At 37.5% G+C, this 144,179-nt stretch overlaps 2 protein-coding genes and 1 pseudogene across 4 annotated transcripts; 1 reads left to right on the top strand and 2 right to left on the bottom strand.

Moving 5' to 3' along the window:
- Positions 1 to 42,478: 42,478 nt before the first annotated feature.
- Positions 42,479 to 122,896, bottom strand: LIPI (lipase I). Its single transcript, XM_027548897.1, has 10 exons — positions 122,723 to 122,896; positions 100,203 to 100,588; positions 97,802 to 97,910; positions 88,826 to 88,927; positions 77,445 to 77,534; positions 76,090 to 76,257; positions 74,256 to 74,360; positions 66,759 to 66,870; positions 62,051 to 62,227; positions 42,479 to 42,692 (listed from the first exon to the last, which is right to left on the bottom strand). The coding sequence occupies exons 1-10, from the start codon at positions 122,751 to 122,753 to the stop codon at positions 42,605 to 42,607; spliced, it is 1,368 nt and encodes a 455-aa protein (XP_027404698.1). The 5' UTR covers positions 122,754 to 122,896; the 3' UTR covers positions 42,479 to 42,604.
- On the bottom strand, positions 45,421 to 46,135 carry LOC113896573 (annotated as a pseudogene). The gene has a single exon (XR_003512058.1). The product of XR_003512058.1 is annotated as a ferritin light chain pseudogene (transcript).
- RBM11 (RNA binding motif protein 11) lies at positions 122,846 to 141,714 on the top strand. Of its 2 annotated transcripts, none has more exons than XM_027548692.1 (5): positions 122,846 to 123,004; positions 127,547 to 127,709; positions 129,038 to 129,110; positions 137,162 to 137,258; positions 140,173 to 141,714. In XM_027548692.1, exons 1-5 carry the CDS (start codon positions 122,909 to 122,911, stop codon positions 140,482 to 140,484), a joined length of 741 nt encoding a protein of 246 aa, XP_027404493.1. In that variant the 5' UTR covers positions 122,846 to 122,908; the 3' UTR covers positions 140,485 to 141,714. The 2 variants fall into 2 exon arrangements, 1 of the variants encoding a protein (XP_027404493.1); XR_003512039.1 differs by having other exon boundaries at positions 122,858 to 123,004; positions 127,537 to 127,709.
- The last annotated feature ends 2,465 nt before the right edge of the window (positions 141,715 to 144,179 follow it).

Here is a 144,179-nt window from a genome sequence, read left to right as displayed (position 1 = left end):
TGTGTAATACTGAGGAGGACTTCAGCTATTAAAGTATCTATTAGTAGTCTTACTTTCTAAAAAGCCTCTAATTAATTATTGATATATATATTGCTGACAAGTTCACTCTCACAAGGTAGAGAAAGCGCTGAGGTTCTCTTGGCCTTCCTCTGCCTTCCACAGCCCTCTCCCCTGGTCCATAAAGGGACAGCTTTGTGGCTCTCAGCTCATTTCCACTCCTGCTAGACCCTCTTTAACATTCTCCAGTATAGCCAGCTTCACTTCTCCCCAACTCCCGGGGTGGGGTGAGGGGAAGCATGAAGAAATCCCACTCTAGATGACAAAGTTTCAGAAAATAAGCACTATTTGGGCCACCATACTGTCTCCTAAGCTTGACCAAGCATTTCAACACTGTTTTTCCATTGAGCCCACATCCCAAATTGGCCCCAAGTTGGACATAGGAATAAAGACTGGAAAATTCCTTACCCAAACTTCCTTTCCTGGTGGCTCAGATGGTCAGGAAATCTGCATGCAATGCAGGAGACCTGGGTTCAATTCATGGGTCAGGAAGATCCCCTGGAGAAGGAAATGGCAACTCACTCGAGTATTCTTTTCTGGAGAATCCCATGGACAGAGGAGCCTGGCAGGCTTCTGTCCATAGGATTATAGAGTCAGATATGACTGAGTGACAAATGCTTTCACTTTCTAGACAGAGGAATAAAGATTGGAAAACTCTTTACCCAAACGTCCCTAGCCTAACTACCAAGAGGAAAAAAGTAAAGTGCTCAACTCACCATCCTTTTTATTTGTCTCACGGTGGTGCCTCATGGTGCTGGAAGCTTGACTTATGACAACCCAGAGTTCAAAATCATTGCCATTTTACCAGGCCTTCTCCTCTTGTCCAGTTACACCTCCAGGCAACCTCCCAGCAGGTCAGTTTCAGGCCCATCTTACCCATCATGCATCCTGCCCGAACTCTCATCACTCAAATGTAATTAGGACCAATCAAGCCCAATCAGAAGGTGGAGTTCCTGACTCCCTGATTTTCTACCATCACAATGGCTAAAACTACAAATTTGGCATCTAGAGAAAGATATGTAGACAATGCCCAATAGAGATTTTTATGTTTCAGATGTATAATATCATCAGGTCTACATACCTGGGGTAAAACCAGTCTCACATTTAAAGAGGCTAAAAATTTTTGAAGACAATAATGGTAACTAATTTTACACAGAAACTTATTTTTTAACTCATTGATCTTCCTGTGATACTGTGAGTTAAATTCTTTTCACCTGCCTGGGCTCAGTGGGTTAAGAATCAGCCTGCAATGTAGGAGACCCAGAAGATGCAGGTTTGATCTCTGGGTCAGGAAGATCCCCTGGAGGAGGAAACGGCAATCCATTCCAGTATTATTGCCTGAAGAATCCCACGGATAGAGGAGCCTGGTGAGCTACAGTCCATGGGGTTACAAAGAATCAGACAGACACGAGTGAGCAACTGAGCACACATCATATGTACACACTAATAAAGGTCATTTTAAGACTTGGATGCCCTCTGAGCCTCACCTAGCTTAAACAATAAGATGTTTACCCAATAATTATTTTTCTGGAACTTGGAGCCAGCTGCATCTAGTTTGAGTGGAGCTGGTTAAAACCAAATATGACCCCCCAAACCTTCTACTGCGCATGCGTGAGTGTCCGTTCAGTGACCTCTTGACTTCAGAAGGCCTAGACCTCCACGCATAGGACCCTCTAGCCTAGAGGGCAATTACTGCACTTTTTTTCCAATTAGGCTTTAGCACTCCCCAAACCTCAAACAGCCCTGCTGCTTTTTCATTATCTCCTGAATACTCAGAATCCCTAGCCTTCAGGGAGGCAGTTTTGAGATTTCTTTTCCTCTCTTGGCTGCTTTGCAAATAAGCCCTATCTTTGCCATTTTGGCTTCCTGTGGGTTGGGCAAATGGAACCTGATTTGGTAACACTTGTGCCTTAAATTTTGTGAGTTGCTGATATGATGTTATCTTTTTTTAAATGAAATATCCTTTTTTAAATAAAAAGAGAATGGAGAATATACTATAGTGTTTATATCATCAAAGCTGTAGGAAGGCTATCTGTATGTTCATAAGGCTCCATCACACACCTGTTGGCCATTTACCCAAGGTAAAATTCAAATACCAAAAAAAAAGAAAAAAACCCAGTAAGCAAAATTTGTGTTGTCTTGACTTCACAAGCTTCCAAGCCCAAATCTATAAAATGAGAAACTTTCTAATTACTCACACTTGCTCTGTGAAATCAAAACAGATGGATTATAAAGATGATTCCATGATAAACAACTAAATGTGATCACTACCTTCTGTGCTTTCTTGGTTTATGTTTTTACTGTTTTTTCCCCCCTTTTAAGAAGATAATGCTTTTCTGTAGCCGTGTAAAATTTGCAGCTGCATTGGAAATGCCAGTATATTTTTTTCTTTACTGTAGGTGTCTTTTCAAAAGGTATAGAAGACAAATGGGAAAGTCTGGTGTTGGAAAGGATAAAGAAAAACAAAACTTGAAAAAAAGGAAAATTAGTCATTTGAAAACAAAAGTTCTTGAGATAGGGGAGCTAATTACTTAGATTAATGTTCTGTTCCTGTTTTCACTGCTTGCTCCTCTCAGGAGATTTTTCTCTTTTTAAACCTTTCTTTTTTGTCTGCTATCAATAATTGTCTCTTAGGAGAGACAAGGTTTAAAAAGAAAATACCAGGGTGTAATGAGATTGGTAATTTCATAAACATGTTGCAAAAGATGCACTTTTTCTAACAGTACTCAGTGTAATATTACATACATGTACAATGTAGAGAAGAGTTCACACACATTGTTGAATGGGTAATCAGAATCATAAGATTCCATAATCTTAATATCAAAAGCTGAAAATTCAGAAGAGGTTGAATATATTCATGCATATAATCTTTGTAAAATGAAAAATCAATAGCCAGATAAATGTGTTTTGTTTCACAATCGATACTTAAGAACATCATAGATTTAAACTATGTATAGCTAATATAATCCAATATTAGGTGTATAACGTGACATATAAAACGTTTTATAAACATGCAAAGTGATTGTTAAAGCTATTGTCATGGTAATTTTGCAGGTAAAAGGGAAGGTGTGGGAAGATAGGAGAAGATGCACCACAGTAGTATAACTCTGACTTTTACTCACAGCAGAGTATCCTGGGGAAGAAGCCACCTTGAGACAGAAAGGGAACAGGACCTTCATAGCAGACACAGATTGGCCAAGGAGACCTAGCAGGCAGAGAGCTTGTGGATAACCCCTGACCATTCTCTCTTCCTTCTCACTGATGTCTTGAACACATATAAAAGTCAAAGAGCAAGGGAGCTCACTGATATATTCAATACAGGTCATTCTACTTGGATGGAAATGGAGTAGAGTGTGAAGTACAACTCAGAATAAGGAGCACATAGAATATCTCACAGGTACCAGTCCAGATCAGTCATGTCAAAAATACAGATGGAAATTTCGGTTTTTGAGTTCTCCAGTGAAACTTAGATGCATCACTATATTGTATTGCATTCACAGGGATTCCAGATATGGGTATAGGCCGAAGACTGCCCATTGAAGCACATGGTGTCCAAATCTTATACAAAATAGGAATTCTATTAACCAGAGGAATAGAGAATGTCTCTTATGAAAGTAACAAGTATATCCTTAAAGGGCCTCCCCTTGGTGGCTCAGACTGTAAAGAATCTGCCTACAATGCAGGAGACCTGGGTTCAGTCCTGGGTCAGGAAGATCCCCTGAAGAAGGGAATGGCTACCCATTCCAGTATACTTGCCTGGAGAATCCTCAGGGACAGAGGAGCCTGGTGGGCTACAGTCCATGGGGTCACAAAGAGTCAGACATGACTGAGCAATTAAGCAAAGCACAGCCGGTATTCTTGGGCTTCCCTGGTAGCTCAGACGGTAATGAATCTGCCTGCACTATGGGAGATCCAGGTTCAATCCCTAGGTCAGGAAGATCCCCTGGAGAAGGGAATGACTATCCACATCAGTATTCTTATCTGGAGAATTCCATGGACAGTCCATGGGATCACAGAGTCAGAGAAGACTGACAGCTAATACTTTCACTTTCATCCTCTATGACTTATCACCTATGCATGTCTAATAACCAAATAATTAAAAGTTAGAGCCTCATAACATGAAAGACATTTAATAAGTACTTTGAAACAAAAAATATAGTCTGTGTTTTGAAGTAATTGGCAGTCTGATTGCTGAAGCAAAATAACAGATCTCTTGACAAACAGTAATCAGAAGAGAATGTAAGAAAATCTTCTCTGTTTGTCTGCCATCTGAACTTTTTTGCTTCCTGTTAAGGCACATTTATATGATCTATAACAGCATAGAACAGCTTCAAGTTTATTATTGTATTTATTTGCCTACCAACATAGATTTCTAGATCAAAAAAGTCAACTATTCTTTCCTCAGAAATCAGCTCTAGAGAAGCTATGGACAGGGGCAGAAGGCAATTGCAGCCTATCTAACTTAACTTTACTCTGAAAATATTCAGGCTGTCAATATCTAAAGTCTACCTTTTTCTATCAGTCAGGTAGTGATGAAAATGAGGTAAGCTTGGCGTGACTCACTCTTAGTGAATCTCTGCTGCTAGCTTTTTATCATAAGTGCTCGCAAAACACCTATTTAATGGACCTTCCTGAAATTGCACTCACAATCAATATGAAGTTTACTGATAGAGCATTTTTGGAATTCACCATTTGCTTCTTCATTAAACCTGGGATACTTAACATATCTTCAGGGTTCTAATAGCCTAAACCCTCTCCTTGAGTCTCTCAAAATCGCCAACACTTTTTCCAGTATGATTCTTAGAAGATGTCTTGATAATGTATTTATCTTCTATTTGAATTATTTTATAGCAAGGAAGATAGAACACTATCTTTCCCCAACCTAAATTCACAATTACACAGTTTGTATCATCATTGAGGACCTATCCTAAATACCAGAGATCTTGTCTTAGCTCAGCTAGTAAACAATCTGCTTGCAATGCCTGATACCCCCGTTCAATCACCTGGAGAAGGGACAGGCTACCCACTCCACTATTCACAGGCTTCCCTGGTGGCTCAGATTGTAAAAAATCTGCCTGCAGTATGGGAGACCTGGATTTGATTCCTGGGTGGGGAAGATCCCCTGGAAGAGGGCATGGCAACCCACTCCAGTATTCTTGCCTGGAGAATCCCCACGGATGGAGAAGCCAGGTGGGCTACAGTCCACGGGGTCGAAAAGAGTCAGACACAACTGAATGACTAAGTACAGAACTTCTTTTATAAAATTTAGTCTTGTAAATAATTTCTGGCTTCTCTATGAATTTAATCAAAATCCTTTACCTTTACTTGTATTCTGCTATTACGAGAATTATATATATATTATATGTCAAAGACTAAAACCTGCCAAATCTTCTGATTTGATTAATTTGAGAATAGAATTTTTTTTTTCTTTTCTCGTAACTAGCCGAAGATCCTGATTTTTCATGCAAAAATCCAGGCATACTCAATCATTCAAGATCCTAAGAAACTTGCTGCAACAAGTTGGCTTTGAGTAGTTCTAGTTTCTAAAGTATGTTGTTGTGGTTTAGTTGCTAAGTCATGTCCGGCTCTTGTGACCCCATGGACTGTAGCCCACCAGGCTCCTCTGTTGCATGAGATTCCCCAGGCAAGAATACTAGAATGGGTTGTCATTTCCTGCTCCAGGGGATAGTCCTGACCCAGGAATAGAATCTAGGTCTCCTGCATTGCTGGCAGATTCTTTACCAACTGAGCTATGAGGAAAGCTCATTTCTAAATTATAACATGGGCATATAAACATAAAGAGGAAAATCAACGGATTATTTCGTAAACTTCCTGATATCCAAGGGAAACTATGTGTCCATGTGCTTGGGCTCACAAAGCAAGAGATTTCTTTAGCTAGGATGTCACTAATGAAGTTTTTTTTTGTAACTATTCATAGGATTTGAATACATTTAAGTTATCTTAGGCTGCACCTGTGGCTCAAACCTTAAAGAATCTACCTACAATGTGGAAGACCTGGATTCAGTCCTTAGGTTGGAAGATCCCCTAGAGAAGAGAATGGCTACTCACTCAAGTATCCTTGCCTGGAGAATCCCATGGACAGAGGCTACAGTCCATGGGGTTTCAAAGAGTTGGACATGACTGAGCAAGAAACACAAGCCATCTTGAAAGTAGGACCCTGGGGAAAAGAACATATGGAAAGCTAATTGTTCTTTGATTTGGCATTCCTCTGGATTAATTTAGCACTTTCTTCTAAACTCTCTTCCTTTGCAGGTGATGTGTAATAAACTTTCTACCTGTACAAGCAGAGCTACTTCCATAGGAAGGAATGGAAAACCCAGTATCAAACAGGGATAATTTGCTTGATACAGCCAAGCTAGAGCAATCTCTAAAGATGTGTCCAAACAATGTTCTTTCAGATTCATTTATTCATCCAAGCACACCCTGAAAATCCTGTTTATAAAGCTAAACTAAGAGGTTACAAGTGTAACATTCACAGACTTCAGCATCTAACAAAAAATAATTCTACCCAGTTCAGATATTATTTTTTTCTTGTCTGTTTTATGCTTCTGCACACAGTCATAATGCTGTTTTGCTAACTGCCCTCTGGAAACAAATTCATACCAGCCACAAATAGAGACCCTAAAAGAGAGATGTTTATTACTCTGCTATGAATTCTATCTCCTATTATGCTTTAAGAATGCTACAAACTTGAGCCATTACGTTGTAGATGACATTTCTAGCAAGTCCCCAAATAATGTTTTATGAGATTTCAAATGTCATGATTATGAGACAGTAAAAGATTTAAGGAAATAAAGGAAAGCACAGTATATATATATACATATATATATAATTTATATATACATTTGCAGTTATAAAAACATATAATAAGTAGTAAGCTTTATTTTAAACACCAATTAAATCAGAACCACCCCACAGGTAATAAAAGTGAATATTAAACCACTGTGCCAACAGTAACAAAACTTTCTCCTACGTGATGGAATTTAGCATTTACTAAGGAAAGTCTAAAATTAGATTATCTAAGAATTCATCTATCAAACTTAAGAATTGCATAGCCTGGAAAATAAGTAAATAAAAAGAAATAGAAAATAAGTATTAGTCAACAACTAATTACATTTATTACCTTTATGTTAATAATATGTTAGCATTATTAAGCATTAACATTTCATTCTCTGAGCCAAAACATACGTAACACCAGCCATACACAACAGTAATATACTATTGAGAAAACAAAAGATTACCATCTTCCAGCTCCTTCTAAATCTTGTACATATTATTTCAGGCAATAAATTACAATAAAGCTATGAGGTATACACCAACTTTATACAGAGTACATTGTAATGACGTCCAGATAACCAGTGGCATAGTTGAGGCCTGAAGTCTTAGGAAAGAAATACAAATGATGGATAAAAGTGTGGGTTCTGGATTCAAATTCTAGACCATCTCCCTTAGTATCTGTGTGATTTGGGGGAAAGTTCCCTTACCTCTCTCTGTCTTAGCTTTACATACACATTGTTTGTGCCTCTCCTGTGAGCTGGTGGGTATTATACTAGCTGATGCTTACGGGACACTCAGAGCCGTGCCTGGCTCTCGATAAAGATTAACCACTTGTACCATTTTCTTTACCTTGAATAGTTTATGGCCTGATAGAAATCAATGTCAATATGGATAAATGCTTATAAAGGCAACAGGAGGAAATATAAAACCATATAAACAACTACATTTTACTGGAAAGGCTATTGAAAGCTTGTTAAATTGAGAAGGGGAAGGGAAAGCCTCTAAGGATGAGATCACAGTTGGGAATCAGTGACTGGAAACTGACCAGGCTTGTCTGGAATAATCTCTTAGAGACCCTGAGACTTAAAAGTTTTGACAGAGGAAAAAAGATGATTGAACAGTGTTGGGAAAGGACATTTCTGAAGTCAGCAGATATGACAGTTCAATAACAAGACAAATGCAGTAAAGGGAAACAAGTAATAACATACTTGAAGTGCTTTCTAAAGGGTAACGTGTGCAAAACCTGTTACATGTAAGTTATTATGATTACAGGATCATTTCCTGGCTGATACAGCTACAGCTATGTCACCTAGCCACGTGAGATCAACTGCCTATGCCTCAGAATACCAGTAACATCTAATCAGAGGTATCAGTAATATCTGTCCAGGGCTGAGGAGATCCTTACAGCTAAGGTGAAATCGTCTTTAAATGCCACTTTTAAGATTTAAAAATCTGTTGTCAGTGAGTAAAGTGGGGATTACCACCAACACCTTTACCTTAAGTGGGTTCTCAAGTCATGGGCATGCTAAGTTGCTTCAGTCGTGTCCAGCTCTTTGAGACCCTATGAAATGTAGCCTGCCAGGTTTCTTTGTCCATGGAATTCTCCAGGCAAGAATACTAGAGAGGGTTGCTCTGCCCTCCTCCAGGGGATCTTTCTGACGAGGGATGGAACCCACATCTCTTAAGTCTCCTGCATTGGCAGGGGGGTTCTTTACCACTAGCACCACCTGGAAAGAGCGCTCAGATCACATTACAGTGCATAACAGTGTAACTATTTATCTTCTGTCACGTTCCAGACATTCTTTTTCCTGTGCAAAACGTCTTCTGTGAAGATCATGGCATCTCTACACCTTTTAGGTCTGTCATCACAGACCATCAGCCTCTTGCTTGGTCTTCTGTTTAACCCTGAATTCTGTTTGTCCTGTGTCGGTCCTCTCCCCCAAAGCATGTTCTTGACTGTATTTCTCGTAGTGACTGCGGTTACTTGGTTCTGTTTCCCATTCCATTTCCTGAGCTATGTCTTTAAGTATTTCTCTCTGAACTTGACTTCTAAGCCCCTGGAATCAATTTCTTGCTTTCTGACTATCCTTCCTTCCCAGTGTTCCACATATCACCTATTATCTCTTTTACTCCTGCTTTTTACAAATGCAAAATTTATTGACCCTCTAACTTATCACATTTTTTTATTTACTCCAAGCCATGTGTCCCTACAATGTGTACATGTCCCCAGGAATTATGGCCCCACAATGTATTTATGACAATAGACCCTATATTAGGCATTATAAAGTAAGAATAAATCCTAGCCTCTGCCTATAAGCAGCTAGTTTCCAGTCTAAAATACTGACAAGAAATGAAAATGCAAAATGGTAAGTCTCCAGAAGCTGACGAGCATGTACCCAGTTGAGACTGAGAATATTAAGGAAAAATTCTCAAAAGTGATGATAATGCACTGTGACCAGAATAACAATAAAGACAGAAGTAAATGGAAATAGAGGATTATATGGACATGAGTGTAGGGAAAGGACATCCATGTAGGCCAAAGGATCTTGGAGATGAGACAGGTGTGAGAGCATATAGGAAAGTTCATTAGCATAATATGGCTGGAGAAAAGCTTGTGAAAGGAAAACCACGAGAGGAGGATATACAGATAATTAAATTTTATGACAACAGGGTTTACATAAAATACCAAGCTGTTTGGACTTCTTTATGGCTGTAAGAAGACCTAGAAGAACTTGATATACAAGAAAGCCAAGCTTAGACATGTGTCTTAGAGCACTCACACAGCAGTGTGGAAGATGCTGAGGAAGGAGGAAAAACTTCCAATGATTTGAGATTCTAAAATCAGGTACCCTCAGAGGAGATGGAAAAAATAGGTCATAGAAGCTAAAGAGTTGAAAGAGATGGGCTATGGAGAAAGTGCGTAGGAGAAGAGGAAAAAATGCTGAGTATGACCGATGGCTAGAAGTGGATAACCGAGTGTCTAGTAGTAACTTTCACAAAAGATAGAGAGGTAACAGCCAGAGAAGGAGAAAATTATTGGAGTGTTATATTTCCTTTTTAGTGGAAATCTAAGTAAAACTTTTATGTTTTAAAAAGGCCAAATACTTGATCTTTTAACTGATCTTTGCTTATATAGCTTCTGAATTAACATACATTTCAGTCTGAAAAACTTAACAATTTTGGCTAGCAAGTTTGCTATTATATCCACATATTTCTGCTAATACCAGCTGAAATGTAGGTTTGCCAAGGATGCCTAACTTGTTCTCTAATATATGCAGTATTTTCTCTTGTCATTGTATGTAGAGATGTATTTAAATATTATGAACAGCAATAACATGAGTATAAATTTAGTTGTAAATACTGTAAAGGTTAAATTGATATTTTTTAAATGGCTGTCACACCTTAGACACTGAGTTTTGAGTATGTGTTTCTAATAAATAGAATGATTACACAAACTATCTGATTTATGACTGTCTATAAGGGAGAGACTCTTGCCTGGAAAATCCAATGGACGGAGGAGCCTGATAGGCTGTAGTCCATGGGGTCGCTAGGAGTCAGACACGACTGAGTGACTTCACTCTCACTTTTCACTTTCATACATTGGAGAAGGAAATGGGAACCCACTCCAGTATTCTTGCCTGGAGAATCTCAGGGATGGGGGAGCCTGGTAGGCTGACATATATGGGGTCACACAGAGTCGGACACGGCTGAAGCGACTTAGCAGCAGCAGCAGCAGCAGCATAGGGGAGAGACTTAATATTGCTCTGAAACTTAGGAAACAAAGGACCAGAAAATGAGTAAATGGTGATTAAGAGCCTGTACAACCTTAGCATAAAACACGGTTCACCTAAGTCAGACATTATTGCCTTAGGGATTTACACTCTTTAGTCAGTTCCCAAAATTTACAGTTTCAAAAATTGGACATTGGTCTGGGAAAATTACCATTGTATATATGAAAAGGTGTAGAAATCTTCCTGAACATAGAAATTCTAATTATTTCCTTCATCAGTTGTTTCCAAATGTAAGCCCATGGAAAACATACATAAAGGTTATTTGGAAAGATGTAAAAGAAATACACATCCCCAGCTCCCCAACCCAGAAATCTAGGAGAAAGGCTAAAACCCTGCCCAATCATAGATAGAGATCTCTATGCTATAGTGTTGCTAGTAAAGGCCTCTAACCATGCCTCTTGGTTACACCAAATTTAACAACTGAAATGACTGAAAGACTCTCACAAATGGTACTTAACTATCCACATGATATATCAAAACAACATTCCTCAAATCAAGCATTGTCTTTCATGATAAATAGCCACAAAGTCATGACCCAAGCTTAGTCCATAATGACTGCCAAAACACTCAAGAGAGATCAATGCCTCCTCTGTTTAGAGATTAAAAAGAAAGTGCACACTCTTAAAATGCAAAATTTTATCTTATTTGACAACAGGTAACCATTAGGCAGCAATAGAGAATTCTAGAATGTGTGAGATTCCAGTTTCTCAGGAAGCTGACATTTCAAGAGGAAGCCATGAGGGAAGAAAGAAAGTCAACTCTCATTTCAGGTAATCAGAACTTAGCAAGCACCCTTCCTTTGTTGAATTTGCAATGGGCACTTCAGTGCTATCATTAATTATTTCATTATAAGATAATGTTATGGGAACTTTATGGGAAATGGTCACTAGAGGTCCATCACAAATAGAAACAAGGTCTTGTTTATGAGAAGAATCCCCATAAAAGCACAGTTGTAAGATCATATCTCCCAGATATTTCACTTATTACCTCTACTGATAATGAATTGTCTGATCAGCTTTCCTGTATGTTCACCTGTTCACATTTAATTCCATCATTCTGTGAGTTGTTATATAAGCTTCTTACATTAGTGTCCTAACTACTGATTCATGTAATGTCACCATGCCATCTTGAGCAACAAAAAATGGGTCTCACTCATTGATGCGATGCAGGTGCTGGCCAGTGAACTCTTGCTTATATATGACACCATATTCTACCAACGCCAAAGGCAGCCATACCTACAACCACCTAGAGAACACTGAAATGGGAGAGTCCATAGATAAAAACGCAATAATAAAGGGTTCAGTTCACTTCAGTTCAGTAGCTCATTCATGTCTGACTCCTTGCAACCCCATGAATCACAGCACGCCAGGCCTCCCTGTCCATCACCAACTCCCAGAGTTCACTCAAACTCATGTCCATCGAGTCAGTGATGGCATCCAGCCATCTCATTCTCTGCCATCCCCTTCTCCTCCTGCCCCCACTCCCTCCCAGCATCAGGGTCTTTTCCAATGAGTCAACTCTTCACATGAAGTGGCCAAAGTATTGGAGTTTCAGCTTTAGCATCAGTCCTTCCAATGAACACCTAGGACTGATCTCCTTTAGAATGGACTGGTTGGATCTCCTTGCAGTCCAAGGGACTCTCAAGAGTCTTCTCCAACACCACAGTTCAAAAGCATCAATTCTTCAGCACTCAGCTTTCTTCAGAGTCCAACTCTCACAGCCATACATGACCACTGGAAAAACCATAGCCTTGACTAGACGGACCTTTGTTGGCAAAGTAATGTCTCTGCTTTTGAATATGCTATCTAGGTTGGTCATAACTTTCCTTCCAAGGAGTAAGCGTCTTTTAATTTCATGGCTGCAATCACCATCTGCAGTGATTTTGTAGCCCAAAAAAACAAAGTCTGACACTGTTCAGTGCAGGATAAATAGGCTACCTGGCCTTCTGCTTAATCCAAAGCTAAATAGATGCAAAGTGCTATTGTTATTTATGCCTCGTCAACAGTTCCAGATATATCTGGGCTAAACTTTCCGCTGCTAAAGTTACTAAGTGTAGAGAAAATACTACTGAATTTTGATAACCTCATTCTGTACTTTTGACTGCCCTATCTATAGTTGTGTGTTCCAATTATCTAATTTAGGTTTAAACCCTTACTTTACTTGCCTTGATAAGGAACAGTTGTTAAGATTCTGCTTATTTATTGATTCTTGTTAGATCAATACTTGATTTACTGAATTCAATAGTGAGAATAGTACATTTCTTTTGTAACAAATAAATGCGTCTTGTAAGCTGGGCACATCTTAACCAGGCATATTCCTTGGTCTTGCTTTGTACAGAAGTGTGCAGAGATAGATAGCCTGCATTGTTGTATTTGTTGCCTATGAGATCGAAATGCTGGCTACAGAGGTTTGCTTATGCAAGGCACATTTCCCACCAGCAATTTGGAGAGGTTTTACCCACAGTGCATATATCTTTTGATATGTGAATTACTTCTAAGGAAGAAAAACTCTGAACACAAGATCAACTTTACATAGAGCTGGACCTGTCCCAAAGCTTTTGCATAAGTTTGCTTATTAAACAACTGTTGTACATGGGCACATTCACACCATCAGACTTCAAAACAAGAGACCAAAATGTATATTTTGTGTTTTATAAAATTTGGTAAAAATATTTTTAAGCTTTGTGGTTGTTGTTCAGTTGCTAAGTTGTGTCCACCTCTTGAGACCCCGTGGACTACAGCATGCCAGGCTTCCCTGTCCTTCACTGTCTCCTGTGGTTTGCTCAAATGCATTCATTTTTAAGTTTATACTCTTACAAATGCTGTTATTAGATTTTTATGGCATATTAGGATATGTCAATTGGGAGATTACTTTCAATTTAATTTAACCAGTCCCTGGAGGTGGGCTAGTTAGTATACATCACAGTTATATTGCTGGCCATGGGTCTCACAAAAAGGTCTCATAAATGTTGCTCCACCTACAAGACCATGAATGAATAGACTTAGGAAAATTAATAATTACAAAGGAAGAATTTTTGTAACCTAGCTTTTCACTTGTAAGATCCAATTAAATTTGCCCCTTAATATTTTATTCTGGTAGGCATTCCTCTTAAAAACCTGTAAGAATAGTAGAACTTGAAACTTGCTGAAAATCCAACTATAAGTGTGATATACACTTTGACAGAGGTAGCTGTTTCGAGTTGAGCTTTTGCAAATTAGATATCCCTCGAAAATCTGTTGGGGATATTTTCAGGAGGTCATCACACCACCTATAAATCAAGGTTACTGATTTTAACATAAATATAAATATAACCTAAATATATATTTAACATAAATATAAACATAACTTCATTCACTATCAACCACTTTGAAGAGTCCAATAAACAGTGCTTATTGCTTGTTGCACTGGCATGATCTACATGAAAAACGAGCCATCTTCTGTGGTATATTCAGAAAGCCCTACCTGGTAAAGTCATTTTGAAGTTACCTTTCCTCTGATAATTTTTTATAAGAACATATCCACTTGGAGGCCTATTTCTGTTTTTCCTCATTTTCACCTCCACCACATCTTTTGCCTCCTGCCTTTACCTCATAATCTGTGCCTTACAGCCTTAAATATTCTGCAAACCCTTCAACATAAACATATTAGATATAGGGAAAAAAGCACTTTATTAAACTCTGTTTTATTCATGGATGTCTGGACATGCTCACCTATAGATAACTATTTAGAGATTCCATATGCTATTTATATGCATTTTGAAAAAATTTCCTTTAACATCAAAAGTTTTACAAAATTTAAATTGCCTGCTGTTGTTACTATACAGTGCTTCCACTTGTATTTCAAAGTTTAGAAATTGAAGGAATCAATGTCCAGTTGCATAGGATTTATAATATAGGCACAAAGGTTGCTACAGAAAGCCATCTTCCATATACATGTGCCTAATGACTGTTTACATAATTTCATATATACCAGTAACTCTGGAAGCCTGGACTAGTCAATAATTATATTAAACAAAAGAAAGAAAGATTGCTCAAATTTCAACGACCAGCCAAACTGAAAAGCTTATCCCTTTGACTAAAAATGCTAGACAGCCTTTAAAATTAAATATTTTAACTATTTTAAGAAACTATATAACCATCAGAGGATGAGGGGAAAAAATGAAGTAATCTACTTTAACTTTTTAAATTTCATTAACCAGAGAGTGCTTATAACCTAACTACATTAGTGTCCTTTAGAGTTAAAAATAAAACTTGTTTTTGAAAATTCACACAAATAAATTAATGTTGGCATTCATTTGAGGACTGTTTAACCTCTCAGACATCATTTTGAGAACTCATTAGCCAAATACCACCATAATGCAAGCAAGTAATACATGGAAATAATGATTTCATTGTAAAGTTTAAATCAATGCTAGTATGATCAGGAAATTTCATTAACCCAGAATTCTTAATTAGCTCTAGAGGTGAAAAGAAAGATAAAAATCACTTCACATATTAGTAAAAAAACAAATTAGAATATAACTTTATAAACTACTGCTGTTCCTTTGCTATTAAGAATCAATGAAATCTATAATTAGGGACCATTATGAAAAGGTTAAAGATGAAAATACATGCAGTCTATCTACAGGAAATCTAAACTATTTAGGTTAATGAAATGTCTGTAAAAGTCATACTAATTAGCAAGTTCATGGGAACCTAACTTTAATTTTACAAATGCCATGATGGGAAGTATTATGGCTCCATGCACACCTGTGTCCCAACTAGATTACTGCACAGTGCTACCTCTTTCAAATTTCTCTTCATTTCCCCCTCAGTGATCTGGATGCTACTAAGTATAACACCACATTTCTGAAAATTCTCCATGATTTAATGATATAGATTTTAAGATGATGAGAAACAGAAACTTTCTATTTTTTAGATAAGAGGATTGTTGAATTTTCAATGTGGCACTAACATAATAAGATGACATATTTCCTTATTTTCTTTTATTATTTCTATGTCAACCAAAACCATTTTTTTCAAAAGTGAAAAGTTTGCCCATAAATATCTAGTGTAAACTGGGAAACAAAAAGCTAGAATCGAATCATATGTGAGGGATTGATTATATAATAAGTAGCAGGGATACAAAAAAGAAAAAAACAGAATGTTACCAAAATCAATCATTACCACAAAAACAATTTCAATTCTGTACCATGAAGTTAACCTCTTGTTCACAGTCACTGAAGACAGAATTCTTGGGTGAAAGTTGGTTATTGTTGTCATTCCAGGTATCAAGTAAAACATTGTCTATGAACAATATCTTTTATCACTTTTCTTACTTTCAAACGTATGGGCATATCTGATTAGCTGAGCCTAAGTTTCATGTGCACATCTGCCTCCAAGGGATGTTGGTAATTCAAACCTTGATTATATTTACAGAAGGATTGACAACTTGGAAACTTTTTTAAATTTTAGAAAAATTGTTCAAAATGTTCAAATGTTTAAATTAAAATGATGTGGTAGTAGCTCATATCTGACTAACTCAAATGCAGATAAAAAATGATAAACTCTGATCAAACCATTTAAAAAACACATTTGATGCAACAGAATGAAAAAGAAAATAGGTAGAGATCAGTTTAGTCAGTTCAGTTCAGTCACTCAGTCATGTCCAACTCTTTGCGACCCCATGGACTGCAGCATGACAAACCTCTCTGTTCATTACCAATTCCTGGAGTTCACTCAAACTCATGTCCATTGAGTCGGTGATGCCAACCAACCATCTCATCCTCATTGTCCCCTTCTCCTCTTGCCTTCAATCTTTCCCAGCATGAGTCTTTTCGAATGAGTCAGCTCATCATACCAGGTGGCCGAGTACTGAAGTTTCAGCTTCAACATCAGCCCTTCCAATGAATATTGAGTACTGATTTCCTTTAGGATGGACTAGTTGGCTCTCCTTGCATTCCAAGGGACTCTCAACAGTCTTCTCCAACACCACAGTTCAAAAGCATCAATTCTTCGGTGCTCAGCTTTCTTTATAGTCCAATTCTCACATCTATACATGACTACTGGAAAAACCATAACCCTGACTAGATGGACCTTTGCTGGCAAAGTAATGTCTCTGCTTTTTAATACGCTGTCTAGTTTGGTCATAGCTTTTCTTCCAAGGAGTAAGCGTCTTTTAATTTCATGGCTGCAGTCACCATCTACAGTGATTTTTTAGCTCAAAAAAATAAAGTCTGCCACTGTTTCCACTCTTTGCCCATTGATTTGCTATGAAGTGACGGGACCAGATGCCATGATCTTAGTTTTCTGAATGTTGAGTTTTAAGCCAACTTTTTCACTATCCTCTTTCACTTTCATCAAGAGGCTCGTTAGTTCTTTTTCACTTTCTGCCATAAGGGTGGTGTCATCTGCACATCTGAGGCTATTGATATTTCTCCCGGCAATCTTGATTTCAGCTTGTGCTTCATCCAGCCCAGCATTTGTCATGATGTACTCTGCATATAAGTTAAATAAACAGGGTGACAATATACAGCCTTGATGTACTCCTTTTCCTATTTGGAACCGGTCTGCTGTTCCATGTCCAGTTCTAACTGTTGCTTCCTTACCTGCATACAGATTTCTCAAGAGGCAGGTCAGGTGGTCTGGTATTCCACCTCTCTAAGAAATTTCACAGCTTTGGCATAGTCAATAAAGAGAAACATGTTTTTATGGAACTCTCTTGCTTTTTTGATGATCAAAGAGATGTTGGCAATTTGATCTCGGCTCCTCTGCCTTTTCTAAATCCAGCTTGAACATCTGGAAGTTCACGGTCCACGTATCATTGAAGCCTGGATTGGAGAATTTTGAGCATTATTTTACTAGCATGTAAGATGAGTGCAATTCTGCAGTAGTTAGGGAATTCTTTGTCATTGCCTTTCTTAGGGATTGGAATGAAAACTGACATATTTGAGTCCTGTGGCCACTGTTGAGTTTTCCAAATTTGCTGGCATATTGAGTGCAGCACTTTCACAGCATCATCTTTTAGGATTTGAAATAGCTCAAGTGGAATTCCATCACCTCCACTAGCTTTGTTTGTAGTGATGCTTCCTAAGGCCCACTTGACTTCACATTCCAGGATGTCTGGCTCTAGGTGACTGATCACACCATCGTGATTATCTTGATCATGAAGATCTTTTTTGTACAGTTCTTCTGTGTATTCTTGCCACCTCTTCTTAATATCTTCTGCTTCTGTTAGGTCCATACCATTTTTGTCATTTATTGTGCCCATCTTCACATGAAATGCTCCTTTGGTATCTCTAATTTTCTTGAAGAGATCTCTAGTCTTTCCCATTCTATTGTTTTCCTCTATTTCTTTGCATTGATCGCTGAGGAAGGCTTCTTATCTCTCCTTGCTATTCTTTGGAACTCCACATTCACTTCTCTTCTTTTCACAGCTATTTGTAAGGCCTCCTCAGGCAGCCATTTTGCTTTTTTGCATTTCTTTTTCTTAGGGGTGGTCTTTATCCCTGTCTCCTCTACAATGTCATGAACCTTAGTCCACAGTTCATCAGGCACTCTGTCTATCAGATCTAATCCCTTAAATCTATTTCTCACTTCCACTGTATAATCATAAGGGATTTGATTTAGGTCATACCTGAATGGTCTGATTTGACCATATTTTCTTCAATTTAAGTCTGAATTTGGCAATAAGGAGTTCATGATCTGAACCACAGTCAGCCTCCGGTCTTGTTTTTGCTGACTGCATAGAACTCCTCAGAGTACAAAGGGAGATAACCATGTTGGATAAGTTTGCATTAATTCAGTTTTATCATCTAATGATGCTCTGCAATCTGTGGAGAACTGAATGACTATATGAAGCAGCAATGTTTTTCCAGTTTGAGGAATAAGCACATAGTTCCAGATTAAAAAACAGAAGAGCTGGGAAATTGAATGGGGTGGGAGAGGATACCATGCAAATGAAAGTCACAAAGGAGAATGAATATTTGAACTATGTATCTAAGCACCATTCAAATTATGAGTAACTTATAAATTGCACACCCATAGAGGAAATGCCATTAGACCCCAGCAGAAACCAATAGCTCAGAAATTAGACCAGAGACTCCAATATTACCCACTACAGAGGAACGAAATCTGATGTTTGAGTACAGATAGATGGATAATACTAGAAAAGGATCACTCTTCAAGGAAAATAACAGAACCCAGAGTCTCTACAATATATAAGCCACAAAATCTAGTATATTACTTAAAATAACCAAATGTAAAAGAAATTGGAAAATATATTTTAACAAAAGCAGACAGTAGAAAGAGACATTGAGATGGTGTACATGTTGGAATTTGAACACAAGAACTTTAAATTAACTATTATAAGTATGTTCAAAATTAAAGGAATGTGTTGTCATACATATACATATATGGGGAATTTCAGGCAAGAAATAAAAACTGTGGAGAAATAAGGAAATATAAGTTCTAAAACTGAGGAATACAATATCTGATATGAAAATTTTACTTAATGGGCTTACCAGAGATATCAGAAGAAAATATCAGTAAACTTGAAGACAAGTCAAGAGCAATTTCCAATATGAAGAATACAGAGGAAAAAATACTAATTAAATTCTACACTTTCTAAGTACTGGAATGTAATTTCTTAAGTCGACTGGAATGTTCATTGTCATATCATTTGCAACTCTCTTCACTTAAAATCCAGTGCTTTTCAAACCACAGCAGATTTGCTTGAAAATTTTAATATATCTGTAAGAACTGAATTAGTCTCTTGGAGGGTAACACCCAGGCTTCTAAATTTTTGTTGTTGTCAGTTCCCCAGTGATTCTACTATGCCGTCTAGCTCTGCCTTATTCAAGCACATGCACCTTATTAATTTTTTCCAAATTCAATTTTCTTTTCTACGTGAAATTCTGTTTCGACCATAAACTTGACCATTTAGTTACTTTGCAACTACAGTACATCCATTTATTCAACCAATATGGACAACTGACTATATTTTCAGTTATATGCTAGACCCAGAAATGTAGTTGAAAATTATCTAAGTTATTTTGTCTTGGTTTAAAGAGACAAAGAGAAGTATACTCAATTATCAAAAAGAAATGTAAAATTCCAAGAATAGAACTACATTATTCCATGAAATTCCCAACTGCTTTTATAATATGGGCTGAAGTTCTGCTAATATACAAGATTATGACTACACCATGTCACATAGAAATGGTTTAACTTTTAGGTAAATAATCTTCAAGCTTTAAAAAATTTCTATCAATGCCTTTAAAAGATATTTTATTTATAGATGCTTTTTTTGGAGTTTGCTTGTCTAAAAATCCTTCAATCATAAGTTGATAAATGATTATCTAATTTCAAGTTGTGAAATGCTGCTTAAAGGGGCACAGGCTTGGATTATAAAATAGAGATTTTAAAAAATTAATCAAATTCATAACATACATGATATATACATATTTAAAATTATTATCATTAATAATTCTCTTCTGCTTTAGTCAAATTTGTTCTAGTTTGAGACCAAAGTTGACTGTAGTGATTAGATTAAATGCTTTACATATTTCACAGATATACTATCCAAGATCCCTCATAAATTATATTTTAACTTTCACTTTTACTTCTTCCAGAATTTAATGAGTTTTCCCCCTAATACAAAATAAGTTTAATGAAGCTCAAAATGCATTGAAATATTTATATTTTTGATTGAAAATTGATGAGTTACTATGATTTTTATCATCAGGAGATAAAATGTAGATTTTTAAATCTTACTCATTTAAATAAGTTCCGCTCTATCTCACATAAAGATTAGCTGTGTACATGGTGTCAATCTTTAGAAGTAAAAAACATCCTGTGCTCTATGCTTACATCTGCCTTGACGAGTATGTAAAGTTTCCCATCATTTTTAAATTTATAAAGGTGAGGGTCACATTATACTCAGAAAGTTATTTTCTCCTGGTGACAAGGCTGAGAATTGCTGTAAATTGCCACCAAATGGTGACAGTGGCTGATGCAAGTACAGTCACGTGCACATAGGAAAATTCATCAATTCGTGTTCTCCTTCACCCTCTCCACAGAATGGAACATAGATTCCAAGGACCGTGGAAGGTGTTTTCCATATTGTTGAGATTTTGCAGTGGGTGGGAAGTAGTACAAAGTGTTAACCTTTGTACTTATTAAGAGATAGACCTATTCTTACTGGGTTTTCAGTCATTAGTCCATGAAGATCACTGCTGTGTCCACTTTGTTCCAAATGCAACCATAAGACCTCTTCAGACCTGCCAGGTCAGTGGAACACGCATTTCTGAGATCAGGTCCACGGGCTCCTGATGAAGCCCCCTTGTCATTCCACCGACTGCAGCAAGTGCACCAATTTGACTGAGATGCCTCACTTTTTCTTGAGAGCCAGTGTCCAGAATAAGGGCACAAAGTGTCCTCAGGCCAATCTGATTCCACCACATGGCAGATATGTCTCCTGCTCATATAACAGCTGATACAGGGGAACTTCAGGAAGTTTCTGAATTCTCCAAGTCCGTTTCCAACAATCACTCCTGAATACCAGTTTCAATCTGAACTGAAGAGAGTTTCTCACCATCCATTTCTAAGCTATCTTAGAAACTGCTTTCTATGTGGTTTCTCTTCCATTTTTTCTCTTCCTTACCCACAACCTAACTCAGGGAATCAAGGGGAAGACATCTATCACACCAAAATACTTGAGTCCTGACCCAGGTTTTAAAACCCAACAGCCTGACAAAAACTTGACTATTGTATTTTTCCTTCTTTGTGCTCTATGCAGTGTCATCCATATTCAAATTATATAACATTTGCCTTCACAGTTATGCCACATCACCAAACAACTGGTGTTTGTAGTGTATTTCTGTCTCCTATTTTGGAAAAAGTCCATGCCTTGTATTAGTCGCTCAGTCCTATCTGACTCTGTGACTCCATGGGCTGTAACCTTCTAGGCTCCTCTGTCAATGGGATTCTCCAGGCAAGACTTTTGGAGTGGTTAGCCATTCCCTTCTCCAGGGGATCTTCCCAACCCAGGGGTCAAACCCTGGTCTTCTGCATTGCAGGCAGATTCTTTACTGCTGGAGTATAAGTGGTGATAATATTTAGTTTCCTCTCAAGGAATGGATATTTTTTCTGAAATCCTAGAGTAATACTCAAATTCTTTCAAACTGGCTTAGTTGGTATCAAGGTCATCTACAATTTCCACTTGCAATCCAAAAAAGGAACATTAAGAGGAAGAATAGTTCTTCACTAATTAAAGGAAAAAAGAAAAAAAGCTTTCAAAACTCACAAGCCAGTGAGTATAGTTGAACAATTAAAGATCTATCAGGAAAGAAAAAAATAATTCTTTCCCTCTCCTTTACACTACAATTCCATATATAAGGCAGGCTTATTTCAGTTTGTATTAACCCCAGGAACTATGCAGACTCATGAGCATTATTTTGGAATTTTGTAGGACAGATCTAGTTACTGGGAGACAAGCTAGATAAGGAGGGAAAGGCCTTGCTCTCACGTAAAGTCCACACAAGGAGTAGGTTACATGCTATTACATAGACACGTCCCCCCCCACCAATCCTCCCCACTTTCAGAGTTGGATTCCCAGGGGACACAGTGGTATAAAGAATCTGTTTGCCAATGCAGGAGATATAAGGGACTTGAGTTTGATCCCTGGGTCAGGAAGATCCCCCTAGAGGAGAAAATGACAACCTACTCCAGTATTCTTGCCTGCAGAATTCCATGAACAGAGGAACCTGGTGGGCTACAGTCCATAGGGTCGCAAAGAGTCGGACACAATTGAGTGACTCAGCATATACACTTTCAGGGTTTGGGAAAGAAGGTCCTCTCTACTGGAAAATGATACAGAGTAAACTAATGAATTACATCCAAGAAAAGTGGATTAGCAACAGTGTCTCAGATGAAAAAGTCTATCTCCCACAAAAGGACATTTAAAGTGACTAATACTTGAAATTCAGAAAGAGTTTAGACCTTTAGGTTGAGTGAAACATGCAGGAAAAAAGCAGAGATCCAGCTTTATAATAAAAGCTAATAAAATTTAAAAAATAAAATTAGACCCTACGAAGATGTATAATTCAAAAATTTAGAAGCAGCCAAGGCAGAAGGCTTTCTGTTGGGCTTCCAGGCAGTGAGAATGACTGGAATACCAAGCCAATTACCAAAACAGGAGTGCAGAAATATAGATTCTTTGGAGACAGAAACTTACTTGCCAAATTATTCAGATAATTATAATTATAAGGTATAAAGTGCTAGAGAGGAAGAGAAGAAGACTGGAAATAAATGGGGCAGCCTAAGAACATCACTGGAAAACTCCATAACTGTCAGAAGTGATGCAGAAATAAAATCCCTGGATTGGTCCTAGAGACAGGGAAAGAGAGAAAACCTATGGACAAGTGTGTATTAGCAGCAGAGACCAGGCTATGGATACATTCAGTTCAGCAGCTCAGTCGTGTCTGACTCTCTGTGACCCCATGAACTGCAGCACACCAGGCTTCCCTGTCCATCACCAACTCCTGGAGCTTGCTCAAACTCATGTCCATCAAGTCGGTGATGCCATCCAACCGTCTCATTCCCTGTTGTCCCCTTCTCCTCCTGCCTTCAATCTTTCCCAGCATCAGGGTCTTTTCCAATGAGTCAGTTCATTGCAACGGGTGGCCAAAGTACTGAACTTTCACTTCAGCATCAGTCCTTCCAAAGAATATTCAGGACTGATCTCCTTTAGGATTGATTGGTTTGATCTCCTTATAGTCCAAGAGACTCTCAAGAGTCTTCTCCAACACCACAATTCAGAAGATTCAGTCCTTCAGCAAAGAATTTGCCAAAGAATTGAGGCTAAGGATAGGAGAAAAGGATTAAGGCTAAAAACTCATGCAGTCTTTAAACCCCACGGGGCTATATGGTCTTTGTTGCTGTCTGCCAGCAGCTTCCAGTAGTTCTCAATCAGAGTTACCTCGAGGGCTTGTGAAACCACAGTTGGCTGGGAGAGTTTCCAGTTCTGTAAGAAGCCCAAATTGGAGCAAGTTGGGGCAAGATGGACATTTATAGCACTGTGGGCTGCTCTTGGAAAGAACACTGACTTTGAGAGAAGTAACTGGTCAGCCTCGGACAGGGTCAGACAGCCTGGGAGAGATGTGACACTGCTGATCTGAGGGTGCCCTCTCTGTGTCTCACAGACAAGACCAGCCATTACCAAGAAAATGTACTTGTTATCAATATGTCCAAATAGCCCTGTGTCTTTACGCAGTTTCTAAGTTAAAAATTAGAAACATACATCCACTGACATTCATTTGCTTGTGGGTAACATATCAGTCTGGATCCTTCCAGCTTGCCCTTTCTTGGTTAGAATTTTGGGTAGCTCAGAGGAGAATTTCACATTTGATCATATGAGATTTTGGTGCATTCAACCCAGCCACTGACCTTCAGTTGATATTTAAAAGATACAACCTATATAAACCCTTATTTCTACATGAAACCATTCAGTTCTTATTTTCCTTGTCGGTTTTAAATATTTTTATTAGTAATAATACAAAAAAAACATGCAGAATGCAAAATATCTGCTTGAATATTTTGTATTGTTTTATCATTATTTGGTTACGTGGATTAAAGTAACTGTCTTAAGTTACCAAGGAATGGCTTCAGGTTGAGGAACAATCCATGTTAAAAGGCTGCCCTCTTGTGACAATGTGTTTTATGTTTTATTGGTAAAACTGACCTTATACCCTTTAGAAATCAACTCATAATAGTATTAAAAAGAATGAGGTGGATGAAACTGGAGCCTATTATACAGAATGAAGTAAGCCAGAAAGAAAAACATCCAATACAGTATACTAACGCATATATATGGAATTTAGAAAGATGGTAACAATAACCCTGTGTACAAGACAGCAAAAGAGACACTGATGTATAGAACAGTCTTTTGGACTCTGTGGGAGAGGGAGAGGGTGGGATGATTTGGGAGAATGGCATTGAAATACGTATAATATCATATATGGAACGAGTCGCCAGTCCAGGTTCGATGCATGATACTGGATGATTGGGGCTGGTGCACTGGGACGACCCAGAGGGATGGTACGGGGAGGGAGGAGGGAGGAAGGTTCAGGATGGGTAGATTCATGTTGATATATGGCAAAACCAATACAATATTATAAAGTTTAAAAATAAAATAAAATTAAAAAAAATAATTAAACTTGATTGTATTTGGGGATATTTTAAAAATATTTGTTTATATGGAAATTTTGGATAATGGATAGTTCTGATTACATAGATATTCCAGGGAACTAAAGGTTTAAACTTCTCTCATTATTTAACTTAACTAATGGATATATGAAAGTGAAAGAGGAGAGTGAAAAAGTTGGCTTAAAGCTCAACATTCAGAAAACGAAGATCATGGCATCTGGTCCCATCACTTCATGGCAAATAGATGGGGAAACAGCAGAAGCAGTGTCAGACTTTATTTTTCTGGGCTCCAAAATCACTGAAGATGGTGACTGCAGCCATGAAATTAAAAAACGCTTACTCCTTTGAAGGAAAGTTATGACCAACCTAGAGAGCATATTCAAAAACAGAGACATTACTTTGCCAACAAAGGTCCATCTAGTCAAGGCTATAACTTTTCCAGTAGTCATGTATGGATGTGAGAGTTGGACTGTGAAGAAAGCTGAACACCAAAGAATTAACGCTTTTGAACTGTGGTGTTGGAGAAGACTCTTGAGAGTCCCTTGGACTGCAAGGAGATCCAACCAGTCCATTCTAAAGGAGATCAGCCCTGGGATTTCTTTGGAAGGAATGATGCTCAAGCTGAAACTCCAATACTTTGGCCACCTCATGCGAAGAGTTGACTCATTGGAAAAGACTCTGATGCTGGGAGGGATTGGGGGCAGGAGGAGAAGGGGACGACAGAGGATGAGATGGCTGGATGGCATCACCGACTCGATGGACGTGAGTTTGAGTGAACTCCGGGAGTTGGTGATGGACAGGGAGGCCTGGCGTGCTGCAATTCATGGGGTTGCAAAGAGTCGGACAGGACTGAGCAACTGAACTGACTGAATGGATATATTTCTAACATTGGTAAACCACTCTTCTATTTAAAAACAAATAAATAAATTTCATTCTAGATCATGTATCAGTGGCACACATCATATAATTTAATAACTTATCATCTATTTTACTGTAACTGTAAATATCACCTCCAGATTAAAAAATCAGTTAATCAGTAAACATCACTAATGGAATGGTGAATGGTACCTATCTCCTGGCATAGGTCTTCTTCCCCAGTTCTAGAAGCAAAACTATTTTGGGCTCACTGATTTAGACAAAAAGCAAAGAAGGAAGAATTTCATTGAAAGAAATAAAAGCCTGCAACTCTGTCTTTTGACATCTTGAAGCCTAAGCCTTAGGGAGAATGTAGAAGCATCAAGAAACTTGTGGAGATAAGTATTTTGCTGAGTGAGAAAGACTTGTATAAATGTGGAAGGAGAAAGACTGTCCCCAGATTAGGAAAAAAACTCAGTTTTCATATCTCTATATTTTCTCCCCATAGTTCAGATGAGGGAAAACAGAGGGGCCTCTTGATGGACCATAGAGATCTAAGAGTAGCTCTCTAGAAATATCCTAGGATATGTAAAGGTCCCAGGAAAAAAAAAAAAAAAGACAGCGATAAGGTTGAAGGGGTAGGTAGAAGAGGCCATGGGGTGACTCATGGAAGACTTTTGCACTCCAAGTATGATAAACTGAGCTGGTTGTCCTAAATGTCTTGTGCAGGAATGGACAAAGAAAGGCCATCAGACTGTGAGGACAGATGGCCAAGCACTAAATGCCTACCCACCACCCATCTGTTCCCCAAGGCTATGTATGCTCTGCCACCTCATGCCATCTTCAGGACTAGGGCACCATTATTCTGGCTCCTGGGAGTGTTGACACCTGACTCCTTGCAATAATACCCCCAGATAAATAAAATGATCTCATCTAAGTTCACAGCCCCTTTCCATGGACCGCCCATAGCCAAGGACTGGTCACGTGGGCCTAAAAGATGTGACTTCTTTACCCTGATTTAGAAGAAATTTTTGGCCCCCTCAGAGTCAAAAGAGGAGTAAATTAATTTTACCAAAGACTTGATAATTAATCCTAATAGTGTAAATCAAAATTGCAGTTTAACATGGCACTTCATGATTATTGAAATGATTAGCTTTAACTCCAGATACAAGATAGCTTGATATATAAGAAATTGGTAATAGTTTTGTCTCTGGAGCAAGGAATTGTAAATATATGTCCCTTCAGTGCACTTTTATTCTTCATCATATTGAGAGAGAAACCCTTAAATGAGCAATGCAAAATTCCCTATAACATTTCATATAGGTTCCCAAAGTTCTGCAGCTCAGATGACTTAGATAAGACAGAAAAACCATGGCCTAGAGAACCCTGTTAGGTAACGTTAAAGAGGGCCTAATTGATTTAAAAGATATATTTATCTAAAAAATGCATGTGAAGAGCTTGGGTAAATTGTTCATAAAATGTGAGAATTTTTAAATCAGCATGTCATTCTACATAATGTATATAATTCATAGATCTTAGATATTAAACTTTTCTGTACAGTGTAACTTCTATATTCAATTTACATATTCAATATTGTTCACATGAAAAACCAGATTTTCTCAGTGGGAAACTTTGGGAGATCTCTAATGCCTCTAATACCCTCCCTTTCCCCACACAGGGACATAAGTGTGTGTGTGTATGTGTGTGTGTGTGATTTTTTAATAGGAAGAAAGAGAAAATAAAAATAACACTTAAAAAACTAGTATAGCCACTATGGAGAACAGTGTGGAGATTTCTTAAAAAACTGGAAATAGAACTGCCTTATGACCCAGCAATCCCACTGCTGGGCATACACACTGAGGAAACCAGAATTGAAAGAGACACGTGTACCCCAATGTTCATCACAGCACTGTTTATAATAGCCAGGACATGGAAACAACCTAGATGTCCATCAGCAGATGAATGGATAATAAAGCTGTGGTACATATACACAATGGAGTATTACTCAGCCGTTAAAAAGAATACATTTGAATCGGTTCTATTTAGCTGGATGAAACTGGAGCCTATTTTAAAGAGTGAAGTAAGCCAGAAAGAAAAACACCAATGCAGTATACTAACACATATATATGGAATTTAGAAAGATGGTAATGACAACCCTGTATGCGAGACAGCAAAAGAGACACTGATGTCTTTTGGACTCTGTGGTGGTGGCAGGGGGTGATGATTTGGGAGAATGGCATTAAAACATGTATAATATCATATAAGAAATGAATTGCCAGTCCAGGTTCGATGCAGGCTACAGGAAGCTTGGGGCTGGTGCACTGGCATGACCCAGAGGGACGGTATGGGGGGGAGGTGGGAGGGGGGTTCAGGATGGGGAACACGTGTACACCTGTGGCAGATGCATGTTGATGTATGGCAAAACCAATACAATATTGTAAAGTAAAAAAAAATAATAATAATAATAATTTTTTAATTAAAAAAAAATTATCAGGATTTCTTTAAAAAACTGAGCAAACAAAAGTTACCCTGTTCTGGAGAAGGAATTGCAGAGATATGATGCAATTTTGACCTAGAGAGTATAGACCTAACTCCTTTGGGATCTCCATGTTGGGCATGTGCCGGGAGCCAGCACGGGAGTTCCCACCCATGACAAAGGTCATGTGGAGAGGACCTGACATGCAAAGGCAAATCAGGACTCAAGGGGCCCCCTGGATCTGCTTAAGCATCTACCCCAAAACCAGAATCTGTCTGTTTTACTATTTTAAGACTTTCACCAACTCCTCTGACATTAACAGAGGGATATCCCCGACCACCTTTCTCTGAAGGAAATCAACTTAGAGCTCTAGTTAATAAGCCTCCTGGGCATAATAGGAGTATTTCAATCCAAACCCCTCAGATGGCTCTCTAACTTGCCTGACAGGTTTATCTGGACTCCTACAGCTATGCATATGATTGTTTACAGCCTCCCAACCACGAGAGGCATGGGAAGCTTAAGATATTCAAATAGTATAGAGCTTCTCGGGGAGCTAGAAATTATTAGAATAGAACTAGTAGAAGATTTCATTGTTGAGCTAATGCTTGCTGCCAAGTTTCCATATCCCTTACCCACTGTGTCCTTGGGAGTATATTAATTAATATAGTTAGTGTGTAGAAAATTGAAGTAATGGCCTTGGTGTTAACAACTTTAGACCCTTGAGGTAGTAAATCCTTTCCTTGCTACAGCCCACTGCACCTTTGCCCTATAGGAATGCAACTTTATCTAGTGCTTTCAGAGAGTGGCACCAAACTTTAGAAAAATTACTTTTAGAGAAAATAAGTTTTCTGGTTAACTAACCTTTATCAGAACAAAGAGTCATAAAATGTTAATAGGCCTCCTGGCCAGAAGATGATGTAAATCACCTAAAGCATTTGTATACGTAAGTTTGCAGAAAAGAAAGCCTGGTCTCGATAAGGGTCAAGGACTGCTGACTTTGCATGACTCTGCATCCCCTATTATCCTCTATGTACAACTTAGGGTATAAAAACTCCTTTTGAAAATAAAGCTATGGGCCTTGCTCATCAGTCTTGGTCTCCCCATGTCATTCTTGTTTCCTTTTCTCTCCTTTTCTTCTCTGTTCTTCCTTCAGGAGGACTAATTTGGAGCGTGGGGGCCCTCTGAGACCACTTACCAGCCCAGGCTTCTAAGACCCACTCGAGAAGGTGCCTAAGGCAGGGCACCTTCAGCTATTCGAGAGGGCTCCTGTGGCCTCCGTGGTCAGAGCAAGTTTGGCGTCACGAATTTTATTGGCTTTCTGGGTAAACCAGTTAGATCAAGCCTCTGTTCTCTCCCCTTTTATCTATCCTCTTTTCATCAACGCTGTCCTCCTGAGGGAATCCCTGGATCCAACCAGGGCTGGACCCCGGTAGGCAGGCATGGATTTTCAAACCACTGCTATTAGTAGCCCTTCAAATAGTAGGTCCCATCCAGACTTTATTATGTAAGTCAACTCAATCTGCCATGTTCCTCAAGTCCCTGCTATTGTCAGGAAAAAAAAGAAAAAAGCCTATGTGCTCTTTCAGATTAAAACCCATACAATTTTCAAGTGGCTGGTATACAGCAATCCTTAATCGTTTCTTTTGTTTTTACTCATTACATTTGAGGACATTTAATAGAATTCCCTGGTGGCTCAGACGGTAAAGTGTCTGCCTACAATGCGGGAGACCCGGGTTCAATCCCTGGTTCAGGAAGATTCTCTGGAGAAGGAAATGGAAACCCACTCCAGTACTCTTGTCTGGAAAATCCCATGGACGGAGGAGCCTGGTAGGCTACAGTCCATGGGGTCGTAAAGAGTCGGACACAACTGAGTGACTTCACTATACACTATCACTGTAATAGAAACCTACTAGGTTTTCCCTTTGGAGCTCAAAATGGGGGTCTCAATATGTTTTAGAGAAGGGATGAATAAAATTATGTCACATTAAAGGGACGCATCTACAACATATGAACTTTTCCTTTGTTTTTGCCCGGCTGTTGTAGCAAAACTCAAGTGCATCTCTGTGCTGAGTCTCTCCATCTTATTTCACTTGTTTATCTAGTGTCTCCTTTTATTATCCTACCTTGGTATGCTCAGGACACCAGCAGAAGGGTTGGTAACATCCTCTCCAATTAGGCATTTGAGAGATATCTCTTTTTAAAAACACAAGTATGCTCATGCCCTGTTTTCACTTGGTAATCTTAAATAGCTCTTGACTAGAATAACTCCTTTCCACGACATACACAACTTCATATAATTTGACTTACATGTGTCACATCTGTTCTCCCTTCTTCCTCATACTCAACATCTATAAAAAGCTACATTCTCCTCTCTAGCTCCCTCTTTACATGAGCTAGTCCCTAAACATCCATCCAGAACCAATATCATCTTTATCCAGTCAAACTTCACACATCTCCACTGCAGCTGATACTCAGCCTCTGTTCCATACCAGCCCTCAGAATCATCATAATTTCTGCAATAATCATGAGGTATGACAATATGTGTTCAACCAGGTAGCTTTCCTAATAGAATATAACTTCGTTGAGTCTAAGAATTCAAATTATTCTCTTTTCTATGTTCCACATACCTGTCCTACTTGAGCAAGGCTCTTTGTCAAATACACATTAATCTCATTCCTTTTGGACAGGTACATGATGAACACATGAGTGTTTACAAATATTTTAAAGCTGCAAATATAAGTTTTAAGGGGTATACTCTCTCAAACCTGTTTCAAGGAATAGATAGCACAATACTGAAGGAAATGGACAGCATTGGAGAACTGACTGCTCTACTCTCAGACTTACTATCAAAGTGTGAAGTGAAATTCACTCAGTCGTGTCTGACTCTTTGCGGCCCATGGACTATATAGTCCATGGAATTCTCCAGGCCAGAATACTGGAGTGGGTAGCCTTTCCCTTTTCCAGGGGATCTTCCCAACCCCGGGATCGAACCCAGGTCTCCCACATTGCAGGTGGATTCTTTACCAGCTGAGCCACAAGGGAAGCAAAGACTTTTACTATAAATCGACAGTAATTAAGAGGGTGAAGTGAAAGGATGGACAACTAGATTGATGGAATAGGATAGACATCCCAGAAACAGACCCACTTAAATATAGTCTACAGATGTTTGTCAGAGGAGCAAAGGCAATACAATGAGCAAAGGTCAGTTTTTTCAACAACAGTGCTGGGACATTTGGACATCAACATACAAAAGAATTAATTTAGACAAAGACCTTACCCTTCACAAAAATTAACTCAAAATGGATCACAGACCTAGATGTAAAATTCAAAGCTATTAAACTCCTCCAAGATACATAGAAGAAAACCAAATGACCTTTTTCATGTCCATTACTCCAAAGGTATGATCCATGAAAGAAGTCATTGGTAAGCTGGACTTCGTTAAAATTAAAAACTCTGCTCATCAAAAGACAATGCCAAGAGAATTAGAAAATAAACCACAGACTGGGAGAAAATACTTACAAAAGACACATCTGATAAAAGACTTATCCAAAATATACAGAGAACTCTTAAAACTCAACAATAAGAAAATATGGGGAAAAGGACGTTGACACCTCACCAAAGAAGATACAAGGATGACAAATAAGGGTACTGAAAATGCTCAACATCATATGTCATCAGAAAAATTTAAATTGAAACCATGATGAGATTTTACTACACATCTACAAGAATGGCCCAAATCCAGAACACAGACAACACCAAATGCTGGTAAGATATCTAGCAACAGGAACTCTCATTCATCACTGGTAGCAGTGCAAACTGGGTACAGCCACGTCAGAAGGCAGTTTTATGGTTTTCTTACAAAACTAAACACATTCTTACCATATGATCCGGCAATTGTGCTCCTTGATATTTACTCCAAAGAACAGAAAACTTATGTCTGCACAAAAACCTACACGTGGATGTTTATAACAGTTTTATTCATAGTTGCCAAAACTTGGAAGCAACCAAGATGTCCCTCAGTAGGTGAATGGATAAATAAACTGTGATATATTCAGACAATATAATATATTTTTGGCACTAAAAGGAAATGAGCTACCAAGCTATGAAAACACGTAGAGGAAACATAAATGCATATAACTGAGGGGAAAAGCCAATCCGAAAAGGCTCCATACTGTGTGATTCCAACTGTATAGCATTCTGGAAAAAGTACAGCTATGGAATTTTCCCAAACATAGAATGTACAATGCTAAGATTGAACCACAATGCAAACTACAGGCTTTTGGTGTTTATGACGTGTCAATGTAGACTCATCAACTGTAGCAAATGTTCCACTCTGGTGGGGCGTGTTGATAATGCCGTTGGCTCTGTGAGTACATGAGCAGGGAGCATGTGGAAAATCTCCATACCTTCCTCTCAGTTTTACTGTGAAGCTTGAACTGCTTTTAAAATTTTAAGTCTTAATAAAATTTTCAGGTAATATTCAAATTGAGACCACCCCACTTATGACGAAGCCAAACGACCAGCTTTCAGTGATGTCTGAGCACAATCTCACCCTGACATATATTGACCACTACTCCATAGCTCCTGCAGTAGCTGATACCAATGACCAAAGTCCTGCTTCTGGTCTCTGCTGTGCATACAGGTAACAGTTGTAATAGTTACAATATTTATGTGAATTCTGTCACTCTGTTCTAGACGTTATACTTATTTAATCCTCACACCAACCCTGTGAAGAAAGTATAATTAATACCACCACTTCTCAGTTAAGGAAACTAAGACACAGGGGACTTAAGTAGTCAGGTGAAAAGCACCCAGATGGCAAATGGTAGATCCAAGATGTGAACTCAGGAAGACTATTGCCCAGGCTTGTATTTGAAACCACTCTTGAGCACCACATCCCTGTTGCAGGAACCATCTTCCAACAAAGTCAGATACTCTGGTTCTGCGAAATGCATTCAGAAGTGCTCAAGACATGAAGGTCCTGAAGGATGCCCAACATCTTTCTGTAGCTTATTTTGTAAGATGAGATTTCAGGGAAGAAAACAGTGACAATGAGAGAGGCACTGCATTGTTTTCTCCCATACATTTGTTCATCACAAGGTTTTATGGCTAAACACGTATTTGCAGGTTAATTCCATAGACATTTTCCTAATTAAACATCTCTCCTACCCAGTGTTAAAAATAAACATAACATTAAATATTAAAGAATTTTAAAAATGCTTTGAAAACTGATGACAAGTTCCATTGACAAAGTTTCAATGATTTCAGAATCTATGCCTGTGGTAGACTTTATTTTTTTAATCTTCAGATTGTTTATTTTCCCAGAGAATTATTAAGGAAAAGCCTGAAATTTATAATTCATCTGTGTTTAGAATGTTAACATTTTAATACTTTAACAATATATGTAAAAGAAGTTTCAAATTTTATTATAAATGCAAATTATTCTTCAGTACTATATCTGTCTTGACTAAAATCATCTAATATTAAAATCATATCTGGTTTTACTACATTCTTAGAAAATAATGTAAGACAAAGAAAATCTTAAATTTGCTGTACTGTGAGAGCTCTCTGATCTCAAACCAGAACCACCTGAAACATTTTGTTCTTCTAAATAGCCAGCAATCACTGGTATCTGCCCACTCTTCCCCAGCTAAGCCAAAAAAGAGGCTGCTTAATTTTTTAAAATTTGCATTTATCATTCAACAAATGTTTTTGGAGCCCCTGGAATAGTCCAGGCATTAGCTAGACCCTGAAAATACAAAAAAAAAAAATGTATATAATACAAAATTTCTTACTTTCAAGGAGATTATGTTTTAGTGGTGGATACAAACAAGTAAGCAAAGTGCCTTAACAGAGACATGAAATATTATCTTTAAGAAGCAGAGGAGGAGCAAAAGCAAAGTGAGGAATGAGTTTGGGAGAGATAAGTTAACAACAGAAAAGGCCAAGAAAGGGCCGCAGTGGGAAGGAAGTTGGGAGGGCAAACCTGAGTTAAGAACTGTAAGGCGCTGCCAGGGATCCATAGGAAATCTGGAAGAATATTCAATAGAGTCCTGGTGAATCTGGGTGAGTGATCTGTTGCTTTGAATCTTCAAACACTTCCTACAATGTTATGTTTCAGTGAAAGCACTTTAATCATGACTGCTAGTCTACATGCAAACACATTCATCCATGTCCCTGTGAGATACATAATCCTACCCCTAGCCAAGAGACCTACATTCCAGAAACTTAAGTCATGGTACAGAAATCCAAATTCAACTCATCAACACCATCTGCATAACCAGCTGTTCACCTCCCGTATTTCCTTCTTTTTTCATGTAACGCATGTTCATAGGGAAAAAAGAAATCATGAATGAAAATGTTATCTGTGCTTCGAAGTCCTACATTTCATAATGCCAACGTCATCCCCAAATGTTCTCTGACAATGTTGCTTATGCCACCTGAAGAGGCAGGGTATATTATCTTGGGGAAATTTTCAGGTATTTGGTAACTGTTAGCAGTGTCTTCATCCTCAGATCCTGCCAGCGCAGAACAGAAAACCAGCACATGTGTCTGAGGACTTGCCAGGATGTTTCCAGGTTACTGCTCCAAGGCTATTGGCAGGCACTCACTAACCACATTACGGTTTCTCAGGGCCAGGGTCTGCCTTTTGTCCTGTGCTTTTTATCCAGAGGAATTGATTTCCTGTTCACCCATCCATCCCTTGATTTATTCGCAAGCATTTGTAGAATGCCTAATATATATCCAATAGATAACTATCAAAACACAACAAACATATCTTTCAGGTATTGAAAGAAATAGTCTGACAGATTTTCTTCTCCACTTCTCCCCTCTGTCACAGAAGGTGGAAAAGCTACATACCTGATGAGGCATTTGTAAGGACTAAATGAAATTTGAAAGTATTGAAAGTCAAAGACTTAAAACACAGATTGGCACATCGTAATTACTCGTTATGTATTTGTTGTTACTGTTATCACTATTATATGAAAAAGCAGGATTAAGGCCATAGATGTTATGACCCACAACAACACTTACATGATTATAGCTGATTATAAGCATTACTACATAATTGTGCCTCTCTGCAGCTTTCTGTATCTGACCCAGAGTTTCTTCAAAGTAGCCTGGTGTAACCCATTTTGTGCGTAATGGCTATCTGTTCATTCTGTTGTCGTACATGATTGCTATAAAATATCTGTGCTTCATCAGTCCTCCAGAAACTGCAGTTTTCCCTCTCACTATTATTTTTGATCTATAATTTCTACAAATTTGGAAAAAATGTGATTAAAAACATTGTTTGAAAACTATGAACTTGTGAGTCAGAGGAGTTTACTTCCTCTCATCCTCAAGACAAGTTCCAAAGTCTTCCTTTCATTGTTCATCATGAAAAAAAAAAAAATTAGAGGGAATTAGGACACTGGAGAAGATATTGCAGTATTGTTGTCGTTGTTGAGTTGCTAAGCCGTGTCTGACTTTTTACGACTTCATGAATTGCAGCAGCACGCCAGGCTTCTCTGTCCTTCACTATCTCCTGTCGTTTGCTCAAACTTATATCCATTGAGTCAATGATGCCATCCAATCATCTCATCCTCTGCTGTCCCCCTTCTCCTCCTGCCCTCAATCTTTCCCAGCATCAGGGTCTTTTCCAATGAGTCAGCTCTTCCCATTAGGTGGCCAAAGTATTGGAGCCTCAGCTTCAGCATCAGTCCTTCTAATGAATATTCAGTATTGACTTCCTTTAGGATTGACTGGTTTGACCCTTGCAGTCCAAGGACTCTCAAGAGTCTTCTCAGTACCACAGTTCCAAAGCATCAATTCTTCAGTGCTCAGCCTTCTTTGTGGCCCAACCCTCACATCCGTAATGACTGCTAGAAAACCACAGCTTTAACTATATGGACCTTTGTTGGCAAAATGATGTCTCTGCTTTTTAAAACGCTGTTTAGGTTGGACATAGCTTTTCTTAAAAGCAGTGTATTTTAATTTCATGGCTGCAGTCACCATCCACGTTGATTTTGGAGCAAAAGAAAATGAAATCTGACACTGTTTCCACATTTTCCCCATCTGATTGCCCTGAAGTGATAGGACCAGATGCCTTTATCTTAGTTTTTTGAATGTTGAGTTTTAAGCCAGCTTTTTCACTCCCCTCTTTCATCTTCATCAAGAGGCTCATTAATTCCTCTTAACTTTCTGCCATTAAAGTGGTATCATCTGCATATCTGAGGCTGTTGATATTTCTCCCAGATATTGCAGTATGGAAACCTATAAACATTTCATAAGTTTATATCTCCAAGTTATCCTTGAAGGATCCCATCACCTACGACAAGGAAATTTTGTTATGAGAGTTATGGGGTCCTTTAATAAGCTATGAGATGGGTCGGGTACTGTTTCTCTGTTATCCAAAGTCCCTGCTGCTGCTACTGCTAAGTCACTTCAGTCGTCCGACTCTGTTCAACCCCATGGACTGCAGCCTACCAGGCTTCTCCGTCCATGGGATTCTCCAGGTAAGAACACTGGAGTGAGTTGCCATTTCCTTCTCCAATGCATGAAAGTGGAAAGTGAAAGTGAAGTTGCTCAGTTGTGTCTGACTCTTAGTGACCCCATGGACTGCAGCCTACCAGGCTCCTACATCCATGGGATTTTCCGGGCAACAGTACTGGAGTGGGGTGTCATTGCCTTCTCCCTCCAAAGTCCCTAAGCAGTCTCAAATACTGGAATAGGAATTCTCCCTCTAGGAAGATATCTCTAATGCACTTTATTTAATTTTAAATGTCATTAATATCACAAACTAAGATTCAGAGTTTCTGGAGCTATCTGGAAAACTAATTGAGGGGTGTTGGAAAAGTGAAATTACAAAAGGGTTTCTAGTTTTTTTTTACAATATGGGAAGTTTGTGAGCAAATGCCTAAGTGACAGAAAGGACAGCAAATGTGTTTCTACTGATTGGAGTCAGAGGCCTATGGACCAAACAGCTGAAGCAGACACTGAAGAAGGAATGTCCGACAGTAGAGATGCAGGGAGACTGCTAAAATCCCTAAGCAAAATGTGGAAAGCCTTCTACAAGTTTCTGCCTGGAACACATATCTAACATATCGAGTCTTCACTTATCAGTTTTTCAGGTAGGTATCAATAAGGGCCCCAGTTCACCTTCAAATGTCACATTAGGCAAAGACTATCATTCCAGTCTTTCATACAGTTCATGATGTTCTCACAGCAAGTATACTGGGGTGGTTTGCCATTTCCTTCTCCAGTGTATCATATTTTGTCAGAACTCTCTGCTATGACCCGTCCATCTTGGGTGGCCCTGCATGGCATGGCTCTTAGCTTCATTGAGTTATGCAAGCCCCTTCGCCATGACAATGCAGTGATCCATGAAGGGGATAAATGCTGAAGAGATCAAGAAGAGACAGAATACATGGAAGGTGAAGGTGAAGTCACTCAGTCGTGTCCAACTCTTTGTGACCCCATGGACTGTAGCCCACCAGGCTCCTCCATCCATGGAATTTTCCAGGCAAGAGTACTGGAGTTGGTTGCCATTTCCTTCTCCAAGAATACATGAAAGAACTGTATAAAAAGACCTTAATGAACCAGACTACTACGATGGTGTGGTTAGTCACCTGGAGCCAGACATTCTGGACTATGAAGTCAAGTGGGCCTTAAGAAGCACAGCAGTTCATAAAGCTAATGGATGTGAAGAAATTCCAGCAGAACTATTCAAATCCCTAAAGGAGGATGCCATCAAGATTTTGCATTCATTATGTCAACAAGTGTGGATGACCCAGCAGTGGCCACAGGACTGGAAAAGGCCAATCCTCATCCCAATTCCCAAGAAGGATAATACTAAAGAATACGCTAACCATCAGACAATTGCATTCATCTCCCAGGCTAGTAAGGTTATGCTTAAAATCTTGCAAGTTGGCTTCAGCATTATGCAAAACAAGAACTTCCAGATGTCCAAACTGGGTTTAGAAAAGGAAGAGGAACTAGAAATCAAATTGCCAACATTCACTGGATTATAGAGAAAGCAAGGGATGTCAGAAAAACATCTATCTCAGTTTCATTGACTATGCTAACACCTTTGTAGATCATGAAAAACTGTGGAAAACTTTTAGAGAGATGGGAGTACCAGACCATCTTACCTGTCTCCTGAGAAACCTGTATGCAGGTCAAGAAGCAACAGTTAGAACCCTGTATGGAACAACTGATTGGTTCAAAATTGAGAAAAAAGTACAACAAGGCTGTCTGCTGTCACTGTGTTTGTTTAACCTATACCCTGAGCACATCATGAGGAATGCCAGGCTGGATGAGTTACAAGCTGGAATCAAGATAGGTGGGAGAAACATCAACAACCTCAGATATGCAGATGATACCACTCTAATACCAGAAAGTGAAGAGGGACACAACATCTTCTTGATTATGGTGAAGGAGAATGAAAGAGCCAGTTTAAGACTAAATATTAAAAAACCTAAGATCATGGCATTCAGCCCCATTCAATTCAGTTCAGTTCAGTTGCTCAGTCATGTCCGACTCTTTGCAACCCCATGAATCGCAGCACGCTAGGCCTCCCTGTCCACCACCAACTCCCGGAATTCACTCAAACTCACATCCATCAAGTCAGTGATGCCATCTCATCCTCTGTGGTCCCCTTTTCTTCCTGACCCCAATCCCTTCCAGCATCAGAGTCTTTTCCAATGAGTCAACTCTTTGCATGAGGTGGCCAAAGTATTGGAGTTTCAGCTTTAGCATCATTCCTTCCAAAGAACACCCAGGGCTGATCTCCTTTAGAATGGACTGGTTGGATCTCCTTGCAGTCCAAGGGACTCTCAAGAATCTTCTCCAACACCACAGTTCAAAAGCATCAATTCTTCGGTGCTCAGCTTTCTTCACAGTCCAACTCTCACATCCATACATGACCACAGGAAAAACCATAGCCTTGACTAGATGAACCTTTGTTGGCAAAGTAATGTCTCTGCTTTTGAATATGCTCTCTAGGTTGGTCATAACTTTCCTTCCAAGGAGTAAGCATCTTTTAATTTCATGGCTGCAGTCACCATCTGCAGTGATTTTGGAGCCCCAAAAAATAAAGTCTGACACTGTTTCCACATCTATTTCTCATGAAGTGATGGGACCAGATGCCATGATCTTTGTTTTCTGAATGTTGAGCTTTAGGCCAACTTTTTCACTCTCCTCTTTCACTTTCATCAAGAGGCTTTTTAGTTCCTCTTCACTGTCTGCCATAAGGGTGTTGTCATATACATATCTGAGGTTATTGATATTTCTCCCAGCAATTTTGATTCCAGCTTGTGCTTCTTCCAGCCCAGCATTTCTCATTACTTCATGGCAAATAGAAGGGGAAAAGGTGGAAGTAGTGACATAGTTCTTTCTCTTGGACTCCAAAATCACTGCATATGGTGACTGCAGGCACGAAATCAGAAGATGATTGCTTCTTGGCAGGAAAGTGATGACAAACCTAGACAGTGTGTTGAAAAGCAGAGACGTTACTCTGCCAACAAAGGTCCATATAGTCAAGTCTTCCCAGTGGTCATGTACTGTTGTGGAGAGCTGGACCTTAAAGAGGGCAGAACACCAAAAAATTGATGCCTTTGAACTGTGGTGCTAGAGAAGACTCCTGAAGTCTCTTGGACAGCAAGGAGGTCAAACCAGTCAAACTTAAGGGACATCAACCTGAATATTCACTGGAAGGACTGATACTGAAGTCGAAGCTCCAGCATTTTGGTCATCTGTTGCTCACAGATGATTCATTGGAGAAGTCCCTGCTGCTGGAAAAGATCGAGGGCAGAAGGAGAAGAGGGCATCAGATGATGAGCTGGCTGGACGGCATCACTGATGCAATGAACATGAACTAGGGAAAACTCTTCCAGGAGATGGTGAGGGACAGGAAGGGCCAGCCATGCTGCAGTCTGTGGGGTCACAAAGAGTTGGACACAGCTGGGCAACTGAACAACAGCAACAATCATTGTGGTGCTAATGAGTTATGGACAGTATTATGAGATGAATTCCCAGTACCTCAGTATGTGACTTTATTTAGAGACAGGGTCTTTAAAGAAGTTATTAAATTAAAATGAGCTCATTAGAGTAGGCTGTAATCTCATAAGGACACCTGCTGCTGCTAAGTCACTTCAGTCTTGTCCGACTCTGTGCGACCCCATAGACAGCAGCCCACCAGGCTCCTCTGTCCCTGGGATTCTCCAGGCAAGAACACTGGAGTGGATTGCCATTTCCTTCTCCAATGCATGAAAGTGAAAAATGAAAGGGAAGTTGCTCAGTCACGTCCGACTCTTTGTGACCCCATGGACTGCAGCCTACCAGCCTCCTCCGTCCATGGGATTTTCCAGGCAAGAGTACTGGAGTGGGGTGCCATCGCCTTCTCCGCATAAGGACACCAGTCAATTCTAATTTTGTATGAAATCCTGGGTAAGTTAAGTCAGCATTTCTATGGCCTCCATTTCTGTATCAGTGGAGATGAAAAGGCTAATCTCATAGGATTTTTATAGGGGATTAAATGAATTGATATATGAGAATTGATATATGATAATTGATATATACATATATATACACACACATCAATAAATATATATGTATATATACATATAAAGTATTAAACTGTAGCAAGAATACAGTGTTATATGTAAGTGATATTATTAATCCTTAGAAGAAGAGGAAATCAAGACGCACAAAAGAGACACCAAGCACAGAGAAAAGACCATGTTAGGACACAGCAAGGAAGTGACCATCTGCAACTAAAGAGAGAAGTCTCAGAGAAACCATACCTGCCAACACCTTGACCTTGGGCTTCTAGCCTCCAGAACTGTAAGAAAATAAATTGTGTTGTTTAAGCCATCCTATCAGTGATTTGTTAATGAAAGTTCCAGCAAACTAATATAGCAGGAAATCAAAAGCATAGAGACTGTGACTGTAGTTGACAGATTAGTTTAGAAACACATAAAATAAATCTTGGAAGCTTTCAGACACAAGTGAGAGGGAGCTGAGGACCAGGAATTCCTGGACTGAATGGGTAAATGGGAGAATGCCAAGGACATTTAGATTATTACCATTGACTCTTGAGCAACATAGGTTTGAACTGCATGGGTTCCACTTACAAAGGGTTTTTTCTCCCAATATATACTATAGCACTATGTAATCTGTGCTTGGTTGAATCCATGCATGTGGAACCACAGAATGAGAACCAACTATGGGATGTGAGCATTGGTGGATTTTGGTGTTCGTGGTGGGTCCTGGAACCAATCCCCCAAGGATAACTAGGGATGACTGTATTTTGAAAGTGATCATTTATTAATATCACAATTAACATATATTGAACTTTGGAGAAACATGTGAAAGTCACTCAGTCATGTCTGACTCTTTGTGACCCCAAGGACTGTAGCCCACCAGGCTCTATCCATGGGAATTCTCCAGGCAATAATACTTGAGTAGCTTGCCATGCCCTCCTCCAGGGGATCTTCCCAACTCAGGGATCGAATCCAGGTCTCCCGAATTTCAGGCAGATTCTTTACCAACTGATCCACCAGGGAAGCCTGGAGAAACATGAATAGGGATTCAAAGCCACAGACTCAAGAGACTTAGGTTTCAATTTTGGTTTTGTACACAATCCTGGGTAAGTTAGTTAACATTTCTATGTCTCAGTTTATTCATCAGTAGAGACAACAAGGCCAGTCTCAGAAGGTTTCTGTAGGGATTAAATTTGCCCAGTATTAAACTGCACCAAGAATACAGTGATGCATGTGTTAGCTGTTATTATTTTTATTATCATTATGGGAAGACACTAGTTGAAGTGTAGAATCAATATTCACAGAAACTTTTAGGTGCCTGATATATGGTGAGGTAAAAGTTGTTATTCATGATCACACCATTAGTAAGTGAATAAGTGGTAGACCCTGGATCTGACATTAACGATTATGGGCCCATAGATTATTGTGCTCCATGAAACAAAGCCTTTATTTACAAAGCATTATAAAATGCCAAATGGATCACTAAACAGGTATGTTTGTTTGCGGGATTTACATGAATCCAAGGAACTTCTCAAAATTTACACAGCTTTAAAAAATTCATTTATTTCATTACTGCATTCTGAGTGCAGAATGATACTATTTGGACAGTGTGTTGAAGCAATAAGCTTCTTTTTTTCTAAAGACTTTTTTTGTTAATAATAAGTAAAAAAGGGAAACATTCAAAGAGAAACATTTGATCAAGGTAAACAGAAATAAACAGCTTTAAAATATATTCAGAATGCTTTACCATATGCATCTTAAAATATTCTATATTTTGATTCTTAAAAACTTATACAAGAAGAAGAAATATACAAATTTCAGATTGAACAATGCAGTCTAAATGAAATACTAATTGCATTGTTTCCATTTACAAGTTTTTCAATTCACAACAAGCTGTTACATTTGATGGATGAAGGCATTTTATATTTCACGTGGTTTGCATGTGCTTGGAGTGAGAAATAGTTCCTTGCTTTCTTTAAGTACAAAATTATAGATGCATAGTGGTGGTCTGTGAAGGAGAAAAAGAGAGAAAAAATAACTGTTAGTAAAACAGCAAAGTTTATTTTCTTCTCACAAATATTAGAATATCCTATGCCTATAACTGGCTCAGATGGTAAAGAATCTGCCTGCAATGCATTATTGATCCCTGTGTTCGATCCCTGGGTTGAGAAGATCCCCTGGAGGAGGGCAGGGAAAACCACTCCAGTATTCTTACCTAGAGAATCCCCATGGACAGAGGAGCCTGGCAGGCTACAGTCCATAGGATCACAAAGAGTAGGACATGGACTAAGCATAGCACATGCCTAAAACTAACGAGTTCTCTAAAAGCAGGGAGTTGAAAAAAACCTATAGGATCATTTCTGCTCCATCTCATTTGTCTATGTAAAGATGAATAGACATAGTATTTGTGAGAAAGAAAAAATTCTCTGTACTTCAACATCCTCTCTCCTTGCTGCTTCACTGGAATACTTACACTAAATGGGAAATATTTTGGGATACTGAAACAGCTAAAAACTGAACTCAACTCTTAGTGTCTAGGCCACTTCTATCATGATAGCCACCATGGAAGAGTTGGACTGAATTCACAGACAATTCTGCAAAAATGTTTAATCAATTCTCTGTCACCTGCTAAAATGGAAATAATAACATTTAAATCATTCTATGTCTTGGAGAAATTGTGTATTCAGTATTTCAAGATTTCTGAGAATTCAAGTCACAGTAGTGAATCATGTTCAGTATTTTATCTTCTTGTTAATCTCTTGAAACCCTCAAAAAAGTAATCAACTAAAATAAACAAAGATTGGTCGAAGTTGAGGAAAGGAGCTAAAGGAAAAAATGGTAGAAATAAATGGAAATTCCCAGTATCAGCCATACTAATTTAATCAAGGAAAAGGGGACAATTCAACTGCACAGGAGCTGGTCAGTCAGTCAGTTCAGTCGCTTAGTCATGTCCGACTCTTTGTGACCCCATGAACCGCAGCACGCCAGGCTTCCCTGTCCATCACCAACTCCCAGAGTTTACCCAAACTCATGTCCATTGAGTTGGTGATGCCATCTAACCATCTCATCCTCTGTCATCCCTTCTCCTCCTGCCTTCATCTTTCCCAACATCAGGGGATTTTCAAATGAGTCAGCTCTTCACATCAGGTGGCCAAAATATTGGAGTTTCAGCTTCAATTCAGTTCAGTCCTTCCAATGAACACCCAGGACTGATCTCCTTTAGGACAGACTCTTGGATCTCCTTGTAGTCCAAGGGACTCTCAAGAGTCTGCTCCAACACCACAGTTCAAAAGCATCAATTCTTCTGTGCTCAGCTTTCTTTATACTCCAACTCTCACATCCATACATAACTACTGGAAAAACCATAGCCTTGACTAGATGGACCTTTGTTGACAAAGTAATGTCTCTGCTGGTAGCTCACCCTTATTTGACATGTGCACTGCTCTAGATCAAGAGATACATTGCTCCCCATCTTCTTCTAACTTGAGACATGACTAAACACATTTTAAAATATTCAACAATATTGTTAGGTTAAATTCTTCCATTTTAAATCAACTTCCTACATCTGATAATATTTGAAAAGTAATAAAATATGGACACATTTATCTTTAACTATAAAAACTGATACAGAATATTATAATATTTTTCCACTTGAACTAATAAATGCATTTGAAAATTTAATAGTATAGAAGTGTGAAATATCAGTACTTCAATCTTAAAAGATTCTTAGATATTAGCAGAAGTAGCTTTATGGTAAATTGTCAGAGACCAGAATGTAACTGAAAAATCAGACATAATCCTTTCTCCATTATTAAGTGGAAGAATGACTTTAACACTTTCCCTAACAAATGCATATATTTTTATGTCAATTTTTAATTTAGCCTGCTAAATTAAAGACTTTCTTCACTTAGTGAGCCTTCAATGGTCTGGATGTCCCTAATTCACCTCAGTTTTAAGTTGTCAGAGTCAGAAAAGGGTGTCAGACTTATTATCAGGTGAAAATGTATTATTGGTTATAATTATAAATGTATTATTGGTGAAAATGTAACTGTGGATTCAGACTGTGAATTTTAAATCACTGTAACTAGGCTCAAACAAATCTTTACTAAACAAAATAGGAACTATTAAAATCAACACACTTTTGCCAATGAGAAATAAGTTTGTTTACTCCTGTAGCATAAAAACCCATGCTTCAGTATTCGATGAACTCTTGGAAAGCATTTCCTGTCTCCTGCTGGTGTGGAAGTATCTTTCCCGTAAAAAGTTATTGAGACACTTGAAGAAGTGGCAGTCGGTTGGCGAGAGGTCAGGTGCATATAGTGGGTGAGGCGAAACTTGTGTAACCCAGTTCCTTCAGCTTTTGAAGCATTTGTTGTGTGATGTGCGGTCAGGCATTGTCGTGGAGAAGAACTGGCCCTTCCAGTTGACCACTGCTGGCTGCAGGCACTGCCGTTGTCAGTGCTTCTCATCCACTGGCTGAGCAGACTTCTCACATGTAACGCTTTCACTGGGATTCAGAAACCTTTAGTGGGTCAGACAGGCAGCAGACCACCAAACAGACCATTTTTGGTGAAAATTTGGCTTTGGGAAGTGCTTTGGAGCTTCTTCTTGGTCTAAACACTGAGCTGATAGTCACTGGTTGTCATATAAAATCCACTTTTCATTGCATGTCAAAATCTGACTAAGAAATGGTTCATTATTGCATAGAATAAGAGAAGACAGCACTCAAAGGACGATTTTTTTTTTTTTTTTTTTTTATGCTGCAAAAAGCTTTATTGTTTCCATATGGTCCAAGGCTTGAGAGAGGGCTCCAGGGTGTTAAAAAAGCTGCCTAGTAGCTGCAGAGAGGGGCTTCAGGCAGCCCTGATGTTAGGTGGGTTCTTCAATGGCCACTGGTCTCCAGAAGCTCCTAGTCGTGCTTGAGGGTGAGCCTTTCGAAGAGATACTCGCCCAACCCAGCCTGGGGACCAGCCAGCCTGCGGAGGTTGGTCAGGTGGTCACCCATCTTCTTGATAAGTTTCACTTCCTCATCTAGGAAGTGGTTCTCCAGGAAGTCACAGATGTGGGGGTCTCCGCGGGCAGAAGCCAGGCCATGCAGATCCAACAGGGCTTGATTCAGGTTCTTCTCTACGAGAAGGGCGGCCTCCATAGCGTCCTGGGTTTTACCCCACTCATCTTGAGATGGCTTCTGCACGTCCAGGAAGAGGGCGCGGCCGCCACGCTGGTTTTGCAGTTTCAAGAGAGCTCCGCGCCCTCGCGCTTCTCCCTGGTCAATTCGCGAAAAAAGTGACCCACACCCTCCAGGGCCACATCGTCGCGGTCGAAATAGAAGCCCAGAGAGAGGTAGGTGTAGGAGGCCCGCAGTTGCATGTTAACCAGGCGGTTGACGGCGGCCTCCACCTCGGTAGAATAATTCTGACGAATTTGGGAGCTCATGATTGGTTGGTAATAATAAGGAGTTAAAAAATGGTGGCTGGTCCCGGTGTTCGCGGACAGCTGAGTGGCTGACTCCGAAGGTTGCGACTGGAAAAAAGGTTGGAGGGTGGTCGGAGGCTGGAGCAAGGGGCGTCCCTGGGTCTGTTCCGTCCAAGCACTGTTGAAGCAAGAGACAGATCCGCGGGGCCGCCGAGCGCACTTCCAAAGGACGATTTTTTTGATCTTCAGTCAGCTTGAGGCATCCACTTATTGAGCTTTTTCACCATTTCAATTTGCTTCAAAAGCCAAATGACCATAGAACAGTCAACGCTGAGTTCTTCAGCAACTTCTTGTGCCGTTGTAAGTAGATCAGCTTTGATGATGGCTCTCAATTGGTTGTTGTCAACTTCCTATGGTTGGCCACTATACTCCTCCTGTTCAAGGCTCTCATCTCCTTTGCAAAGCTTCTTGAACCACCACTGCACTGTTTGTTCCTTAGCAGTTCGTGGGCCAAACATGTTGTTGATGTTGCTGCTTTCTGACCCATTTTGAACTCAAATCACTCAAATTGCTTTCTAACATAATTTCCCTAGTCTAAAATAAATATAAAATAAACAGGAAGTATTAAGTAATTAGCAAAAATATAAATAAATAAGGTGAGAAATGTGCATTAAAATGATGTATAACATAATTACATTTATTTAAGAATGTATTCCAATATCAAATGGCAAAGTTCAACAATGCAAAACTGCAATTACTTTTGCACCAACCTAATAATAAATTGTATCTGTCATCAAGTAATTGTCCTACTAACATATTTTTAATACAACCTTAAAGCAAGTGTGTTTCATTTATTTCCTACAATAAAATGAAAGCTCACAATCCTATTATGACTGACATATTTTCAATATATTCAATACATATCTTTTATTAAATATTCCACATTTTACAAAGCTTCCACAAGCATTATGGTCAGGCTCATTACAGCTTCCAAAGTTAAATTTTACCAAAATATATTAGGAAAACTAATTTTCTTGTTTTTACATTGTGGAAGCCTATATAGTTCTATTGCCAGGAGACTCTAATATTGAGATCATTAATCCTATGTTATTAATAGCTCCTTATCCCCAGGATAAAAAAAAAAATTTAAACTGTATAATTAGAAAATATATGTGATATATGTTGAAATATTATAGGAATAAGAATATTTAGTGTTTTTTTAAATAAAAAAAGCATTGGATGTTGCATTTCTAAAGCTTTGTTTACCACAAATTAGCAGAAATGAGTACGGTACATTGATAAACTTTAGTAAAAATACAGAAGAAACCCAAGGATTAAAAAATATCTCTAAAATTCAAATATAATTAGTTTTTAATTTTAATCCATATATATTTCATGAAATACAAAAAATATACACATTCTTTATTTCTAAAATATCTCCCATAAGCTTTTGTACAACTTGTCACATTTACGCATCTAGTGTTCTTTTAAATAGTTACTTAGGATAAGGTTCCTAGCACTAACAAAGGTATCTGTTCCTACTTGTAGGTAACTGAGTAAAGAGAATAGAATGATCTTGCCTTTCGGTAGTGGGGATTATTACCCATAAAGTTAGCATGATTCCAGTCCTACCTAAAAAACTTTGAAAGCAGAACCTGAAAGAACCAATCTTCCTAAAAGTAACTAAACAGTATCTTAAGAATAAAAGAAGAATATTTATAAGAATACAAAACTATGGAGGACCTAACATGATAAAATACACAGTGTCTGGCATCTAATCAAGAATGACCAAGCATGCAAAAAAGCAGGAAAATTGACCCATATGAAGGCAACCAATTGAAATCAACCAAGAGCTAGCACAGATGTGAGAATCAGCAAAGACATTATTGTTGTTGATGTTGTTCAGTTGCTAAGTTGTGTCCGACTCTTGGCAACCCCATGGATTGCAGCACACCAGGCTTTCCTGGCTTTCATTATCTCCTGGAGCATGCTTAAACTCATGTCCATTGAAAAAGTGATGCCATCCAACCATCTCATCCTCTGTTGTCCCCTTCTCCTCCTGCCTTCAGTCTTTCCCAGATCAGGATCTTTTCCAGTGAGTCAGGTCTTCCCTTCAGGTGGCCAAAGTATTGGAGCTTCAGCTTCAGCCTCAGTCCTTCCAATGAATATTCAGAGTTGATTTCCTTTAGGATTCACTGGTTGAATCTCCTTGCAGTCCAAGGGACTCGAAAGAGTCTTCTCCAACACCACAGTTCAAAAGCATCAATTTGTCATTGCTCAGCTTTCTTTATGGTCCAACTCTCACATCCATACATGACTACTGCAAAAACCATAGCTTTGACTATATGAACCTTTGTCGATGAAGTAATCTCTCTGCTTTGTAATATGCTGTCTAGGTTTGTCATAGTTTTTCTTCCAAGATGCAAGCGTCTTTTAATTTCATGGCTGCAGTCAACATCTGCAGTGATTTTGGAGCCCAAGAAAATAAAGTCTGTCACTGTTTCTGTTGTTTCCCCTTCTATTTGCCATGAAGTGATAGGACCTGATGCCATGATCTCAAATTTTTGGATGCTGCCTTTTAAGGCAACTTTTTCACTCTCCTTTTTCACTTTCATCAAGAGGCTCTTTAATTCCTCTTTGCTTTCTGCCACAAGGGTGATATCATCTGCATACCTGAGGTTATTGATATTTCCCCCAGCAATCTTGATTCCAGGCGGTGCTACATCCAGCCTGGCATTTTGCATGATGTATTCTGCATATATGTTAAACAAGCAGAGTGACAATACAGCCTTGATATCAGTTCAGTTCAGTCACTCAGTCATGTCCAACTCTTTGTGACCCAATGGACTGCAGCACGCCAGATTTCCCTGTCCATCACCAACTCCCTGAGTTTACTCAACTCATGTCCATTGAGTCAGTGATGCCATCTAACCACCTCATCCTGTGTCATCCCCTTCTCTTCCTGCCTTAAATCTTTCCCAGCATCAGGTCTTTTCCAGTGATTGAGTTTTGCGCATCAGGTGGCCAAAGTATTGGAGTTTCAGCTTCAACATCAGTCCTTCCAATGAAACATTCAGGTCTGATCTCCTTTAGGATTGACTGGTTGGATCTCCTTGCAGTCCAAGGGACTCGAAAGAGTCTTCTCCAACACCACAGTTCAAAAGCATCAATTCTTTGGTGCTCAGCTTTCTTTATAGTCCAACTCTCACATCCATACATGACTACTGGAAAAACCATAGCCTTGACTAGATGGACCTTTGTTGGCAAAGTAATATTTCTGCTTTTTAATATGCTGTCTAGTTTGGTCATAACTTGTCTTCCAATGAGTAAGCGTTTTTTTATTTCATGGCTGCAGTCACCATCTGCAGTGATTTTAGAGCCCAAGAAAATAAAGTCTGCAACTGTTTCCACTGTTTCCCCATCTATTTGCCATGAAGTGATGGGACTGGATGCCATGATCTTAGTTTTCTGAATGTTGAGATTTAAGCCAACTTTTTTTTCACTTTCATCAAGAGGCTTTTTAGTTCCTCTTCACTTTCTGCCATAAGGGTGGTGTCATCTGCATATCTGAGGTTATTGATATTTCTTCCAGCAGTCTTGATTCCAGCTTGTGCTTCCTCCAGCCCAGCATTTCTCACGATCTACTCCGCATATAAGTTAAATAAGCAGGGTGACAATATACAGCCTTGATGTACTCCTTTCCCTATTTGGAACCAGTCTGTTGTTCCATGTCCAGTTCTAACTGTTGCTTCCTGACCTGCATACAGATTTCTCAATACGCAGATCAGTTGGTCTGGCATTCCCATCTCTTTCAGAATTTTCCACAGATTATTGTGATCCACACAAAGGCTTTGGCATAGTCAATAAAGCAGAAATAGATGTTTTTCTGGAACTCTCTTGCTTTTTCGATGATCCAGTGGATGTTGGCAATTTGATCTCTGGTTCCTCTGACTTTTCTAAAACCAGCTTGGACATCTGGAAGTTCACAGTTCATATACTGCTGAAGCCTGGCTTGGAGAATTTTGAGCATTACTTTGCTAGCATGTGAGATGAGTGCAGTAGTTTAAGCATTCTTTGGCATTGCCTTTCTTAGGGCTTGGGATGAAAACTGACCTTTTTGAGTCCTGTGGCCACTGTTGAGTATTCCAAATTTGCTGGCATATTGAGTGAAGCACTTTCACAGTATCATCTTTTAGGATTTGAAATAGCTCAACTGGAATTCCATCCCTTCCACTAGTTTGTTCGTAGTGATGCTTCCTAAGGCCCACTTGACTTCACATTCCAGGATGACTGGAGTCGGAAATGCAGTATTTGGATGCAATCTCAAAAATGACAGAATGATCTCTGTTCGTTTCTGTGGCAAACCATTCAGTACCATGGTAATCCAAGTCTATACCCCGATGAGTAATGCTGAAGGAGCTGAAGTTGAACAGTTCTATCAAGACCTACAAGATCTTCTAGAACTAACACCCAAAAAAGATGTCCTTTACATTACAGGCAACTGGAATGTAAAAGTAAGAAGTCAAGAAACACCTGGAGTAACAGGCAATTTTGGCCTTGGAGTACAGAATGAAGCAGGGCAAAGGCTAATAGAGTTCTGCCAAGAGAATGCACTGGTCATAGCAAACATTCTCTTCCAACAACACAAGACTCTACACATGGACATCACCAGATGGTCAACAGCAAAATCTGATTATATTCTTTTCATCCTTGACATACTCCTTTACCAATTTGGAAGCAGTCTGTTTTTCCAAATCCAGTTCAAACTCTTGCTTTTTGATTTGCATACAGGTTTCACAGAAGGGTAAGGTGGTCTGGTATTCCCATCTCTTTAAGAATTTTCCAGTTTGTTGTGATCTACACAGTCAAAGGCTTTAGCATAGTCAATGAAGCAGAAGTACATGTTTTTCTAGAATTCTCTTGCTTTTTCTATGATCCAACAGATGGCAATTCCCTGGTGGCTCTGATGGTAAAGGTATTGAAAGAGTTACTATAATTGTATTTCATGTGTTCAAATAGGTAAGTAGAGACATGAAACATACTCAAAGATTAAAACAAAACATCCATGGGTGAAAAGTACAATATCTGAGATGAAAAATGCCCTATAATGGTTAAATAGCAGCTTAGACATGGCAGAAGGAAAGAATAATGAACTTGAAGACAAAGCAAGAGAAACATTCAAAATGAAATGCAGGGAGAAAATTAAATTTAAAAATTCACAGAGCATCAGTTAATAGTGGGACACCTTCAAATAACCTAATAAATTCGAAATTAGAGTCCTCAAAGAGATACTAGAGAGTAGGGACACAGCAAGAGATATTTCAAAATAAGTGAAAAGGTTAGATAAAATCTGATGAAATCTACAAACCCATGGATCCAAAAAAAGTCAACAAACACTAATCACAAGAGGTATGTAAAAAATTTCAAAAAGTCACATAAAATTAAACTGTTTAAAATCTGTGATAAGGAGAAAATCTTAAAACCAGTCACAGAAAAGAGTTTTAGTTTGTTCATAGCAACAAAGGAAGGATAGTAATAAATTTCTCATTAAACTCAATGCATGGTTTAGGACAGCACAGTAACATCCCTAAAGTACTGAAAGTAAAAGAACAACTGTCAAACTAGAATTCTATACCCAGAGAAATTCTCTTTAAAAATAAAGACATCATAAAAATGAACAAAAGTTGAAAGCACTCACAACTGTCAGATCTTACAAAAAAATCTTAAAGGAGCTCCTTTTGTCTTAAGGTAAATTGTACCAAATGAAAATATGCATCTAATAAGGGTTAGAAGTACACCAGAAACGGTAAATGTATGGGGAAAATATGTAAGACTTTCTAATTATTCATGTATTTTAATAGAAATATCTCTTTAAAGAAAAGTGATGCACTTTATAGAGATTTTAGCACATGTATAATTAAAATACATGCCAAGAACAGCACAAGAGAGAAATGGAAGTATACTACTGTAAGGTCCTCATGTTATATGTGAAGTGGTAAAATTCACTTGAGGTAGACTGTGATTGCAGGCTTCTCTGGTGGCTCAGACGGTAAAGCATCTGCCTGCAATGAGGGAGACCCGGGTTCCATCACTGGGTCAGGAAGATCCCCTGGAGAAGGAAATGGCACCCCACTCCAGTACTCTTGCCTGGAAAATCCCATGGACAGAAGAGCCTGGTAGGTTACAGTCCATGGGGTCGCAAAGAGTTGGACATGACTGAGCGACTTCACTTTCACTTTAAGACTGTGATAAAATGAAGATTATAATATAACTCCATAGAAACAACTAATAATCAACTTCCGTTGATAAAGAAGCTTAAATGGAATCATAAGCAGGCATGCTAAGTTGCTTCTGTCATGTCTGACTCTGAGTAACCCTGTGGACTATAGTCTGCCAGGCTCCTCTGTCCTTGGGATTCTCCAGGCAAGAATATTATAGTGGGTTGCCATGTCCTCCTCTGGATGGAATCATAGATTCCTCAATTTATCCAAAAGGCAGACAATGAGAAAATGGGAACAAAGAAAAGATGGGACAAACAGAAAATAAAATAGCAAGATGGCAGATTTAAACCCAACTGGAGAAGGCAATGGCACCCCACTCCAGTACTCTTGCCTGGAAAATCCCATGGATGGAGGAGCCTGGTAGGCTGCACTCCATGGGGTGGCTAAGAGTCGGACACGACTGAGCAACTTGACTTTTACTTTTCATTTTCATGCACTGGAGAAGGAAATGGCAACCCACTCCAGTGTTCTTGCCTGGAGAATCCCAGAGACGGGGGAGCCTGGTGGGCTGCCATCTCTGGAGTCGCACAGAGTCGGACATGACTGAAGCGACTTAGCAGCAGCAGCAGCAATACCTACAATTACATTAAATTTAAAGATGCAGATACCCTCAATTAAATGGCAGAAGTCATCAATATCATTTGTCGTTTGAGAAATACAAGTTAAAAGCATAGTGAACAGAAGTGTTTTTGTTTTCTACACAAGTATTAGAATAGCAAAAACAACAACAAAAAACTGGTGAAGTTGCAGTTTTGGGTGTAAGAGAGCAATGGAACTCTGGTAAGTGCCAGTGGGGATGCAAAATGTACAGTTATTTTGGAAAACAGCCTGGCAGTTGCTTATAAGGTTAAACATACACTCACAATGAAAGTGAAAAGTGAATATGTTAGTCGCTCCATCATGTCTGGCTCTTTGTTACCTCATGGACTGTAGCCCACCAGGCTTCTTTTCCATGGAATTCTCCAGGTAAGAATACTGGAGTGGGTAGCCATTCCCTTCTCCAGGAGATCTTCCCAACCCGAGGATCAAACCTGGGTCTCCTGCATTGCTGGCAGATTCTTACCATCTGAGCCACCAGGGAAGCCCTGACATTCACAATATGACCTTACAATCTCTAGGAACTTAAGATAAATGAAAACTTAGGTTCACATAAAAAGCTGTAGGTAAATATTTATTTTGGCTTTATCCTGGACAGATATAAAAAATTATGAACAAATTATATTTTTGCTCCAACTAGGATAAAGGATGGAGAAGGCAATGGCACCCCACTCCAGTACTCTTGCCTGGAAAATCCCATGGGCGGAGGAGCCTGGTAGGCTGCCGTCCATGGGGTCGCTAAGAGTCGAACACGACTGAGCGACTTCACTTTGACTTTTCCCTTTCATGCATTGGAGAAGGAAATGGCAACCCACTCCAGTGTTCTTGCCTGGAGAATCCCAGGGACGGGGGAGCCTGGTGGGCTGCCGTCTATGGGGTAGCACAGAGTCGAACACGACTGAAGTGACTTAGCAGCAGCAGGATAAAGGAACTGTGGTATATACATACAATGAAATACTATGTATCAATAACATTCCATTGATATAAGCAACAACATGGGTGAGTTTTAAATGTCTAAAGGTAAGTGAAATAAGTGATATTTAAAAGGCAATATACCATATGATTCCATTTATATAAAGTTCTGGAAAAGGCAAATCTAGGTGCAGAGGTTGCCAGAGAGTACGTATGGGTGGTTGGAAATAAAGGGACAGCACAAGGCAGTTTTTGTGATTGATGGAGATGTTCTGTATATTAATTGTGGTGGTGGTTACATGACTCTATGTGCTTACTGACACTCATAGAACTATATGCCAAAAAAAGTACATTTTACTTATTAAGGAAACATTTTTAAAGTAGATTTAATTCAACTTTTCTCAAGAAGTCACCCAGGTACCTCCACTACAAATATTCCTCTCAGTCCCTACGTTTGAATGGCTAGTCTACTGGAAATGCTCAGAAGAACTATATTGTTTGTGTAGTCTCCATCATTGTTTGTTACAGACAGCTAATTATTGACTGAGTTAGATACACAGTTTATTCTGGACCATAAGGCATCACATTTTTATCACTCACACTCCCAATAGTTTGGCAGTGCTAATTCTCATTAATTGCACATTATCTGTATGGACAGATCTAAACAGGAAAAGCAACTAAATGGTTACTGCAATTATCTAGGTAATTAAACTTAAAGCATGAATTTCATTCAAGCATCTGTTAGCATCCACAGCCAACAGGGAATGTTAAGAGTTCTGTTAACCACCCACAAAATGTATTTTAGTTTTTTCCCTGAGTACAAGTAACTGCATCTAAATTTTATAAATTTAACAAATTTTCATAGTCTATCTATTTAGATAGATTTTACATAAAAATTCTGCTTAGATTTTACATAAAAATTAAAATGACACACATGCTTATTTTTTTCCTCTGTGGCATATCCTAATGACTTTCTGTTTAGAATTTACATAAAACTTAAAACGACACTATTTAGAGTGTGGATTTTAGATTTTACATAAAAATTAAAATTATTTATATTTTACATAAAAATTAAATTTTTATGTAAAAAAATAGATTAGATCTTTCCATAAAAATTAAAATGACACATATGCTTATTTTTTCCTCTATGGCATATCCTAATGACTTTACCCTATTTCTACTTAACCAGCAATGGAGTTGTATCTAACACTTGTCTATGTAAAACACGATTAAGAAGACAGTGAATCAAATAATTAAATTCATGATTCCACTGTAGCATGTGTGATTATATGTAAACATGACAAAATATTAACGGTGTTATCTCTTAGTTACAGGACTACATGTGAATTAATTTCCCAAATGTCCCACAATGAGAATAACTGACTATATTAATTAGTGAAAAACTTTATTCCTATAAAAATAGCAGCAACTAAAAATAAAGGAAACAACAAATGAATAAAACCAAGAAAAGTCTGGCTTCCTGTCATGACGAAGGCAATTCTCAGCTAAGAGACCTTAGACATGTTATTTTAAACCTCTGAGTTTCTCTTTCTTTACTAACAAAACAAAGAAAATACTTAACTCATAGAGTTGTTGCAAAGATTGTAAAAATAGCATTTGAGATGTAGTAGATGCTAAATAAATTTAAAGAAGACTGAACGCTGAAGAATTAATGCTTTGAACTATGGTGTTGGAGAAGACTCTTGAGAGTCTGTGGACTGCAAGGAGATCCAATCAGTCCATCCTAAAGGAAATCAACTCTGAATATTCATTAGAAGGACTGATGCTGAAGCTGAAGCTCCCATTCTTTGGCCACCTGAAGGGAAGAGCTGACTCACTGACCCTGATGCTGGGAAAGACTGAAGGCTGGAGGAGAAGGGGACAACAGAGGCAAGATGGTTGGATGGCATCACTGACTCAATGGACATGAGTTTGAGCAAGCTCTGGGAGATGATGAAAGACAGGGAAGCCTGGCATGCTGCAGTCCATGGGGTCACAAGGACTGAGAGACTGAACAACAACCAAAAATAAATTTAACCACTATTATTCTTATAAGAATTTCTTATAAACTTCTTATAAGAAGTTCACTAATAGTAAAACAAGCCAAACTTCTCTGGTATTCCCTTTAATGCCTAAATCTTGAATTAAGTCATCAATCCTTTACATACAATAATTTTTCCTTAAATCATATACATCATCCAAAAAATACACCTTGGTGAAAAAAATTAAAAATCTTCCTTAGTTCAGTTCAGTTGCTCAGTCATGTCCGACTCTTTTCGACTCCATGGACTGCAGCACACCAGGCATCCCTGTCCATCACCAACTCCCGGAGCTTGCTGAAAGTCATGTCCATCAAGTTGGTGATGCCATCCAACCATCTTGTCCTCTGTTGTCTCCTTCTCCCCCTGAATTCAGTCTTTCCCAGCATCAGGGTCTCCAAGGACTCAGTTTTTCGCATCAGGTGGCCAAAATATTGGAGTTTCAGCTTCAGCATCAGTCCTTCCAATGAATATTCAGGACTAATTTCCTTTAGGATTGACTGATTTGATCTCCTTGCAGTTCAAGGGACTGTCAAGTGTCTTGTCCAACACTTTTTAAAATATTCATTCCCTAAAAGAGAAGCTTGAATTGAATTTAGGGCAAATAACTCACAAGATAAATTCCATTTTATCAGCTAAATTTGCAACCAATGCAGATTTCTTTTTCTGAAGTTCTTAACTCTGCTCAGAGTCTTCCTATATCCCCAACAACTCTGATGGATGAGGATTATTCTGATCACTAAATTAAAAGAGTGAGAAGTGTGGTAGAAGTGAATATAGTGTTTGGATAAGAAGTTTACAAATTAGCAATGAATGAAACTTTTACAAGAAGGTAGAGGTGTTTATCGGAGAAGGCAATGGCACCCCACTCCAGTACTCTTGCCTGGAAAATCCCATGGACAGAGGAGCCTGGTGCTGCAGTCCCTGGGGTCCCTGGGAGTCGAACACGATTGAGCGGCTTAGCTTTCCCTTTTCACTTTCATCGTTGGAGAAGGAAATGGCACACTCCAATGTTCTTGCCTGGAGAATCCCAGGGACAGGGGAGCCTGGTGGGCTGCCGTTTATGGGGTCGCACAGAGTCAGACACGACTGAAGTGACTTAGCAGAGGTGTTTATGAGGTTGCAGAATGAGACATAGCTTCACAGAATTTGGGGGAACAAAGCATTTTATTGATGAATTATTTTGGCAAAACAGACCAATATTTTTCATATAATTATTGACTTGTCCAGTCTGTTGCTTGAAAAATATGTGTATAGATAAAATGAGTATAAGAAAAGTTAAATTGGGGACCAACAAGATAAGGGAATAAAAATGAAAAGAAAGGACTGCTATAAATTGAGCATCTGTGCATGAATGCTAAGTCACTTCAGTTGTGTCCGACTCTTTGCAACCCTATGGATGTAGCCCACAGGGCTCCTCTGTCCACGGGATTCTCCAGGCAAGAATACTGAATTCCCCATGCCTTCTTACAGGGCTCTTCCCAACCCAGGGATCGAACCTGCATCTCTCCTGCATTGCCAGGCGGATTCTTTACCACTAGCACCACCCGGGAAGCCCCTAGTCGAGCATCTGCTAGGAGTCAAATATATATTTTACAAATGACACTGAAAAGCTATGGAACATATTACAAGGCAAAAATATAAAGAAAAGCAACTATTTTATGAATTAGGATTGATTGTAAAATACATTTATATTTAGTTACTATTTTATTTATATATTTATATAATGTACTTTTAATCAAATTTTGTTAAGATGTGTATTGATTACTTGGTATTTATATAATTGCATCTTACAGCATTGCATTCTTAGTTGCTCAGTTGTGTCTGACTCTTTGCTACCCTTTGGATTATAGCCCACTAGGCTCCTCTGTCCATGGGATTTTTCAAGCAAGAATACTGCAGTGGGTTGCCATTCCCTCTTCCAGGGGATCTTCCTGACTCAGGGACTGAACCTGTGTCACCCAGGTTTCCTATACTGCAAGTGGATTCTTTACCTACTGAGCCATTGGGTAAGCATAGTTATTGAAAATATATGTGCTGTAGTTTTTAGAATTTTAACCTGAAACTTCCTGCTTACATTGTCCAATTATACAATTATCAGGTAAAATTATGTGATAATTTTAGACAATTTAAAAAGATAATCACTTATCCTAATTATCAAACTTTTTCAAAAATCGTACACAACTGCAACAAAACTTTAATCTAAAACAATTTTAGACGTAGAAAATAATATCTTGTCCCTTAATATGGTAATTAAAATACTGGATTTCTAAAAACATTTAGGTATAATAACCTTCATGTTCAATACTCTAACGGTATGTAAAAAAACTCATATCCAGTCATCCTGCTGCTGCTGCTGCTAAGTCGCATCAGTCATGTCTGACTCTGTGCGACCCCATAGACAGCAGCCCACCAGGCTCCCCCATCCCTGGGATTCTCCAGGCAAGAACACTGGAGCAGGTTGCCATTGCCTTCTCCCAGCCATCCTAAAACTCATATATGAGGCACAGCTTACGTTGCATATATAAACAGAAATACACAGTGACTGTTCACACTGTTGACATTGTTTAGAGTTCTTAATCTGTATCACCTGTCAACATTACACTGACCTAGAACATCATTTGAGGATCCAGAAGAAAATGGGGTGTGGATAGTGAAGACGGTGGACAAGTCTCAGAATGAATGAACAAACTTTGTTAAAAATGTTAAATAGTTTTGCCAAAATTGCTTCCTTTAAACACCCTTCAGAATTCTAGAGTTTCAATTCCCACATTCTCCCAGGGTACCTTGGACTTTTAATTGGGAAGTTTAAAAGACAAAATGAAGTATTAATGACTTCAGCACAAATAGCATAACTGTGAATTGGTTTTCTGAGGTTACTCTCTAAAGACAGTTTTTGGATCTTCTTAGCCAAATACTGAACCTCATTAAATCTAAGCTTCATTTATAATGTTTTCAATATTATAAATTCAATATTTTTATATTTTTCAAAAGAACCTTGAAAATATTTAATGAAACCAATACTGAATTAACAAGAGAAGTTATCCTAAAGTAAGTAAAACATAGACACCAAAGCTACAAAATTAAGAGATTTAAATGTTTAATTAATTTGAAAAAAGAAAAATGTCTAAATTTGTATATAAACCCTCTATGTCACTGGAGTAAATTATTTGAGGACTTACTTCAATGTTTATTCTTACCTGTCTTATCAGTCAAAATATTAAATTATAGCCATGCAGGAACATAAACATACCTATTTAAGAAACCTAACCCCCAACTGTTTGAAGTACCCAGATCTTAAATGATCTTAATTTGCATTCTCTAGCTTAACTATTCATTTATTGCTTTCATTCACAAGTTAACTGTGTCAGCCAGTCAAAATAATGGTTTATAGTAAAATCAATATTTAACTTTAGTAGGATATATTGGGCTTCCCCGGTGGCTCAGATGATAAAGAACCTGCCTGCAATACAGGAGACCTCAATTTGATCCCTGGGTTGGGAAGATCCCTGGAGAAAGGAATGGTAACCCACTACAGTATTCTTGCCTGGAAAATCCAATGGACAGAGGAGCCTGGTGGGCTATAGTCCATGAGGTTGCAGAGTCAGACACGGCTAAGTGACTAACACACACACAGGATATATTACAAGGAGGACAATCTATGTTTAATTAATGTTTTGCCTGATATCAAAATATTTTCAGTCTCTCTGTAGTGGCCTGTGATTTTTGTCACCAATCATCTATCCCTTTCATGTAATAATACCCTCATCTTTCTTTACTCTACCTTCAGTCTATAAACTTTGGATAAATTTGATCCCATCTTGTCTCAAAGTTAAGCATAAACCAATGAAGGAACTTATTTCCCTGGACAATCAGAAGAATCGAATTCCCTGAACACAGTGTGAGGTTCAGAGATATGAATTTGCCCAATGAAAAATAGTGAGATGCAGTGGGATCTTTAAACTTTATTTCTTTTCCTGTGGGAGTTGAACTTGGAATCAAGTAGGTATGGGCAACTGACTTAATACCATGAAGACTGAGAATGAAGCAATGTTAATGCCTGAGCCAAGAGATACCACACAAAAATCCTTCATGCTTTGAATGCAGCCAAGCCAGAAGCCACATCTTCCATGGAATTTCAATTACAACTGGCTACATAACCCGCTGGGCTTCCCAGGTAGCCCCAATGATAAAGAACTCATCTGCCAATGCAGGAGACAAAAGAGATGCAGGTTTGATCCGTGGGTCAGGAAGATTCCCTGGAGAAGAAAACGGCAACACACTCCAGTGTTCTTGCCTAGAGAATCCCATGAACAGAGGAGCCTAGCTGGCTACAGTCCACTGGGTCACAGAATCAGACATGACTGAAGCAACTTAGCATGCACATATCTCCTTTATCTTTAGGAATTTATGCTTGGATTTTCTGTCTTTTGTAAGTTTTTTCTTTTTTTGAACCCTCATCTCCTGCAGTGGAAGTGCAGTCTTTTTAAAAAAAAAAAAAAAATCGTATTTACTAATGTCTGTGCTGGGTCTTTGTTGCTGCACATGATTTTCTCTGGTTGTGGCGAACAAGGGCTACTCTCTAGTTGCCCTATGCAGGCTTTTCATTGCAGTGGCATCTCTTGTTGCAGAGCATGGATTCTAGGGCTTCAGTAGTTGCATGGGCTCAGTAGTTGTGGCTCCTAAGCTCTAGGGCACAGGCTCAGTATTTGTGGCATACAGACTTAGTTGCTCCAGGCATATGGAATCCCATGGGATCAGGGATCAGGGATTGAACCTATGTCTCCTGCACTGGTAGGCAGATTCTTTACTACCAAGCTACCAGGAAAGCCCTGTAAGAGGTTTTTGTTTGCTTGTTTTTGCCTGCTGTAAACCTTGTGACTATTATAAACACTATTGTGCACTTAAAACTTTGCCAAGAAAGTAGATCTCACTTTAAGTTTTCTTACCACGATGACAACAGTGAATAAGTTAGTTAGACAAAGCGGGCAGAGGGAGGGAGCTGGCCTCTTGCTTTACCTTTGAAGAGTGGGAGATCCTTAATGATCAAGTTATTTGGTGAAATCTGTACAGTGGGGGTGTATTGATACCATTTAAGTGCCAGAAACAGAGCATGTAAAATTACAACAACCACACTTCTTTATTTATATTTACCATCCTGAGGCTCAGAGAGGTATTAATGGAGGAGACCAGGGGAATATGATGGTGCAATAAACTTGACCTCTCTAGGATCTATTTTTTGAGCACTACAAATATAGTTCCTACTCTTATATTTAGTATAGACTTTACATAGTTAAAATAATAGATATAGAGATCAGTTGAAGGTTAAAAATCTTGCAGCTCTAGTCCTTTATATATGACTGCCCTCCCCGCCACCAAAGTTTCTTTCTGTCTCTGATATACTTGTCGGGCAATGGTGTTGCTAATATTCCTAACTGATGATGCCCATATATTTGATATTTTTGTAAGTATTTTAGTCAATGGCAAAAGTAAAATTACCCTTTGACTTTTTTCCATTACAATAACTTATCACTCATTAACTTTTGAATGACTAAATATTCTCATGCCAAAAGCTTACAAAATAATTTATAAATTATTTCAAAGAATTTTCCAGCCCCTCTCTGTGAATATATACCTCATCTAAATGAATATTCTTACCACTTACCATTTTTATCATTTTTATTCTCCAAAATTTCGTATTTTCTATGTTCAACATTCACAAAAAGGTAATTGGGAAATCAAGTATATAAATACAGGAACATAAAGAGAAATAAAGATAAAGTGTTGCAGTCAACAAAGGAAGAGACACTTTTAGCAATCCAGAACTCTATTGAAATAACTGTTAAAATTCTAAGGCAGACATTTATTTAACTTTTTTCATGTTTACTGTATCTCATGAAGTAATTATATATCTTTTTTCTCTGCTTGGGTAATGTGATTCCAAAATAAATCTCATTTAAGCCAAAAAATTTTATATATCTTTTAGATTGTCTACTGTTTTTATAAATATAATCTAAAATATACAATAAACATTTGAGTACATGAATTTTTAAACCACTCCTTAGCAAAGGAATATTTTCAAGTTAAAAGATAACATTGGAATTAGAATTTAGTTTTCTTACCTTTCTGGATATGTAAGTGATTTTAGCTTGAGAAGCTGAATAGTGTATTTGCACGTGGAACATTGTTGATTTGAGCTTTGAAAATATGACAAACCGATGCTTGAAATATTTGCAACATCATTTAAAAATTGACCAAGAATCTTGAATTCTTGAAGTTTGTAAAATATTTTGTGCCTCCTAAATATAAAATTTGATATCTCATCATATTAGTAATTTGACATGTAATACAACTTTAAAATCAATATAACCGTATCAACGTTAGGTAGAAATATCAATCTTACAGTGAAAAGGCCAAACAATAAAATATGTGACATTTATTAAAATAGTATAAACTAATTAAAAACAAGATAAAGTAAAAAGATATGTAACTCCCACACTCAAATATTTGGGGAAAATATTTTGGAGAAAAATTGGGACATCTTGTCTTTCCACCTCAGTGTCTAGATTCTACACTTGTCTAAGATTAGAGAATCCATATTTTGCTACTTTTTATAAGCCCCTGAACAGCTATCACCATTCTGTGAATAGACTGCCCACAAATAATAATCCTTTCCTGTTCTGTGCCACTTTATCATATCATGGGTCTGCCTGCCTCTAAAGGAAAGAAAAAGGGAGGAGGAGGAAAAATAAGAAGAAAGAGGAGAAGGAAAGAAAGGGAAGGAGGAGGGGAGAGAAGATGGGTGGGAGATGAAGGAAGAAGGAAGGAATGAAGGAAGAAGAGAAGAGAAGGAAAAGGAGGGGGAGGGAAGGGAAAGGAAAAGTAGAGGACAAGAAATTTTTTAAAAAATGTGTTAAATAATTTCTTTGTTTGAGGCACCTGTCACACACAGAATGGCTGAAAAGCAACCTGCGGCACACCCAGCACTTGTGCCATCTTATATTTGGCCTGTTCCCTTCTCCTTTGGATTCTCCAAAGCATCTAGACCCCAAAGAGGTTGTTATCACTCCCCTCAAAACCCATCCCTGTCAGAGTGACTACCTCCTCTTTCACAGAACATAATGTCATTGGTCACATCTCTAACTTCTGTCCAAGAACTTATCTAGATTTCTCAGAGATACTTCAAAGTCAGCGTATCCAGATGGAAACGTTGTTGTCTTCCCCACAAAACTCATATCTACTCCATTCATTCCAAATACCGACTGTTTGCTCCTGATCACCATGTCTCTACCTCCAGATGAACCCTGTCTAATGAGACCCAGACAACTGTTATTCACCATGTCTACTTGGATATCTCAAGAATGCCTAAAGCTCAGTAAGTTCAAATTTAATGACATGTTCCCCAACACTCACCTCTCACCAAAAGCCCTGTAGCTCAGAAACTTCCTTATAATTTTACATGGAACCACAATGCACTGTCCATACCAGACAACTAGACTTCACCCTTCAGATCATCCTCTCTTTCAACTCCTACATCTAATCTATGCTATGTGCCTACACTCTTTGGGATATCTTGAATCTTCTTTACATCCATCCTCATCCTCATTTTTTCATTTCCACTGAAAACACCTTATCTCAGGGCACCATTGTTCTGTGCCTTTATTCTTACTCTCCAATCCACTCTGGTCAAACTGTTTTTCCAAAACAAAACCCCAGTCCTGGCTCTATCCAGACTGCCCCAAAGCAAATACTTTATTGGTTTTCACTTGCTCAGTGACTAAAATAAAAACCCTTGAACATGTCCTACAAATTCTAATTCCTACAAAATCTAGGTGCTTTCTACCTGTCTCATCATTCTCTTCCTTCCCCTGACTCTGTTCTCAGACATATTCAAGTTCCTTCAGCTCCTGAAATGGACTACACGTCCTCCTGCTTCAGGAGTTTTGCCTTTGTTGGCCCCTCTACCTGGAATCAGCAGAGCAGATTAACTTCTGCTCCTCAGTTTTGTCTCAACAAATATAAAAAGTCCTTAGAAAAAGCTTTAGTGACTCCACTATTTTATGTTCCCATACGTTCTATGGTTTGCCTCTAGACATTTTTCACAGACAGATCTTATTTACATAATTTTATCACTACTTGTTTATTTTATATCCTTTATTAGACTATACATTTAATGAGGGTAGTATCATGTTTTTCTCATCCTAGTATATTCAGCTCCTAGTACAGTGCCTAGCTCAATATGGTGGTGGTGGTTTAGTCACTAAGTCATGTCTAATTCTTGTGACCCCATGGACTGTAGCCACCAGGCTCCTCGGTCCATGGGATTCTCCAGGGAAGAATACCGGTGTGCATTGCCCTTTCCTTCTCCAGAGCTCAATATAGATATTAAAAGTTGCTTGGGGAAAAAAAAGTTGCTTGGAAACAGAAATGGCGAATATCATTATTTTATTTGTATTATGCACAGGAAGTTCCCCACATACAAATCTTCAAGTTGTGAAGTTTCAAAGATGTGAACATGTGTTCTCATGTCCAGTCACATGTTAGTCCTTGTGTCTGGTGTACACTACGACATGCATTAATCTTCTACAAGTAGCTGCGCACAGTAAAGTACACAAAAGCACTGTGTAGAGTACAGTAGCACGGCTTCGCTATCTCAAGCGGGATGTCCGAAAGCAAGTGGACAAGCAGCAGAGACATAGCTGGTACTACGGTACTTTTCAAAGTACTGTACTGTAAGATTGAAAATGTCTTCTTTATTTTTTTTGTCTGTTTGCGTTTTATGTATTATTTGTGTTAAAAGTATTATAAACCTTACAGTACAGTCCTAGGTAGCCGATTGTGTTAGTTGGGTACCTAGGCTAACTTTGTTGGACTTATGAACATACTCTCGGAACTCATCCATACGTAGGGAACTTACTGTGTTTGTAAACTCTATCTGCTCACTAGACTAAAAGTATGAAGGAACAGAAATCTAATTTTCCCTAAATTTGTCCTTAATTTCTAGTACAGTTCAAGACATGTTATTGAATGGTTAAATTGGTTCCTCTCTTTGTGTCTCCTAGCTCAGTGAATAACACCATAATTCAAATAGGCACCAAATTTAAAGCTCAAAGTCACTCCTAGTCACTTTTCCCTTCACTTTCACATTTAATTAATCACAAAACCAAATCTATTCTAAATCCTAAAATCCCACTTCCACTGACTTGATGCAAGCCCCCATTATCTTTCATATAAATTATCATGATAGCCACCACTCTGCACCTGTTTCACACTAATCTCCCCATTACTCATCATGTGAGGAGTCATTCTATCCTGAATACACAATATTGACACTCGGTTTTAAATCCTATATTGGCATATCAATATATTTGGCATCATATTACAATGTGTAAGTGATTTTTAGTGACATAGTACAAAAAAAAAAAAAAAAACGCTATAGCATTCAGTATAAACATCAGAAAGCAGAGCACATTTGCAAAAATATCCTAATTTTGCTAAGTGAAAAAATAACACATGCATGCACAGGGGCATGTATAAGAGAAAGAAAGAGGAGGAAGAGGAAGAGGTGGGGGTGGAAGGGAAGGAGAAATAGGAGGAGGAGGAGGAGAAGGAGAAAGAGGGATGGTTATAAACTAACGTAAATGGGAATATCCCTGCATGATGTAATTATAGATTATTCTCACTTTCTACTGTATAGCACATTTTCTCCAGCAAGAAAATAGTCCTATTTTAATTTTGAAAAGGGAAATAAAAGATCACTTAGAAGTCTCTCACTCCCATGGCATCTAAAACAGTTAATATCCCAAAGCATGACTAAATTCATTAGCAAAGAGTTATTAATAGAAAAACATGAAGGCCATCGGCCAGACTTAGATGGACAGATTTACCTTGTATATGGATTTCATATTTTTACATTTTTCATGAAAAATGTACTCATCAGGTATTTGAATAAAATGCATCAGTATTTAAAATAGTATTCTGCACAGAACACGATTCTTTGAAATCAAGACTCATAATTTGTTTGCCTTCTGAACAAGCTTGAAACAACTGCTCTAGGACCACAGTCTGTGTGCTATTACTGAACTCAGCCACTTTCTATCTCCATGCCTTTGAAAGCACCCTCATCCATTCCCTGATGATAATACCATCCTTTTGAACATTTCCTTTCTTCTCTTTCTGGATTCCCATAGTTCATGAGTGTTTTGTTTCTCTAAGACTTATTACTCAAACGTGTAATTATGCATTAGTCTCCTCCAGTACTCTGTGACCTCCTCGAGAATGGTAACATTGCTATTTTAGTTTGGATCCCCATTATTTAGTGAAACACCTGAATACATTTGGTTGTGCTAAATAACACTTGAATAAGTAAATTTAAAAGCTAACAAAGCATGTGTCTGATAAGAATAAGTAATGAATCACAAATATATGTGTGCATGGGTATATACATTCATACACAATTTTAAGCAGTTTAAAGTAATAAACTATTGGGTTGGTCAAAAAAGTTCATTTGGGTTTTTCCACAAGATGTTACATAAAAATGTGGAAGAACTTTTTTGGCCAAATCAATATTATGGAATAATATCAATAGTTATTATAACAAATCCTAGGAGTGCTCAAAATTAGGTGGAAAGTTTTTTTCTTTTAACTCTTGCAGTAGCTAGATGTATAACATCAACAAATTATTTAGTTATATGACAATCAGAGATCCATTTAATATTTAACAATTTAAGACTCACTGCATAGAAAATTTATACTGTTGGGATTATCTTGAAAAGTGGATGCTTGAGAAAATATATCTTACGAAAGAAAGAGACACTAAATTATACTTACTCATAGAGCCTTGGCTCTTCAACGATTCCAAGTTGGTTTAATAATTTAAATGTAACATAGCCATCCTTCATATTTTTATCCAGAACAATTATACTGAGAACAAAATAATAGGCTACAAAACAAAAATGTGGAATGCAATTCATGTTATTTTTAAACTTTATTTTGGTGCAAATATGCATGTAAATATATATTTATGTAATCTAGGCACATACTATATCTGCAAATAATATTGAGAGGCACTCATTTGGTACACAGGTAATAGATTTTCCCTTTTGTTAAATTTTCACTAGTCTTGAAAAAATGAAAGCTTGCCAGTCAGTCATGAGTATGCTGAAAAGTTGGTCAAATAATTAGTAAATACTAACTGGTCTCAAAACCAAAAAATAGCAGAATTTAGGTTAATTAATTTTTCTCCATCAGTACATCTAAGGTAAATATTATAAGGTTCCTTAATTATATGATTAATAGTCCTACCTATATTTGCTTGACAAATATAATTCCCAATTTCACTGGCTATTTAGGAATGACAGTTATTTAGTCACCAAGTCATGTCCAGTTCTTTTGTGACTCCATGGACCATGGCCTGCCAGGCTCCTCTGTCCATGGGATTTTCCAAGCAAGAAGACTGGAGTGGGTTGCCATTTCATTCTCCAGGGAATCTTCCCAAGCCAGGGATGGAACCCTCATCTCCTGCACTGACAGATGGATTCTTTACCACTGAGCCACCAGGGAAGCCAGACAATAAAATTAGACAATCCTATATAGAGTGAGATCATAGTATCTCTTTTTCAAAATGTCATTACAAAAATTGATATAACTTTCAGAGGAAAAGATGCTGAACTCATCCCTTTACCCATTATTGCCTGGGCTACACAGAAATTTCCTATTCTCTGTGAATATTCCCAAGTATTATGCAAAACTCTTGGAAGACAATGTATAGAAACAGAATGTGGAATAGATGAACTTTTATTCTGAGATACACATGTACGAAAATTGAGCATGTTAGCTGTTAAATGTTTCTGTTAAACAGCTAAGAGTACTTAGATCCTTAGGACACCTCAAAGTAACTGGCCCTTATCAGTTGATAGCACAAAAGACATAAAGGAACACTTTTTACTTTGCAGTGACTACCCAGCATTAGATAAAATATCTTCGTCCCCTCACCCAAAAAAGTGGGTGCTCATATTGCTCAGATGATTCCTGGAAGTATGATATATTGAGATGTTACATAATTACCCTGACTCCTGGTATAATTACATAGAAATTCTGGGTTAAAATTCATAAATTAGGTATATAACCAAGCACAGATGAAGAAAGACCAAATACTAGGAGGCGGCAATGAAGAGAAATTAAAGGCAAGTCTTAAGAATTGAAGCCCTGGGTCTCTAAAGGACGTGAGAACTGGTTGTAGCATGGAGACAGAGACTGAAGTGTCAACTTCCATGCAGCACTGAGTGATGGAGCCAAAATGAAAAACCCTGCACAGAGTCAGGGACCTTAGCGCTCTGCTTTGTCATTGAAAGAGAAACTTGGAAAATTCTTCCTAGTGGTTGTGTATTAGTCTTAAGTGGAAAAAAAAAAAATTCCCTGAGACTAAAATAAACTCCAGGTAACACAGAATTTAAATTTACAAGTCCCTATTGGTTAAGGACCTCCATAAATTTACATGAAATATCCTCCAGGGTTATGGTACATAAATTCTGGAAAAAACAAAATCCACCTTGTTCTGAAGGGAGAATTTTGAAGAGCAGAGTGACGACAGTTTTCTATGATAAAATGTGGCATGAATATTTATTTTGAAATAACAAACATTTTTCATTTAATTTTAATAGAGACTTGGATTGAACATTGAGACTAGAAAATGATAACAATAAATCACGACTAAATTATTAGATGAATAAATAAGTATATATACACATATATAAGTTTAACCGAAGAAAACAATAGATTATTTAAATTAACAGATTAATAAATAAATGCATATATACATATATAAGTTTAACAAGAATAAAACTGTAGATTATCTCCATTAGATTACTAATAAATGAAAATATAAATTTATATTAAAACAAGAGAATTAATATCTTTTAAGTACTCAATGAAAATGACTCTCAGTGTAGAATTCTATTCTGGAGTAAAATTGCACTCCAGAGTAAGAAAACAATAAGGATATTTTCAGGGAAACAAACTGAGAGACATTACTTAGTGAAAAGTTATTAAGGATCTATTTTAGCAAGATAAAGATTAAGTCCAAAAGGGAGGAGATGAGGAGGGAAAAAAGGACAAGTTAAAATGTAGAAAACTGAAACTGGTAAATATAAGTGAGCATCTGATTAATGATAATATTCATAATAATTATTCATTGTTAAATAAGTGAAAATAATACAGAATATAATATTAAAGATAGAAAAAAAGGCACAAGATTTAAAGGCTCTATGAAATAAATTGTTGTTGTGTCAGAATCTGATAAATGTCTGTGAGGCAAAAAATGATGCATTTCTAATTATGAAGCAAAAAAAAAAGCAAGTCACCAGGAAAATATGAAAATCCTGAAACTATATAGCTAAAACTCACAGCTTCAGAATACATAAAGCTAAAACCTAAACAATATAACTCCTGCTAAAATAAAAGATTTAAACAGCATTTGAATTGTCACATAGAGAAAATGTCCAAGATGTGACTGAAAATTATCTGTTATACCAAGAACAAAGAAAATCACAACTCTGGTGAGAAAAGACAATCAACTAATGCCAGCACTGAGATGAATTAGATGCTGGGAAAATCCGACAAGGATTTTAAAGGAACCATCATAAAAATGCTTCAGAGTCAGAGGCTGTTGAAAAAAGATGAAGAAGTAGAAAAGTCTCAGCCAAGAAATAGACACTATAAAAGGAAATAAAGTAGACCTTACATAAATGACAACTACCATAATGGACACAGAACTTATGGGATAGTCTCAGTAGTAGAGTGGAAATAATAGAGGACAGAAACCAGTGAACTGGATGACAGATCAATCTGCCACTCAATCTGAAAACAGAGAAAAAACAGACAGAAAAAAAATGGACAGAACCCCAGGGACCTGTCAGACTATAGCAAAAAAAAATTATAATCGAGCTTCAGAACACTAAAAGAAAAATATCCTGAAAGCGGCCAAAGAGAAATGATGTGTTAGCTACAGGAGAACAACCAATTGAGTTACAATGAATCTGAAACCACAGAGGCCAAAAGGAAGTAAGTGATAACAACACTTTTTAAGTGCGAAAAGAAAGAACTCAATTCTATTTCTTATACACAGAAAAACTATACTTTGAGAATAACGGAGGAATAGAGACATTTTCAAAGAAAACAAAGAATTTCTCTTTAGCAGACTCATTCTTACATGTTGTAAGAAGGAACACAGAGGAATTGATGAAGTAAATAATTCTGGAGTATTCAGAAATAAAATGGAGAAGACAGTGGCACCCCACTCCAGTACTCTTGCCTGGAAAATCCCATGGATGGAGGAGTCTGGTGGGCTGCAGTCCATGGGGTCGCTAAAAGTTGGATACGACTGGTCAACTTCACTTTCACTTTTCACTTTCCTGCATTGGAGAAGGAAATGGCAACCCACTCCAGTGTTCTTGCCTGGAAAATCCCAGGGATGGGAGAGCCTGGTGGCTGCCGTCTATGGGGTCGCACAGAGTTGGACACGACTGAAGCGATGCAGCAGCAGCAGAATAAAAAGGGGAAATGGGAAAAGAAAAAAATATGGCTACACACAATAAAGTGGGCTTCCCTGTTGGCTCAGACGGTAAAGAATCTGCGTGCAATGAGGGAGGCCTGGGTTCGATCCCTGGATTGGGAAGATCCCCTGAAGAAGGGAATGGCAGCCCACTTATTCTTGCCTGGAGAACTCCATGAACAGAGGAGCCTGGCGGGCTACAGACCATGGGGTCACAGAGAACTGAGTGACTAACACTTTCACAATAAATTATCCTTACCCTTGTGAATTGATAAATCATATTTGATAATTGAAATAAAATTATCACATAATCTGATATTTGAGACAGTAATATTAAAAAGTGGAGAACGTAAAGTAACCTAAATGGAAGTGAAGTTCTCACATTTCACTTGAAGTGGTAAATACTGATACCAGTAGACTGTGAAAACTCACATGTGTATATTTAACTGTAGCAGACCTCCCCAAATATGTCCATGTCCTAATCTCCGGAACTTGTGAATATGTTACCTGAAATGGCAAAGAATAATTAAGAATTCAAATGTAATTAAGGCTGCTAATAAGCTGCCCTTAGAAGAGAGAGGTTGTCTTGAATTACTCACGTGGGCATAATACAGTTCCAAAGATTGTAATCACAAAGCCGTAAAGGTGAAAGAGGAGGACGGAAGAAGAGAATCAGAAAAAAAGTTGCAATGCAGAAGGAGGTCAAAGTGATTGTTTCTTCTTTATTCTTTGTAATAATTATTTTAGATATTCTAAGATATGTGCTTTTCAATATAAATTTGAAACAAGATTGTGTATGTTTAAAGGAACACATATAATTATAAAACTGTTAGAAAAAAATTTGAATGGAAATCTTCAGGACTGAGGGCTCATCAAAGAGTTCTTAGATATCAAAAGAATGTTCCTTGAAAAGAAAAAGCGATAAATTAGACTTCATCAAAAGTAAACCCTTTTGCCCTTGTGAAAGCCCTTGTGAGGAAGACGAAAAGACTCAAGTTTCAAACTAGGAAAAAATATTTGCAGACCAAATCTTCAACAAGGAAAGAAGGACTACCAATAAAAATATATGAAGAACCCTCAAAAGCCAATAGTTTAAAAAATCCAATTGGAAAATGAGCAAAAGACACAAACACACAGTTCACCATACAGAGAAGATATGCAAACTCATAAGCCATTAGGGTGACAAAAATTAAAACCTTAACAAGATATCACTATATACTATCAGGAAGGATAATTTTTTAAAAAAAATAATGACCAACACCAAATGCTAGTAAGAAATCACTCATTAGATCACTCATACTTTGCTGTGGGTAATATAAGATGGTCAGCCACACTAAAAATTTCTCAATTTCTTATAAGGCTAAATGTGAAATTAACTTCTGATTCTGTATTTATATTCCTGAGACTTTATACCAGAGAAATGATAAGTTCACATGAAAACATGTATACAAATATCCAAAGCAGCTTTAATATAACAGCCCAATCTAAAAACATCCCTAATGTTCTACAACATATGAATGATTAAACAAACTTTAGTGCATACATACCATGGAATACTATTCAGCAATAAAACGAATGAATTATTGATACATGCTGCTGCTGCTGCTGCTAAGTCACTTCAGTCGTGTCCGACTCTGTGCGACCCCATAGACGGCAGCCCACCAGGCTCCCCCGTCCCTGGGATTCTCCAAGCAAGAACACTGGAGTGGGTTGCCGTTTCCTTCTCCAATGCGTGAAGTGAAAAGTGAAAGTAAAGTCACTCAGTTGTGTCCGACTCTTCGAGACCCCATGGACTGCAGCCTACCAGGCTCCTCCGTCCATGGGATTTTCCAGGCAACAGTACTGAAGTGGGTTGCCATTGCCTTCTCCAAACATAGTGAATAATTCCCTTTATATAAAATTTTTCAAAATTACAAATTTTTAGGAATATATTAATGGATGTTAAGAATTAGAAACAGCAGGATATGAAGGTGGTATTAATATATATAGCTATAAAAGTGCCACCCAAGAGGTCTGATAGTGATGGAACAGTTCAATATATTCACTGGGGTGATAGATACAGAGCTCTATATATGATGATTAAGTTATAGAGAACTAGACACACACACACACACACCAGTGAGGAAATATAAATAAGATGGATTGATTGTAGCAATATCGTGTAATATTCGGACATGACTGAGTGACTGAACTGAGTGATATTATATTTATTCTATAGTGTTACAAAATTTTACCACTGAATAAAGTGCACACTGGATCCCTCTGCATTGGTTCTTACATCTGCATGTGAATCTAAATTTAATTCAATAAAAATTTTAATGAAAAAATGGATGAGCCCAATTCTGAATTCTGAAAGAGCCTCTTGAGGAGGGCGGAAAAGGAAAGTGAAAAAGCTGTCCTAAATTTCAACATTCAGAAAAACTAAGATCATGGCATTTGGTCCCATCACTTTATGGCATATAAATGGGGGAAAAGTGGAAATAGTGGCAGATTTTATATTCTTGGGCTCCAAAATCACTGTTGACAGTAACTGCAGCTACAAAATTAAAAGACACTTGCTCTTTGGAAGAAAAGCTATGACAAACCTAACAATGTATCAAAAAGCAAAGACCACTTTGATGACAAAGCTCCACATAGTCAAAGCTATGGTTTTCCCAGTAGTCATGTCTGGATGAGAGAGCTGCACCATAAAGAAGGCTGATCACTGAAGAACTGATACTTTTGAACTCTAGTGTTGGAGAAGACTCTTGAGCAGCCCTTGGATAGCAAGGATATCAAACCAGTCAATCCTAACAAAGAGCAACCCTAAATATTCATAGAAGGACTGATGATGAAGATGAAGCTTCAGTACTTTGGCCACCTGATGGGAAGAGCCAACTCATTGGAAAAAATCCTGATGCTGGGAAAGATCAAGGGTAGGAGGAGAAAGGGGCAACAAAGGATGAGATAGTTGGATGGCATTACTGATTCAATGCACATGAGTTTGAGCAAACTCCAGGATATAGTGAAGGACAGGGAAGCCTGGTATGCTGCAGCCCATGGGGTTGCAGAGTCGGACACGACTTAGCGACTGGACAATTCTGAATGACAGGACACCTCACAAACATTTAAAGAATATCTTAAAAATTGGTAACAACTTTGACTGCAAAATATCTACAGTAACTGACCAAAAATATCTTATTGGGTCTATTTCAAATATTTATTTCTCAGGAACCAGAATCAATGGCAAACCTATGGAAATGTATTTTATAATATTTTCATATAATAGGATTTGCTTTATTTAAACCACTTTAAGCTCCTGATCACTAAACAGAATAATTTTACTTTTTTTAATACTTCCTCATAAATCTAATTCGTTAATAAGTTTCTGAGATTTTCTCCTGTTCTCCAAATTTTCTCTTCTTGTTTAACTCTAAATAAATTGGCAAGATTATTATTTACTTGCGCATTTTGTATTTATATAATTTAGCTTGTTTCCAAAGGGGCGCTAATAGTGTAGATAGATGTCTTAAACTCTGTGAGTTGTTATATGCTGACATAACACTAAACATGGGAGAATAATCATGGAAATTGAGGGGGAAAACAAAAGACATCGATTGTTTTTTGGAAGAATATTACCCAAAGCATATGCTCATTTTATTTGAATTTGTACAACTGACCCTCTAGCAAATTTTAAAGTTCCTTGAAAGCACATAATGAAATTTGAATTTTGGATAAAAATTGAATTAGTATATAAAACTAATAATTAGTTCATTTGTTAACAAATATTAACTTACTACAGAATGGATTTGTTCCAACAGTATCCAAAAATACAGTCGTCCTGAGAGTTGTGTTTTCTATCCTTTCTTTTAAAATATCTTTCCATAGCTCAGTTTGATAACCTGAGATTTGAGAAATAGAATATTAGTCATTGAACTTGCATCAAATAGCATACAAAAATACCTAATTACTGAAAAGAACTAAAGGATTGATGTACTATAATAATAATTACAATTTATGGATTTTTATAACTTAAAATCACTTTTCAAATAATTTCACATCCTATTTATTTCAACTATAACAACTCTTACATTGAAGATTCACAAATAAATCTACACTGTGGAAATCATATCAGATCGTTGCATACTCCATATGGTTAAAGTCCATTTGCCAAAGTCTTTATTTATAAATTGGTAATTTTACTTGAAACTCCTTTTACTGAATTCAGCAAAATAAACTAATTAGATAAAACTTGAACATAAAATTTAACTCCATGAGCACAGCCTCCAATTCTCTTATATACATATTCATGCTGATACAGCATGTATATGTACACATTATACACACAAGTTATATAGTATAATATCACCTCTATTATATATGAAATATATATATAATCTCTGCTATATATATATACACACAATACTATATACTGTATGTATAATATATATTTCAGATATAAACCTTATTTGTACATATAGAATATGTAATATACACACACATGTCTAAGATGCTTCCTACTTCATGTATGTGTCTATTTCTACTTTGTTACCTCCAAATTTGAAATCTGAATGCAGTAGACAGAATATTAAATTGAAAATTCAGAGATTTAACTCTAGTTTTCACTTGTGCCCTTAAGCAATCCACATGTTCACACTGGGTCACAATTGACTTTGGAAAAGCAACAGAACCAGAAAAGCAATCCCCAACATGAGGGCTGAAGAAAACCAATCCCACTAAGATATATTATATAAACTAAAATATATTCTAGACAGAGGGGTCTATGAGGAAATAAGTCTAGCAAAGCCTGCAGATTGCTTGCCTCTTCTAGTGATTCTCTACATATGTTAGTATATACCGCCTATGAAAGAAAATCACAGGAGGCTGTTTAATTCAGACTTTGTCATTGCTACCCATTTAATTGAAGCTACTTGGCTTTTGAAACATTTCTAGTAGACCTGTCATGATACGATTAGATGTCTACATGCTCATGACATACTTGGGGTCTGGTATTGTCTTTGGCAAACACTGAACAAGCAGCCTCTGAGATTCATTTCCAGCTTTAAAATTCTATTTTTATGTGGATTCTTTTTTCTCTATAATTTCCCACCGTCAGATTTCAGTTAATCAAAAGTTGCAATATTTAACTGTTCTTACCAAGTTTATTGATTTAGAAAGTATAAACCATGTGTGATTCATATCTACTTGCTAATAATAAATGCAAAGCTAACCATGGCTCATACCTCTTCACTTCTTAAGACTTCCCTTAAAAATACAAACTAACAGCAAAGAAAACCCTTAATATCACTAAAAATGAATAAGTTTCTTTCTTTAGTGGAAATATAGATGGATGATAGATCCTTCTGTGTATTAAGAACAAGGATCATCAAGAAGCCTCCACATGCATATACTACATGCAGCATGGAAAAGAGGTTGACCAAGTTCCTCTCACTAAGAACCTTAAAAACATTTACTAGGAAATGAATTATTTTCCCTGTCCCACAGAAGACTTTTCCCAAAAGTGTTAGTATATTAACAAGTAAACATGAAAGCTTGCAGCAGAAAATAATAACACAATTATGTTGTTCACTTTCCGCAAAGAATTAGAGTAATCATAACAATCTCTCTTACCTAGTTTGGGACATGATTTTCCCTTAAAGTCAGCACAATCCGCACATAGACCAGTCTTATAATCTTTGTATGAACGACAATAAAATGAAATAAAATTGCAGCTCGTTTCCAAAGCTGCCATGAATAAGTAAACTGCTCTCTGGTGGTCGCATTTAATAAATTCAAGTCCTTAAGTGTTAAAAATCAAGCAGTTAGATGTATTAAGCCAAGTTCAAGTAAATTAGAAAAAAAATTTAAAGATTAAATTCTACCTAATGCTGTGTACTTTATGAATATCACAATGCTGACTACAATGCAGTTTTATCTCAAGCAACTTAATAAACGGTACCATTGGAAGCTTAAATATGGTATGCCTTTTACATGAGATATAGAAGAAATTTTTCTAAAGTAATAAAGTAGCAAAAATGTTTAATTTCAGTACTTTGACAAATTACACACACAGTGCTACCATATTTAATTATTAGTGTACACATAACTCCCTTCTAAACTCTCACCCCTAACATTCCTACTCAATGCCAAAGATACCTGTGCAAACAGGTGACATTAAAGATTTATCATGTCCCTTTCCTTTCCTAACTTCTCACATTCCTGTCCCTTTGATTAAACTACTCTAGTTTTTTGTGGCCTTTAAAGATGTGGTTCTTGACCAGTTCCCACTGTAGATCTCAGGACATTTCTCACCGTGGCTCTAAAGTAAGCCAAATTCCACACAGAGAGCAGTTGTTTAGCTCTTTATGCACAGAATGACCAAATGCAAGAGTTCATAACCTGTGAATAACACACAATAATACTGCGGTAATGGTTGGAGAAGAAAACGGCAACCCACTCCAGTATTTTTGCCTGGGAAACCCCATGGACAGAGGAGCCTGGTGGGCTATAGTCTATGGAGTCACAAAATAGTCAGTCACAACTTAGCAACTAAACAACAACAACAATGGTAAAAATTAAATCCTGAAACCAAACTTGTGTTATATGATACTTCGGCTACACATGCTTCTTCACTGACATAACTTCTGTTTAAACTTATAAACTAAAAATGATAAACCTATAAGATAATAGATTTCATCCATAATCAAATGAGATGTCTACTTCTGTTTAAACTTCTGTTTAAACTGATAAACTAAAAATGATAAACCTATAGGATAGTAGGTTTCATCCATAATCAAATGAGATGTCTACTGGTAACATTTATGAACTCAGAAGGATCAAATTAGATCATTTCCACCAATAACTCCTGAATGATCAGCAGTGGTGAAAAAACTGTTGACCACATATTAAAAAGGAAAAAAAAAAAACTGATTTTCTTTCATTCTTTTGAAGCATGCACAATTTATTCTAAAATATTTTTTGTATACCTGAAAAAATTGATTTGGGACAGCCAGGTTGCTTTTTCCCTCCATTTGGATAAAAATCAATATGTCCCAAGGGTTGTTTAATGCCTAGACCTGAGAAGAAAAGAACCAAGAATCACAAAGTATATATAATCAGTTCAGCAACACATATAAAACAAAGTTTCCTATAAAATTCATGGACAGTAATTCAAAATGTGAATTGAAAAAAAAATTCTCTTTTTCAAAAGAGAATTTTTGGGGTATTATTTCCTCAATTTAACTTCTCATGCAAATTACATTTCATTAATTTAATACATTTACATGTGATCAGTGTATTATGGGCCCATAACAGTTATTTGTGCTATGAATATATCAATACAATTGAAAAAGGAAGAGCAAAAAATCCTCATTGTAGTGGAAATTACATCCTAGTGGAAGAGAGACATCATAAACAAGTAAAAATGCAGTATGTCAGATAATAAGTGCTGCAGAGAAAAATTAAGCAGAATAAGGGACAGTGAATGTGGTAGGCTGGACTTTTAAATAGTTTGGGAAATTTCTTTTTTTTAGTTTGGGAAATTTTTTACTGAGGAGGTGAGAATTGAACAAAGATGTGAAGTGTGAAGGATGTGAGTGAGGCAGAATCAAGCAGGTATCTGTGTGCATACAGGCTATTTAAAGAATCCAGTTTATCTGGTATAACGTGTGAGAGAGAGAGCACTGGAGGAAATGAAGCTAAGTCATTTAGGACTTTTTAGGTGTGATCATTCACTCTCATTCTGGATAATAATGAATAGCATTTGATGACTCACTAACTGGAAAAATCAAAAGATGCTACTTCAACTGGAACAAGTTGGGCCAGAGTGACATGAAACATGTAGCTATGATTTTAAAACTTCTGTATACACTCATCCATTGGCATCCATGGGGTCTTGGTTCCAGGAACTCCCCTCCATCTCCCACTCTCCCACAGAGACATGAAAACTTGAGGATGCTCAAGTCCGTTATATAAAGTGGTACAGCACAGTCATCGCCCCTTGCCCACAAGTTCCACATTCATGGATACGGACAGCCAACTGTATCTGTAGAACCTTGGGACATTAGGGGAGGCGCAATTTCTAGGTACATTAACCAATATGGGGTCTGTAACCTAGGGGAGCCATAGAAATTGAAAAAAAAAGAAAAGGTAGCAAGCTCAGAATATTTGGGACTGTGATCTCACTGCCAAGTAAGATAACAATGCTTTGGCTTGGGTTTCAAGAAATTTCTTACAACATAATGAACTCTTGAGAGAGATCAGCAATAGATTGAGCACAGCAAAGATAAGTACTTGAGTCTGACAGTAAGGATCAAGATGCAGCTACTTGATTTAGTTCCAGTTAGTATCAGAACAAGGTAACAGCTGGTGAGGCATTACCAGGGCATGGGGACACTGGGCATGAGGATTACAGGGAAGGGGGTACAGGGTATAAGGAGAGACAAAAGGCAACTTGGGTGACTTCCTCAGAATTCCCTGGAATCCAGGGAAGTGCATATAGGATTTGATTGTGTCAGCGGTAAGGATAAACTAACCAACTCCTCCTTCCATTCCACCCCCCACTTAGCTTGTGGAATTTTAGTAAGGATGAACAGTCTTCTAAATATAACCCCCATGAAGCCCAATAATTTTGGAGATCTTTAAAAATTCCTCATATTTGAACTCATCATAAGGGTTCTAAAACTAGGGAGTTTCAGGTTTAGAGCCATCATTTTCTCCAATCTGCATCTGAAGTAGAATCAAAACTAAGAAGACTGCTCAGGAACCATGAAGAAGCAAAAGATATTTATTATTAACTTACAAGTAGCCCTTGATTCAGGCATGTCATTTCCCTTTTATCAGATGGAAGGGGCAGGGCAGTTGAGTCTGCTTGGGCCATTCATTCTCTTGGTTTCAAGAAGGGTGGGGAGAGCAGATATTTTTTTTTAATTTTCTTTTTATTGTAAAATATAACACATCCATGCAGAAAAGAACATAAGACATAAAACTAAAGATTAATTAATGAATATAAAGCAAGCAGCCACTTAGCTACCAAACCAATGTCAGGAAATAACCCAATAACCAGCACCTTACTTTTCTATAAAAATAAAAACCACTTTTTCTTGAAAAAGAAGCTTCCAAAACAATATATTTTATTTTAGCTCATTGTGGAAATACATATAAATTGACTCATATTTCAAGCATGCTTTTGTGTCTGGCTTCTTTCAATTATCAGTATATTTGTGATATTAGACCACATTGTCAGGTATAAATGTAGTCACTCATTTGTAATCATTCATTGCTATACACTATTTCATTGACACACATACCACAACTTATTTATCCATTCTTCTGTTGATGGACATATGTTGTTTCAAATTTAAGGTTAATATGTGTTAATACTATGAACATCCTTGAACACACACATTAATGCATATTTGAAAGCACATGTGTTGGTCACATACCTAGGAATAGAATTGCTGGTTATAGAATATGAGTATATTCAATTTAATAAATGATCCTAAATAAATTGCCAAAGAGGTTGTACCAATTTATACCACTACCAAACAACATACAAGTATCTCTGCTGTTTTACATATCCTACAATAGATGGGTCTTATTAGGCTTTTTAATTTTAGTCATTCTGGTAGGCATGTGGTATTACATGAGGTTTTAATTTAAATGTTTCTGCTTACTGAAGATTTTAAGAACTTTCCAGTGCCTAGTTAGAATTTCCCTTTTGTAAAATGTCTGATCAAGTCTTGATTTAATTAAGTTCCATTTTTCTTTATTACTGATGTACACGACTTACTTACCAGTTTTCCTGTTTTGGCTTGCTGTTAGCTTTCATGAAGGGTTCTTTAATGAGTTCTTAATTTTAATACAATCAGACATCTTAATGTTTCAATTTGGGTTACGGATTTTCATGCACACTTTAGAAAAATGTTATGTTATGAATATTTTTAAAATAATAGTTCATAATATGTTTATTGCTTTTCCTTTCACTATTGGAAAAGAATTTTCCTATGTATTTCCGATATTTTCCTATTTTGTGTTTTATGGGCATTAGACGTATTATTTCATTTAGAGTTTTCAATTGACTGACTCAGAACCACTGACCAAAAAGTCTATAAATAACAAATGTTGGAGATGACATTAAGAAAAGGGAACCCTCATACACTATTGTAGGGAATATAAATTGGTGCAGCCGCTATGGAAAACAGCATGAAAGTTCCTTAAAAAAAACTAAAAACAGAACTACCATTGATCCAGCAGTTCCACTCCTGGGTATGTATCTGGAGTAAATTAAAACACTAATTTAAAAAGATACATGCTCCCCTGTGTTCATGATAGTACTATGTACAAGAGCCATGACAGAAGCAACTAAAGTGCCCATCAACAGATTACTGGATTAAGAAGTGAATAAAGTGAAATATTGCCATTTGCAGCAATGTGGATAGAGCTAGAGAATATGCATAGTGAAATAAGTCAAAGAAAAAACAAATACTATATGATATTACTTATAGGTGCAATCTAAAATATAATTCAAATAAATGTATATAAAAAACAGAAACAGAGTCACAGATATAGAAAACAAAACTACCAAAGGGGCTAGCTACCAAAGGGGAGAAAATAGGGGGAGGGACAACTAGGAGCATGGGATTAATACATTAAACAGACAAGCAACAAGGCTTTACTGCATAGCATGGGGAATGATACCCAATATCGTATAATAACCTATTGTGGAATATAATCTATGAAACAAACAAACAGAAACACTATGATGTGTATCTGAAACTTACACAGTATTGTAAATCAACTATTCTTCAATTTAAAAAATGAAACCCAGAAAAAGTGAGAATCATTTTCATACTGTCCAGCAGTATCAAAATCATAATAAATCTAATAAGTTTCATAACTCTGTATTTTACTTTACTGACTTTTTTGTCTACCCTTATGCTAATATGCTTTTGAACTGTGGTGTTGGAGAAGACTCTTGAGAGTCCCTTGGACTGCAAGGAGATCCAACCAGTCCATTCTGAAGGAGATCAGTCCTGGGTGTTCATTGGAAGGACTGATGCTAAAGCTGAAACTCCAGTACTTTGGCCACCTCATGCGAAGAGTTGACTCATTGGAAAGGACTCTGATGCTGGGAGGGAGTGGGGGCAGGAGTAGAAGGGGACAACAGAGGATGAGATGGCTGGATGGCATCACTGACTCAGTGGACAGGAGTTTGAGTGAACTCCGGGAGTTGGTGATGGACAGGGAGGCCTGGCATGTTGTGATTCATGGGGTCGCAAAGAGTCAGACACAACTGAGCGACTGAACTGACTGAACTGAACTGAACACTAATATGACACTGTCTTCATTACTACCATAAGATTTAATAACTAGAAGGACAAGTCTTTGTGCTTTTTTTCTTCAAGAATACTTCAATGGTACTTGACCCTTTTCATTTCACATTAATCTTATAATTAGCTTGTGAGGTTATTTTTTTTTTAATGATTGGCTTTTAATAAAGATTGCACTAGGGCTGCAAGTTAGCTTGCAAAAAATTGACATGTATATAATATTCATGTTTGTATATGTGGTTTACTATCTTTTGATCAGTATTTTGGTCTGCAATGTTTAGCGCTTTTCTGCATAATGTGTTTATGCAATTTTATTGAGTTATTAGGACATAAGCCCTGGGATTTCTTTGGAAGGAATGATGCTAAAGCTGAAACTCCAGTACTTTGGCCACCTCATGCGAAGAGTTGATTTATTGGAAAAGACCCTGATGCTGGGACGGATTGGGGGCAGGAGGAGAAGGGGACGACAGAGGATGAGATGGCTGGATGGCATCACTGACTCGATGAACGTGAGTCTGAGTGAACTCCGGGAGTTGGTGATGGACAGGGAGGCCCGGCGTGCTGTGATTCGTGGGGTCGCAAAGAGTCGGACACGACTGAGTGACTGATCTGATCTGATCTGATCTGATGCTATATTACAACGGCATAATTCTAGAATTTTATTTGCTAAGTCCTATAGCTGGTTTCACGGAGAAGGCAATGGCACCCCACTCCAGTACTCTTGCCTGGGAAATCCCATGGACAGAGGAGCCTGGTAGGCTGCAGTCCATGGGGTCGCTAGGAGTCGGACACGACTGAGCGACTTCACTTTCACTTTTCACTTTCATGCATTGTAGAAGGAAATGGCAACCCACTCCAGTGTTCTTGCCTGGAGAATCCCAGGGACGGGGGAGCCTGGTGGGCTGCTGTCTATGGGGTCGCACAGAGTCGGACACGACTGAAGCGACTTAGCAGCAGCAGCAGCATAGCTGGTTTCTAGAAAGAATTGAATTTTGTATATATAACTTATATTCAACAACCTTGCTAATTTTTCCTGTGAATTCTAATTAATTATCTAGAGATTCTTTGGGGTTATCTATTTATGCAAAATATCATCTGGAAATGATTTTATATTCATATCTTTTAATACATTTCTCCCCTTACTGCACTGAAGACATACAATTAAATGTTGCTGCAGAATGACAAGGACGGTATCCTTGTCCAGTCCCCAGTCTCAAAAAGAAAGTCGTCCATATTCCATTGGCAATATGACATTTTCTATTGATTTTTGGATAGATATGCTTTACCAGATTGTGGACTTTTACTTTTGTTTCCAATTTGTCAATTTTTCCCATACATAAATCCTCCCTAGAGCTTTTTCTGCATTTACATGAGATCACTAAATGAATTTTCTCTTCTTTTGATGAGATGAATTAAGAAGTTGATTTTTGAATGGTAAACTAACTTAACTTCTTAATAATAAATCCAAGTTGGATGTGATTTGATACCAACTTTATATGTTGCTGGTTTACTAGTGTGATACTTGATACAGAATTTTTGCATCTTTGTTTTTAACAGAGAATGTCCAGCAAACTATCTTTTCTTCAGTGTCTTTCTTTTGATATTAAGTTTGTGATGGCCTTCTCAAACATTTACAAACCATTTCCTATTTATTTTTTATTACCTGAAAGTGTGTGTAAAAGTGGTCTTATTTATCACTTATTTATTTAGTAGAAAACAAAAATTTGCCTGAGTATTTAGTTGGAAGGATTTAAATTGAAGTGTCTCATCAATAATTATAAAACTCTTCAAATTTTCCCTTTTCATTTGTCAGAAAATGCTTTTGCTTTTTCATAAGAATTTTTCTACTTTATATATCATAGCATATGGTAATATATTTTCGTATTTATCTTAAATGTCACTCATTATATTGTATTACAATGATTTTAATACCTATAGTATCTATAACACTATTTCCTTTACTTGTATTGATACTGTTTTCTCCCCTCGTCCTATTTTTTCTCTACAAGGACCACTTAATCTGGAAGTAAAGTACAAATTTTTGGCTTTTTGAATCATTTCTAATTGACTTTTTATTCCATTTTTATACATTTTTATTAGTTTCTTTCTCAATATCTATAGGTGTGCTTTTTGATTAATTCTTAATTTCTGAAGATAGATGCTTTTTGTTGTTGTTGTTCAGTCTTTAAGTCATCACCAACTCTGCAACCCCATGGACTGCAGCATGCCAGGCTTCCCTGTCCTTCACTGTCTCCCAGAGTTGCTCAGATTCATGTCCATTGAGTCAGTGATGCTATCTAAACATCTGTTGTCCCCTTCTCCTTTTGCCTTTAATCTTTCTCAGCATCAGGGTCTTTTTCAATGAGTCAACTCTTCCCATCAGGTGGCCAAAGTATTGAAGCTCCAGCTTCAGGATTAGTCCTTCCAATGCATATTAAGGCTTGATTTCCTTTAGGATCCACTAGTCTGATCTCCTTGCTGTTCAAAGAACTCTTAAGAGTCTTCTCCAGCACCACCGTTGGAAAGCATCAATTCTTGGGGACTCAGCCTTCTTTATGGTCCAACTCTCACATCCATATATGACTACTGGACAAACTATAGCTTTGACTATAGGGGCCTTTGTCACCAAAGTGATGTCTCTGCTTTTTACCACACTGTCTAGGTTTAATAGATGCTTAGATTATTGATTTTTTTAGTCTTTTAAAATATCTGTATTAAAAGCTGGACATTTACTTCTAGTCATGATTCCAACAAATTTTAATATGTAGTAACTTTAATATCATTGAATTAAAATATTTTATATTTCTATTATTTATTCTTCCCTCATTAGTTATCTAAAACTATGTTTGTTCTATAAATATATGGATTATCAACTTATATTTTTCTTATCTATTTATAGTTTAATTTGATTATAGAGAATATTACTCTTTATGCTTCCAGCTCTATGAAATACTTACATTTAATGGTATAGCTCAGTTTAGTGTTCCCATTATTTACTTTTATTTACTTGCCTGCTTTATGTGATTCTTTCTCTCCTTGCCTTCTTTTGGACTTAAACACAACTGTTTCACTTTTGTCCTCCATTAGCATGGAAGTCATGTATCCTTATATACTTTTTTATCTTTTTAAATACCTAGAGATTTAACAGAAAGCCTTGATTTATGAACACCAAATGTTGACAATTACTTTTAAACTTTCTTACATATAATTAAGGAACAAAGAATGCTTGAACTTCATTTAACAGCCCTAACAATATACTATTTTTGTATTTTAATTCTCTATACATTCCAAATTCTATAAAACAATGACAATGTTTTATGCCATCAATATTCATTTAAACTGAAGTATGTTTTACCATTTTCAGTGCTCTTCCTTCCTGAATAGCCCTAAAAGGATAGTTTTCCTTCTTTTGATGATAATTTATCTCAGTGTATACTTGTCTGAAACTGTATAGTTTCATTTTTTTCCTGAAACACACTGCAATACTAGGAAGCTATTTTCTTTCAACATATTGAAAATATAACTCTACTCTTTCTTAACTTTCATTGTTTCTCTTGAGAAATTAGTTGTAATTTAGATCTTTATTGATTTAATATTTTTAAATTTAAATTTATTTATTTTAACAGAGGCTAATTACTTTACAATATTGTATTGGTTTTGCCATACATCAACATGAATCTGCCACGGGTGTACATATTCATTTAATTTTATGTTATATGCTTTGATGTGGTCTTTTCTGTAAATTTATCATCATATGTCTCAATGAGTTTGTCTATTTATTCACACTGGAATTAACTATGCATTTCAATTTTGTGATTGATTATAATTCCTGAGTTTTTAGAAATTCTGAGATATTATCCTTAAATATCACTTCTGTTGCATTTTTCTCTCCTTTTATTTGGAATCTGAATGAAATATGATTGACCTTCTTGCTATTTATCCTATGAACCTCTTACCTCTCTGTATTGTCTATTTTATTTGCTTTTTGCTCTGTATTCGATCTTTTTTCTTCATTCTAGAAATAGACTTATCACCAATTTTCCAAGTCACATGCTTTATCTTTGTACCTGATTCAAATTTTTTGTTAAACCCACTCAAAAATTGTCAATTAACTTACTTCTTAGGTTAAAAACTATTATTATTTTTATCAAATAGAATAGGTCATATTTATACTTAAATATCATTCTCTGCTGATATTTCCAATCTTATCTATCTCTTTGAAAATAATAAGCACATTTTAGCCAGTGTAGAATTATTCCAATAGTCAGATACCTATGAGTCTGTTTCTATTAACTATTTTTTTTTCTATTAACTATTGTTTCTTGGTTCTCATATGTGTTTCTTGCTTCAAGTGTACCTGGCTATCTCCAATGGATGCTGGACATTTTAAAATATATTTATAAAAATAATTTGAGACCACAGATGACATGATCCTTGTACATAAAGACTATCATTTGCTTCTATCAGATACCTAGAAGGTCTGATAATGTAAGAACTCCTTAAACACAACTTAATATGTGAGGTTTTTCTGGATAACATTGAATTACTAAAAGCTTGCTATATAAACCAGACTATAAAAAGTCTGGTTTGTTTCAAGCTTATTGTTACTTCTATAGTGCTACCCCAGAGAAGGCAATGGCACCCCACTCCAGTACTCTTGCCTGGAAAATCCCATGGAGGGAGGAGCCTGGTAGGCTGCAGTCCATGGGGTTTCGAAGAGTTGGACACGACTGAGCGACTTCACTTTCACTTTCCACTTTCATGCATTGGAGAAGGAAATGGCAACCCACTCCAGCGTTCTTGCCTGGAGAATACCAGGGACGGGGGAGCCTGGTGGGCTGCCGTCTATGGGGTCACACAGAGTCAGACACGACTGAAGCAACTTAGCAGCAGCAGCACAGTGCTACCCTTTGGGGTCTAAAAAGATAGCATAAGATGTTTTACAACATCTTATGAGGGTTTCAAAAACACTTTTCATACTCTCTACATCAGAAAAACTATCCATGAGACAAGTGACTCCAAATGACCAGTTCACCTCCCTGGAGTGTTGTTGTTTTTTTTAATGTTCTGGATATTGAACTCATAATTTTTTTCCTGATATCCCAGAAAGAATATTTATTCAGATTATGTAATCAACAATTATTAAAGGCAACATAGCTTCTTTAACATAAACATCTGAATAAAGACAAGAATTACTGGCAAGTATAAAATGCACTCGTGGGTTAGTATTTCAGGAAAGAGAAATCTGTCAGGTTATGTGCTGACCTCAAGTATCTTATTCAGGGATTCCTTGAAACCAGTGAATATGTAGTATCAAAAATCTGTGTTCCTCACTGGTGATAGCCATAAAAAGATCAATTAAAGGTGCCAATTTATGGCACCTAGTGGCAAGTCATATTTGATGAACTGAGTCATCAAAAGATATTAAGAATATGCTATGCTGTGCTAAGTCACTTCAGTCGTGTCCAACTCTGTGCGACCCCATAGATGGCAGGCCACCAGGCTTCCCGGTCCCTGGGATTCTCCAGGCAAGAACACTGGAGTGGGTTGCCATTTCCTTCTACAATGCATGAAAGTGAAAAGTGAAAGTGAAGTCGCTCAGTCATGTCCGACTCTTTGCAACCCCATGGACTGCAGCCTACCAGGCTCCTCCCTCCATGGGATTTTCCAGGCAAGAGTACTGGAGTGGGGTGCCATTGCCTTCTCCGATTATAAGACAATCCAAAAATTTTATTAAGAAAACTAAAAAATGCAAACAAAAAGCAATAAAATGTATGAAACATTAATTCAAAAGGCCATAAGCAGAACTGAAGCTGGAATTTCAAAAGAACTGCAGAGTACCTGGTGCTGTCGTGTGTGGAAATGTTAAGGTGATATCAAGGGCTCAAGATTAGGAAGACATAAAAGGCTGAGGGTGTCATATTAGAATTACGAAACTTTAGACAATGACCCTGTATGATGTAGATGAACTTACATTCCAAATAAAGAGCATAATTGTTCTGATTATAGGCTCAGCACACTGGCATGTAGACATAGAAGTTGAAAACTTGTCACCTATTGCATTAATGGTATTTATATCTCACAAAATCACTGATATCGATTCTCCCAGAGTAAACTCAGGATAATATAGGAGCAAATAAATTACCTGGGTCAAAGAGAAAACAGACCTGAAGAAACAGCGAATTGGGAACCATCTTTGGGTTACTTTCTCCTGTCTGTATCATGGCACTATATCTTTCCCATGCCACCAACCATAACACATGTAAATTACTAGTTAATCTGAGCAACATACTGGTGAAGTGAAGATACCGGAATCAAAAGACACTATTTCAAATTGTAACTCTGCCTCTTACTGACTTTGTCACTTTGACCCAAGCCTCTCCGTCAGCAAAAAGGTGATGAAAATGTTTACTTATTTCATGGGGATTTAGGAGCATTCCAAAATTAATCCACATAAGTAATTTAAAGAGATTAGTATATAAGAAGTACTCAATATCAGTTTCAATACAGGAAGGAGATCAGGGCCATCTAAAATATTTCCGGAAAGTGTTTGTCCAAGGTACTCTGACCAAAACTGTCAATATTGAGTTAGACATTTAGAGGAAAATAATTTAAAATCTTTAGGGAAAATTATTCTTTCTCTGTGCTTCAATATATGCGCTCAGTTTGAGTTGATATACAACAAAGTGATAAAATGAGAAGAGAGAAGAGTAACCTAAATATATCAGGAACATTAAGCATGGGGGAAATTGTGATCAAATCAATAAAACTGTTGATAGAATGAAAGGATGAAGTATAATTTTTTATCAAATTTCTGTTTTTTAGGATGATGTGACAGTTCCTAAAAACTAAGTGCAGGGTGTCATTTTACACCACAGAATAAACTAACTCTAAGAAATGTTGCTTGTGGGAAATATAATAATCATATAATTTCAGACTTAACACTTCATCCACTACTGTTTCCTTTTCCTCTTCCCCAGTGTCCATGTCTCTTTTTGCATTTTCAAATAAGTAAGAAATAAATCCTGCATTGTTACCATTGGTATCAGTATGGATGACATCCACAAAATCTGCATCAGTGTAATCTAATCTGCCAGTTGATGGTTTTCCAGAGAACTGTGGCCCAGCAGGATCAAGACCTGAAATTCAAGAAATTATTAATATATTAAACAAGTTATATTACAGAGTTATTATCACACGCTTGCATTATTATTAATTATAAACATAACAAGTTTAAACCTGTCCAAAAATATATCTAAAGATAAATTAAATTAGATGAATAGCAAGTTATCTGTTTTATTTGAATAACATTATTCCCAATCTTGAGTTTATCAATGATGCAATGTCAAGCCACACTACACATACCTTGACAAAATATTGTGGCTTTCTTTAGGACATTCATTTAACAAGTAATTACGAATATGCTGGTAGTAAAATTCTATTTAATAGAAAGTAACTACTCCTCCTCCTGAGGGTGGAAAATAATAAATATTATCCTGGTCCTATCTTCAACCTCATTCCATACCAGCTCATCCTGGGTATATTGAAAGGTCTAAAATGATTTTAAGTGCAATTTGAGCTGTGGAATAAAACATATTTATTATTAGCTTATCATTCATTTCTCAGAAAAGTTTACTGCACACAAAAAAGAAAAAATATATTAAAAATGTTATAAAAGATAATATTATTTCTAGTGTATTCAGAATTCTGAATAAAATTCTAAGCTCATGATCTACTGCAGAGTATCAAAAAATGCTGAGGAAGAGATGAAATGAAATGCGTTGAGAACATCTATTCAATAGGGCAATAATTATCTTAAAAAGATATTTTAAAAATAAAATATAATGTTGCTTATCTCAGTCTTCTATTAACCCTAGTTTATTTGGCCCACATGACTGAATAGTTGTTGCTCAGTCACTCAGTCATGTCCAACTCTATGTGACAAAATGGATTGCAGCACAGCAGGCATCCCTGTCCTTCACCATCTCTGGGAGCTTGCTCAAACTCATGTTCATTGAGTATGTGATACAATCCAACCATCTGGTCCTCTGTCATCCCCTTATCCTCCTGCCTTCAATCTTTTCCAGCATCAGGATCTTTTCTAGTGAGTCAGCTCTTCATATCTTGTGGCCAAAGTATTGAAGCTTCAGCTTCAGCATCAGTCCTTCCAATGAATATTGAGGGCTGATTTCCTTTAGGAAATCACAAAATAAAGTCTCTGTTTCCATTGTTTCCCCATCTATTTGCTATGAAGTAATGGGATCGGATCACAACAAGTGATGGGAAACAATGGAAACAGTGAGAGATTTTATTTGGGGGGGGGGGGGCTCAAAAATCATTGCAGATGGGGACTGCAGCCATGAAATTAAGACGCTTATTCCTTGAAAGAAAAGCTATGACCAACCTAAACAGGCTTTTAAAAAGCAGAGACATTACTTTGCTGACCAAGGTCTCTAGTCAAAGCTATAGTTTTTCTACTAGTCATGTATGGATGTGAGAGTTGGACTATAAAGAAAGCTGAGTGTTGAAGAATTGATGCTTTTGAACTGTGGTGTTGGAGGGTCCCTTGGACTACAAGGAGATCAAAGCAGTCAATCCTAAAGGAAACTAACCTTCAATATTCATTGGAAGGACTGATGCTGAAGCTGAAACTCCAATACTCTGGCCATCTGATGTGAAGAACTGACTCATTGGAAAAAACCCTGATACTGGGAAAGACTGAAGGCAGGAGGAGAAGGGGATGACAGAGGATGAGATGGTTGGATGGTATCACCAACTTGATGAGCATGAGTTGAGCAAACTTGGAAGTTGGTGATGGACAGGGAGCCCTGGTGTGCTTCAGTCCATGGGGTCACAAAGAGTCAGACATAACTGAGCGACTAAACTGAACTGAAATGATGGGACCAGATGCCATAATCTTAGTTTTTTGAATGTTGAGTTTTGTTGTGTTTTTTTTTTTAATTTTATTTTATTTTTAAACTTTACATAATTCTATTAGTTTTGCCAAATATCAAAATGAATCCGCCACAGGTATACATGTGTTCCCCATCCTGAACCCTCCTCCCTCCTCCCTCCCCATACCATCCCTCTGGGTGGTCCCAGTGCACTAGCCCCAAGCATTCAGTATCATGCATCGAACCTGGACTGGCAACTCGTTTCTTACATGATATTTTACATGTTTCAATGTCATTCTCCCAAATCTTCCCACCCTCTCCCTCTCCCACAGAGTCCATAAGACTGTTCTATACATCAGTGTCTCTTTTGCTGTCTCGTACACCGGGTTATTGTTACCATCTTTCTAAATTCCATATATATGCATTAGTATACTGTATTTATGTTTTTCCTTCTGGCTTACTTCACTCTGTATAATAGGCTCCAGTTTCATCCACCTCATTAGAACTGATTCAAATGTTTTCTTTTTAATGGCTGAGTAATACTCCATTGTGTATATGTACCACTGCTTTCTTATCCATTCATCTGCTGATGGACATCTAGGTTGCTTCCATGTCCTGGCTATTATAAACAGTGCTGCGATGAACATTGGGGTACACGTGTCTCTTTCCCTTCTGGTTTCCTCAGTGTGTATGCCCAGCAGTGGGATTGCTGGATCATAAGGCAGGTCTATTTCCAGTTTTTTAAGGAATCTCCACACTGTTCTCCATAGTGGCTGTACTAGTTTGCATTACCACCATCAGTGTAAGAGGGCTCCCTTTTCTCCACACCCTCTCCAGCATTTTTTATTTGTAGACTTTTGGATCGCAGCCATTCTGACTGGTGTGAAATGGTACCTCATAGTGGTTTTGATTTGCATTTCTCTGAAAATCAGTGATGTTGAGCATCTTTTCATGTGTTTGTTAGCCATCTGTATGTCTTCTTTGGAGAAATGTCTATTTAGTTCTTTGGCCCATTTTTTGATTGGGTCGTTTATTTTTCTGGAGTTGAGCTGTAGGAGTTGCTTGTATATTTTTGAGATTAGTTGTTTGTCGGTTGCTTCATTTGCTATTATTTTCTCCCATTCTGAAGGCTGTCTTTTCACCTTGCTGATAGTTTCCTTTGATGTGCAGAAGCTTTTAAGGTTAATTAGGTCCCATTTGTTTATTTTTGCTTTTATTTCCAATATTCTGGGAGGTGGGTCATAGAGGATCCTGCTGTGATGTATGTCAGAGAGTGTTTTGCCTATGTTCTCCTCTAGGAGTTTTATAGTTTCTGGTCTTACGTTGAGATCTTTAATCCATTTTGAGTTTATTTTTGTGTATGGTGTTAGAAAGTGTTCTAGTTTCATTCTTTTACAAGTGGTTGACCAGATTTCCCAGCACCACTTGTTAAAGAGATTGTCTTTAATCCATTGTATATTCTTGCCTCCTTTGTCAAAGATAAGGTGTCCATATGTGCGTGGATTTATCTCTGGGCTTTCTATTTTATTCCATTGATCAATATTTCTGTCTTTGTGCCAGTACCATACTGTCTTGATAACTGTGGCTTTGTAGTAGAGCCTGAAGTCAGGTAGGTTGATTCCTCCAGTTCCATTCTTCTTTCTCAAGATCGCTTTGGCTATTTGAGGTTTTTTGTCTTTCCATACAAATTGTGAAATTATTTGTTCTAGCTCTGTGAAGAATACTGTTGGTAGCTTGATAGGGATTGCATTGAATCTATAAATTGCTTTGGGTAGTATACACATTTTCACTATATTGATTCTTCCAATCCATGAACATGGTATATTTCTCCATCTATTAGTGTCCTCTTTGATTTCTTTCACCAGTGTTTTATAGTTTTATATATATAGGTCTTTAGTTTCTTTAGGTAGATATATTCCTAAGTATTTTTTTCTTTCCATTGCAATGGTGAATGGAATTGTTTCCTTAATTTCTCTTTCTGTTTTCTCATTAATAGTGTATAGGAATGCAAGGGATTTCTGTGTGTTGATTTTATATCCTGCAACTTTACTATAGTCATTGATTAGTTCTAGTAATTTTCTGGTGGAATCTTTAGGGTTTTCTATGTAGAGGATCATGTCATCTGCAAATAGTGAGAGTTTTACTTCTTCTTTTCCAATTTGGATTCCTTTTATTTCTTTTTCTGCTCTGATTGCTGTGGCCAAAACTTCCAAAACTATGTTGAATAGTAATGGTGAAAGTGGGCACCCTTGTCTTGTTCCTGACTTTAGAGGAAATGCTTTCAATGTTTCACCATTGAGGATAATGTTTGCTGTGGGTTTGTCATATATAGCTTTTATTATGTTGAGGTATGTTCCTTCTATTCCTGCTTTCTGGAGAGTTTTTATCATAAATGGATGTTGAATTTTGTCAAAGGCTTTCTCTGCATCTATTGAGATAATCATATGGTTTTTATTTTTCAATTTGTTAATGTGGTGTATTACATTGATTGATTTGTGGATATTGAAGAATCCTTGCATCCCTGGGATAAAGCCCACTTGATCATGGTGTATGATCTTTTTAATGTGTTGTTGGATTCTGATTGCTAGAATTTTGTTAAGGATTTTTGCATCTATGTTCATCAGTGATATTGGCCTGTAGTTTTCTTTTTTTGTGGGATCTTTGTCAGGTTTTGGTATTAGGGTGATGGTGGCCTCATAGAATGAGTTTGGAAGTTTACCTTCCTCTGCAATTTTTTGGAAGAGTTTGAGCAGGATAGGTGTTAGCTCTTCTCTAAATTTTTGGTAGAATTCAGCTGTGAAGCCGTCTGGACCTGGGCTTTTGTTTGCTGGAACATTTTTGATTACAGTTTCAATTTCCGTGCTTGTGATGGGTCTGTTAAGATTTTCTATTTCTTCCTGGTCGAGTTTTGGAAAGTTGTACTTTTCTAAGAATTTGTCCATTTCTTCCACGTTGTCCATTTTATTGGCATATAATTGTTGATAGTAGTCTCTTATGATCCTTTGTATTTCTGTGTTGTCTGTTGTGATCTCTCCATTTTCATTTCTAATTTTGTTGATTTGATTTTTCTCCATTTGTTTCTTGATGAGTCTGGCTAATGGTTTGTCAATTTTATTTATCCTTTCAAAGAACCAGCTTGTGGTTTTGTTGATTTTTGCTATGGTCTCTTTTGTTTCTTTTGCATTTATTTCTGCCCTAATTTTTAAGATTTCTTTCCTTCTACTAACCCTGGGGTTCTTCATTTCTTCCTTTTCTAGTTGCTTTAGGTGTAGAGTTAGGTTATTTATTTGACTTTTTTCTTGTTTCTTGAGGTATGCCTGTATTGCTATGAACTTTCCCCTTAGGACTGCTTTTACCGTGTCCCACAGGTTTTGGGTTGCTGTGTTTTCATTTTCATTCGTTTCTATGCAAATTTTGATTTCTTTTTTGATTTCTTCTGTGATTTGTTGGTTATTCAGCAGCATGTTGTTCAGCCTCCATATGTTGGAATTTTTAAGTTTTTCTCCTGTAATTGAGATCTAATCTTACTGCATTGTGGTCAGAAATGATGCTTGGAATGCTTTCTATTTTTTTGAATTTACCAAGGCTAGCTTTATGGCCCAGGATGTGATCTATCCTGGAGAAGGTTCCATGTGTGCTTGAGAAAAAGGTGAAATTCATTGTTTTGGGATGAAATGTCCTATAGATATATCAATTAGGTCTAACTGGTCTATTGTATTGTTTAAAGTTTGTGTTTCCTTGTTAATTTTCTGTTTAGTTGATCTATCCATAGGTGTAAGTGGGGTATTAAAGTCTCCCACTATTATTGTGTTATTTTTAATTTCTCCTTTCATACTTGTTAGCATTTGTCTTACGTACTGTGGTGCTCCCATGTTGGGTGCATATATATTTATAATTGTTATATCTTCTTCTTGGATGTAGTGACCTTCTTTGTCTCTTTTCACAGCCTTTGTTTTAAAGTCTATTTTATCTGATATGAGTATTGCTACTCCTGCTTTCTTTTGGTCCCTATTTGCATGGAAAATCTTTTTCCAGCCCTTCACTTTCAGTCTGTATGTGTCCCCTGTTTTGAGGTGGGTCTCTTGTAGACAACATATGTAGGGGTCTTGTTTTTGTATCCATTCAGCCAGTCTTTGTCTTTTGGTTGGGGCATTCAACCCATTTACGTTTAAGGTAACTACTGATAAGTATGATCCCGTTGCCATTTACTTTATTGTTTTGGGTTCGAGTTTATACACTGTTTTTGTGTTTCCTGTCTAGAGAGTATCCTTTAATATTTGTTGGAGAGCTGGTTTGGTGGTGCAGAATTCTCTCAGCTTTTGCTTGTCTGAAAAGCTTTTGATTTCTCCTTCATACTTGAATGAGATCCTTGCTGGGTACAATAATCTGGGCTGTAGGTTATTTTCTTTCATCATTTTAAGTATGTCTTGCCATTCCCTCCTGGCTTGAAGAGTTTCTATTGAAAGATCAGCTGTTATCCTTATGGGAATTCCCTTGTGTGTTATTCGTTGTTTTTCCCTTGCTGCTTTTAATATTTGTTCTTTGTGTTTGATCTTTGTTAATTTGATTAATATGTGTCTTGGGGTGTTTCTCCTTGGGTTTATCCTGTTTGGGACTCTCTGGGTTTCTTGGACTTGGGTGATTATTTCCTTCCCCATTTTAGGGAAGTTTTCCACTATTATCTCCTCAAGTATTTTCTCATGGTCTTTCTTTTTGTCTTCTTCTTCTGGAACCCCTATGATTCGAATGTTGTAGCGTTTAATATTGTCCTGGAGGTCTCTGAGATTGTCCTCATTTCTTTTAATTCATTTTTCTTTTATCCTCTCTGATTCATTTATTTCTACCATTCTATCTTCTAATTCACTAATCCTATCTTCTGCCTCTGTTATTCTACTATTTGTTGCCTCCAGAGTGTTTTTAATTTCATTTATTGCATTATTCATTATATATTGACTCTTTTTTATTTCTTCTAGGTCCTTGTTAAACCTTTCTTGCATCTTCTCAATCCTTGTCTCCAGGCTATTTATCTGTGATTCCATTTTAGTTTCAAGATTTTGGATCAATTTCACTATCATTATTCGGAATTCTTTATCAGGTAGATTCCCTATCTCTTCCTCTTTTGTTTGGTTTGGTGGGCATTTATCCTGTTCCTTTATCTGCTGAGTATTCCTCTGTCTCTTCATTCTTGTTTAAATTGCTGAGTTTGGGGTGTCCTTTCTGTATTCTGGCAGTTTGTGGAGTTCTCTTTATTGTGGCATTTCCTCACTGTGTGTGGGTTTGTACAGGTGGCTTGTCAAGGTTTCCTGGTTAGGGAAGCTTGTGTCGGTGTTCTGGTGGGTGGAGCTGTATTTCTTCTCTCTCCTTTTGAAGAGTTGGGTTGCTTTTCTGGGTGCCTGGTGTCCTCTGCCGGCATTCAGAAGTTGTTTTGTGGAATTTACTCAACGTTTAAATGCTCTTTTGATGAATTTGTGGGGGAGAAAGTGTTCTCCCCGTCCTACTCCTCCGCCGTGTTGAGTTTTAAGCCAGCTTTTCCACTCTCCTCTTTCACTTTTATCAAGTGGCTCTTTACTTCCTCTGTGCTTTCTGCCATAAGGGTGGTGTCATCTGTATATCTGAGGTTGCTGATATTTCTCATGGAAATCTTGATTCCACCTTGTGATTCATCCAGCCCAGCACTTCACGTGATGTACTCTACATATAAGTTAAATAAGCAGGATGACCATATGCAGCCTTCACATTCTCCTTTCCCAATTTTGAACCAGTCTGTTGTTCCATGTCTGGTTTTAACTGCTGCTTCTTGACTTGCATACAGGTTTCACAAGAGGCAGGCAAGGTGGTCTGGTATTCCCATCTCTTTAAGAATTTTCCACAGTTTGTTGTGATCCATCCAGACAAAGGCTTTTGCATATTCATTGAAGCAGAAGTAGATGTTTTTCTGGAATTCTCTTGCTTTTTCTATGATCCAGTGGTTGTTAGATCCGACATAACTGAATGAAGCAGAAATTTCTCTCTTCCTGTAAATTGCCCTGATGTAGATCCAACATGTTTGCTGGCTTTTAAACTCTGATGATTGCTTGGCATGTGGAGCCATTCTAACTAGTCTAATATGTGAATAAACACACCTTAAAATAAAGTAGGCTGATCAACAGTTCAAACTAAGCTAGTATGGTGGTTGAAAGAGAATAGGCTTTGGATGCCAGAGATCTTTGTATAAATCCTGGCTTAGATGTTACTAAATTTTTGACCCTCCTGAATTTATTCAGTTATCCTCAATTTTCACATCCTTTATAAGGAAGATAAAATTAAGACTGATCAAAGAAAGTAAGGTATACTTAAGGTCTTTAAAGACTAAATATCTATAAACAATGTATTCACTTCTCCCCTCCCCCTTTGCTTAAGACTCTAGTATTAACATTTTAAATAATTATAATTCTTCTTGGAATAGATCTCAATAATTCTAGAAAGTTAAATTAACTGGGAAAAGATACTATCCTTCTAGTTTTAAAATCACTGCCATTCCTAAAGGGAGGCCTGAAAATCCATGTCAGCATTATTTGGTTACTAAGCTTTATGAAGGCAGTAACTTTGTTAAGGAAATACAGTGAGAACTGGGGTCCAGAATCTCCCAGGTATAAATACCAACTCCTGTTTCTCTCTTCACGTGTTCAACTAAAAATTTCAAAATAATTAAATTACATCAAAGTTTCTAAAAATTAAATATATGATAACAGGTTATATTATTGGTTAATACATGAAAAAAGTTTTGCATGTGTAAAAATTCTAATGGGTAAAACTTTCCTCAGGATTGTTACAATAAGGTCTCCTTAAAATTCACATGCACAATTAATTCACATGCAAAAATAAATCATTCCCCTTCCATTTCTGTATGGGTCACTTAAGTTTGGTTAAGGAATAAGTAAGCCTTCAGAGTCTAACTAAAACAAAGACCAGTCTTTGAATATAATATAGAAAAATGATGAACGTTTGTGCATTGTTTCCATTGCTTAAATATTGCCCCTGTTAAATAAAGTAACAATTTCTGAAACTTAAAAGTATACTAAACCATTAATTTTATCAAAAACACTTAAAATAAATAAATATAATTTAAAAATATTTTACCTGTTATTCTTCCAACTCGACCATGAAATATCTTTCCAACAAATCCACTAATATGAGCCCCTAAGCTCACACCTATGAAATGAAAATTATCAAGAGATGCTCCATGCTTCTGCAATTCAAAATGCAGTGTTACAATTTTCATTTCAGAAAGTCATAAATTATGCCTCGTTGCATCAGTGTTCTAAAAATCATTATTTTTTCTGGTTTAGTCCACTTCTGGGAGACAGGGAATACAATTTTATAATTTTAAACAACTATATCTTCGTTCAACTTTTTAAATAAAATATCTGATTTTTATTTACATATTAATACCATTAAATTTTTATCTAGAAAAGCATATGTAAAATAATATATTTAATTATTTTGTAATAATAAAAATAAAACATATTTGGATACTTTGTGCTAGTGACCTTGATAAGTGCTATATAAATCTCATATTTAATATTCACAAAGTCCTATGAGCTATTTATTTTTATCCATTGCCTAAAACTTCCCCTAGCACCTATTAAATGCTTAATAAATATGGTTTTAGAGTGAATTGCCCAAAGTCATATATACTTATTACTATAAGGGAAAAAGATAGATTTCAAGTCCAGGTCTGTTTAACTTCAAAATATAACCTAACCTGCCTCCTTGTTTTATCTGTAAATTGTGTCCAAACTTGAGGAAGACTGAACAATGTGAATATCCACCCTTACTTTAGAGATGATAAAATGAGATGCAGGGATTTTAAGTGACTTCTCCTGATTACAAGCTGGAGAGCTGCTGCTGCTACTAAGTTGCTTCAGTCGTGTCCAACTCTGTGCGACCCCATAGACTCTGTGCAGCCCACCTGCCTCCTCCCTCCTGCTGGAGAGCAAAGGAGTCAAATTTTCAAAGCCCAAGTTTTGATCACAGGTATGGTAACATTAGGAGCTTAAACAAGGGAGAATTTCTCTTATTATATTCTCTTACACTCTCAGGAAGCAGGTCATGGTCCAGTCTACACAGTCACACATCTGATGGCTGATAGAAAGATGTGGAACATTTATTCTAAGGAGAAACTAGATTCTGATTTCCCAGGCATGGGGTGATAATTTTCTTCAAAATTTCTCAGACCAGTACCTGCAACCTCCAGGGAGTATCACTCTCAACTATAGTGCTACTGAATTTTTCATCCTTCATTATTAATATGGAGCCATTGCAAGGAAAAGCACTGTTAGAAATTTATCTAACATTAGACTTTTCCTAAACTTCTGTATTTAATATTCACAAGTTCCACACTTTGACGTACATATGTATTAAGTATAGAAAAGACCACTGCAAAAAGGAAAAATTACTTATGCAATTTTCAGGCTATCAATAAGAACAAGTGAATCAATAGCCCTCTGTTTCCAGAGGGATGGTTTGGTTTTGTCCAAATTTGTGGATGTAAAAATAATAATGATAGCTGATTTCATTCAATGATTATTACATAACAATCACTGGTTAAGAATTAATTTCCCATAACACTTAAATAAAATATTGTTATAAAGTTTTGTTATCCCAAATGAATAGACAGAAACGAGGCAGAATGGTTAAGCTATTGCTCAGACTCACACTGATGGTGTGGATTTGGTGGTCTTTCAATCCCTCTAGTCTGACTTCTAACAACTACGTACAACTGTTTCTTGGATCTATGATGCTTGCTGAATTTCAGCAGAGGCTTGGAAGTTCAGCATAACACAACTCGAAGGTGGATTTCAAGCTCAAGAATGACCCCGAGTCTTTTATCACCTTTCTTTCTCTCGAGCACCATTACTATGACCTCTCTCTAGAAAAGACATAGATCTCTAGATCTCTATATACACTGACTTAAAGATCATTTGAAACACAGGTGGACCTAGAACTGGCCTGAAATTATTTAACCGGACTTCATTTAAACTGGATAAGCCTAAAAAGAACTGAGACCTGCTTCCAAGGTGGCAAAAGTATGCTACTCTTCAAGTTGTTTCTCACTTTGACCAATGTACACGTTGTCATTTTAGACATATCTTAGAAAATATATCGAAAAAGTCTAATGATTAAATAGTTTATTTCCTCTCTCCACATAAAATCACCCACTAATCCTGAAGTCAGCATAGGCAGAATTTAAAAAAACAAAAATCTTGAAATATTTTAAGATAAAATATGATAATTGAGTCTTTAAGATAACTTTAAAAAATAAGATAGGCCATGTCTAGGTATAGAATTATCCATTAACACAAAAGAATCATGGCTGCATATGTGAAGCACATCAACACAGTAATTCTTCACACTTGTGCAGTAATTCTTGATTAACAAAGTCTTAAAGGAAACAGTATTTACTTTATCACCTTTTTGTAGTATTATAAAACCACCATTTATTATATAACATATACAACCCATAAAATTCCAGACTTACCAAAAGATTCTGAATGTACCTACTCAAACTGACAGCAACTTTCCTGGTATTTTTAACTGCCCTAACGTAAAGAAAAGTTGTAGCTCCTCGGTTCCAGTCTACTACAATTATATTCATATCATCTTGGTTCAACAAAATCCTGACAAAGTTCTGAAGCCATGAAGGAGTGGAGCCCAGTGGTCTGTACCCATGAATCAGCCAGACTGCTTTCTTGCTTGTGTTGAAATTAATGTTAAGTGAGTCATTCTTCTCAAACAGTGATTCAGCACAAGTCGGGTTCTTCCTTGTATACAACATCAAAGATATCTCCATTTGGGGATTAAACAGATCTCTGAAGGAATCCTTTAAACTTAGATGAGAGAATTCAAGGCACGGTGCCTTATTCTCTGAAATTAAAAAAAAAAAAGTCAGTCAAGCTAAGTATTGGGATAGTATTTATTTGATTCTATTCTTGTCACTGCTGCAAAGGAAATACTTGAACTTGGAGGGTGTGGAGGATTTTATTTTATTAGCAGTTTAACATAATATACTGAGCAACTGCAATGTTGAAAGTAATTCATTGATTACTTAAGTAGACTTTTTGAACTAGATGTATTCAAAATTTACAATAAAATATAGAAATGAATGTGGCTGGTTAAAAATTAAGAATTAGTTTTATCAGTACAAAATAGCAATGATGTGATTGAAATCATTAATATTGTTAATAAGGAAAGTGTTATACACAGCAATAAAAGTCCACAAGTTGATATGAACTTTAACAATTTTGCAGAAGAATATCAAGATATAGATAATAAGCATTAGGAAAAAATATATTTTATCTGACTAGTGATCAAATAAAAACAAAAATATATCAATTTCTTCCTATCAAATTAAACACAATGAAAAAATAATTTTAATATGTAATACTTATAAGGGTAAATGTAACAAAGATTCATATATATGGATGCTCAGAGCAAAAGTTGATACTTCATTTTGAAATTGTATATGTGTGTATGTGTATACCACACATACAAAATATTAAAAATATTTAGTCTTCTTGATTTTCTTGCCTAGAGTTACACTAATGAAATGAGCACTGTGTTAAATATAAATATATTAATTATAGGGTTATGCATAATCACACAAAAATTTAAAACACCTTAGTTATCATCATATGTAATTTCATCAATGTGTGCATCCTATCTATCTATCTATCATCTATATACCTACATATCTACCCAGCCATCCATCCTAGATGAAAGCAGAGCAGAAAATGAAATATATAAGCCAAACCAAAGCAATGGTCATTACTAGGCAGTGAAACATGGCTGTTTTTTCTTTTCATAGTTTTTAAGAATTGTAATTTTTTTAAAATGAGGATACAATCTCAAAATATTTTTTAATGACAGCATATGCTTGTACTACTTCTGAAAATTTAACTTGGTAAGAAGAGTTGGGAAAAAATTTGTCAATACATAGCAAAAATCACAAAAGTGTTAGTAAAGTTTATGCAGTAATTCACTTCTAAGAATTTACACCAAGAAAATAGTCTGAAAACACATAAAAAATGAATATACATTATTTGAATATTGGAGAAATAGAGGTAATTTAAAGGCCCAGAAATAATGTGCTCAAGTCATTACATACATTTATATGTATTTGATAAATATAAGTATCTATTTAACATATATAAACACACATTTAAAACTATACATCTATTTATATGCAAATATATTCAGAAAATACATAATAATATGCACTAGTTGCAATCATTCTAGTTGGGAAATTATATATGTGATATTATAATTATTCAGAAGGAGACAAAGAAGGAAGGAAGTGAAATTGAATTCCCAGATTAACAGCTGAGAGACACTTGGACAAGTGAAAAACTTTGATACTTCATTTGTTCTAAGTACAAAGGAATGAGGAAGTGGAGAGGAGGAATAAATTAAACCTCAAGGCTATATCAATGCTTAACAGAGTACAAATAGGGTAGACAATTGTGCTTATCCACCTTCCCACCAGCTGGAACTCTGAGAAGTCAAAATGCAATTGATATATCCAAACTGCTGGCCCACTAAAAGCCAAGGTAGATTTTACCTGGCCCTGGAATGAGAAATGAATAAACACAATCCCTGTGATGAAATAAGGGAAAGAAATCACCTATAACAAACAACAGAAAAGTCTATTGTCTATTACCAAATGCAGAAGTAATTGCAGGAAGCTCTTTAGAACTCCATTAGAATGCAAGGAAAAAACACATCTCAAAAACAGGAGGGTATTAAGAGAAAATTTATTGAGTCAAAAACAATAGCTTAAGGTTAAAATGGAATAAAAATATACTCCAATTCACAAAAAGGAAAAATGCAATTGCAGAATAAGAATTCATTTTACAGATGCAAAAACATGAAAATCTCACCTTATATATAGTAAGAAATGAAGGAGAAAAGATATTTAAATTATGAAGGTAAACATAGATATGGGATAAAAATAAAGATTCAAATTAAAAATCATTATTCCCTTGGCAGGTAGGGAGGAAATGAGGAGAGAGGGGGTAGCAGTTAAAACAATTAAGGAAATAACTTCACACCAGGGTATACAAACTGAAAAAGGTTCACCAGTATCTGGAGAAATTCAGTTCATCAGACTCACTAAGAGACCTCCTAGAATCAGTTTTGGTTTCAATGAAAAGTAAAAATATCCTAAAGATATTAAGGCAGAAAATCCAGGTTGCAGATAGAAGAATGAATTTATGATGACTTCATATTTGTCTTCCAAAATAATACATCAGACATATAAAAATGTAATAAATGAAGACTATAAGTACAAAAGTTTGTGGCCCAATAATTTTATATTTTTCCTAAAGTACACCACCCAAAGTTGACTAAGTAAAGTTCCTGACATCATCACTATTAAATAAGTGAGAGCTTTACTGAAGACAAAATCCATAGAAACTCACAGTAAAAAAAAAAAAAAAGTGAGCATAGAAACAAGTTAGATACCAATGTAAGTGTAAACAGTGTAAAACTGAGTAAAACATAAATGCAATATCAGAAATTATTCTTATTCAAATGTTTAACAAGAATGTTTAGTATAAGTCAATATATACTAATAAGATGGTTCCTCTTTCCATGGAATTCTGTAGGCAAGAAAATTGGAGTAGGAAGCCTTCTCTTGAGGGGATCTTCTTGACGCAGGGATTGAATGTGGGTCTCCTGCAATGCAGGAAAATTCTTTACTGTGTGAGCCCCAGGGAAGCCTCAGCGTATACTAATATAAGATGGAAATTTAGGTTAAAAGGGGGATAGATAAAGTGGTACGAAAATTCCTTAACTGGGGGATTCAGAATACGTCAATTTAAAAAATGTTAATAAATAGATAAGTATGGGTTTTAAAAAATATCGATTACCTTAACAGTTAACCATTATACTATGTAAAACAATAGACATAACTCTCTACACACTAAAACATATGAAACGTGTATATATACAAAAGATACAAAGAAAATGAAAAATATAGAAAGTAGAAAGCACAAAATGATAAACTTACACAAAACAAAGTATTGTAACTGTAATAAAGTCTTCCTATTAAAAAAAAATCAGCTTCATAAAAAAGAAACTTAGCTACAAAATAAAGAAGTGCACTGCTGCTGCTGCTGCTGCTAAGTCGCTTCAGTCGTGTCCGACTCTGTGCGACCCCATAGACGGCAGCCCACCAGGCTCCCCCGTCCCTGGGATTCTCCAGGCAAGAACACTGGAGTGGGTTGCCATTTCCTTCTCCAATGCATCAAAGTGAAAAGTGAAAGTGAAGTTGCTCAGTCATGTCTGACCCTCAGGGACCCCATGGACTGCAGCCTACCAGGCTCCTCCATCCATGGGATTTTCCAGGCAAGAGTACTGGAGTGGGGTGCCATTGCCTTCTCCAAAGAAGTGCACAGGAAATTTTAAATAAATGGATAGGTAGGTATATTCTACACAAGTAAAATAAAGACAAACTAGGTTGATATATTAGATGTAATCATGGCTCCAATACCTCACTGTTTCCTGAATCTATGCTATTCGGCTTGTAACTCTGAGGTATTCTCCCATCATAAGTGGGATGACTTGCCCCAATTTTTGATATGGGTACAAGTATTACAGCTTGTAATATTGGAAAATAGGGCCTTGGTGATGTAATGCAAACAGATGCTGAAGTGGGCTTGCACGTTAGAGCTGGGCATCCCACATTTCTGCCATCACAGTGAGAATATCCCAGGTCTGGCCTGCTAGAAAAGGAGAGACAGGTGTAAAAGAGCTAAGTTGTATTAGTCTCCCTAGTTGATTGACACCCAATTAAAAGCCAAACATGCCAGCAAACCCAACAAAGAAGAGCACTGCCTATACAATTCCCACCTGAATCCATAAATGTAGCAGCTACATTACATTAACCACCACCGAGGGTCTGTGTTTTTCGTTTTGTTTTGTTTAGCTGTTTTGTGACATTGTATAGTCAATTTGGGGCTTCCCAGGTGGTGCTAGTGGTAAAGAACCTGCTTGCCGATGCAGGAGACATAAGACAGGCTGGTTCAATCCCTGGGTTGGTAAGATTCAAGGGAGGAGGGCATGGCAACCACTCCAGTATTCTTGCCTCGAGAATTCCATGGACAGAGGGCCTGATGGGCTACCATCCATAAGGTTGTAAGAGCCAGAAACAACTGAAGCAACTCCACGTGTAAGCACACATAGTCAATTTCATTAATAATATTAATATCAGATAAAGTAAAACAAAACTTTTAAAATGATACAAAAAAGTCAAACTAGTGTACTGTAAAGCTCTTAAAGAATATCAAACTGACTCAACTCTGGTAGATTATAGAAAAAGAAAAAAATAATAAAGTTCTAGAAATCAAATACTTAACAGTTCAGTTCAGTTGCTCAGTCGTGTCCGACTCTTTGCGACCCCATGGACTGCAGCACGCCAGGCTTCCCTGTCTATCACCAATTCCTGGAGCTTGCTTAAACTCATGTCCATGGAGTCATTGATACCATCCAACCATCTCATCCTCTGTCATCCCCTTCTCCTGCCTTCAGTCTTTCCCAGCATCAGGGTCTTTTCCAGTGAGTCAGTTCTTCACATCAGGTGGCCAAAGTATTGGAGTTTCGGCTTCAGTGTCCTGTTCCATGGACAGAGGAGCCTTGGTGGGCTACCGCCCATGGGGTTGCAAAGAGTCAGACACGACTGAGCGACTAACACATTTTGTGTGTGAATGAGACAAACAAGAGCTGAGAAAATTCATTAACACTATAACTGCTCTACATGAAGTGCAAATGGGAGCCCTTCAAGTTGAAATGAAAGAGTGTTATACAATAACTTGAAATCATATAAAATGTAAAATTTTCTGGTAAAGGTGAATTATGAACAAATATAAAAAATACTATTGAAATTTTGATTTGTAACTCCACTTTTTATTTTCCATAGGATTTAAAAGACAAATGCATAGAAATAATTACAAATCTATGTCAATGGGTATGCAATATGTAAAGATATAACTGTGTCATCAATAACATAAAATGAGTGAAGTAGAGCTTAATGGAGTAGAGTATTTTAACTGAGAGTTTTTACTGAAGTCTTTATTACCATTATTGGAGCTAAATTAGTATCAATTTAAGATAGACTGTCATAACTTCAGATGTTATACATAATCCCTGTGATAAATACAATATATAGAATATACAGCAAAAAAAGATAAAGAGATCAAAATGTGTCAGCACAAAACAATCAACTAAAAACAAAGGAAGACATGATACTTCAAACCCATTTGGATGGCTACTATTAAAAAAGAAAAACAGGAAATAATTGTTGACAAGAATGTAGAGAAATTGGAACTTGTGTGCACTGCTGAAAGCTGCAGCTGCTGTGTTCATTGCAGCATTATTCACAAAAGCCAAAAGGTGGAAGCAACCCAAGTGTCCAGTAAAGGTGAATGGATAAACAAAACCTGGGGTATATATCCAGTGGAATATTATGCAGCCTTTAAAAGGAAGGAAAATCTTATACATGAAACAACGTGGGATAACTTTAAATATGTTATATTACATGAAATAAGATAGTCACAAAAATATTAATATAAATGCTATATGATTCATTAAAATGAGGTACCTAAGGAGTCAAATTTATCAAGGCATAAAGTAGAACAAGGGTTGCCAAGGGCTGGGAAAAAAGTGGTAAATGTGGAGTTGATGGGGTGCAGATTTTCAGTTTGGGAAGATGAAAATGTTCTAGAGATGGGTGATGGTGATGGTGGCACAACAGTGTGAACGCACTTAATAACACTGAACTATACACTTAAAATGGGAATTTGTAATATATGTCTTACCAAAATAGAAAAGGCTTCCCTGGTATCTCAGATAGTAAAGAATCTGTCTCCAATGTAGGAGACCTGGGTTTGACCCCTAGGTTGGGAAGATTCCCTGGAGAAGGAAATGGCAACCCATTCCAGTATTCTTGCCTGGGAAATACCATAGACAGAGGAGCCTGGAGGGCTACATTGGGGTCAATGAAGCCCAATAGGGTCACAGTGAGTGACCTACCATGGGGTTACAATGAGCTGGACATGACTATGTGACCACATACACACACACACACACAACAATAAAACAAAAACAAACATCTTACAGAATCCAATTCCCATCATTATATTATGGATATCTGATTCCACACTTACTTTACCTCTGTAAACAGCTAGAACACTTGACAAAATATATGAAGAAAAAGTTTACACATTGGACAACAAAAAGCACACAGCTATGGTATCTTTACAAAGGTAAACAAATGATTTGAACCCTATATCTAATACCTTTCTACCTGGAGGCAGTTTCCAGACTTCAGTGCAGGAGGGTTGAACCCAACAAAACATGGCGGTTTTGCCAAGTTGGGGACAAAGACTGAAGTTTGAAAAAGTTGAATCTACTAGAATTTGTATCACAGCGTACCACAAAGGAGGGAGCTATGCAGTGGCAGAGCTCCAAACTCTGAGAGGAGTCCCTTCGAATCCACTGCTGAAGACAAACTGGTGCCTGCGTAGGGTGAAACTCCAAAAGAGCTGTCAGCTCAGCAACCTCGAAGGCCACGGCCTGCTGGGAGGCACTGCAGTTCTGACCAGCCAGGGTAGAGAAAACTCAGTGAACGTCACAGGCATTCAAGAGAGACTCTAGAAGGGTCAGACTTTACGGCAATGGAGCTAAACTAGCTCTAGAGTGAAAAAGAACTAAGGCCCATCCTTTCTCCTCATTCTCTCAGCTCTGCTTGCTTTGATTTGGCTTCATTCTCTGGCAGACAACATGTGTGAAATATTGAGAGACAATATTAACAATCTTGAGGTAAGCAAAGATTTTTCAGATATGATACAGTAAGCACAAAACATAAAGATAATAAATTGGAAACTGCCATAGTGAAAAATGTCTGCTCCTAAAAAGACACTGATAAGAATGTGAATGTTCAGGTTTGCAAAATGTACATATGAAAAAGTACCATATCCCAAATACATATGTGTATGTATGTGTGTGTATATATATATATTATATATAATATATATATTATGTGTATATGTTTTATGTGTGTATACACACATGTGCTGTGTATGCTCAGTCACTCAGTCATATTGGACTTTTTGCAACCCCATGATCTGTAGCTTGCCAGGCTCCTCTGTCCATGGAATTTTCCAGGCAGGAATCCTGAAGTGGGTTGCCATTTTCTACTCTAGGGGATCTTCCCTACCCAAGGATCGAAACTGCATCTCTTATGTCTCCTGCATTGGCAGGCAGATTCTTTACCACTGCACTGCCTAGGAAGCCCTGTATACACATATACAGTCATGTCCAACTCTTTGCGACAGCATGGACTGTAGCCCACCAGGCTCCTCCATCCATGGGATCTTCCAGGTAAGAATAATGGAGTGGGTTGGCATTTCCTTCTCCAGTACACTTATACATATATGTAAAATTAAAAAGTTACTTTCAAAAAAATGACAAAAGAATTGAAGGCACTTCACAAGAGAGTTGTCTAATGGCTACTAGGCTCAAAACTGATGGTCAACATCATTAGTTGTCAAAGGTAATGGGTTTTTAAATATAATAATTACTACAATAATTATTTGATTTGAGTTAGATAAAAACATTCTGTTTAAAAGTAAAATTATGTGAACTAGAAGAAGAGTACAATTAATGTATACATATACCATCTCAGATTGAGGAGTGACTTTTTAGCATTAAAAAAAGGAAGAAACCATAAAGTATCAGACCAACAGATTTCACAGCAGGTGAATTTAAAACTTCTGTACATAAACACTAAGGGTTTCCCTGGTGATTCAGTGGTAAAGAATCCACCTGCCAATGTAGGAGATTCACGTTTGATCCCTGGGTCGGGAAGATCCCCTGGAGAAGAAAATGGCAACCCACTGCAGTATTCTTGCCTGGAAAACCCCAGGCTATAGTTTGTGGGGTCACAAAAGAGTTGGACATGACTTAGCAACTAAACAACAACAACAACACAAACACTATAAACTAGCCAAATGACAAAAAAAAAAAAAAAAACTTAGGACAATATTTTCAATACAAAGTAGAAGAGGAATTAATATACATAAAGAACTATTAATGAAGAAAAAGAATGCCCCAAGTGAACACCAAGTGATGACTATAAAGACATTTTACAAAATTAAATACTCAAACATAAATGTATAAAAATGTGCTCAATATTCTTAATAACTAGTAAAGATTAATTAAAATAATATCATTGTATCATTTTTACCATTATACCATGACCATTAACACTGATACATATCACATCATTTTTAAAGTGGTTATTTAGGAATAAACTAAATACATGGCAGAGTCTATAAATTATGATGTATCCATAGTAATGCAGCAAGTAAGAAATCTATATAGTCTATAAATATACACATATAGTCCTAATTTTAGCTATAATACATAGTATATATGCAGTAAACTCTAACTCATATTTGTTCACATACACAAATATTTACTGTATTAGAACTGGTAGGAAATAGACCACTATCATAATTGTAGTTTGTGGTGATGGTAATATTCGATATTTTGTCTATCTTTTTATATTTTCTCTGTGTTTCTCCCTCCTGAATTTTAATATTTTCTCAACGTTTTAAATCTAACATACTTTTTGTTATAAGGAGTGTTATAAGGAGGAGAAATGGTTTAAATAGACTTGAATTGATTTAAAAAAATGATAAATAATGTTATTGGCTGAAAGATAAAGATATTTAGAACAGAAAAATAAGTATTGATGTTGTTTGAAAATTTAACAAATTGAGGTTCTTGGGACTGGTCTAAATTACTCTGATTAGAAATTCAGTAGCAAGAGCACAATACTGGATTTCATTATCAAATATGTAGAAAGATAATGACTCTAGCAATAATCTCAACAGAGCAGTGCACTGAGAAAGAAGTGTGAAAATCTTCCTAGATTTAAAATTATAGAAGCAGTAAACTTTTAAAAAATATCAAAGACATATGACATCAGGAACAATGATTCTAGGCTGCTCAGCTCTAACTGAAGTATATTTCCATTATAGTTGCAATGGTTGTGAAGAAGAGAACAAGGAGATCCAAACCAACAAGAGTTCAGAGGTGTGAACAGCGCCTTGGACATGGATGACTGAGACCCAAATGTCTTTAATTTCTTTCAAACTTCTCTTGTGAATTTGAGCAAATGTTTTTCTGCTCTCATTTCTAGGCCTTGGTTTCTTTAAATGGAAGGAGTTGAAATAAATGGTCCCCTATGACTTCTATTATCCTAATATTCTTTGATTTCAAACCCACTTACACACAAATTAGTCTGTCTTGCTACTTTAAGCACTGACAAAATAAATAACAGAGAGTCCTCAAAATCCAGTCATAAAAAATTACCAATCCTAACACACTCTATAAAGATTTACTTCTTCCTCTGATAATCCTCTGAAATCCACATTCATCCCAAAGAGCCTGCATGAAAACCTCCTTCCTTCCCTTTCTTCATTTCTAAAAGAAAAATGTACTTCCTTCTCTTTCTTCATTTCTAAAAGCAAAATTGTACTTGTTAACAGCAATAACATCAATAATATTAATGATGGTTTATGATTATTTAGCAATCACTCCCGGAGAAGGCAATGGCACCCCACTCCAGTACTCTTGCCTGGAAAATCCCATGGATGGAGGAGCCTGGAAGGCTGCAGTCCATGGGGTTGCAGAGAGTCGGACACTGAGTGACTTCACTTTCACTTTTCACTTTCACTCATTGGAGAAGGAAATGGCAACCCACTCCAGTGTTCTTGCCTGGAGAATCCCAGGGACGGGGGAGCCTGGTGGGCTGCCGTCTATGGGGTCGCACAGAGTCAGACATGACTGAAGTGACTTCACTTAGCAATCACTCCATGCCAGGCACTGTACTGTTTTATATTTGCTACCTTTTTCCTCAAGAAAGTGAAATTTTAAAAGATTAAATAACCTGAAAATACATTTATTTAGCATGTAATAAGAAATCAAGATATTCAATCAGTAACTTTTCAACTGTGCAAATATTTGAAAAGCTGTTGAAAATACACTGACAGCTGACCAAACAAGCAAAATATAGTAAGTGACTGATAAGACTTTGATCAGGAATTCTTTGTTTAAAAAAAAAAAGGAATTCTTAAGCATGAGTTTAAAAATGGGTATAAAAAATGACAAGGAGAGTTTATTCAAATGTGGTTTCTTGAGCCATGCCCAGAGATTCTGATTGGAAGGTACATCTACATTTTTAAAGGCACAACTCAGGGAATTCTGATATACGTAGTACATACAAGTCTACCATAACTGTACATGGGTAGATACAGCGTGAGGTCCTATAGCTGGAAATCAATCTTAGAGAATTAAAGAGAAAATGCATCTGGAAGAAAACAGTGGATTACTCTAACCTAATTTATATTGCTTTAGAATTGACCAAATCACTCATTTATGTTATCTCCTTTGAGCCTGAAAATGCACTGAAATGGTATTATAAATTTTACTTCCACTTAAAAATGAAGAAACTGATGCTCAGGGAGGTTAAATGATTTGGCCTGGGAGAACAGCCACCAGACTTGAATCTGCATCTTTTAACTGTAAATCCCAGTTTCTTTCATAACACCCTTAAAGTAACTTTGGTACAATAAATTACAAAGTTGTTTGTGAACATTTGATGTTAGTAAATCAATAGAAATAGATTACTAGTCACATCAGAAAGATTTTTATAAAGTTTAGAGAAAAATAATGATGACTTTGTTGAGTCTGTGGGCTCAGAATTCCATGGCTTTTGGAATGACTATTGCCCTACAGACAGTCCACTCAGTAAGGTTCTACAAATATACTCTTACTACTAAAAGTGTGGTCTGCATACATATGAGCATCAACTGGGAGTGAATTAAAATTGCAGAATCTTGGGCTTCACCCTCCATCCTGTGAAGAAGAATCTGCATTTTTTTTTATTTTATTTAATTTTTAAACTTTACATAATTGTAGAATCTGCATTTTAAACACAATGCCCAGGAGTCCAGAAGTCCAGGGCTGTAAGCTCTATCACCTTAACAAAAATGACTCCATCTTTCCGAATCTCATTTTCCTCACCTGTGAAATGAGAAAGATGAACTAATCTATCTTTAACATCTCTTCTATTAGTTACTTACTGGAGCATAGGAGTTGACAAACTATGGCCTGTGGGCTAAATCTGACCAGCACGCTAAGAATGATTTTACAATTTTAAAAAATTTAAAAAAAAGAATATTTTGTGACATGAAAATTTTGGTAATTCAGCTTTTAGTGTCCATTGTGCATATGTGCTCAGTCACTTCAGTCGTGTTCAACTCTTTGTGACTCCATGGACTGTAGCCCGCCAGACTCCTCTGTCCATGGGATTCTCCAGGCAAGAATACTGGAGTGGGTTGCCATGCTCTCCTCCCAGGGGATCTTCCCAACCCAGGGATCAAAACTGTGCCTTCTGCCTCTCCTGCATTGCAGGCAAATTCTTTACCCACTGAGCCACTTGGGAAGCCCTTAGTGTCCATCAATACATTTAAAATAGAACACAGCCAGACTCATTGGTTTATGAACTGTCTATGGCTATTTTCATGCCATGATAGCAGAGTTGAAAGGATGTAATCAAGACTGTAGGGCCCTCAAAGCCTAAAACATTCACTATCTGGCCCTTTACAGAAATATTTGCTGACACTTGCTATAGTAATAATGGTAACAGCCACAACCACCATTTCAGCAGATATTAGGACTCAAAAGTATACTAAGAACACATGTGCATATAATTTAAATATATATGCATATACATATATATTTGTATATACAGTAGTTTGTTCAGCTACTTCTCTACTTCTATTGATTCTATTTAAAAGTTTTGAAATGATCTGACTAATCCCAGTTTTTCAGGATGTTTTTCCATTTTTGAAGGCAGATGTAATTATTCTCATGTTGAGTGTAAGAAATGCTTCTGAAAAATATATTTCAGAACCTCTAGTGGAGAAGGGAAGAGCATGTATAATTTTAATAAAAACATATTTATCTGAAATAAATTACTGAAATTTCAACAAAATATCCTAGGTAGGTAAGAACTTATGTAAAATGAGAGAACACTTGCATGGGTTAAGTATGATTCTAATACTCAGCCAATCTTTTAATTTTTCTTATTTTTTATTTATTGTTATTAATATCTAAAACGTCTGATATTTTATTTCTGTTGACAGAGCCAGAAACACACTTTATAATCATATCTGTGTTTTATCAATTGAGAACAACTTCCTATCTACTAATCAAAGCAACAAATTGAGAAAGTCTACCATAATATTGATGTAGAATGATGTCAACTATGATATAACACAAAGGATAGGAGTCTATACTTTAGAATTCTTTCAAATTAAGGTACCACTACTGTACATTGTGGCTCAGCTGGCTCTCCTGCAATTAGGGAGACCTGGGTTCGATCCCTGGGTAGGGAAGATCCCCTGAGGAAGGGAAAGATTACCCACTCCAGTATTCTGGCCTAGAGAATTCCACGGACTGTATAGTCCACAATGTCACAAAGACTCGGACATGAGTGACTTTCACTTTCACATTCACTGTACATTACAAAACCACAAAATACCTATCAAAAAAATTCCAAGTAAGTAAAATATAAATGATGAACTGTATATTATTACCATTCAAAGTCTGTATTTGAATATAGAACAAACATTTCCAGAATTTATTTTTAAGCTCACATATACAATTGAAAAGAAACAAGAAATAATTTGAATTTTTAGTTGATATTTTAAGGTTATTCAAGTATGCATTCAAGAAATTTTTAAAAAGATTTTAAAACAAAGGAAATGGCCTTCTTTTGGAAAATCTCTACAGAAAACTATTCATTATGATTGTAAAATTGCTACTTATTATCATAAAGTAGAACAAGAAGTTCTACTGAACTATTTATTACCATAAAGTAGTAAATGATATTACTTAAATTAGTAAATTTTATTACCGTAAGCCAGTAAACCAGGACAATTTCAATATTATTATCATAAACTTGTTCTGGTTTCTGTTTTGTTGTAAAGTGATAGGACAAAGCAAAACATTGTAGAATATGTTTCTATTGTTTCTTTTGCAACTGACAATTTACCTATGAAAAAGTTGTCCTCAAAAGTAGGGTTATTTAAACAAACAAACAAAAAAAAAACCAAGATGTTTATTAAGCCATGATTTCCAATACTGAAGAAAATTCCCTAGCACTAAATTATTCTAGATTTCTCGTGAATATTTGTATTTGTTCTATTTATATCTCCTTGAAAAAAAAATTTCTAGTAAGTAAAATACAGAACATACAATGTACCAAACACACACACACACAAACGTTCATAATAATCTGTTTGCACATGAATACCCATAATTACAGTATATTTTATACCATAATGTTATATCATTCTTTATCCAAGAATTCAAACCAAACAATATTTAATACATATTTTAATATAAATCATATTATCAGTTCTTACCAGATCTTGCCCAGCACATCAAACAGAGAAAAATGTATACTCTCATTTGGAATCTGATAAAAGTAAAAGAAGCACTCAGATTCACCAAAAAAGAAATTCTAAAATTCATTATGGTTTCTCTTTGGTAGGACTGTCACAGTCTGGTAGGTTTTAATGTTAAAGGTTTTATCCTTGGCTTTTGCTCCTCCCTGTTTGTTGAAAAGGTGAGGCAGTTCGTTTTCTCCCATTTAGCTTGTACTTGTGAGAAGGTTTTATGAGTTAAACACTGTAATAAGTGTTTAGCTACACGAGGTGAATTTAAGGGAAAGAAAAAGATAATTATATCTTTCTTTATTCCTCTTAACCTCAGGATTTCAGAAATGGTTGGGAAGAAGATGTTTGTTGAAACCTTAAAGCAAATGTGATGTTAGAAAACACTAGAAATAAAGAGAGTCAGAAAAAGTTGTGGTTTATGTTCATTCTGATTACAAACTAAGTTGTCTTTATAACCATGAAATCAATAATAAAATTCATATCCACCAAGATTCCTTTTTATATATATGTCATTTTGCAACCCAAACTCAGTGGCTATTTTAAAATTGAAAATGCTAGCCTGTCTCTTGAGATCTACTATTTGAAGATTTTAAAAATATTTTTGTTTTTAACATAGCAGACATTTTAAAATTATTACAAGATTTCAACTATGTACTTCATTTTTCCCTTATTTTCCTTCTAACAATGGATGTTGGTAGGCAAGGAAAAGAGAGAATCGCTATTCTCTATGTATGTGCATTGTAAGTTCAAAAATTAAATTTGTTTGGAAATTCAAGTCTCTGTAAACTTCAAAAGATACTTTAAGAACAAACCTGTTTAATTCACATCAGTCAGTACAAACTATGCTGAGGTCTGGGGAGGTGCTTCAGAGGAACCACAAACAAAATGAGGTATTCATTTAAAAATCATGAAAAATGTAACTGCTGCTGAGATGTCATCATTATTTTGACCTATTCGGTCTCTGGGAATTTTATGTGAGACTTCAGTTTTAAAAGGGTGCCAACATGATAATTTGGAGACCAACAAATAATCATTTAGCTGTAACAAGTGTACCTTTCTAACAAAGATATAAGCAAACTACATGTTTTCAGAATGTGGGAAGAAAGATAAATGTCATACATTTAAGAGAAACTCTAAACAAGTTTAGAGTCAAATTAACAGATAAGTCTTTCTTCACATATCGTTTTCCTTTTGCTCTGTGCTTTTGCTGTCACACTTAAATATGAATCCTGCACATTATTTTCATCTTAACCATCCTAAAGAGCTCATATTGAAAATACCAAGTTGGCATTTAGGACAAAACAATCCATGGAAAAATTTCAAAATATAAAATTATGCTTCATTTTCATACATTTCACTTACTGTAAATTGTGAGAAAGTTGAGACCATTAATGTCCACTGCATCAAATAGCAAAACTAGTGGGAAGATAAAATATTATATAAAAGGAGTATATTTTACTAAGATAATATATATGTACTAATTAGTCTCCTTGTATTTAAAAGAATGATTTTAAGATCTGCCAGACATGTATACAGTATAAATCATACTATAAGAGTGAAAATGAGGATGATGATGAAGAAGATAAAAAATTGATGAAGCCCTATACACCAAGTAAGTTTCTAGGCATGTTATAGTTAGTTATAGAAGGTAGTTGAGTAGACTTATTGAGATGAAGGAGTCATTTTTTTGTCAGAATATATTTTGGGACAAAAAGTTGTGTAATTTAGCAATATGTGTCAAAATGCTTAATGTCCTCACCCTTTGGTTCTATAATTAAATATCCCAGATACTTTGCCAAAGAAGTACAATCACACCCATGCACAAAGATATATGAGCCAGGAAGTTCATCTCAGCATATTTGTAATAGCCAAAAAAAGTGGAAACAACACAAATGCTGACCAGTGGAGGATTCATCTAATTATATATATTGTGTTGCTGTTTGTTTAGTTGCTAAATTGTGTGGACTCTTTGTAATCCCATAAACTGTAACCCACCAGGATCCTCTGTCCGTGGGATTTCCCAGGCAAGAATACTGAAGTGGGTTGCCACTTCCTTCCCCAGGGTATCTTCCCAACCCAGGGAGAGAACCTATGTCTCCTGCATTGGCAGGTGGGTTCTTTATTGCTGAGCTACTTTTATATATTAATACATACTGTGAATTAAAATTAATGATGCAGAGAAATCAATATTTATTGGTGTAGAAAGCCTTCATTACATGGTTTTGGGGTGATCAGTTCAGTCACTCAGTCATGTCCAACTCTTTGCAACCCCATAGAATACGGCAAAAAAGGCTTCCCTGTCCATCACCAACCCTTGGAGATTGCTCATACTGATGTCCATCGAGTCAATGATGCCATCCAACCATCTCATCCTCTGTCATCCCCTTCTCCTCCTGCCTTCCATCTTTCCCAGCATCAAGGTCTTTTCCAAAGAGTCAGTTCTTCAAGTCAGGTGGCCAAAGTGTTGGAGCTTCAGCATCAATCCTTCCCATGAATATTCAGGACTGATTTCTTTAGGATTGACTGGTTGGATCTTCTTGCTGTCCAAGTGACTCTCAAGAGTCTTCTCCAACACCACAGTTCAAAAGCATCAGTTCTTCAGTGCTCAGCTTTCTTTATGGTTAAACATTTCCCTCATAGCTCAGTTGGTAAACAATCTGCCTGCAATGCAGGAGACCCTGGTTCAATTCCTGGGTTGGGAAGATCTGCTGAAGAAGGGATAGACTACCCACTCCAGTATTTTTGGGCTTCCCTTGTGGCTCAGCTGGTAAAGAATCCACCTGCAATGTGGAAGACCTGGGTTCGATCCCTGGATTGGGAAGATCCCTTGGAGAAGGGGAAGGCTACCTACTCCAGTATTCTGGCCTGGAGAATTCCATGGACTGTATAGTCCATGGGGTCACAAAGAGTTGGACACGACTGAGTGACTTTCACTTTCACTCACATCCATACATGACTACTGCAAAAACCATAGCCTTGACTATATGGACCTCTGTCAGCAAAGTAATGTCTCTGCTTTTAAATATGCTGTCTAGGCTTGTCAGCCTTTCTCCAAGGAGCAAGCGTCTTTTAATTTCATGGCTGCAGTCACCATCTGCAGTGATTTGGAGCCCAAGAAAATAAAGTTGGTCACTGTTTCCATTGTTTCCCCATCTATTTGCTATGAAGTGATGGGATCGCATGCCATGATCTTAGTTTCTTGAATGTTGAGTTTAAAGCCAGCTTTTTCCCTCTCCTCTTTTACTTTCATCAAGAGGCTCTTTAGTTCCTCTTCACTTTCTGCCATAAGGGTAGTGTCATCTGCATATGTGAGGTCATTGATATTTCTCCCACCAATCTTGATTACAGCTTTTGCTTCATCAAGTGTGGCATTTTGCACGATGTACTCTGCATATAAGTTAAACAAGCAGGGTGACAATATAGACTTGACATACTCCTTTCCCAATTTAGAACCAGTCCACTGTTCCATGTCTGGTTCTAACTGTTGCTTTTTGACCTGCATACAGATTTCTCAGGAGGCAGGTAAGGTAGTCTCATATTCTCATGTCTTTAAGAATTTTCCACAGTTTTTTGTGACCCATACAGTCAAAGGCTTTAGAATAGTCAATGAAGCAGAAATAGATGTTTTTTAAATAGATGTTTTTTTTCTGGAATTCTCTTGCTTTTTCTATGATCCAACAGATGTTGGCATTTTGATAAAAGGCAAGCTAAAGATAAAATGTATAGTAAGGTACATAGTAAGATACACATGTATTTTCCTAAAATATGTTTTATGTTATGTATATGCTAAGTCACTTCAGTAGTGTCCGATTCTTTTTGACCCTATGGACCATAACTTGCCAAGATCCTCTGTCCACAGGATTCTCCAGGAAAAAATACTGGAGTGGGTTACCATTTCCTCCTCTAGGGGATCTTCCCATCCGAAGAATCAAACACATGTCTCTTATATCTCCTGCATTGGCAGGTGGGCTCTTTACCACTAGCACCCTGGGAAGCTCTCTAAAATCACAGAACTATCTACAAAAGCAGGCTTCTTGTCAGAACACTCTTGGCTGCAGAAGCAGACACACACGCAGGCATGCCAGCTCTGCACACCGCTCTACCACCACACATGTGTGGGCACTCAATCCCTGCTCCAAGGAGGACCAGCCTGACCAGCTCATGGGAAGACCTGGTGAACATTGCAGGAGTGGGGTCTCCTAACATAAGAAAACCTTCCTTACATATATACAAGTCAGGATGCATGTCCTGGGGAAAGGACATGCATCCTGACTTGTATATATGTATGTTAGGAAGGTTTTCCTCCAGAATATTTATATCTGCATGGTAGACTCCTTGATGAATTCACTGTCTTAGTTATCTCTTTAATATTACAAATATTTCTTTTAATAAATATCTAATGCAAGTAAAACAACACAACAAGTTATATTTACTTGGGACAAATATGATTAAGGAAATCAAAACAAAGAAAAACTGAGAGTAAGAAAAATAATGAAGACAGGTGAGGTTAATTTTTCAAAGATATTCAGTGCACACCCTTAACATTAATTCCATAAGTTTCTCCATTCACTCATTCATGTGTTCATTCATTTATGCAACTTTTATTAAGCATCTACTGATTTCCAGGTTTAACTTGGTTGCTGAACATTAAAATAGAGACATTCATTTAGTCAAACTGTATTATTTCAGCAACTAGTTATGATATATCTACAGAGGTATCAGGGATTGTTCTAGATATCGAAATATATTACCTTATAGTATTTCACAGAGAAGAGGGATTGGAAAAGATATGTCTAGAAAACTATGGAACCAGACAGGTGGAGCAACCAGCTAATCTACAGTACTGAATGGCAAGCCTTGCAAGAAATGCTATTTGGGCTGAACTACAAAAGAGAATAAGTCATCTGGACAAAGAAGGGGAGAAAGGAACTCTGGAGCTCTAGTTATATATATACATATATGGGCTTCCCTGGTGGCTCAGCAGGAAGGAACCTGCCTGTCAGTGCAGGAGACATGGGTTCAATCCCTAGGTTGGGAAGATCTCTTGGGAAAGGAAATGGCAACCCACTCCAGTATTCTTGCCTAGGAAGTCCCATGGACAGAGGAGCCTGGCAGGCTACAGTCCATGAGGTCTCAGGAGTTGAACACAACTTAGCAACTAAACCACCATCACCATATATATGTGAGCATGTGTGCATGCTTAGTCACTTCATTGTGTCAGACTCTGTGTGACCCTATGGACTATATAGCCCATCAGGCTCCTCAGTCCATGGGATTCTCCAGGCAAGAAAACGGAGGTGGGCTGCCTGTACCCTCCTCCAGATGATCTTCCCGACCCAGGGATCAAACTCGCATCTCCTTCATTGCAGGAAGATTCTTTACTGCTGAGCCATCAGGGAAGTGCATGCGTGCACACACATGTGCACGTGCGCACGCGCGCACACACACACACACACACACATTTTTGATGTCTTTATGCAGTTATGGGTATAAGGCATCCTGATATGAGTGAGAAAAGACTAATTATTTATCCATGCATCTAACCCATTAGATTTTATATGTGATTATATGTGACTGATGGTGCAAGAAATGGTGAGAATAAAAGGGATTCTTTTTAAGCTACCACTAGGTTTATCACCATTCATTCACTCAGTATCAATTAGGAAATACAAAGAAAGGCCAAATTCTGAGCAAACAGCTAACTGCTTTGAGCTGACTTTCAAACCTTAAAACATTAAATAATTATTCTAGAGGTACACATGCCATAAACTTATGTACTTTCAAAATAAAAGATGTGATAAGAACACCAAAATCATACACACCATAGACAAAAAAAAAATGATGCAAATTTCAGTCCAGCAAAAAAACATGATGACTTATATGCACTACATATTTTACAGTCAAACCTGAAGTTACAGCTCCCAGATAAGCAATGTCTGAGGAGTTAAAGAGAAAATATCTTGGTTTGGATAAAAATTTGGAGGTAAATGAATTTAAAAATCAATAGATCTACTCATAATAGAGACCTGCAAGTATCCACTTATTTGATCAACATGTATTTGCTATCTGCTTGTAATGTGCAGAGTTTCCCTTGCGGCTCAGACAGTAAAAAATATGCCTGCGATGTGAGAGACCTGGGTTCTGTCCCTGGGTTGGGAAGATCCTCTGGAGGAGGTAATGGCAACCCACTTCGGTATTCTTGCTGGAGAGTTCCCATGGACAGAGGAGCCTTGAGGGCTATACAGTTCATGGGGTTGCAGAGTCGGACATGACTGAGCGACTGAGCACACACACACACAGTGTGCATGTTTTCACAACCCCCTCCCACTATGCTACAATACTGATGAAAGAAGAAAGAAGAAATGGAGACAGGACTTAAAAGACTTATGATATTATCGACTGAAGGTAACTACTGAAGTCATTGACACATAATTTTCTATTTACATGTTCAAGAAATCTGCTTCTCCCATTAACACTCTAAGGTGATTTAGAAGGACATATCTTTATAGGCACCTTTGTTTTCCAAGGATTAAAAATAGCGCCTGGCACATAGTGAGCACTCAGAAAATATCTATTAAATGAGGTAATTATATTAGTCCAATACAATCCTTAAGAAATAGATCTTGAATTCTAAAAAGTGAAATTACTTAAAGTTATAAAATTAAGTAATGTCAGAATTCAGTTAGAAATCTGGATTCCAAAGATGTGTCCTTTCCATCAAAAAAGATGATTTCTTTGGTCCAGTAACCATGTAAAAGAAAACTTTTCTTTGGTCCATGTAAAAGAATACTTTTTCAACTCAAATGAACTATCACCACATTTCTATGCAGACATATGGTATCAGAAAGGAAGCCAAGTTAACAGTTGACAATATTTTGTTTAATATATCAAAATATTGAGATTCTGAGTAAGTTTTCTTCCTCCTTTCAGGAATTTTTTTTTTCAATCCTCCTCAAGTAAGGAGTAATTTTTCACCTTGGTCCATAGTTTACAAAGTACAGCCCTGGAGCCTATTATACAGAGTGAAGTAAGCCAGAAAGAAAAACACCAATACAGTATACTAACGCATATATATGGAATTTAGAAAGATGGTAACGACAACCCTGTATGCGAGATACCAAGAGACACGGATGTATAGAACAGTCTTTTGGACTCTGTGGGAGAGGGAGGGGGGGATGATTTGGAAGAATGGCATTAAAACATGTATAATATCATATAAGAAATGAATCGCCAGTCCAGGTTCAATGCAGGATACAGGAAGCTTGGGGCTGGTGCACTGGGATGACCCAGAGGGATGGTATGGGGAAGGCGGTGGGAGGGAGGTTCAGGATGGGGAACACATGTACACCCGTGGTGGATGCATGTTGATGTATGGCAAAACCAATACAATATTGTAAAGTAAAAAAAAAGAAAAAACAAAGTACAGCCCTGATGTAAAATACAAACACAAGATCCTACTACAGTCACCCAGCATGCCTGTGTGCTCAGTCACTTTAGTCCTATCGGAGTCTCTGCGACACTATGGACGTAACCCACCAGTTTCCTCTATTCATGGGATTCTCCAAGCAAGAATACTCCAGTGGGTTGCCACGCCCTCCTCCAAGGGATCCTCCCAAACCAGGGACCCAACTCCTGTCTCCTGCATTACAAGCAGATACTTTACCCACTGAGCCAGGTGGGAAGCCCACAGTCACCCAGCAGCCATACTCAAAAGTTCTGTCTTCAGTAACAAAACTTGCTATAGTCTTTCCAGTATTCTTTGGTATAGTCTATTTTCTCAAGTGCAAATGCCTTCTGCAGTCTACCTAAAACCTGTGTCCATTTTCAAAGACTTCAACTAGGTAACACTTCCTGGCTAAATTAATTCCAGTACTCTATCCACATCCATGCACGTATGCACTCATTCTTTCAAAACGAGTTTTATGAAAAACACCAATTTTAAACCCCAATTATTTATTCGTTTACTCTTTGGAAACAAAAAAATTAGTCTTCCCCCATTAGCCTGTGACCTTCGGTAATGAAGTTAGTATGTCTTATATCTCATCTCTATGGAGAAGGCGATGGCACCCCACTCCAGTACTCTTGCCTGGAAAATCCCATGGATGGAGGAGCCTGGTAGGCTGCAGTCCATGGGGTCGCTAAGAGTCGGACACGACTGAGCGACTTCACTTTCACTTTTCACTTTCATGTATTGGAGAAGGCAATGGCAACCCACTCCAGTGTTCTTGCTTGGAGAATCCCAAGGACCGGGGAGCCTGGTGGGCTGCCATCTATGGGGTCGCACAGAGTCGGACACGATTGAAGCGACTTAGCTTAGCTTAGCTTATATCTCATCCCTATAGTCATTTTATTTAAAATGTTTGTTGAACACATCCAAAATGAATTAATAATGTCGTGCCCTGAAGAAATGAACGGATCTCCACAAGCAAGATGTCAAGTCCCCTTGCAGACTAATCTTAGTTTCACTCACTCTCCCATGGTCCTGGTCGGATACGGGACATGGCGAAGGTGCGGTGGGCGGTTACCACGAGGTGCTGGGGGCGTGGCCCCGCAGCATCGCTCCGCCCCTGCCGCTCTTACTCTCTTCGTCGGCTCCGCCAGCAAGGAGAGAGGGCGTGGTCTCGGAGCCTCCTCCATTCTGGATCGAGCCGGAGGGATGTTGCCTGCTCAGGAGGAAGCCGACAGGACGGTGTTTGTGGGAAATTTAGAGGCTCGAGTGCGGGAAGAAATTCTTTACGAGCTGTTCCTTCAGGTACAGTCGGCAGGGAAGGGGTTTCAGAGGGGCGGAGCGCGTCGAGCCGGAAGCGCAGCAGGAGGGGCGGGGCGCACCTGAATCACCCGGAGTCCGGCTCCCTTTCCCTCCGCATCCTTTGCTCTGGTTTTAATTTAGTTCCGCTTTGGCTCAGCTGTCTCCAGGTTAGCAAGTGGGTAGTCCGGTGTTCTTGCCTGGAGAATCCCAGGGACGGGGGAGCCTGGTGGGCAGCCGTCTATGGGGTTGCACAGAGTCGGACACGACTGAAGCGACTTAGCAGCAGCAGTGAAGTGACAAAAAGTGCGCCTCATTCCCTGCCCTTCCCCTTCCCGTCCCCATTGCAGAGTCCTGGGGTGTGCAGTGACGAGTATACCCCCAACCCCCAACCCTGAGTCAGAGCTTTGCAGAGGCTGCCTGGGCCTTGGTGTGCTCAGGCAAAACAGAAAACAGCTCTGTCACTGTCTTCCTTCAGATAATAAGCACCCTGACGCCCTACATCCCGCGAAATGAGAAGAATATATTTTAAAATGCTTCCCGTATACGTTACTCTCCCAAGCCCTTTTATACAGGAGATGATTTTACTCCAGAATAAATGAGATTTCCGCATAATTTGGGCAGCCAAATCATGACTGAGACCGATTGATACCCTGACTGCTGCTGCTGCTGCTAAGTCGCTTCAGTCGTGTCCGACTCTGTGCGACCCCATAGATGGCAGCCCACCAGGCTCCCCTGTCCCTGGGATTCTCCAGGCAAGAACACTGGAGTGGGTTCCCATTTCCTTCTCCAGTACCCTGACTAGTTCCCTTTATTTCATACCAAGAGGGTCTTACGAAAACTTTTTCAGACCTGATAACTTATGTCTCCTGTATACACCTACTGTATACACATAGATCTTACATGCTAAAGAGATATCCACATTCAGCCGTTCATTTAACCGTTTAATGATCAATAATTACAATGACAGTAAGTAAGGTGCTAGGCATACACATTTGAGACAGTCCTTGGCCTTTCTAAAAGGAGAAATTTAAAATTAATTATCATGTTTTAAAATAATGTGCAAAAAGAGGGACATTTAGTACAGCAAAGTTGTTTCAAGTGTGAATTCTGATATCTGCAGTGTGATTTTGGCCAAGTACATAAATAGCTCAGCACCACAGTTTCCTCAAATGTCAGTGGGAGTCATAGTATCTACAGTATGATGTGGTGTGAAGATTGAGTAAACTCATCCAGATCAGACAGAACTGAACCTGGTACTTCCTAAGTGTTTGCTGCTGCTGCTACTGCTGAACAATACTACTATTACTATTAATAATAGTACTGATGCTTATATCAAGAGAAATCAAAAGTGACTTTCCTCTATCAGAATAAGAGCAAGTTCCAAGGGAGACAGTAGCAAAACTAAATTCTAAGGGCTAAGCATGAGTATCAGAGGTGAAAGGGGTTCTTTATGTAGTTTCTGAAAGGCTCTTCATTTGTGTTTGAACTAAATTGCCCCTCTAGTAATTATGAAGTGGAAGTGTTAGTTGCTCAGTCCTGTCCGACCCTTTGCAGCACCATAGAGGGTAGCCCGCGAGGCTCCTCTGTCCATAGGATTCTCCAGGCAAGAAAACTGGAGTGGGTTGACATTTCCTTCTCCAGGGGATCTTCCCAACCCAGGGATCAAACCTGGGTCTCTTGCATTGCAGACAGACTCTACCATCTGAGCCACCAACAGATGCACACAATTTGATAGAATTTTCTGCAGGAACACAGTTTCATTTCCGGGACATAAAACATTACTTGAAAAATATTGTGGATTTTAAGGCTTTAATGCTTATTCTTCTAACTTGCCATCCTTTTAAACCTGCCATTTTTTAATCTACTCTAATACTTGTCTTTTCCTGCAGTTATTTTTCATCCTAGTATTATTTGGAATTTATCATTCTAACTTAAAAAAAAAAGAAGGAAAGAAGAAGAGGAGGGATGGAGGGAGGTAGAAAGAAAATTTATAGTTCTTTTTCTCCAGAAAGCTTCTCTCATGTTGAGCCAACAAAAAAGAGGGGGGCGGGAATGATGAGGTCATGGGATGGATAGACCTGAATGCCCCCATGCACATATGTTATTTCTAGTCAATAGGAACTGGATCTGTACCAGTTGTATGTGAAACTACAAGATACATTAGATAGATTGATAGTCTCATTTTTTTTTATAATTTCTAGCTAAATATTCATCTGTATTAGATCATGCAGAAAAGCATTTGTTTTTATTTTTGCCTATGCTCTCCTGTATTCTGGGAGGATTTACTAAAGTGAGGTGTCTTTTAGAAAGGCTTCAACCCAGAAAAACTTAGCAAATCTTTGACAACTGGCAGCACTATTTATGTGTTTGACTCTGGTTTAAAAGTACTAAAAACTTATGATGTGATTTTTACTACCAGCAAGTCTTCTTGTTGAATATCATCTTTTAAAATGCATGGGTATATTTTTGAATTTGTAAAATTCAAAGCATATAAGCATATTTTGTCCATTTGTGATTTCATATATTTAATATCACTTGTGGAGAAACACTGATTAAAATTGATTTGTTTTATTACTATTTGGTTCTCCTTGTTACTGCTGATGCTGCTGCTGCTGCTGCTAAGTCTCTTCAGTCGTGTCCAACTCTTTGCAACCCCATGGACTGCAGCCTACCAGGCTTTTCTGTCCATGGGATTCTCCAGGCAAGAACACTGGAGTGGGTTGCCATTTCCTTCTCCAATGCATGAAAGTGGAAAGTGAAAGGGAAGTCGCTCAGTCGTGTCTGACTCTTAGCGACCCCATGAACTGCAGCATACCAGGCTCCTCCATCCATGGGATTTTCCAGGCAACAGTACTGGAGTGGGGTGCCATTGCCTTCTCCACTCCTTGTTACTAGTTTCTTTCAAATTTCTGATTATCCTTGGAAGAGTGAAAATCAGGTTTAGTATCTTTGTACTTTTAACCAAGAAATCTGGGCCATGAAGATCCAGAGAAGAAAATAGCAACCCACTCCAGTATTCTTGCCTGAAAAATCCCATGGACAGAGGAGCCTGGTGGACTATAATCCAAAGGATCACAGTCTCACAACTGAGAGACGAATCACAGCACAGTACAGAGATCTCAAGGGGAAAGATAATGAATTTAGGTTCAAATGTGTTGAGTTTGAAGTATAATCACATGGAGCTCTCAAGGAGACTGTCTGCATGAAGGAGGCATGAGTAGGAAAAAAACAGATTTGTTGATAAGGTGGTTCTTGAAGCCAGAAGGGAGGATGAGCTATTCCCTGGGAAAGTAGAGAATAAAGAAAGAAAGATTGAATCTTAAATACAGTATCATTTTAAAGATGATAATTAACATTTTTCTTTAGATTAAAAACAATTCCTTAATATACTTATCCAACTCAACAGAGAAAAGCAGTCATTAAAGAGCAATGAATAAGTATGAGCCATCTACCTTTAAATCTATATGAGGCTTGGTAAGTACTTCCTGTAATCATTGTCATGATGGAAATGTGACATTTGAGGGTGTAATTAGCACTCTTTTACAATATTTGACTCTGATTTTGTACTCTGTATTGCTAATTACAGGTTTTAATCACAATAAAATCTGAATATTTTCAATTTTATTTTATCTTATTTTAATAATATACCATGGAATAATATTCCCCAGTTGTTAGACTTAGACCCTTACTAATTTTTCATTCTTACAGATAGTGTACCTAATTAAAAGTCTTAAACATATTAAAACACTTTTCCCTTTGAGAATATTTACCAAATGGGCTTACCATATTAAAATACAGTTTCTGTATAAATCGGAAATTTAATTTCTCTTGTGAAAATGTTTTAATCTTGTCAGAAAAAAAAAAATAGGCTTTGATGTGATGTTACCAGTTTCTTTCAGTTCAGTTCAGTCACTCAGTCGTGTCCGACTCTTTGCGACTCCATGAATTGCAGCACGCCAGGCCTCCCTGTCCATCACCAACTCCAAGATTTCACTCAAACTCACGTCCATCGAGTCGGTGATGCCATCCAGCCATCTCATCCTCTGTCGTCCCCTTCTCCTCCTGCCCCCAATCCCTCCCAGCATCAGAGTCTTTTCCAATGAGTCAACTCTTCACATGAGGTGGCCAAAGTACTGGAGTTGCTTTATGGTAACATAAACCCAACATCTCAAGGAATGCTGGGTTTATCATTTCAATTATTTTTGAGTTAAACATGGTCTATATGTGTGGAGGCAAAGTAGTATTTTAATCTTAGATTTAAATGCACTCTAAATTGTTTTGTTAGGCCTATCTTTCAAGATTTGGAACTATTACCTAAAATTTCCTGACCTTAACAACATAAGTGTTTTTTGATGAGCCAGAAAATGCCAAGAAAGTGTGATGAAGTATGATATTTATTGTTAGGAAAATACATGATCAAAAGAACTATGTAAAGCTGTTATTGCTAACAGATTTGGAATTTTAGCCTAAATTGAATATAGTTGATTTTCTGTGTGTAAAAAAATCTTTAGATTTATGACAAAATAATTTTTAAGTTTCTTGCAGGCTGGGCCATTAACCAAAGTGACTATATGCAAAGACAGAGAAGGAAAGCCGAAATCTTTTGGATTTGTCTGCTTTAAACACCCAGAATCGGTGTCTTATGCCATAGCTTTGCTGAATGGAATTCGTTTATATGGAAGACCAATTAATGTGCAGTATCGATTTGGTAGGTTGTCTCACTGATGAAATCTTCAAAGTGTGTTTTGTTTGTGGTGTTGTTCCCCGAGGTGTAAACTTTTTTTTTTTTCTCCTATGTTTTTTATGTTATAGCCTAAGACCAAAAAAGTGCTCCTGCAGCCTCTTAAAATTTCTCAGAACACATTCATAATGTTATGTAATTAGTTAATACAACCAATGACATTGCCAAATCCATAGCATCATTTCTATATTAAAATTTAAAGTGGTCTCTTTTAATGTCAGCCAGCAAATAGCCATGATGGTTGCTATTGGCTGTTAAAAATTAAACAAATCTAAGTGAACTGGGGATACCCAACTCTAGCTGTTATGAACCAAGGCTATTTGCTGATCTTCCTGTCAATGGTATCAAATATCTACCATTTGGAAGATAGGGTGGGTGCCTTAGTCTTTGTCCTGGGTTTACCATGTTATACATATCACCCTGGATCTGAGCCCTGTAAAAGCAGCTGGCCAAAGGCTGAGCCTTCATAGCCACAGAGAAAAGCTTCCTAACATGAATGGCCTCAAACAACTTCTCCTGTGTTCTTCTTCTCAAACAACACATCAACACTGTTCATCATTGATTAGATGTCCAGAGAACATGGCACTATTACTCTAGCCCTTTTATAGTTTGAGGGCCTCATAGAGGCAGTGCTTATACTTATGTTGTGATGCTTATGGTACTTAGGTTCCTTCCCTCCTCAATGATTCAGGTTTATGAATGTACCCCTTGTTTGGTTCTTATGCTTCTCGCTGTACTAAAAAAGACATAAGAATAAGAAAACACTGTTGTCTTGTTGCAAAGGAAAAGGGCCACTTCACATCTCATTTGATTTTGTCTTAACAAAGATAATTAGTTGGCTGCATCATGCTCTCAAGTACCATCCGATTAACTCATACCGACAGTAAAACAGGCCAGGCCGTGTCGTGTCCTGACACGTCCCCAGCCAGCTGCTCAGTGGCCTCTGTCAGGTTACTTTTACATTTGTCAGTGCAGTTTAGAGAACTCATGCTTTCCACACAGAAGGCGAATAACACTGATCATTTGCCATCTTTAGTTTACAGGTAGTTATTAGCAAGCAGCATTATGTACTTTGTATGGCCCCATGTCAGCCTAATTCTTTTTTCTACAGTCATTGCTTTGGACAAAGCTTGGTTATAATTCACGCTCTTATACGTGATATAAGCAACCCTGTAAGTAGTACTTGGGAGGTCAGAAACATCTTGTGTATTTTATATGGAGTTTGAAAATGGCTTAATGTGAGAACTCCAAAAAGATGTACCTTGAAATAATCTGTTATTCTTTTTCTTTTGAAGGGAGCTCTCGCTCTTGTGAACCTGCTAACCAAAGTTTTGAAAGCTGTGTTAAGATAAATTCACACAGCTACAGGTAATTAAAAATATTTTTTTTTCATAATGGTAAGGCAAATAAATATGGTCTTAATACCAGGAAGGGTTTTCATATATTCTATAAAACATTTCTATTTAGACATAGGTTAATATTAAAGAATTCATTTTTCCTGAAGGCATGAAAAGTGACAGAAAGTATTTTCATTTAAAATTCAGTCAATATTTTCTGCAGTAGGTGGGAGAGATTTATATTTGTAGCATTGTTTATAGATTACCGTGTACTTTTCATTACTGTGAAATCACTTAAGTGTGCAAAGTCTCACTGTGATGGATCATAGAAATACTGTTATCCATATTTTATATTTGAATAAATATAGAGGTGCAAAAGTTAACTAATTGCCAAGGGCACAAAGATGAAAAGGTGATAGTTTCTAGGCTTGAAATTAAGCATTTGAACATTAAGTCACTCTACTATTTATTTTACTAATTTTTAGAATTTCTCTATGGTAATTTTCAAAATATTCTCATATTTGATGTAGGCTTATTTCTTGATGCAACCATAGCCTGCAGGGATGCTCTCAGTTTAGCTATACCAAGGGTCATGGGACAGAAAGTCTCCCAAACCAGACTAAGGTGCTCAAATCACAGCATTTATTAAACCAATTTAAAAGATACAGTGAAAAGCAAAAGGAAAGCTTTGGGTATTGGATAATTTAACATTTGGACGCAAGGGACCCTACTAGCCGAGTTCTGGTTACACTGATATTCATACAACCTGTTTCTCTCTCTATTGCATCAGCCTTCCCCACTGATTGTGTGGTTATTAGCCCTAGAGTGGGCTTCCCAGGTGGCTCTAGTGGTAAAGAACCATCTCCCAGTGCAGGAGACTTAGGAGAGGCAGGTTCCATCCCTAGGTCAGGAAGATCCCCTGGAGAAGGCATGGCAACCCACTCCAATATTCTTGCCTGGAGAATCTCTGGACAGTCTACAAGCCTGGCAGGCTATAGTCCATCAGATCAGATCAGATCAGATCAGTCACTCAGTTGTGTCTGACTTTTTGCGACCCCATGAATTGCAGCATGCCAGGCCTCCCTGTCCATCACCAACTCCCGGAGTTCACTCAGACTCACGTCCATCGAGTCAGTGATGCCATCCAGCCATCTCATCCTCTGTCATCCCCTTCTCCTCTTGCCCCCAATCCCTCCCAGCATCAGAGTCTTTTCCAATGAGTCAACTCTTCACATGAGGTGGCCAAAGTACTGGAGTTTCAGCTTTAGCATCATTCCTTCCAAAGAAATCCCAGGGCTGATCTCCTTCAGAATGGACTGGTTGGATCTCCTTGGAGTCCAAGGGACTCTCAAGAGTCTTCTCCAACACCACAGTTCAAAACCATCAATTCTTCGGCGCTCAGCCTTCTTCACAGTCCAACTCTCACATCCATACATGACCACAGGAAAAACCATAGCCTTGACTAGATGAACCTTTGTTGGCAAAGTAATGTCTTTGCTTTTGAATATGCTCTCTAGGTTGGTCATAACTTTGCTTCCAAGGAGTAAGCATCTTTTAATTTCATGGCTGCAGTCACCATCTGCAGTGATTTTGGAGCCCCGAAAAATAAAGTCTGACACTGTTTCCACTGTTTCCCCATCTATTTCCCATGAAGTATTGGGACCAGATGCCATGATCTTTGTTTTCTGAATGTTGAGCTTTAAGCCAACTTTTTCACTCTCCAATTTCACTTTCATCAAGAGGCTTTTTAGTTCCTCTTCACTTTCTGCCGTAAGGGTGGTGTCATCTGCATATCTGAGGTTATTGATATTTCTCCCAGCAATCTAGATTCCAGCTTGTGTTTCTTCCAGTCCAGCGTTTCTCATGATGTACTCTGCATATAAGTTAAATAAGCAGGGTGACAATATACAGCCTTGACGTACTCCTTTTCCTATTTGGAACCAGAAGGGTCACACAGAATCAGACACACCTGAAGCAACTTAGCAAGCATGCACGCACGAGCACTAGAGCTGAGGTTAGAGTAAGAGATTCCATTCAGATAGAAAGTTCCTAGAGCTAATCTCACTTACTTGCTTTCTCAAAGAGACAGAGGGGCAAATATACCTGGCCACAGAAGGAGCTACATACTCACAAGGTCTACCTGAGTTTCTTAGGCAGAGCAGACATAAGAACAGCATAACTTAGCCCAGTGGCACCATGATAATGACTTGGTCTTTCCTTCCCTTTCTACCCATGACTAACAGTCTTATTTGTTCCATCATATTTTCACTGAATCTATCCATGGCATCTCTTAACACATGCTAAATTATTTATTTTGAATATTTAATATATGTTGTGAATTCTGCCTATGTCTTCCAAGTCACTTGCTTGTTCTAATTACAGTATCATCACTATCTCATAAATCTGTATTAGCTGAGTTCTACTAATGTTCATAGCCCCTGTTTCTCTCTGCTGCTGCATCAGATCCATCAATGTATCTTTCATAAAGGCTACCATATTCTTTTCTTCTGAGTTTTATCCATGCTGGTTGTTTTCTTGTTTTCTGTAGCTGAACTGAATGTTCTCAAGTAAACTAACAGCATTGAACCTCCCATGCCTGCTAATTATATCTACCCTCCTAAGCATAGAAGAGTGACCTCTTAGGACTGGCAGTTACCCAGACTCATCTTTTGAAGAAGTACTGCGCCCCACGCATAACACAGTGTGCTCCACGTCCTCATTGTCCCCCACATTTCTAAATCAATGAAATCGGGACAAAGTAGGTCCTGAAATCAGACTATCTGAATCTGAATCCTGCCTCTGTCACTATATTAACAGTATAACCCTGGACAAATGATCACACTGTACCTCATATCTACAATGAGGACAATTATTGTCAAAGAGTCAAATTTTATAGTTTCAGGGTATTTAAAATGGCATATAGCAAGTATCCAGTGAGTACTTTCAGCAAATGTTGGCAGGAGGTGGTGGTGATTCACTTCCTTGGTATGAAAGGAACTGTGGACTCATGAATTGAGCCATTTAGGTTACATAAAAATTCCCTTATTCTTCTAATGGGAAAAGATACCTCTTTTTCCGTATGAGTTTAGACAGAAACAAGGTATTGCTAGGTGTGGGGCAGAAGAGGACTAGATAAACAAGCAGAAGACAGCAGTAACTCATACATGTTCTACTTCTATTTGATATGCACTTCATTATCACAAATTCTAGGCTGAAAGATCAGAGACAGGTATATATTCCATACTACTCCACTTCACTGGTAATACCTTCTTCTTCTAGTATGTGCTGCATTATAAAGGAAGGATGAGAAAAGGTCATAGTGTCCTAGAAGTGTTGTGCAGAGAATGCTGCTCTTCTCATACCCTCATCTTTCACTAGTGTTCCTTGGAAATGTGTTTTTGTGCTTGTTATTACCTCTTATACTTTCTGCTTTTAGTAAATAGTTCCTGTATTAGTGTGCTTGTGTTAGTCACTCAGTTGTGTCGGACTCTTTGCAACCCCATGGACTATAGCCCTCCAGGCTTCCCTGTCCATGGGATTCTTCAGGAAAAAATACTGGAATGTGTTGCTATTCCCTTCTCCAGGAGATCTTTGCAACCCAAGAATCAAAACCTGGTCTCCAGCCTTGCAAGCAGATTCTTTACTGTCTCAGCCACCAGTGCTAGTTCAGTTCAGTTCAGTTCAGGTGCTCAGTCATGTCCGATTCTTTGCAAGCCCATGGACTGAAGCACGCCAGGCTTCCCTGTCCATCACCAACTTCCAGAGCTTGCTCAAACTCATGTCCATCAAGTCAGTGATGCCTTCCAACCATCTCATCCTCTGTCATGCCCTTCTCCTCCTGCCTTCAATCTTTCCCAGCATCAGGATCTTTTCCAGTGAGTCAGTTCTTTGCATCAGGTAGCCAAAGTTTCAGCTTCAGCATCAGTCCTTCCAATGAATATTCAGGACTGATTTCCTTTAGGATGGACTGGTTCAATCTCCTTGTGGTCCAAGGGACACTCAAGAGTCTTCTCCAACACCACAGTTCAAAAGCATCAATTCTTCAGTGCTCAGCTTTCTTTATAGTCCAACTCTCACATCCATACATGACTACTGGAAAAACCATAGCCTTGACTATATGGACCTCTGTTGGCAAAGTAATGTCTCTACTTTTTAATATGCTATCTAGGTTGGTCATAGCTTTTCTTCCAAGGAGCAAGTGTCTTTTAATTTCATGGCTGCAGTCACCATCTGCAGTGATTTTTGAGTCCCAGAAAATAAAGTCAGTCACTGTTAACATTGTTTCCCCATCTGTTCCCCATGAAGTGTTGGGACCAGAAGCCATGATCTTAGATTTCTGAATGTTTAGTTTTAAACCAACTTTCTCTCTCTCCTCTTTCACTTTCATCGAGGCTCTTTAGTTGTTCTTCACTTTCTGCCATAAGGGTGGTGTCATCTGCATGTCTGAGGTTATTGATATTTCTCCTGGCAATTTGACTCCAGCTTGTGCTTCATCCAGCCCAGCATTTCTCATGATGTATTCTGCATATAAGTTAAATAAGCAGAATGACAATATACAGCCTTGACATACACCTTTCCCGATTAGGAGCCAGCCTGTTGTCCATGTACAGTTCTAACTGTTGCTTCTTGACCTACATATAGATTTCTCAGGAGGCAAGTAAGGTGGTCTGGTATTCCCATCTCTTTCAGAATTTTCCACAGTTTGTTGTGATCTAAACAGTCAAAGGCTTTGGCATAGTCAATAAAGCAGAAGTAGATGTTTTTCTGGAACTCTCTTGCTTTTTTGATAATCCAACAGATGTTGGCAACTTGATCTCTGTTTCCTCTGCCTTTTCTAAAACCAGCTTGAACATCTGGAAGTTCACTATTCATGTACTTTTGAATCCTGGATTGGAGAATTTTGAGCATTACTTTGCTAGTGTGTGAGATGAGTGCAATTGTATGGTAGTTTGAATATTCTTTGGTATTGCCTTTCTTACGGATTGGAATAAAAACTGACCTTTTCCAGTTCTATGGCCACTGCTGAGTTTTCCAAATTTGCTGGCATATTGAGTGCAGCGCTTTCACAGCAGATTTGAAATAGCTCAACTAGAATTCGATCACCTCCACTAGCTTTGTCTGTAGTGATGCTTCCTAAGGCCCACTTGACTTTGCATTCCAGGATGTCTGGCTGTAGGTAAGTGATCACACCATCGTGATTATCTGGGTCATGCAGATCTTTTTTGTATAGTTCTTATGTGTATTCTTGCCACCTCTTAATATCTTCTGCTTCTGCTAGGTCCATACGACTTCTGTCATTTATTGTGCCCATCTTTGCATGAAATGTTCCCTTGGTATCTCTAACTTTCTTGAAGAGATCTCTAGTCTTTCCCATTCTATTATTCTCCTCTATTTCTTTGATCACTGATCACTGAGGAAGGCTTTCTCATCTCCCCTTGCTATTCTTTGGAACTCCACATTCGAATGGGTATATCTTTCCTTTTCTCCTTTGCCTTTAGCTTCTCAGTGCTAAAGCCACCATAAAAAGTATCACAAACGAAATTAAACACAGAAATGTATTGTCTCACAGCTCAAAATCCAAAATCAAGGTGTCTGCTAGAGTTCCTTTTGAGGGCGATGAGAAAGAATCTGTTCTGTGCCTCTGTCGTATATGCTGTGCTGTACTCGGTTGCTCAGTCATGTTTGACTCTGTGCAACCCCATAGACTGTAGCCCGCCAGGCTCCTCTGTCCATGGGATTCTCCAGGCAAGGATACTAGAGTGGGTTGCCATGTCCTCCTCCAGGGGATCTTCCCAACCCAGGGATTGAAACCAGTTCTCCCACATTACAGGTGGATTCTTTACCATTTGAACCACCAGGGAATCCAGTGCCTCTCTCATAGCTTCTTCCGCTCATTTGTTGGCAATCATTGATACTCCTTGACATGTACAAGCATCACCCAATTCTCTGCCTTCATCTCCATATGATGTTCTCCCTGTGTGCATCTGTCTCCACAAGTTTCCCCTTTGACTATAATAAGGAAGGATGCCTGTTTAGCACCTCCTACTCCAGTATGACCTCCTCTTAGCTAATTACATCTGCAGCAACCTTATTTCCAAATAAGGTCACAGTTCAGTTCAGTTGCTCAGTCATGCCTGACTCTTTGCGACCCCATGGACTGCAGCACACCAGGCTTCCCTGTTGGTCCATCACCAATAGGAGCTTGCTCAAACTCATGTCTGTTGAGTCAGTGATGCCATCCAACCATCTCATCCTCTGTCGTCCCCTTCTCCTCCTGCCTTCTATCTTTCCAGCATCAGGGTCTTTTCCAATGAGTCAGTTCTTCACATCAGGTGGCCAAAGTATTGGAGTTTCAACTTCAGCATCAGTCCTTCCAATGAATATTCAGGACTGATTTTCTTTAGGATGGACTGGTTGGATCTCCTTGCAGTCCAAGGGACTCTCAAGAGTCTTCTCCAACACCACAGTTCAAAAGCATCAATTCTTTGGTGCTCAGCTTTCTTTTTAGCCTAACTCTCACATATAAGGTCACATTCTGAACTATTTGGTGTTAGGACTACAACATATAACTTTTGAGTTGACACAGTTCAACTTGTGACTTCCCAATTTACATGTGACTCCTCTATGGAGAAACATATGCACGCCCTGAAATTCTCATGGGAAAGATAGTGGTTTTAGAAATTTTGCAGCTATTTTTATAATGATGCTAATCTTACCACCTCTGCTACTGGGTCACATCTTCCCCAGTCTATAACCTCACTGTGCTTTTTATCTTGTTTCTTTACTATCACTTACTGCAAACACATGTTCACGTCTCCTTGAACTTTGTGTCCAAATCAGTCTATTATATTTTCCCCTTCTTCTCACTGAAAAATTATCCTTCACATCTTTACTTCCTATTCACTTCTTAACCCCACTGTTGTTTGGAAGCTGTTCTTTGAACAGTTTGTTATCAGGAATCTTCTGATCAATGATAGAGTAGCTCTAATGCTTATCCAGTTTACTCTAACAACCAACACTAAGTATTTCCTCGCTGAAACCCACTTCTCCACTGGCTTCTGTGATCCTGCTCTCACCATGAACCAACACCTATCCGTCTGACAGCTTCTTGTTGTTCTCCTGCCCTTGTCTTTGCCTCCATCTGCCTGTTTTAATTCACCCTTCCCACAGTAAACTTCCTGTCCTAAGATTAGCAGTATTAGTGTTAAAATTGTGGCATACTGTGGAGCAAGTAGAATGAAGACTAGCTATAATGAGGACTAGCTGAGAATCCAGCCAGTACATATAACATTGGGATTTACTAGAGATCTCCATAGATGCAAACATTACATATATAAATGAAATTTTTGGACACTTCTGATGTTAATCAGGGATTGTGCATGTGTGCAAAATCACTTCAGTCGTGTCTGTCTCTTTGCAACCCTGTGAACCACAACCCCCCAGGCTCCTCTGTCCATGGAATTCTCCAGGCAAGAATACTGAAGTGGGTTGCCATACCCTCCTCCGGGGGTTTTCCCAACCCAGAAATCAAACCCGAGTCTCTCACATCTTCTGCATTGGCAGGCAGGTTCTTTACCACTATCACCGTGTGGAAGAAATCAGCAAATATGTGTTCATGCTAATATCAGCAGCTTGTTTAACAAAGAGCATAATTTTTTTAGTTTAACAGTGAAAGTACCTTCAAAAATGAATTGAAAAAAATTCCTATTTTTTCACCTATATTATTTGTAGAAGATTGAGTGTATGCTTGGTGATTATTATTGACTTACTTTGCTTTCTTCATATCTGAGTGTTCTATGCCTTTATACAACTATAACATTGATTAACATTTTCCTATCAGAAAGCCAAATGTGACTCTAAATATTAAGATTTCAGTATGTGGTAATTAATAAGACTTGAGATACTGCTATGTCACTACATTATCAGTGTAATATGTTTAAAGTTAATTTATCTTAATTGAGCTTTTAGAGAAGTTCTTTAATTATGAAGCTGTCTCTTTTTTTTTTTTTTTTTCTAAGACTAGAGTACCTCTGTCCATAGGAATTTTAACTTCATATTACTTCTTCTTTTACCTCCCTCAAGAAATGAAGAAGCCATGGGCAGATCTTCCTTTTCCATGCAGTTCTCTCCAATTAATAATGCATCTTTATCTCAAGAATATTTTCTCTTTCAGAAGATGGTAAGTTTAATATGCCTTTGGTTGAAAATATAACATGATAATACAAACTATAAAGGATATGAAAACTGCTTGGAACTTAAGCTCAACTCTAAGCCTAGAGTGAAGGCAGAATATGCCTTGAGCACTGTGCCCCAGTGGCGATCTGCTCTTTTATCTGAAATTGATCATCTGAAATCCCATACATGTTATGTCCACAAACAGCCAGTGTATGAATGAAAAATGGCAGATGCAAGTGATAATGCACTGTGGTAAAATAAAATTTGAATCACTTGAATGACTATATTTTTAAAATTTAAAAGGTATGTTTCTAAAATTGAATACTGTTTAATGAAGCATTTTGATAGAATGTAGTCATCAATCACCATATACTGCTTTTGTACATAGATTTTTATTTTAACTAAACACAAAGTTTCTCAATTGGTAGAGTAAACTACCTTATTTCCAAAGACTCTCAAAAATGTGGTTCTGGCCTAGAAATCACAGTGGTGGACTATATTGTTAAAGGGGAACTTAGGAAATGTTTTCTTCTAACTTCTCATTTTATACATAATAAAACTGAGGTTCAGAGATTAATCAGCAAGCCCAAGATTATACAATTTGTTAATGACAGCTGTGGGACTATAACACAGGTATTCTGATTAACACGAGATTTCTTACAAACATCCAACATACATATGATCTTCAGATTTTTCAAATAGCCATTTTCACTTTGTAAACATAATGAAAGTTGATAATTTAATTTTTGGAAAAAACTTCTTGGTTATACAGTCTGTGCTTAGTTGTTTCTGACTCGTTTATGACCCTGTGGACTGTAGCCCACCAGGCTTCCCTGTCCATGGGATTTCCCAGGCAAGAATACTGGAGTAGGTAGCCATTTCCTTCTCCAGAGGATCTTCCCAACCCAGGGATCAAACCCAAGTCTCCTGCATTACAGGCAGAATCTTTACCCACTGAGCCGTCAGGAAAGCCCTTTCCTTGTTTATGGTGAGATAGTAATAAACAGCCATTTCTCATCTAAAACCATCAATATCTTCTTTGTGGCATTATTTTTCTCTTTGATGAGATAAGCCATACATACATACACATACGCACACACGAGAGCTTGTTTTCCCTATTAATCTTTTTTAATGGAAGTAAATAACTTTATGATCACATTGTCCACAGTCTACTATTTATACTTTCATTCAAAAATATTAATAAGTATTAATGTTGCCCCATTCCGCATTACTGGTTACTAATTTTATTTTTTATTTTTAACTGGAGGAAAATTGCTTAAAAATGTTGTGTTGGTTTCTGCTACACAACAACGTGATCAGTCCTAAGTCTACACATACGCCCTCCCTCTTGAGCCTCTCTCCTGCCCACCGAATCCGAGCCCTCTAGGTCATCACAGAGCACTGAGGTGAACTCAGCTCCCTGTGTTTTGTAGCAGCTTCCCCTCTAGCTGTCTATTTGACACATGGTAATGTATTATTTTCTATTACTACTCTCTCAATGCTACTCTCAATTTGTCCCACCCTCTCCTCCTTCTCCCATGTCCACAAGTCTGCCCTCTGTGTCTGTGTCTCTATTCCTGCCCTGCAAATAGGTCCTTAATCTACTTTAAATAGCTAGAAATTTGAGTTAATCTATCTTAAGAATTGACTGCGGTGCTGCAAAATATGGTGACTATCAGCCATCCATAAGGAGTGATTATTTTCATTTTACTTAATTTTAATTTAAGTTTAGGAACAGAAACTTGATGCAATTATTGCAAAACTTTGAAGTATGTTTGCAAAAAAAAAAATTTGGGTATGTATAGCTACTATTTTCAACTAAATTTTATATAATCTAAATTCTGATTAAATATTTTCAATGAAAATTTAGTATCCAAATTGAATATGCTTTTGAATATAAGTATAAATATGTAAATATATAGGGCTTCCCTGGTAGCTCCCTTGGAGAAGGAAATGGCAACTCACTCCAGTATTCTTGCCTGGAAAACCCCATGGATGGAGGAGACTAGTAGGCTACACAGTCCCTGGGGTCGCAAAGAATCAGGCACGACTGAGCGACTTCACTTTCTTTCTTTCTTTCCCTGGTAGCTCAGTCAGTTAAGAATCTACCTGTAGTGCAGGAGACCTGGATTCAACCCCTGGGTTGGGAAGATCCCCTGGAAAAGGAAATTGCAGCCCACTCCAGTATTTTTGCCTGGGAAATCCTATGGACAGAGGAGCCTGGTGGGCTACCGTCCATGGGGTCACAAAAGTCAGACACAACTTAGCTACTAAACCACATCCATAAGTATAAAAGGCACAGCAGATTTTAAAGACTTAGTATAAAAAAGTAAAATATCTCATGAGTAATTTTTATATTGTTTACATGTTGAAATGACAATATTTTGGATATTTGGGAATAAAATATATTAGGGCTTTCCAAGTGACTCAGTGATAAATAATCTACCTGCCAATGCAGGAGACACAGGAGATATGGGTTCAATCCCTGGGTCAGGAAGAGCCCCTGGAGTAGGAAATGGCAACTCACTCCAGTATTCTTGCCTGGGAAATTCCATGGACAGAGAAGCCTGGTGGGCTACAGTCCATGGGATGGCAAAGAATCAGACACAACTGAGCAAATGAGCACACGCACAATATATATTATTTAAATTGCACCTGTTTCATTGTTATTTTCGTCCTGTGACTATTAGAAGATTTAAAACTACCCATGTGGCTTACATTATATTTCTTTAGGACAGCACTGATCTGTACTGTAGTACGCTATACACCAGCTGGAATCTTTGTTAATCGTTTAAAGAAACTACTACATCCCTGTCCTTCTTACTGACACATGGTTTGGTTTGCTCATAGTTACTTGTATAATAAATGTAAACTCTTAACTTTGTCTTTTTTTTTCCTTTGTGGGCTTGCTTTGGTAGGTGAATATGTGTGGGTTTTTCCCACAGCAGTGGCCTACATATTACCCAGCACTGCAGCTTCCTTACTACGAGATGACAGCACCACTTCCTAATAGCACTTCTGCATCTTCCTCACTGAATCATGTTTCAGATCTGGAGGCTGGACCCAGCTCTTATGAATGGACTCAGCAGCAACCAAGTGACTCAGACCTTTATCAGACAAATAAACGAAAGAGGCAGAAACAAAGCAGTGATAGCGACAGTAGCACAGAAAACAGCAGAGGAAATGAATATAGCCCAAAGTTCCAAAAGTGTAAGAAAAAACGATACTAGTATGTACATTCAAATGAAATGTATCTCTACTAGTCCTCATTCTGTTAAAAGAAAAATCTGTATTCTACTAAAGGACCAATTCCATGGCTTTCTTGTCTTCTTTGAAGTATATAGCAATATGCTGATTTGTATTTAATTTTTGTCTTGAATGACAAAAATCTTAAAAACAATATAATGTGCTTTTTGTATTTGTAATGGTGTTGTTAACAAGAAATACACTCTTGAGTTGTTATGTTTTAGTATCAGTGATGAACTTACACTAAACCATTAATCAAAAGTCACTTACTGAGCACTCGTGGAGAATGCACCATGATCGCCTATATTGTTGCCTGTAACCCGCAGCTGAAGTCAGAAGTGGAATGGTCAGTTTTCTGAATGAAACTAACACAAATCTTTGAGTTGTATGTTTTTCCTAAGAAGAGAGAATAAGCAGAGTTTAGTTTCCTTTATTACTAATACTTTTTTATGTCTAAATATCTTGTCTCAGCCTTACTCTCATACATATATACTTCATATACAAGGATACACAACAGTGATACCAAAGGAAAGATGATTATCATGTGGCTAGCTTTTGGTTCCTTCCCTTTTCATATGATTATATATAATTAGGAATACATGGCTCTTGACTTCTATTTATTAATTGTATTTTATAAAAATTAGTTGGCTATGTCAGTATTCATTGTCCACCTCTTTCGCCATCCAGGTTGGAAAGCATATATCGGACACATTTAGATCTTGATAATGAACAATAATTTCGGTAGAAAGTTTCACTATTGTATGGTATTTAATGTTTATCGTAAAATCAGCTTTCCTACTTCTGGACCGTTTATTTGCAGGGATAAACAGACTACATGTAAAATTAATGATTTATGTGGACAATCTTGTTAACTTTGTAGCTCATCATAAACTAGAATGCTGAAAATATTTATTTATTGAATCCAATTGAAAGGATCACACACCTTAGGAGCTAACCACCCAATTTTAACCATTCTTTGATATTTCTTTTGTGTATTGCGTAGCACCTTATAGAAATTTATTATTATTTAAAATAATAAAATATTTTTAGCAAAATTGGTAGCTGAATTTAACTTCTGGTTATGATTATACAATGCAATCATGTTTTAAATGTAAATATTAGTCTGTTTTGATCTAACAAATGTGAAAATGTAAATTCTGCTTAATGTAGCTTGATCTATAAAACTTCATATTGCTGAATATTCAAACTAAAAATGCTGACCTTTTTTTAAATTAACATTTTTGCAATTTAGAATCATACCAAAGGGAAAATATCTTTCTATGTAAATAGGAAGTGATATATATCTAAAACACATTAACTTCACCTCTGCATTTTCGTCAATTCTTAGACCTTGCAAATTTCCTAAGCCCCAGATTATTTCATTGTAATTGGCATTAAAGGAAATATATACACATAAGAAATATCTTAACAAGTACCAGATTAAGAAAATTATCTTGAAATATTGTTACATGAGTTAAAATCTTTGAACTGCAAGGAATTCTTGAAATTTCTTTCATCACAGGCTGGAATTATCTGGATATCAATTTTACCAAGTCAACCAACCAAAAGGCAAATTCACCTGTTTACACTGGTGTCTTCGTGACATAGCTCAGTTGGTAAAGAATCTGCCTGCAATGCAGGAGACCCCTATTTCCTGGTTGACAACAGTCATATGAACGACGACTACCTTATGTTTTAAAGTCAGTTTTTTAAAAGCCTCTCATAATTATTGTAAAGAAAGGGAAGTTAAAGCAGGTGGTTAGGTGGTCAAGAGATTTTCTGGGGAAGCCATAGAAGTTTGAGAGATTAAAAGAATTGGTTGAGGAAATGGAGCTGGATTCAGAGAAGGTGGATCTAAAAGATATTCTGGGAAGTCAGGAATAAGGAGCTGGAGGTAAAAGTGAGTATAAGAAGGAGGCAGAGGAGAATTTATAGTAAATCAAATTTTTGGTCTAAGTCTGACTTCTGCTCTTGAATTTTGTTAAGGAGATATTTTCTTTTTGTTTAGTCACTCGGTCGCTCAGTTGTGTCTGACTCTTTTGCAGCCCCATGAACTGTACCCCACCAAGCTCCTCTGTCCTTGAGATTTCCCCAGGCAAGAATACTGGAGTGAGTTGCCATTTCTTTATCCAGAAGATCTTGCCAACCCAGAGATCAAAGTATCCCCTGCAGGCAGATTCTTTACCAGCTGGGAAACCCAAGGGAACATTTTAGGCCAGTTTTAATATGTTTTGTGCCCTTCTTGCTATCTGATCGTCCCAGAGTACCAAGAGGGTATTTGTGTAGGATGAGAGCATTCTATAAGTCCCTTAAAGATAAAAGCTTTTATAAATTTTATGATCCATTGTCTGTCCTTTCACAGTTAGGATCTGCATGAGTATATATATTCAAATGTAACACAAACTACTGTCTCTTTTGGGGAAGACCTGGAGGTAAACTTCCAGGCTTAGAATATAATTTAACTATGTGCATGAGACGTGTCCCTGAACAGGACACAGAAAATGCAGCCTCCATAATCCAAAGGAACTCCCAAAGATAGCTGAAAAGAAGGAGAACAAGTTGCCACAGGCAGTGAGGATGGTACTCCACTCTCCCACAAGTCCATCTGACCTATCTCCCATCTAATCCATGATTCCTGGTGGACAATACTAAGAAAGGAATTCTCAACACTACAAAGATAGTGAGATAGGAAGGGTTGTGGATTAGACAGTCACCTGAGAGCCAATAATGGTTCTTCGTGTCTCAGAACCTTGACCTGACAGCCAGCCTCATCCAGGCACAGACCCTATGATCTGCACCCCCAGTAGGCACAAAACGGGAGATGATGCTCTTTCTGCAGCTAAGCCAAGCTCTCAGAACCCAAAATCAAGATGGTTGTCTTTTCACCATGTTTATAGTTTATTTTGCTGTGCAAAAGCTTTAAGTTGAATTAGGTCCCATTTGCTTATTTTTGTTTTTATTTCCATTACTCTAGGAGGTGGGTCATAAAGGATCTTGCTGTGATTTATGCCATAGAGTGTTCTGCCTAAATTCTAAGAGTTTTATAGTTTCTGGCCTTACTTTTAGGTCTTTAATCCATTTTGAGTTTATCTTTATGTATGGTGTTAGGAGGAGTTCAACAGCATTCTCAGAAAGAGAAAAACAGAAATCACATATTAATACATGTATATGGAAGCTAGGAAGATGGTACTGATGAACCTATTTGCAGGACAGCAGTGGAGACACAGACACAGTTCATTTCAGTTGCTCAGTCGTGTCCAACTCTGTGACCCCATGAACTGCAGCACGCCAGGCCTCCCTGTCCATCACCAACTCCTGGAGCCTACCCAAACCCATGTCCAGTGAGTCAGTGATGCCATCCAACCATCTCATCCTCTGTCGTCCCCTTCTCCTCCTGCCTTCTATTTTTCCCAGCATTAGGGTCTTTTCCAGTGAGTCACCTCTTCACATCAGGTGGCCAAAGTATTGGAGTTTCAACTTCAGCATCACTCCTTCCAATGAATATTCAGGACTGATTTTCTTTAGGATGGACTGGTTTGATCTCCTTGCAGTCCAAGGGACTCTCAAGAGTCTTCTCCAACATCACAGTTCAAAAGCATCAATTCTTCGGTGCTCAGCTTTCTTTATAGTCCAACTCTCACATCCATACATGACCACTGGAAAAATCATAGCCTTGACT

This window comes from Bos indicus x Bos taurus, chromosome 1 (genome assembly GCF_003369695.1).
Source record: "Bos indicus x Bos taurus breed Angus x Brahman F1 hybrid chromosome 1, Bos_hybrid_MaternalHap_v2.0, whole genome shotgun sequence".
NCBI classification, from domain to species: Eukaryota; Metazoa; Chordata; class Mammalia; order Artiodactyla; family Bovidae; genus Bos; species Bos indicus x Bos taurus.
This window is presented reverse-complemented; position numbering and strand designations above follow the sequence as displayed.

Coding starts and splice junctions, on each gene's coding strand:
- LIPI (XM_027548897.1), bottom strand. CDS start 122,753: ATGTCCCGTATCCGACCAGGACCATGGGAGA. Junction 88,928..97,801: donor TCGAGTTGGAAGAATAACAG/GTAAAATATTTT, acceptor CTTGAATTTCAG/GTCTTGATCCTGCTGGGCCA. Junction 66,871..74,255: donor TGGAACAAATCCATTCTGTA/GTAAGTTAATAT, acceptor TTTGTTTTGTAG/CCTATTATTTTGTTCTCAGT.
- RBM11 (XM_027548692.1), top strand. CDS start 122,909: ATGTTGCCTGCTCAGGAGGAAGCCGACAGGACGGTGTTTGTGGGAAAT. Junction 123,005..127,546: donor TTTACGAGCTGTTCCTTCAG/GTACAGTCGGCA, acceptor AGTTTCTTGCAG/GCTGGGCCATTAACCAAAGT. Junction 127,710..129,037: donor TAATGTGCAGTATCGATTTG/GTAGGTTGTCTC, acceptor TTTCTTTTGAAG/GGAGCTCTCGCTCTTGTGAA.